The 144,179-nt window shown below is 31.1% G+C and overlaps 13 protein-coding genes and 3 long non-coding RNA genes across 25 annotated transcripts in view; 11 read left to right on the top strand and 5 right to left on the bottom strand.

The window, feature by feature from the left end:
• The window catches only part of LOC101250382 (probable glucan 1,3-beta-glucosidase A), a 5,950-nt gene extending 4,283 nt beyond the window's left edge, over positions 1 to 1,667 (top strand). The window contains exons 7-8 of the mRNA XM_004252491.5: positions 1 to 336; positions 1,350 to 1,667. The exon at positions 1 to 336 is cut by the window's left edge and continues 17 nt beyond it. Coding sequence (XP_004252539.3) covers positions 1 to 336; positions 1,350 to 1,531 — 518 coding nt within the window. The 3' untranslated portion in view covers positions 1,532 to 1,667. The remainder of the gene's footprint in view (positions 337 to 1,349) is intronic.
• A 1,363-nt stretch (positions 1,668 to 3,030) lies between these two features.
• On the top strand, positions 3,031 to 4,505 carry LOC101250672 (uncharacterized). The gene is made up of 2 exons (XR_011213535.1): positions 3,031 to 3,616; positions 4,094 to 4,505. It is a non-coding gene; the product is annotated as an uncharacterized lncRNA (long non-coding RNA).
• A 20,746-nt stretch (positions 4,506 to 25,251) lies between these two features.
• Positions 25,252 to 40,005, top strand: LOC101250973 (acetyl-CoA carboxylase 1-like). Its single transcript, XM_004252493.5, has 32 exons — positions 25,252 to 25,575; positions 26,346 to 26,731; positions 26,903 to 27,109; positions 27,190 to 27,351; positions 27,580 to 27,672; positions 27,775 to 27,870; positions 28,039 to 28,212; positions 28,457 to 28,550; positions 28,640 to 28,827; positions 29,043 to 29,093; positions 29,171 to 29,210; positions 30,195 to 30,319; positions 30,401 to 30,517; positions 30,622 to 30,696; positions 30,786 to 30,842; positions 31,310 to 31,414; positions 31,596 to 31,682; positions 31,765 to 31,956; positions 32,026 to 32,214; positions 32,350 to 32,460; positions 32,555 to 32,641; positions 32,748 to 32,924; positions 33,653 to 33,730; positions 33,823 to 33,945; positions 34,445 to 34,714; positions 34,814 to 35,154; positions 35,650 to 35,887; positions 36,002 to 36,354; positions 36,433 to 36,646; positions 36,994 to 37,173; positions 37,258 to 39,405; positions 39,521 to 40,005. Exons 2-32 carry the CDS (start codon positions 26,357 to 26,359, stop codon positions 39,575 to 39,577), a joined length of 6,804 nt encoding a protein of 2,267 aa, XP_004252541.2. The 5' UTR covers positions 25,252 to 25,575; positions 26,346 to 26,356; the 3' UTR covers positions 39,578 to 40,005.
• Positions 40,006 to 40,878: 873 nt separating this feature from the next.
• ST2 (sulfate transporter 2) lies at positions 40,879 to 47,317 on the bottom strand. Of its 5 annotated transcripts, none has more exons than XM_019211271.3 (14): positions 47,041 to 47,317; positions 44,251 to 44,604; positions 44,010 to 44,058; positions 43,720 to 43,927; positions 43,289 to 43,463; positions 43,144 to 43,209; positions 42,947 to 43,060; positions 42,729 to 42,845; positions 42,527 to 42,653; positions 42,128 to 42,414; positions 41,864 to 42,054; positions 41,682 to 41,767; positions 41,521 to 41,597; positions 40,879 to 41,392 (listed from the first exon to the last, which is right to left on the bottom strand). In XM_019211271.3, the coding sequence occupies exons 2-14, from the start codon at positions 44,578 to 44,580 to the stop codon at positions 41,249 to 41,251; spliced, it is 1,971 nt and encodes a 656-aa protein (XP_019066816.1). In that variant the 5' UTR covers positions 44,581 to 44,604; positions 47,041 to 47,317; the 3' UTR covers positions 40,879 to 41,248.
• LOC104645129 (uncharacterized) lies at positions 41,264 to 42,525 on the top strand. The gene is made up of 2 exons (XR_738999.3): positions 41,264 to 41,403; positions 41,542 to 42,525. It is a non-coding gene; the product is annotated as an uncharacterized lncRNA (long non-coding RNA).
• Positions 47,318 to 59,644: 12,327 nt separating the features above from the next.
• On the top strand, positions 59,645 to 64,404 carry LOC101251560 (low affinity sulfate transporter 3-like). The gene is made up of 12 exons (XM_004252494.5): positions 59,645 to 60,084; positions 60,370 to 60,418; positions 60,502 to 60,709; positions 61,104 to 61,281; positions 61,355 to 61,420; positions 61,515 to 61,745; positions 61,823 to 61,949; positions 62,238 to 62,524; positions 63,082 to 63,278; positions 63,369 to 63,454; positions 63,595 to 63,671; positions 64,112 to 64,404. The coding sequence occupies exons 1-12, from the start codon at positions 59,758 to 59,760 to the stop codon at positions 64,268 to 64,270; spliced, it is 1,992 nt and encodes a 663-aa protein (XP_004252542.3). The 5' UTR covers positions 59,645 to 59,757; the 3' UTR covers positions 64,271 to 64,404.
• Positions 64,405 to 65,441: 1,037 nt separating this feature from the next.
• On the top strand, positions 65,442 to 68,620 carry LOC101251864 (uncharacterized). The gene is made up of 2 exons (XM_004252495.5): positions 65,442 to 65,602; positions 68,289 to 68,620. Exons 1-2 carry the CDS (start codon positions 65,504 to 65,506, stop codon positions 68,421 to 68,423), a joined length of 234 nt encoding a protein of 77 aa, XP_004252543.2. The 5' UTR covers positions 65,442 to 65,503; the 3' UTR covers positions 68,424 to 68,620.
• An 8,309-nt stretch (positions 68,621 to 76,929) lies between these two features.
• Positions 76,930 to 81,824, top strand: LOC101252160 (membrane-anchored ubiquitin-fold protein 6). Of its 4 annotated transcripts, none has more exons than XM_004252500.5 (4): positions 76,930 to 77,056; positions 77,496 to 77,650; positions 80,847 to 81,017; positions 81,607 to 81,824. In XM_004252500.5, the coding sequence occupies exons 2-4, from the start codon at positions 77,521 to 77,523 to the stop codon at positions 81,660 to 81,662; spliced, it is 357 nt and encodes a 118-aa protein (XP_004252548.2). In that variant the 5' UTR covers positions 76,930 to 77,056; positions 77,496 to 77,520; the 3' UTR covers positions 81,663 to 81,824. The 4 variants fall into 4 exon arrangements, with proteins under 4 accessions (XP_004252548.2, XP_010314464.2, XP_004252549.2 ...); XM_010316162.4 differs by having other exon boundaries at positions 76,981 to 77,118; positions 77,459 to 77,650; XM_004252501.4 differs by having other exon boundaries at positions 76,982 to 77,056; positions 77,459 to 77,650.
• A 1,251-nt stretch (positions 81,825 to 83,075) lies between these two features.
• LOC138337095 (uncharacterized) lies at positions 83,076 to 91,256 on the bottom strand. The gene is made up of 3 exons (XR_011213284.1): positions 90,772 to 91,256; positions 83,811 to 84,746; positions 83,076 to 83,614 (listed from the first exon to the last, which is right to left on the bottom strand). It is a non-coding gene; the product is annotated as an uncharacterized lncRNA (long non-coding RNA).
• Positions 86,435 to 87,366, top strand: LOC101254367 (uncharacterized). Its single transcript, XM_004252585.5, has one exon. The coding sequence runs from the start codon at positions 86,626 to 86,628 to the stop codon at positions 87,277 to 87,279; it is 654 nt and encodes a 217-aa protein (XP_004252633.2). The 5' UTR covers positions 86,435 to 86,625; the 3' UTR covers positions 87,280 to 87,366.
• A 17,892-nt stretch (positions 91,257 to 109,148) lies between the features above and the next one.
• On the top strand, positions 109,149 to 113,387 carry LOC101253982 (transcription factor TGA1). Its single transcript, XM_004252503.4, has 9 exons — positions 109,149 to 109,458; positions 110,690 to 110,857; positions 110,939 to 111,016; positions 111,178 to 111,237; positions 111,323 to 111,400; positions 111,482 to 111,539; positions 111,809 to 112,080; positions 112,483 to 112,710; positions 112,820 to 113,387. Exons 2-9 carry the CDS (start codon positions 110,693 to 110,695, stop codon positions 112,970 to 112,972), a joined length of 1,092 nt encoding a protein of 363 aa, XP_004252551.1. The 5' UTR covers positions 109,149 to 109,458; positions 110,690 to 110,692; the 3' UTR covers positions 112,973 to 113,387.
• Positions 113,388 to 113,763: 376 nt separating this feature from the next.
• LOC101254577 (uncharacterized) lies at positions 113,764 to 118,047 on the top strand. The gene is made up of 5 exons (XM_004252505.5): positions 113,764 to 114,197; positions 115,291 to 115,365; positions 116,406 to 116,545; positions 116,972 to 117,109; positions 117,588 to 118,047. The coding sequence occupies exons 1-5, from the start codon at positions 113,927 to 113,929 to the stop codon at positions 117,795 to 117,797; spliced, it is 834 nt and encodes a 277-aa protein (XP_004252553.2). The 5' UTR covers positions 113,764 to 113,926; the 3' UTR covers positions 117,798 to 118,047.
• Positions 118,048 to 118,302: 255 nt separating this feature from the next.
• LOC101254283 (phosphopantothenate--cysteine ligase 2) lies at positions 118,303 to 122,565 on the bottom strand. 3 transcript variants are annotated; one of them, XM_004252504.5, is made up of 10 exons: positions 122,335 to 122,565; positions 121,208 to 121,378; positions 120,968 to 121,091; positions 120,837 to 120,881; positions 120,635 to 120,720; positions 120,287 to 120,339; positions 120,147 to 120,206; positions 119,867 to 119,968; positions 118,982 to 119,101; positions 118,303 to 118,703 (listed from the first exon to the last, which is right to left on the bottom strand). In XM_004252504.5, exons 2-10 carry the CDS (start codon positions 121,341 to 121,343, stop codon positions 118,473 to 118,475), a joined length of 957 nt encoding a protein of 318 aa, XP_004252552.2. In that variant the 5' UTR covers positions 121,344 to 121,378; positions 122,335 to 122,565; the 3' UTR covers positions 118,303 to 118,472. The 3 variants fall into 3 exon arrangements, with proteins under 3 accessions (XP_004252552.2, XP_010314467.2, XP_025884572.2); XM_010316165.4 differs by having other exon boundaries at positions 122,294 to 122,561; XM_026028787.2 differs by having other exon boundaries at positions 121,208 to 121,475; positions 122,335 to 122,561.
• A 2,800-nt stretch (positions 122,566 to 125,365) lies between these two features.
• On the bottom strand, positions 125,366 to 126,704 carry LOC101254882 (ATP synthase delta chain, chloroplastic). Its single transcript, XM_004252506.5, has one exon. It carries the CDS (start codon positions 126,198 to 126,200, stop codon positions 125,448 to 125,450), a length of 753 nt encoding a protein of 250 aa, XP_004252554.2. The 5' UTR covers positions 126,201 to 126,704; the 3' UTR covers positions 125,366 to 125,447.
• Positions 126,705 to 129,295: 2,591 nt separating this feature from the next.
• On the top strand, positions 129,296 to 133,255 carry LOC101254671 (laccase-15-like). The gene is made up of 6 exons (XM_004252586.5): positions 129,296 to 129,442; positions 129,578 to 129,729; positions 130,245 to 130,489; positions 130,699 to 130,827; positions 131,425 to 132,393; positions 132,957 to 133,255. Exons 1-6 carry the CDS (start codon positions 129,365 to 129,367, stop codon positions 133,085 to 133,087), a joined length of 1,704 nt encoding a protein of 567 aa, XP_004252634.2. The 5' UTR covers positions 129,296 to 129,364; the 3' UTR covers positions 133,088 to 133,255.
• A 7,485-nt stretch (positions 133,256 to 140,740) lies between these two features.
• On the bottom strand, positions 140,741 to 143,058 carry LOC101254980 (cytochrome P450 78A7). Its single transcript, XM_004252587.5, has 2 exons — positions 141,912 to 143,058; positions 140,741 to 141,788 (listed from the first exon to the last, which is right to left on the bottom strand). Exons 1-2 carry the CDS (start codon positions 142,896 to 142,898, stop codon positions 141,165 to 141,167), a joined length of 1,611 nt encoding a protein of 536 aa, XP_004252635.2. The 5' UTR covers positions 142,899 to 143,058; the 3' UTR covers positions 140,741 to 141,164.
• Positions 143,059 to 144,179: the final 1,121 nt, after the last annotated feature.

Raw genomic sequence — 144,179 nt, 5'->3', positions numbered from 1 at the left:
GCCTATATGCAGTGGAGTTAATCAATGAGCCATTAGCACCTGAAGTTACATTAGACATGGTCAAAAAATTGTACCAAGATGGATACAATGCTGTGAGAAAACATTCTTCTACAGCATATGTAGTAATGTCCAACAGATTAGGATCACCAGATGCAACAGAACTTTTGACATTTGCAAGTGGATTAAAGGGATCTGTTATTGATGTTCATTATTACAACCTATTCTCTAACATATTTGACAACATGTCTGTCCAACAAAATCTTGATTATGTCAATACTAATCGCACGGATCAACTCAATACTGTCACTCAATCTAATGGTCCGCTCACTTTTGTTGGTATGTTCTCTTTTTCATCATTTCATTATTATGTTCAGAGTACATTCTTCGCAGAATTCTAGTAGATTAGTTGATTGACTATTTAAACTTTCATTTTATTGGCCCTTGCCCTCTTTTGGTCTCTCACTTAGTCTGTGATATTCATATTAAAATCTGACTAAATTCGAATTCACGAGCTCACTTGTGGTGGTAGCGCTCTCAATAGAAACTTGAATTTGAAATTTTTAATTAAGGGTACAACTTCAAAGACTGAAGGGATTCTATACTATTTCTCACCTGGTGAGTGATATTTGTTTTAGAGTCTGACTAATTTTAAATTCACGCATTTGAGGGTTCATTTATGGAGGTAGCGCTCTCAATTAAATTTTTTCTATATTGAGTACTTGAATCTGCGATCTTTAATTAAGGGTAGAACTTAAAAGACATGTGAAATCCTAACTTTTTCCACCAGAACCCATCCCATGTTGATTACATGATACTAATATATATAGTGCCTTCCTAGCTATGTCAAATAGAATAAATTTGGAGCTTAGTTTTCTTAGTGTAATCTAAAGTTGCAGCAATCTTTTCATTAAGTATAGGGTGGCAAAATCAACTCAATTAAAAGTTAGTATGACATGTAGTTTAAATTGATCCATATATAAGAAATATTGTTAAAATATTTTTTTAAAAAAACTTTTGGTTTCATGTTTTATAAGTTATACAAAATCATAATAATAATAAAAAAATATTAAATAAATTTATAACAAAACAAAACTTGGTAAAAGTTAAACGGATTGGTGATGGTCTATTGTTTAGCTGACTCAATCAATTTCAGCTCAAGTTTCAAACTTTGCAACTATGTAGTTATCTTGGTAAGATTTAGTTGGTATGTAGTTGTATTAAAGTGAGACTTTAATAAAATAAGTTCGGGACCTCACATAACGTTTGGATAGGTTAACGATCCGTCCATTTTATTATATATATCACAAGATTGCATGTTTTAGATCATGAAGATTAATATTATTTTTCAGGGGAATGGGTTGCTGAATGGCAAGTTAGAGATGCAACAAAAGAGGATTACCAAAAGTATGCTAATGCTCAATTAGAAGTGTTTGGACGTGCAACATTTGGTTGGGCTTATTGGACATTGAAAAATGTCAACAACCATTGGAGTATGGAGTGGATGATTAAAAATGTTTATATCAAACTTTAATCTATATTTTGATAAATAATATTTATTATTATTCTTATTATATCATAAATTTTGAGGAAACACCTCAAGTGATCAAACTTTTTGCTACAAACATATTGTGGAGATCTATTCAATAACAAAGATGCATCATTATAAATGTGTACCATTTATCTTAATATTCATATCATATTTGTTATTCCCTCCGTCTCGATACGTATGACATAATTTGAATTTCGAAAATCAAGTATGATAAAATATAGAAAATATTTATATACCATATCATTTGAAACTTCTAGGATCAAGAATAATAACAAGAAAAATATTGAATATTGTGCACTAAAAAATGAGCTCCGTAATATGATAATTTAAATCGTTCATATTTTATACAATATAGATATCAAATATCGAAAAGAAGACATCAAGTGAGAGGTGTGGGGCCTGAAGAGAAATAATTAACTCCCAAGTGACATATGATGAGATCTACTGAACCAATAATATTTAGTTATTTACTTCACTTCAAACATCAGATCTATGTGTAATATCTAATATACTTTAAATTAAACATTTGTTTACTTTTGTTAAATTAAATTTTATTTACTTAGCAGTTGAATAATTTGAATTTCAAGGATATTATGAACAAGTAACATGATTTACTGACATTTTAATAGAAATTAGTGGAGTATTTATATTGGTCACTTTTTTTTTTTACATAGAAAAGGATTAAAAATGTTCTTATAATTGTTTACGCATGATTTGATGTAATCATGTTAAGAAAAAAAAACTTATTTTCTGGTTACAAAAAGAATCACATATTTTATATTGAAAAGATATTAATTATTGTGAATTTTTATTTTATCAATTTTACCAATGCGTTATAGCTTCTAACACTATGTTTGGATCATTGTTATCCATTGTATTGTATTGTATTGTTATTATATTTACAGTATTTGTTTTGATTGTTATTTAAAATGTATTGTACTGTATTGTTAAATTTCGTTGTATATTGACATAATATTTTAAAATATTATTTTACCCTTTAACTTAGTTATTTAAATCTAGTCAAACCTCCTATCCTAGAATAATTAGGATATTTTAGTAAATTTATATGCGATTAAACCAAACAATTAAAATGTTATTAAATAATAACAAACAATACAGTCTAATCAAACATTGTATATACCATACAATACAATACAATACATTATCAAACAATGGATAACAATGATCCAAACAAACTGTAAATGTCATTGTACGTTTAAGATTATAATTTTTTTAGAAAAAATTGTTTCATAGTTGAACAGATTTATTATTTACTTTATTTAACTAAAATATATAGATTATACATGTATTATATATTATTCATTATTTAGATTAATTCAATCAAAGATAATGTCACATAAAATGAAAGTGACTATTAAAATATAAACAACTAATATATATATATATATATATACATATATATATACATATATATATATACACATATATATATATATATATATATATATATATATATATATATATATTGAGTGGTCCAAATTATTTCCTTGCTTTCTAGCTCTTAGTTTATCATCTTCCCACAATATTTCCTCACACTCTCACTCCTCCCTCCTCCTCCACCTCTTTCCTTCTCCTTCTCTCTACCACCACCCTCCACCCTTCTTCGATATCGATAGCAATTTCTGCTAAAGCAATTACAGTAATCGTTACACGAATTAATTATGTATTTTCTATCATCTTAAGTTTCGAATTCTCCTTACGTTGCTTGATCTTTTCAACCTTGTCCAACCTCTACCAAAATAACAAAAACAAATTACCCTATCAAATATTTTTCTTTTTCTTTTTCTTTTTATAAAAATAAATGATGATAGGAAAGAGGGCAAGGCCACCAATTATCAAGAGAACAACAAGTATGACAGAATTCACCTTAGATCCTACCCTTAATTATCAACTTGATCATCATACACCACGATCCAACGGTCAAGATCAAACCGTTTTATTGACTCGTAGAAAATCAGCTGATTTTATTGAATCTTCTCATTTTCTTAGAGCTTGCTCCCTCTGCGAACGCCACTTAATCTCCGGTCATGATATCTATATGTATAGGTAATTTATCTTATTTACACGATCTACAAATATTTTTGAATAATCTGATAGTATATACAAAATCATATTAATATTTCGATTACTAAATCTTACTTATCTAAAATTCAGAAAATGTTCATTATATGATTCACATAACTAATATATTAATCGTTTTTGGAGTTTTTTGTTATGTCACTAAAAAAGTGGACCCACAAGTACAAGTGTTTGAATTTATTTTTACAAATAAAAGAAAAGTTACATACAACTATTGTCACATATTCAAGTTTTTCTATTAATGGTCATCGAGTTGTTATATTCAAAGTGATCTAATTATATAAAAATATCATTTATAAAGTTTTTTTATAGTCGATTATCATTAAAATGATTTGATAGTGTAAAAAGAATTTATTATGTATATAGAACTATTTACACAAATATTTTTTTTTATAATTGAATATATAATAAGCTTATATTTTTATTTTCTTTTTCTTATTTTAGAGGAGATAGTGCTTTTTGCAGCCTAGACTGTAGAGAAAAGCAAATGAATCAAGATGCAAGAAAAGAAAAGTGTACTTCAAGTGCTACAACTAGGAAAAAATCTACAAATTCAGTCCCTTCTGTGGCAAGCGGAACGAGGTCCACCGTTCCGCTGCCACAGGCTAGTCCATAATCACCACGTGGATTGTATCGTTGTTGAGATCAATAAGAAGGGAAAAAAGAATGCAAATATAAAATCTATATATATATGTATGTAGATGCATGTGGGACTAAGATGATATATAAATGTGTAAATATTTTTCGATCAAATTTCATGATTTTGGTGTGTGGTCAATTTTTGTAAGTTTGATTGATCCAGTTTTAATTTTTGTGCAATTTCTATTTGAAAAATATAACCATTTATTTGGTAGAAGTTTAAGGGGTGTGACTGTACTTCAAAATATGACCTTAAAGAATCTTGTGTCTCAATTTTTTCTACTTTTTTTATGTTAAAAATCAATGACTAATTAACAAGGAATATAACTATTCCTCTAAATGAAAAAATTAATTTTGGATAAATTGCTAAAAAAAAAAACTTGCTAAAGGACGAATTAAAAAAAATTGATGAATATATTATCAGTCAATGCATCTTTTCGCTATATATCCCAAAACCAATATCAATAATAGGACCTTAGGCACATATATGGTATATTATACTTTTAAGAAAAAAGATTTTATGTTTGAGTCAAATTTAAACGTTAACTTAAGTGATAGAATAATTGTCTTCTAAAATATATATGACCGAAAATTACATTTCGAATTGAAATTTACTATAATAATAATATTCAGAAAAAATAAAGAATTTGTAACAAAATTTTATAATCAAGCAACAAAAATTTCATGTTAATTTCATTTAATAATAGGTTCTAAAAAAATAATTACCCACAAATTATTTACTAGCAATAGATTATATAAATAAAAATTACTGATAAATTTCATAACTAATTTTATATTTTTAAATAAATCGCGATTTCGAAATTAGGCCTTTAGCCTAGTCGGCTTTCCCTAAATGAAGGGGTCCATTGACCATTTTTGCATGGCAATTAATTAATACTATACTGCTCACAGAAGTGGATGAGATTTAATGGGAAACAGCCTACTATAATATTAATTTATACTTTTAAAATATGATAATTTTTTTTAATAATAAAAAGGGATCTTACTATAAATATACAAAGATCGATAACCTGATAACATGAACAATTTTTTATTATAACGTTTGTATATAAATTAAAGTCTAATTATTTTCTATATCTCTCTTGTGACTGCACTTATTGTCATTAATGATGTTGTATAACAGATAGGCCTGCTCCTTCCTTAAATATAGGTTTTGAATGATTTGAATTTTGTATATAAAAAAAATTATTTGGAGTGCTTCTCTTGAATATAGCCGTACACAACGTGAACACGACATGGGGCTACTTCTTTCTTAATTAGAGGTTTTGATTCAGTTCTGAATATGAAAAAAATCTTGATATGGAGTGCTTCTACCAAATATGGCCCTACAGAGCGTGTACACCACATGAGGCTGCTCCTTTCCTTAATTAGAAGTCTTGATTGGTCCTGAATATGAAAAAAGTCCTGATATGGAGTATTTCTCCCGAATATGGCCCTACACAGGTGGACACCACATGGGGCTGCTCCTACCTTAATTAGAGGTCTTGGTTCGAGTTCTAAATATGAAATAAATCTTTTATGAAATGCTTCTCCCGTGGAGTGAATCCAGAATAATCGAACTCCAATACGATATATAAAACGGGGTGAAAAATAATACTTAAATAAAAAGTGATTGCACCTCCTCTTCTATTTGTTGGTCCCCCACCCCACTCCCCACCCCGGGCTTCTTCTCAAACCACAAAAATTCTCATTGCTTCTTTTAGTTTTCCCTTTAGCGTGCCACTTTGGAATCATTCACATTATATATTCAAAAACATAATTGTTCTTTAGGTGACTTTGAATTGGGTCAAATATTTGATTTTATACTTAATACGTAAATGTGTCTTTTAATTTAGTTTTAGTTAATATTTATACTCTTTAATTTTAGATGTGTACATGTAAATATCAAAAGTAGACACACATATCTTATGTGGCGTTCTGTTATATCTCACTTAAATTGTCACGTACAATACGTGTGTCTATTTGTTTAACTTTATACAAGTTTATGTCTCTATTAATGCATGGTTAAAATTAAAAGATATAAATACCAGCTGACGCTAATTAAAAGATATATTTAAAAATATTATGCCTAGATTTTATTTCATTTACAAGGAATTACTAACTATGAATTTTGGTTAAAAATTTAGATAAACATAAAAATACTTTTATCCATCCATGCTAGAAAACAATATCCATAAAAGATATCACATGTTCTTAAAATTAAAGAGTTGTTCTCCCATATCTTAGAACACAAATGCTGATAAAGGAATTTTACTAGTTGGAATTATTCCTTCTTTTAAAAAAAAAGTAGAATTAAAATTTATACAATTTTTATTTACTATTCTATTTTATCAACCAAAAAAAAAGAATAACAAACTTACTTTCAATTTTCACAATCCACAAAACGAAAATCTTTTACTTAATTAGGTACCTAAATATTTGAAATTTACTAGTTCGATTAATTTCAATTTATATTGAATAGATTCACTAAAACAATAAAATTTATCAAAAAAAAAGTTCATACTATGACTTGAATTTGTCAAATTCAGTTTTCAGAGCGACAAAGATATAATTTTAACCACTTTATCGTTCACTTTTGATGCTATCCTTTTAAAAAATCGACGTAATTATTATTTTACTAATAAAAATTTAGTGTAAATTCTTCTTATCTGTCTTTGTTTTAATAAACAAATTAACTATTACTTGTTGCTCATCGATAATGATCGATATTAATTAATCAACTTATTATTTTTTTTTTAAAAAAAAAGTTCCTTAGATCAATTCATTGCAAGTTGCACTCTTGCTTTTTGCCGTAAATGAGGGAACAAATAACCAAATTAAATTTTTTAAATTTAGTTAAAGAGATATATTTTTGATTGTTAATTACCTTCACAAAAATCTAAGTACTTTTATGTTAAAGTAACTTTATGTTTAATAAACTCATGACCTTAAATTAATGATGATACAAACTATATATTATAAAGAAGAAAAATAAAACTGAATCCAGCTAGCATCAACTTGTGCAAGTGGACATGTAGTTTTAAATAAACATCATTTTTAATGTGAAAGTTTATTAAGTATAATTTTTTTTAATTAATTAGTACAACTGCTCCATTATATTAAAAGATAATAATAAAGTCAAGTGAGTACGTGTCATATATTTAAAAGATTCTAATTATGCAGATTAAAGATTCTTATTAGTAACATCACTTAAGATTAGTGATTTAATATGTCAAAAACAAATGAACATTCAATCGAAACTAATCTTAATAAAATGATTGTGTAGTTCTTCTGATTGATTTTCTCAGCTAATCACTCAATTAATAATATTATTTTAAAAAGTTATTTTTTTCTTGATTTCAATTTCTTCAATAACGAATAACAATATTTTGAAAAGTGAATATCAAATACCTTTATAAATTTTAGATTTATTTATTTATTATTGAATCTTGTATTTCACTTTTCCTTCTATTGATATATGTAAAAAATAAGAGTGCAAGGCTTTGATGATATGCAATTATTACTAATAATTACTCATTCAATTTTATTAGTTGAGAATTGTACTATTTTGACCTTAGCTTATACCCCTAAAATATAAATTTCGTAAAGAAAAATTGTTAGAAATTTATATTTGTTTCATCTTTCTATTCTTCGTTGTCGAAAACATCCATGAATTCCATTGCCATAGGTCCATAAATTGATTGAGATATTGAATTCATAGAACTAAATTGAAGAAAAAAGATCACATATTTTTATTCGTTAATTTTGACAATTTCTTTTTTACTATGCTTGATATATATGTTTTGTAACTAAATTCTTGCTATGTATAGTAAACTATATAGGGTGTGGAAAAGCAAATATGTACTTGTTAATTAATTTATATAGCTACAGTTTGAATTAATTATCATTCGTTACTGGTTTCTAGGTAAAACTACGCGGCCAAGTTTCAATTGTATTAACATGTAATTTTTGGATTTGGTGTAACTTTGGTATAATGTAATTTGTATAACTATTTAAAAATCAGATATTTTTGTTTGTATAAATTCGTTATTTTGAGTTCATACAAAAACAAGTACAAATATCAATTAATACTAATCAACATATACAAATGCAAACCAAAATAGCTCAATTATAGAAATACATGCGAATTATACAAACGTACGTGAATTATGCAAACATAGACGTGAATTGTAAAAAGGAGGTCACTCATAGTAGCTTAAACTATAGTTACAGTTCGTAAACATGCAAACTATTGATAAGAAGCCTAATTAAGTTTAGGGCAACTTTCACATATAGCAAACAAAAAATTCATATTTGTATGCTATAACAAAGTTTGCATAATTGCGCTCCATAGTAAACATAAAACTGTATAATTCACTATACAATACAATTGTATAATTCAATGGCCTAAATTGTATAATTCGCTGGCCTATTTCGCTGCAATTGTATAATTTGCTATCCTATTTCACTGCGATTGTATAATGCACAATTGTATAATTCGCTGCCTATTTCGCTGCAATATTTTTATAAAATTTCCTTTGCATACAGTTGAATCGAATTGAAATGTATGTATATTGCATAATTATAAGTATATAGCAAGAAGATATATGTTTTTTTCGCTCTATACAAAAACAGAAAAACAATATATACACTTCTGTTGTATAAAGCTAAAGAAAATTGTGTTTCACCGCAATTGTATAATTCGTTGGCCTTTTTCTCTGCAATATTTTAAGTAAAATATTTGTAAATTGTATAATTAAGTGTATAACACGAAGATATATATCTTTGCATGTGTATATATAATTTTCTCTCGCTTTATACAAAACAGAAACAGAATTTATATACTTCTGTGTATAAAGCGAGAGAGGCGAGCGAGAATGGAGAGTGGCGAGCGAGATTTTTGGGAGAGAGACGCCTGACAAACTTTAGCTAACGTTTGCTATGGAGCACAATTAAATCAAACCCTAGCTACTCCATTTATTTTAGGTTATTAGTTTGCTATTATATACAATTTTCCCTTAAATTTATCACGGTGGCTATTTGCAAAACGAGTCTAATTTTCTCATAAATCAGTCACTCCAAAGCCCAATGGCCAATATACAAGAAAAGAAACCAAAGTTCTGGGCCCTAATTGTTAACTGTCTCGGCCCAACTACGGCCGCCCCCAAATATGAATCTAATTTATGTATAACCTATAAAGTACATTAATCTCATACATTTAGGGACTAATTGTATTCTATTTCGAAAGTTCTTCCAATTATAAAATTTTAGATTTTTTATTGCTCTCGTGTACATTACAAATGATACATAAATTAATCGGATGAATGTACCTGAGAGGCGATAAAAATGTATTCGAGAAGGGATGAATATATTCAAGAAGGAATAGGAATGTATCCGAGGGGGTATTTTTATAATTTTTTAAATGGTAAGATTTTTGAAGATTATGATATTAAGTTGCATTTATATTCATGTGTACTTTTTTCATATATGTATATTTAAATTCTAAAATAAATTCTAACAAGAAAGTTGAAAACATTAGATATCTACTGGTTCTATACTCTCTTTGTCCATGTTAGTTGTTCATTTTTCTCTTTACACGCCGCTTAAGAAACATTCACTAGTTTACCCCTTAAGAAATTATTTTGAAACTTAACAAATTTATGTAAAATTGTTAATTCTATTTTGATTTTACAAATTGACAAATAATTTAAAATAATTATTTATAATAAGGTGAATAACTAATATGAGACGTATGAAATAGTAGAAAAAATTGTACTGAATTATTGATTGCTTCAATCATTGAGTGAATGTGCCAAGAAAAAGAATGTCATAATCTAAAATTTGTATAATTTGACATAATTGAATTAATTTGGGGAATTGTGTTATGTCTTTTTACGTAAACAAAACTTCCAACTCCTTTTTTTTTTTTTTAGAAAAAAAAAATGTCACTAACGTTATTTGTCCTTTACATTAATTTGCCCATGGTGTTATAGTATTTTTTAAGTTGATTTGTTTTTGTCATTTTATAATATTGAATGTGGATTTAGATAGCGTCAAAGAATTTGACTAACTGATCACTTAATCATAAAAAAATAGGGAAAATGCACAAATACTACTTATCCGAAATTTCAGAGACACACTTATACTATATTAAGGTGAAATTTCAGAGACACACTTATACTATATTAAGGTATTATTACTCTCCTGAACTTATTTTATAAGTAATTTTCTATCCTTTTTCAGTCCACGTGGCACTAGCTTGTCAATCAGCGTTGGGCCCATAAGACAGTGTCGATAGGTCAAAAAGGGGTAAAAAATTATTAATAAGATAAGTTCAAGGGTAATAGTATAAGTGTGTCTCTGAGATTTCGGACATAGATTGAGATTGAAGGAGTAGTTGTGCATTATCTCAAAAAAATATTTTACATAATTAAAAAATTATCTATATATTAAATGTTGTTATATTGAAACAACCAATACTATTATAGAGAGGAATATTGCTTTCCTTATAGCTATTAGCTACAAAATTCATCGTTAATTTTCTCCTATTAATTAGCCACAAAAGTTAACCGTCGTAATTTATTTTTCTAGTCATAACTAATAAATTAGTTAAGACTATTATTACGAATATGATTTTAAAATGATTTCTACAAACAGAAGATAACAATATGATTCTTCAATAATTTATTAAAAAAAACAATCATATCAAAAATATAGAGTAATAAAATATAGTAACAATTAACTCATTGGTCACTAAGTGAAATAAAATATTAGGCCTGGCAAAATATGCAAACCCATTCCAAGAAGTCAGACTCGAGACAAATTTTACTATATTAAATATTGTTATACCTAGGTTCAAAATATAAATAAGTAACCACACGAATAAATTATCACAATTAATATATACATTATAATTTTCTATCAAAAGAGGTATGGTGCCTTACCCCATAATACGATAAATATTTATCAGTATACAGAGGCGAATTCAAAATTCAAAATTTTTTTAAAAAGGTTTTACTTAGGCTTAAACCCTGATCATTTGGTGGATTTAGAACAAAGCACTATTTCATACTTTTTAAGGGGATTATAAATTATATTTAGTTTTGTCAATTTCGTAAGATAGATATATACATACATATATATATATATATTTTCGAAATTAACGGATGCATGTGCATCCCTATATGATCATCATGTGGATCCGCCTTTATTTACATCAAATTCAATAAATATTTGATATATATCATAAATTATAATTAGTTATTAAAACTTCCCCTTCAATTAATTATTTATTTATGATATACTAATGTCATTTAATATAAACACCCAATATAATCAATATTTTACCATCTAACTGTAGTAGTTATAAGCCTAAAAACAAAAACAAAAAACTTGTGATTTTATTATATGAATAGTTTTATCATGAGCTATCACATGTTTTAAATATTACAAAATCTATTATTATAAAAGGTTGTGATTTAGAATATTTTCTTTTTTCTTTTATATATATATAATTACATATGGTAAGTGCATCTAGATCGAGTCATGCAGTTGTGGATCTTTCATATATAATTTTATCATGGATTCATAAATTTATGACCGTTACGATTGGTGGCGGTTTTAGAATTTTTTATTAGGAGTTAAAAATTTATAGAAATAGCCATACAAAATAGTCGAAAGAGATTTGATATCTACTATACATATATAAAATTTTATTTTAATCATATATAAATAGTATAATTTTTTGTCGAAGGAAATTCATGTCACGACCCAAAACGAGCCGTGAGTGGCACCCACACTTATCCTACTATGTGAGCGAACCAACCCATCTAAACCCCCACATTTCAAACATAATAGGCAGAATATAATGCGGAAGACTTAAAACTCATTAACGAAATCAATAATTAACTTCTAAAACTCAAAACTTATCATTATCCCCAAAATCTGGAAGTCATCATCACAAGAACATCTATCCTCAAATTACTAAATCTAAGAGTATCTAAGAAGCTAAAATAACTAAATAGCTAGTCCATGCCAGAACTTCAAGGCATCAAGACGTGAAGAAGAAGATCCAGTCCAAGCTAGAAACAATAGCTCACCCTGAAATCTGACGTGATGAAGATTGGCTAGAGTTGTGGTTGAGTTGAAGACGACGGTACGTTTGCTGCACTCCACAAATAACAAAGAGAAAACATACAAGTAGGGGTCAGTACAAAACACGAGTACTGAGTAGATATCATCGGCCAACTCAAAATAGAAAGCAATATATATCAGATAATATCATAAAATCAACTACAATACTCAACAGGTAGCAACAACAAGTACAAGAATCATTGATAACAACGCCAAGTACACCCATGAGGACGCAAGCCTCCATACCATACTCATTTGGGGAAATAGGTTCATTAATTTGAGTATATTAACATAATCCAAGATTCATTCTCTTTATTCCTCTTGTGTCGGAACGTGACACTCCGATCCCCTAATACTACATGTCGGTTCATGACACTCGATCCACTAATACTATGTGTCGGTTCGTGACACCCGATCCCCTAATACTATGTGTCGGTTCGTGACACCCGATTCCCTAATACTATGTGTCGGTTCGTGACACCCGATCCCCTAATACTATGTGTCGGTTCGTGACACCCGATCCCCTAATACTATGTGTCGGTTCGTGACACCCGATCCACTAATATTATGTGTCGGTTCGTGACACCCGATCCCCTAATACTATGTGTCGGTTCGTGACACCCGATCCACTAATACTATGTGTCGATTCGTGACACCCGATCCCCTAATACTATGTGTCGGTTCGTGACACCCGATCCACTAATACTACGTGTCGGTTCGTGACACCCGATCCCCTAATACTATGTGTCGGTTCGTGACACCCGATCCATTAACCTCATTCTTTTAGTTCATCAAGCCTTCTTTTATACCAAGGCATCATCATTAATAGAGAGGTTTTAAGGTTTAAGATTCAACAGCCTCATCATGCTAATTCATCACAATTACATAGTCACATCATGCAAGCACACAATTAAGCATATAGAAGGGTTTACAATACTACCCAATACATATCATTCGCTATTAAGAGTTTACTATGAAATAGCATAAAAACCATAACCTACCTCCACCGAAGAATCGTGATCAAGCAATCTACTTTCTCAAAGCTGCGTTCTTCTCTTTCCCTCGCTCGTTCTCTCTTCCTCTTCTGTTCTTTCTATTTTTCCTTATTCAACTCTTTTTCTTTTACCCTAATTACCATATAATTAAGTATAAAAGATGACCAAAGTAACCCACTAATTAATTCAAGGTTATCTCCTTTAACCCCAAATAATTGAATTATTAACATTAAACCACTAACTTTATAATTATAAGCAGGAATAGTCCAAAACGCCCCTTAAAACTTTTAACAGAAATCCGACCCAGTCAGGGTTACGCAGTCTGTGACGGGCCGTCGTGCCTGCGACGGTCCGTCCTGCTGAGTCGTCACAGAGTTCAGAGACTGAATTTTACTAAAGGGCCTATGACGCTCCGTCGTGCCCACGACGGTCCGTCCTGCCATGTCGTCGTGAAGTTCAGAGAGTTGTTCTCAGTACCCAATTTTTCAGAATTCTAAGTGTTTTGGAACGACACACTCTCGACGGTCCGTCGTGCCCATGACGGTCCGTCGTGGGATCCGTCGACCCAGACAGTTTTTACCAGAAATAAACTCTACTGCTCAAAACGACTAACAGGTTGTTACAATAGATACCAATTTACCCATCGTTCGTCCCCGAACGATCACAAGAAGAAAAAACAAGGGCGAAAAGGAGTACTTGAATCTGTAAACAGGTGTGGGTATTTTTCTTGCATATCAGCCTCCTTTTCCCAAGTGGACTCTTCAATTGGTCGATTCTTCCATTGAACCTTGATGGATGCAATCTCCCTTGACCTTAACTTGCGGACTTCTCTATCTAAAATGGCAACAGACTCCTCCTCATAAGACAAATTCTCATCAAGAAGAACCGAATCCCAACAAATGATGTAGTTTCCATTCCTATGGTATCTTTTCAACATAGACACATGAAATACCGAATGCACTCCTGACAGTCCTGGGGGTAAGGCTAATTCATAAGCTACCTCCCCCACGCGCTTCAGAATTTCAAATGGACCAATATACCTCGGACTAAGCTTACCTTGCTTACCAAACCGCATCACCCCTTTCATGGGTGAAACTTTCAGCAAAACTTGCTCGCCCTCCATAAACTCCAAGTCTCTAACCTTTCGATCTGCATATTTTTTCTGCCTACTTTGAGCCGCTAGAAGCTTTTCCTGAATGCATTTCACCTTATCTAACGATTCCCTCAGAAGGTCAGTACCCCAAGGTCTAACCTCAAATGCATCAAACCATCCAACGGGAAACCTACATCTTCTCTCATACAGTGCCTCAAATGGGGCCATATCAATGCTTGAGTGATAGCTATTGTTGTATGAGAGTTCTGCTAAGGGTAAGAAGTTATCCCAATGACCACCAAACTCTATCACACATGCACGAAGCATATCCTCTAAAACTTGAATCGTTCGCTCAGACTGACCATCAGTCTGAAGGTGAAATGCAGTACTAAGATCCAACCTAGTACCTAGCTCGGCATGCAATGTTTTCCAAAACTTAGAAGTAAACTGCGTACCTCTATCTGATATGATGGAAAGCGGAACTCCGTGCAATCGAACAATTTCTGAGATGTAAAGTTTGGCTAATTTCTCCGCATTGTAAGTCACCTTAACCGGAATAAAGTGAGCAGACTTAGTTAATCTGTCAACAATTACCCAAATCGAGTCATACTTGCCCATCATCTTTGGAAGACCAACCACGAAGTCCATTGCAATTCTCTCCCACTTCCATTCAGGAATGGGCATTCTCTGAAGTGTCCCTCCAGGCCTCTGGTGTTCATACTTTACTTGCTGACAATTCGGGCATTGAGCAACAAAATCAACAATGTCCCGCTTCATCCTACTCCACCAAAAATGTTGCTTTAGGTCACGATACATCTTGGTTGCACCAGGATGTATAGAGTACTTTGAACTATGAGCCTCTGTAAGAATAGTGTGAATCAAATCATCGACGCGAGGTACACATACTCTTCCCTTAATTCTCAAGACACCTTCCTCATCGATTTTTGCTTCTTTAGCCTCTCCACGCAATACCTTATCTCGAATCCGGATCAGTTTCTCATCAGTGAGCTGCTTTCCTTTAATCTTATCAAGAAAGGAAGATCTTGCCTCCACACAGGCCAAAAATCCTCCCTTCTCATTTACTTCTAGCCTCATAAAGTCATTAGCCAGAGTCTGAACCTCTCTAGCCAATGGGCGTCTAGAAACCTGCAAGTGGGCTAGACTTCCCATGCTCCCTGCCTTTCTACTTAAAGCATCTGCCACAACATTAACTTTTCCTGGATGATACAAGATAGTGATATCGTAGTCCTTCAGTAGTTCCATCCATCTCCTCTGTCTCAAGTTCAAATCTTTCTGAGTAAAGACATACTGTAAACTACGATGATCTGTATAGACTTCACACTTCACCCCATATAGATAATGTCTCCATTGCTTTAATGCAAACACTACCGCAGCCAACTCCAAATCATGGGTAGGATAATTATGTTCATGCACCTTTAATTGCCTCGAAGCATAAGCAATTACATTCTTCTCTTGCATTAGCACTGCACCCAAACCCGAATAGGACGCATCACAATAAACAATGAAATTCTTACCTTCCACTGGCAGGGTAAGAATTGGTGCAGTAGTCAACAAGGTCTTGAACTTCTGAAAGCTTTCTTCACACTCGTCCGACCATACAAATGGAACACTCTGCTTAGTCAAGTTTGTCAATTGGGAAGCAATGGAAGAAAATCCCTTGACAAATCGACGGTAGTAGCTAGCTAAACCAACAAAGCCCCTTACCTCTGTAACATTAGTAGGTCTTACCCTATTCTTCACTGCTTCAATCTTGGAAGGATCCACCATCACTCCGTCCTTAGAAACTACGTGCCCCAAGAAGGACACTGAATCTAGCCAAAACTCGCACTTAGAGAATTTGGCATAAAGCTTTTTCTCCCTCAACATTTCCAATACCATTCTCAAGTGCTCTTCATGTTCTTTCTTGCTCTAGGCTCAGGAACTCATCTCTCCTCCTATCCTTCAAAGTTCGGGGTATATACTTCTCCATAAACAAGCTAGATAATGATGCCCAAGTCATAGGTGGTGCTTGTGCTGGTTGACACTCAACAAACGATTGCCACCACATTTTGGCATTCCCCTGAAATTGATAGGTCACAAACTCGACGCCAAATCGTTCTACTATGCCCATCTTGTGTAGTAGCTCATGACAATCAACCAGAAAATCATAGGCATCCTCAGATTCAGCACCCTTGAAGACTGGAGGTTTCAATTTCAAGAACTTACTGAAGAGTTCATGCTGATCACTTGTCATTATAGGCCCTGTAGTCAACCGAGGAAACGTGCCTATTTCAAATGAGGCATCCATACGGGGAGCCACAACAGCTGCATGTTGTACTCCCGGAACCTGAGGTGCTGGTGCAGAAAACACTGGAGGTGTCTGGCCCTGATCGGATAACCCACTAAGGTAAGCAAGAACCTGATTAATCATCTCTGGGGTAGGTTGGGGTGGTAATTCCTCATTCTGCACTTGCTCATTCTCCCCTTCCTCCACCTCTCTTACTACTTTCTCAGTCGGTGGAGGAGTCACCGCCCTAGTACTAGATGGGCCAGGTGCTTGTCCTCTTCCTCTAGAGGACGTCCTCCCGTGACCTCTACCACGGCCTCTTGCCACTGCTCCTCTTCGAGCTACAGTCTCAGTGGCTGGCTCAGACGCCTCTTGTCTTGCCGGTGCTGGTGTTGGCGTGGTTGTTGCTCTAGTTCTAACCATCTACAAAATAGAGTGAAGATGGTCAGATACCAATTTGTATCACCTAGATACCAATTGGACCCAAGTAATAGCACGAAAGAAAGAAAGAATGGAATTGTCCTAAAGTCTTGTAGCCTCTCAAAGAAAAGTAAAGGCGTCCCCCTACCGTTCCTCAAGACTCTACTAGACTCGTTCTTGTGTGATGAGACCAACGAACCTAATGCTCTGATACCAAGTTTGTCACGACCCAAAACAAGCTGTGAGTGGCACCCACACTTATCCTACTATGTGAGCGAACCAACCCATCTAAACCCCCACATTTCAAACATAATAGGCAGAATATAATGCGGAAGACTTAAAACTCATTAACGAAATCAATAATTAACTTCTAAAACTCAAAACTTATCATTATCCCCAAAATCTGGAAGTCATCATCACAAGAACATCTATCCTCAAATTACTAAATCTAAGAGTATCTAAGAAGCTAAAATAACTAAACAGCTAGTCCATGCCATAACTTCAAGACATCAAGACGTGAAGAAGAAGATTCAATCCAAGCTAGAAACAATAGCTCACCCTGAAATCTGACGTGATGAAGACTGGCTAGAGTTGTGGTTGAGTTGAAGACGACGGTACGTTTGCTGCACTCCGCAAATAACAAAAAGAAAACATACAAGTAGGGGTCAGTACAAAACACGAGTACTGAGTAGATATCATCGGCCAACTCAAAATAGAAAGCAATATATATCAGATAATATCATAAAATCAACTACAATACTCAACAGGCAGCAATAACAAGTACAAGAATCATTGATAACAACGCCAAGTACACCCATGAGGACGCAAGCCTCCATATCATACTCATTTGGGGAAATAGGTTCATTAATTTGAGTATATTAACATAATCCAAGATTCATTCTCTTTATTCCTCTTGTGGCGGAACGTGACACTCCGATCCCCTAATACTACATGTCGGTTCGTGACACCCGATCCCCTAATACTATGTGTCGGTTCGTGACACCCGATCCCCTAATACTATGTGTCGGTTCGTGACACCCGATCCCCTAATACTATGTGTCGGTTCGTGACACCCGATCCCCTAATATTATGTGTCGGTTCGTGGCACCCGATCCCCTAATACTATGTGTCGGTTCGTGACACCCGATCCACTAATACTATGTGTCGGTTCGTGACACCCGATCCCCTAATACTATGTGTCGGTTCGTGACACCCGATCCACTAATACTACGTGTCGGTTCGTGACACCCGATCCCCTAATACTATGTGTCGGTTCGTGACACCCGATCCCCTAATACTATGTGTCGGTTCGTGACACCCGATCCATTAACCTCATTCTTTTAGTTCATCAAGCCTTCTTTTATATCAAGACATCATCATTGATAGAGATGTTTTAAGGTTTAAGATTCAACAGCCTCATCATGCTAATTCATCACAATTACATAGTCACATCATGCAAGCACACAATTAAGCATATAGAAGGGTTTACAATACTACCCAATACATATCATTCGCTATTAAGAGTTTACTATGAAATAGCATAAAAACCATAACCTACCTCCACCGAAGAATCGTGATCAAGCAATCTACTTTCCCAAAGCTGCGTTCTTCTCTTTCCCTCGCTCGTTCTCTCTTCCTCTTCTGTTCTTTCTATTTTTCCTTATTCAACTCTTTTTCTTTTACCCTAATTACCATATAATTAAGTATAAAAGATGACCAAAGTAACCCACTAATTAATTCAAGGTTATCTCCTTTAACCCTCAAGTAATTGAATTATTAACATTAAACCACTAACTTTATAATTATAAGCAGGAATAGTCCAAAACGCCCCTTAAAACTTTTAACAGAAATCCGACCCAGTCAGGGTTACGCAGTCTGTGACGGGCCGTCGTGCCTGCGACGGTCCGTCCTACTGAGTCGTCACCGAGTTCAGAGACTGAATTTTACTAAAGGGCCTATGACGGTCCGTCGTGCCCATGACGGTCCGTCCTGCCATGTTGTCGCGAAGTTCAGAGAGTTGTTCTCAGTATCCAATTTTTCAGAATTCTAAGTGTTTTGGAACGACACACCCTCGACGGTCCGTCGTGCCCATGACGGTCCGTCGTGGGATCCGTCGACCCAGACAGTTTTTACCAGAAATAAACTCTACTGCTCAAAACGACTAACAGGTCGTTACATTCATCCACAAGGTGGCTCTGCATCTGATTACGATGAACTCATATGTTATACTATGTTAACTTAAAATTATACGATAGTCTTATAAATATCTGTAGTGCGATATTTTAAAATAAATAAAAATGTATCGTATGTAACATTACTAATATTATGTCTATTTGTAAGCATTATATTTATGTCTTTTTACTCTTATCAATTGTGGAAAAAATGTAATTATTAGTTCCTACTAACATTTGTAACTATCAAATCGTCATTCTACCTCATTATGCCTTATAATTCATGCAACCTATTGATCATTTACTTATAATGATTGTCAAGTTCATATTGCGTTTATATTGAGATTAATTAGTAAATAATAAATAAATCAAAGAAAAATATTTATAGTATTCCACTAATTCACTTTAAAAAGAAAGTAATTATATACGTCGAAAGAAGATGCCCTTCTTGTGTAACTTTAATTTAGACTTTTCAACTAATTCGAAGTTATTTAAGTTGTACAACATTATTCGATTGTTGTATTCAATAAAGAGCTAGTCAAAAATTCTATACTGAATTGATGTAGATTATGTTACAGTAAGCTTCAAAATATTCACACTTCAATCTGAATAATGATTTATTATATTTATGATACATCGAATCGATGGGAATGATGATAGGAAAGTAGGTGGCTGGTTTTTGCAGTTAGGTTGGGTAAGCGGTGAATAATTCGTGCACGATTCAAAATGGTCCTATCTTTATATTAACGCCACACACATATATATATATATAGAATGTATACATACAATGACATCAACAAATTCTTTAAAGACAAAAGTCACGTGAGACATAACTTGTATCAAAAGTATATATAAATCGAATTAGTTTAGATTTTTCAATATCAAAATAAATTAATTGATTTTTTTAAATTTAATCCAATTAAACGAACAAAATTTGATTTTTCAACCTTGCTTTTTTTAGGGAGAGAGGAAAAAGGGAAATTCAGCTCAATTTACGATTTGATTCAGTTTTACGAATCACTTTTATAGGGCTCACTATAATAAAGTTTTGGCATTTTTTTTGTTTAGGTAGTTTATGTGGTTGGAAATTGTTCTCGTTTTCCTTGTAAAGTTTAAAATATTGAGTAAAATATATAGACGAATGAATGTGGAATTTTTTTTATAATATTTTTTCAACTTTTTGAGCAAAAGTCCTAAATAGTTGAGAAATACGTTGAGAAATTTATCATGATCATAATAAGTCCGTAAAAATATTCATTTGTCCTCATACATTCATCAAATTTGTGGGTATAAATCATGGTTTTTGGATATTATTTTTTACTTTATGTATAGAAAATTTACGTATATAACTATTTTATTTGAATTAGCTTAAAATATAATTTTTAAATTAAAAATATTTAAATCTACACAATTTTTAAGTAAAAAAAACAGTAGGGAAGATCTGCTTTTGATTTTTAAACTTATTATGAGTCATTTTAAACTTATTTTAAGTTATTTTTAACATTTCTAACACTTTCTAATTTATTTTAAGTTATTTTCATATTTGAGTTAAAATCCGGCTATTATATCATTATTGAAATCGAACAAAGATTTCAAAGCTGTAATTATTAGAATATTCTTTTTTGGCCAATTTGTTAAAACTACATCACAAAGTTTGACAAAATTATGTACCATAAATACTTGTTAAAATCAAGTCATTTTATGAGTAACTCGTAGACCCCTACAAGTAATAAACAATTACATCTCTTAATGTTTACATTATGATACATAATATTTAATAATCATACATACCATTGTGTAACTAACAATTTCATAAATGAACACTTAGATAAACGTACACACTTATATTGCAACAAAAGAGACATTTTGTGATAAAGAATTTTTTTTGGTCAAATCGTATTTTATTTGTGTTATTTTACTTTTGATACTTTTATCCTTTTAATTTTAATATATTTTAATTAAAAATGAAAAAAGAAAGATCGATTTATTTTAAAAATAAAATAGGTATTAAACATTTTTAAAATTTTCTGGTTATTTAGCATTATTCTTTCTGACATATATTTTTCGTTTAACAATATTATTTATTGTCAATATCAGTATATCTAAAGTAACTAAAGTCTTTATCGATGTTTATAATAAGTGTTAATTATGAATACTCATATATATCACTACTATTAAAATAATATAACATATATATATAATTACCGCAAAAATTTTTATTTATCGTAATTGAAAAATTATGAAAAACACAGAGACAATATACAGTGACAACTTGGAAAATATGTTTATAAGAAAAAAAATAAAAAATAAAAAAATGCTATAGTAGTTGAATTTAATTTAATTGATGAAAAGAGGTGATGAATGCATGTATAATTCATATACCTAACCCCCAACCACAACCAAACAACCATTCTCCATGCACCTATCTTGTGCCCACTCATTAATCTCCAAGGTGGGTGTAATACGCGGCGGAGGTGGAGCTAAGTGGAGTTCTGTTGGTTTGAATGAAAGTATTAATTTTTTTCGTAGATTATGTATTTGTATTAGAAAATTGATTAAATAGAAGTAATTATGTATATTAACTTATAAATTCCTCAACAAAATTGATTGACAGTTCAGTGATAAATATGAGACGCTGAAAATGTCTTTCACACTAGTATTGTGGGATCAATTATTTTTTTTGTTGTAACAATAAGAAACATATTTTGTAATGTTTTTCTCTTTTGTCCTAAAATTTATAACTCCATATTCTTAATTTTAAAACTTTATCTCTATAAGCGGGATATGATAAATAAGAATTATATTGTAAAATTAGCTATTTTCATTTTTCCTATGTGATGGTATAAATAAGAGGATAAAATAATTTCAATGGTAATTAATGTTCATAATTAAATGTGAGATTTAATAATTTTACATCTTATTATTGAAGGACTGTTATTCTTATTCAGCATATTAAGCTATCGCGAAATTTATTGTATACATTATACTCCTATTATTTCATTTTAAGTGTTATTATTTTTTGTCAAAATAAAATATAATTACTTTAATTAGAATTCAAAATTAAAATTGATAATTATTTTAAACAGTAGTCTTAATATTAAAGAAAGATGCATGATATTAATCGATTTATCTTTATTAAATAAGTTAACTTAGTACTATATAATATACTTTTTAATGAACATGAAAAAAATTAAACTGACAATTATTGAGATTGAGTGAATACTTTTTAACTTGTTGATGTAGTCGAAACTTTTTTACCCTTAATCGAATATTTTGAACTTTAAACTGATTTTTTAAAAATTCTTTTTTAATTATTTGAAATTTTTATACCGGTCACCTAAGCTACATAATTCGTTATCCTTTTTACATATTTAATTAATGAAAACTACGTTTACCCTCAACAACTTTGTATCATTATATTAAATTGCATTAATATGTTATGGTCAACTAATTCAATGATATAAAAATATTAAGTATATAATAAAATTATAATGTAACTAGCAATCTAGTATACACAAATATATACGCATACTTGATAGTGTGACTGATTAATGAAGTATGTTGAGAACTAAAAGCGCTCTCAAATTTAAATTTTAGCTGAAACAAATATCATATGTTCTAACATTAATAGTCAGAGTTATCAAATAATAATAAAATAACAAATATTCGTTAAATTAGTTAAAGAAACATTATCTAACAACTTTCCTAACATATCCCAAAGGGGAAACCAAAGATTTGTTTGTGTATGAAATAACAATATTTGATAACAAATAAGTTTCAATTATTTGGCAAATATTCATTCATTTGGCAGGTGAAGGGTTGGTCAATTTTACAACCAACTTTTAGTCAATAATTAAAAAAAATACACCTATTTCCCAACAATATTTTTGTTTTGAAAAAAGACCAAAGAGAAAAACAAACAAAAAACAAACATGGTACCAATATCCAAATTTCTATAATATGTGAAACTTGAAAATTCTCAATTTTTTTCACTTTTTGGCATAAATTGTTTAATTGGTCTAGCAAAGGGTTGTTGTTTTTCCAGAATGTTGTCCAATAATTAAGAAAGACACAGAAATATATGCAAATTATTAGAGAATCAAACAATGGATAAATAAAAATGAGTTAAAGTAGATTGTCCGCTCCACGTCGTTCTGATACTATATCAAAAATAATTTTTTAATAATAATAATTAATTAAAAATAATAGTTAAATATGTTTTTTTAGCTTTCTCTAAATATCGTTAAAACCTATACTGAAGTTAAACTAATGACAACTAATTGATGTCATAAAAGACTTAATATTCGCAAATTAAAAAAAATATCGAACTAAAACAAAGTTTTATCTCGTCTTATAATTTCTTTATCGAATTCTAATAAAAAAATAAAATATCTTTAGCATGATCTATCGTTAAACTCGAATTTAATACCATCATTGAGTAAAAACAAATTTCCACTTTCTTTGTTAAGAAAACTTCTTATAAATAAAGTAGAAATATAATGAATTTCAATAGGCAAACAATTAGACAATAAATAAAATAGTTAACAATCAAAAGTTTATGTCAAATAATACATATAAACAAATACATTGTGTTTTTGTTTTTATTACACCATCATCTCACAACACTCAACAATTATGGGACCATCCTCCCTTATTCCTGAAATTAAATAATTCAATTATTTTTTTACATGCACAACACAATAATAATAATTATTACCTTTTATTGTACTTATGAAACTTTAAGATTGTAATATATATAGGATAAAAGGTCTAAATCATAGTTTGAAGTTGTAGCATATTTTATTCTTTTATTATTTTTTTAAAAAGGAAAAATATTTTTCTTTTATTCAGTATTTTCAATCCAAATCGAACTAAAAAATGTTATAACAATCACTATACTACACCAGCTCAAAATTTTTCGTTAGTTAATCTCCATTTTTGGCACATATGAGGTATTCTAATAATTTTTAGTAATAAATAAGAATATTTCATTAAGGGTAAAAGAGCAATTGAAATTATATGTTATAATAAGTAAAAAATAACTATATTATGTAAGAATTATTTACACGGATGATGCATATTATTTAAACTAATTCAGAACAATAGTACTTTACGAAGTATATGAAAAGTTAATGACCGCTTACACCACACTAATATATGCATATTACTATTATTATTGATCATTAAAACTAATATACTTATATACGTGAAATCCAAATCAGCTACCAAATGATCTTTAAAAGTTAAGCAAAATAGTAAATAGTTGGTCATCAAAATAATTTCTAATAAATATTTTTTATATTAATGTATAATATATATTTTTAATATAAAATAATATACACATTGTCTATATATTTAAATAGTGAATATAATTGATTTTTATCAATCAAGCTTTGCCCTAAAAGAAATAATTTATGATAACAATAAGGTGAAAAAGAAACAAATTGATCATATCATAACTAGTGTTTAAATTTAAACTAAATAAGATTAACTTACTAATTTCTACCATAACTTACTATCATTTTTTTAAAGACTATTAATTTTCTTAAGCTGAAGATCTATCAGAAATAAATTCTATTCCATAAAAAACACAGATCAAACTCTACTTATATAATTATACAATATATTGTAATTAATTCATCTTACTTTCCTTTTATTATATATTTAATAATTTTTCAATTTCAAATATTTCACATAATATGTTAATTTTCATCTTTGCTACCAATTTTTAAAATATTTTTTTTATGTATAATTTTTTAAAATTATTTTTTTTGTGTGGGGGTGGGGTAGGGCTGGGGGTGGGGGGGGGGTGGGGGAGGCAGGCACCACGTGCTACTAGTCATGAAAGATGAGAGTTCATATTTAAGAACTCTCAACTAATCCAAACCAAACAATGAACCAAAATTTAATTCCAATTTTCTTCTTCTTCTTCTTGTAGATTTTTTTTATAGCAAATATATACAACCATTTATACTTCAGATTCACATTGTTCTCTCGACTATATTGCCCCCCTTTTCAATTCTTGAACCATAATGCTTCATACACTATAATCAGATTGAAAAAAAAAATTGATCTTTCTCTTAAAGATTGAAACTTTCTTGAAATTTTTTGACACCCACTTTGAGTTTCTTCTCAATTTGGACATTTCTTCACTGTTTCTGTGTGAATTTGCTGTTTTTGCGACAAGGGTATGTATATTTTGCACTCAAATCAAACTGGGAAATGTTTAAATTTTACTGCAGAACTGTGTAAACTGTAAAGACTCCTCTTTTAGCTTTGTAATTTGTTAAATATGTATACTTGTTATTTTTCTTCTGTTTCCTTTTTTTTTTTCTCTTTTGAATTGTCTGTGTTGTGAAGTGTGTGTATTTTCAGTTTGATTTGGTATTTGATTAATTGACATGGCAAAACCTGTACTCTTGCAATAGAAATAGAAAAAGAACTTTTTTTTTTACTGCTATGTACTCTGATTCCTGTGATCATACTCTAGTTCACATATTGCTTAGAAGGGTGTGGCCTAGTGGTTAGTGAAATGGGGTCGAGAACCATGAGGTATTTTGTTCAAATCCCAATGGAGACAAAAAAAGACTAAGTGATATCTTCCCACTTGTCCTAGCCTCGGTGGACACGTATCAGGTGGAATAAGTCGAGGTGTGTGTAAGGTGATTCAGACATAAAAAAAGAAAATAAAAAGAAATCTAGTTCACATATTGTTGGTCTTGTAATTAAGGTTCCTACTTGGTGAGGTTGCTCTAATACATTTGATTTTCTGTGAACTTAAGTAACTTAGTTTTTGTCCTAATAAGGCTCAAGTTACCTAGTTTTGTCACTTAATAAGTTGGACTATGAAATAAGAGATCAAAGAGTAGTGGTTGGTCGCTTGTCTATAAATTATGTTTCTATTGCAGCCAAAAGCAGCCCTTTTTGAAATGTAAAGTTACATTCCTCTTGGTTTCAGGAAGTAAAAACATGTCGGAATCTCAAAGGAGGCCAGCGGTTATTGGGATCAGGGGTGGAAATGGGTACATCAATGGTGCACTTCCATTGAGGTCTCCAATTTCTAGAGCTGAAGTTGCTGAGTTCTGTCATGCCCTTGGCGGGAAACGGCCTATTAATAGCATCTTAATTGCAAACAATGGTATGGCAGCTGTGAAGTTTATACGTAGTATTAGGACGTGGGCGTATGAGACATTTGGTTCAGAGAAGGCAATTTTGTTGGTTGCAATGGCTACGCCTGAGGACATGAGGATAAATGCAGAACACATTAGAATAGCTGATCAGTTTGTAGAAGTTCCTGGTGGGACGAATAACAACAACTATGCTAATGTGCAGCTCATTGTGGAGGTTTGTAAATATCTTTTTAAGCCAATGAGAACATGTCTTCGGATAGTTTGATCTTGCATGCACATCTTTTTGTACCTGTTTCCATTTAAAACCTTCTAGTAAAGGGACCAGGGATCGGTGCGAAAAGCAAAAAAGAAAATAGTTACACATGGTGTACTTTCTTTTGTGTAGATGGCAGAGATGACTCGTGTCGATGCAGTTTGGCCTGGTTGGGGTCATGCATCAGAAAACCCTGAACTGCCAGATGCATTGGATGCAAAGGGGATCATATTTCTTGGACCACCAGCTACGTCAATGGCAGCACTAGGAGACAAAATTGGTTCATCTTTGATTGCTCAAGCTGCAGAAGTCCCCACCCTTCCTTGGAGTGGCTCCCATGTAAGTCTTTATTGTCATTCTTCTATATTAGTCTCATAGTGTTCAGTCTGCATCTAATGGACATTTCGTCAATCCTACAGGTCAAAGTTCCTCCAGAAAGCTCTTTGGTTTGTATCCCAGATGAAATATATGCTAAAGCATGCGTTTACACGACGGAAGAAGCAATTGCTAGTTGTCAAGTAGTAGGTTACCCGGCAATGATCAAGGCATCCTGGGGTGGTGGTGGTAAAGGCATAAGAAAGGTCTGCCTTTTTGTATACTAGAACATCGAGTAGTGTAAATAACAATGTTAACTTTTTACTGCTTATTTGGTAATGAAACTTTTTACTTAGCAAAAAAAAAGAAGACAGTGTTAATTTGATATTCTTGCAAAAAAGAAAAGGTAGAATGAAAGAAATAAAAAGACTAGTGGAATACACAAGATATTGATTCAACCTAACTCCATGGCTCTTATTACTTGATCATTCCAGGTACATAATGATGACGAGGTTAGGGCACTATTCAAGCAAGTTCAGGGTGAAGTTCCTGGCTCTCCAATATTTATAATGAAAGTTGCTTCTCAGGTTCAGCCATCTTCTTTCTTGTTTGATCTTAGTGCTTGATCATATCTTTGGAGAGAGCATTTTTAACATTAGAAACTTTTCTTTTTCTTTTTAAATAAGTAGAGTCGGCATCTGGAAGTCCAGTTATTATGTGATCAATATGGCAATGTTGCAGCTTTGCACAGCCGTGATTGTAGTGTTCAAAGGCGACACCAAAAGGTTAGTTTGTATTTACCTATTGATTATTGTTTAGATGAATTATAAAGACAATGCTTATCTTCTTCTATTTGCAATGTTGAGGCAAATAGCAGAGCTTATGTAAGGCAGCCAAGGATAGACATCAGTGAAACGTCATCACTAATGTGTCTTAATTTTCTTGAAACTTAGATTATTGAAGAGGGGCCAATTACAGTCGCTCCGCTAGACACTGTGAAAAAACTTGAGCAGGCTGCTAGAAGACTGGCCAAATGTGTCAATTACGTTGGAGCTGCCACTGTTGAGTATCTTTACAGTATGGACACTGGAGAGTACTATTTCTTGGAACTAAACCCTCGGTTACAGGTTGGTGATACTGCCATCTGCTTGAGTGTGCACCTGAATCCAAGTCTTTTTGTTCACCACATGGAGGAAGGGATTGATACATTTGTCCCCCCTTATTTGTCTCATGTGTGTTTAAAGCCAACACATTAATAGTCAAGAATTAATTTGATGTTGATTCTTACTTTAAAACATTTCTCTGATCGTGATCACCTCCATTATGATCTGGAATTTTTTCATTGAAGTTACATCTTTCTCATTCTATTAGGTTGAACACCCTGTAACTGAATGGATAGCAGAAATAAATCTGCCAGCTGCTCAAGTTGCTGTTGGCATGGGGATTCCTCTGTGGCAAATTCCAGGTTTTGTGCCACATGTCACTCTTCTTGGCTTAAGATGTTCGGGTTTCTCCTTCCCCTTTTTCTTAGTCATTCTTCTTTGATTCTATTAGAAATACGGCGGTTCTATGGAATGGAACATGGTGCGGGATATGATGCTTGGAGAAAAACATCTATTGTTGCAACACCATTTGATTTTGACAAGGCTGAATCGACAAGGCCAAAAGGTCATTGTGTGGCTGTGCGTGTAACAAGTGAGGATCCCGACGATGGTTTTAAGCCTACCAGTGGTAAAGTACAGGTAAAGTATCTTCTGAAAAGTTTCACTTTCCTTTTCTGATCCAGTGCTTCTAGGCTATGTTGCTCAGACAATTCAAAATGTCGGCGGGTGCATACCGGATCCTCCAGAAGGAGTGCATTTTGGAGGATCCGACACGGGTGCTGCAACATCTTTGGAGAGTCCGAGAAACATAACTTTTAGGTTGAATGATTGTTAATTTACATTTCATAATGTAGGAGCTGAGTTTTAAGAGCAAACCGAATGTGTGGGCATACTTCTCTGTCAAGGTACACATAAATTAGATGGAAATAAATTGTTGGGTGTTTGAATTGTTGCAAAACGTAATAATCATCTTTCCTTGCAGTCTGGCGGTGGCATTCATGAATTTTCAGACTCTCAGTTTGGTAAGCTGGACTTTAATCATACAGCACTATTTCTCTTTGACTTATCTTGAATTTTCAGCTGAAAAGTTAAGTACTCCCTCCATTTCATTTCATTGTCTTACTTTCCTTTTTAGTCTCTTTTTAAAAGAATGCTTCTTTTCTTTTTTGACAACTCTTTAATCTCAAATTTCTACATGACATGTTTATGACCACAAGATTAAAAAATATTTTGGTACATTCTACATATCTTTAGTTTAAGACCACAATATTTAAAAGTTCTCTTTACTTTCTTAAACTTTGTGCCAAATCAAAACTAGGGGGATGATTTGAAACAGAGGGAGAAATTATTTTGTAATATCAACCTAGAATATTCAGCTTCAATTAGGCAGTTGCCTCTTGTTTTGGGTCTACCAATGGTATGACTCAACTTTGTAAAATATTATAACCTTTTGTCTCCTCGTAGCTGAAAAGAAAAATCACTTTTTAATTCCTTTTTTTTTCTTTGGGAAACTCACTTTATTCTATTCATGGATGAAAGCATAAGTATACATTACATTAGAACTAAAGGTTGCTGTATGACTGAATGGTGAAGTTCCTTCACATCTCTAGCTGTGATGCTGTTTCACCAGTAAAGCATGCATACGTCATTTTCTTTTTAATTCGAGTGCTAGTTAAAGAATAGCTAATAAGGAAACTGCTTTCTAACGCCAAGCTGATTTGAAACATCAAACTGAGGTGTTTGGGTTTGTGTATTATGGTGATAGCTTATTACGGGATTTGCTTCAATTTAAAACCGACTTCTATTCTGGTTCTTCCTAAAAAAATTTGATAATGTTATCAAACGTCGGCTGGATTTTTAAAATAATTTCTTATGGAAAATGTTTCCACATATTCTATCAGATTCAGATATCATACCTTGTATTTCAAAATACAAATGCCTGACAAAGAAAATTCTAAAATTGTGTCTAACCTATTGAATTTATGGACTTCTATATCTTAATGCAGGACATGTTTTTGCATTTGGAGAGTCCAGACCCCTGGCCATTGCAAACATGGTTCTCGGACTAAAGGAAATCCAGATCCGAGGAGAGATTCGTACTAATGTTGATTACACAATTGATCTATTGCATGTAAGTCTCAGATTAAAAGAAGTTCATAACCAACTCTATTCAAGTGTTATTTCTCTGCATTATGTTAGGCATTTTCTGCAGGCTTCAGATTATAGAGAAAATAAGATACACACTGGCTGGTTGGACAGTAGAATTGCAATGAGGGTTAGAGCAGAAAGACCTCCTTGGTATCTTTCTGTAGTTGGAGGAGCTCTTTATGTAAGTTACCTGTTTCATGACTGATGATGGTTTGTAAAATTTTTATTTGGAATTTACTTGCAAAATTAATACTAGTACACCATGTTGTCACTTGTCAATCTCAGAAAGCTTCTGCAAGTGGTGCGGCCGTGGTTTCTGAATATATTGGTTATCTTGAAAAGGGACAAATCCCACCCAAGGTAATCAGTCTTAGAATGTTTGCCCTGGTCTGAATCTTACATTTTCTCCATCTCTTTATTGGAATAACCTGTCATCCATCTATGTGCAGCATATATCCCTTGTGAACTCTCAAGTCTCACTTAACATTGAAGGGAGCAAGTACACAGTAAGTGGATGCTGTACTCACTTCATTCTATATATTGTTGCTTTTGGGTTTTGGTGGTATGAGTGGATAAGGGAAAAGCTAGCTAATTCTGTTCAGCTACCTCTGCAAGAAATTTTTTTCAGTATCAACTGTTTTTTTGTGCTTCAATTATCTCATTATTTTGTTGGCTCTACTGTTCTTTCCTTGTTTGTTGTGTGCTGCTCCCATGTCATATTATTTTGTTGTTGTTACTGCCTCATTTTCTGTACTCTTTTTTTCAAACTGCTTGGAAATGCTTTATTTTAAGCTGAGGGTCTATTGGAAACAACCTCTCTATCTCTACGAGGTAGGGGTAAGGTTTGTATACACTCTACATTCCCCAGACCCACTTTTGGGATAACACTGGGTGTGTTGTTTTCAGATCTTCTTTCCTGATTCTGTTTCGTGGACTGTTTGCAACTCAGTAATTTTATGGTTTTGTCTCTTAGATTAATATGGTGAGGGGAGGACCAGGAAGCTACAGATTGAGGATGAATGAATCAGAGATCGAAGCAGAAATACATACTCTGCGTGACGGAGGACTGTTGATGCAGGCAATGATCAGTTACCCTGCAACTTTTCTATGTACCCTTCAATCAGATACCAAACTATCTTCTATAGTAGCCAGCGTTTTATTTTGTGTATAATTTGTGAAAATGATGTGCGGGAAAGACTCATTTATTCCTTTCACATTTGAAATTCATATATACATCTAAGTTCCCTTAATCACTGCAGCTGGACGGGAACAGTCATGTTATATATGCAGAGGAGGAAGCAGCTGGAACTCGCCTTCTAATTGATGGAAGAACTTGCTTGCTACAGGTACCAATAATTGTTCTGTTACCGATATGTTTTATTTTTAGGAATTGGCACCTTCTTATCATATAATATTCGTCGATTCCAGAATGATCATGATCCATCAAAGTTAGTTGCTGAGACACCCTGCAAACTTCTGAGATATTTGATGTCTGATGGTAGTCATGTTGATGCTGACACACCTTATGCAGAGGTTGAGGTGATGAAGATGTGCATGCCCCTTCTTTCACCTGCTTCAGGAGTTATCCATTTCAAGATGTCTGAAGGTCAAGCAATGCAGGTAACGTGTTTGCAAACAAAGCATACATTTCTCTCGTCTGCGTCAACTTAAACATAAGTTTGTGTGTAGGCTGGTGAGCTCATAGCATCACTTGATTTAGATGATCCTTCTGCTGTAAGAAAAGCTGAGCCTTTTCTTGGAAGCTTTCCTGTTTTGGGACCTCCTACTGCTATATCTGAAAAAGTCCATCAGAGATGTGCTGCAAGTCTGAATGCAGCAAGGATGATTCTTGCCGGATATGACCATAATGTTGATGATGTAAGTAATTTCATATGAAGATTTGAAGTTGATGGTAGAATGTAATTGCTTGTAGAACATCTTTTCATCTGAGTAGTAATGTAAAAACATTTTACCCAATGCATGATTTAACACAACTTAATCTTCCAATACCAGGTGGTTCATAACTTGTTAAATTGCTTGGACAGTCCTGAGCTTCCATTTCTACAGTGGCAAGAATGCATATCCGTGCTGGCAACACGTCTTCCGAAGGACCTCAGATTAGACGTAAATGATTGGATAATGGTTTTTTCCCTCTGTTGTTGGAGAGTAGTAGTTCTCCAGCTCAATGAATGTTTTACTTTGTGTGTTCTTGTTGCAGTTGGAAGCAAAATTTAAGGAATATGAGGGAATTTCCAGCTTGCAAAATGTTGACTTCCCTGCCAGAATTCTTAGAGGTGTTCTTGAGGTGCATCTTTTTACTACATCTTCTACTTCTTTCACATTAATTTTTGTCGTTTTTTCTTTTATTGGTTCAAGTACTATATCTTCTAACGTTGATTTATTTACTTCAGACTCACCTAAGAACCTGCTCAGAAAAAGAAAAAGGAGCTCAGGAAAGACTAGTTGAACCTTTGATGAGTCTCGTCAAGTCTTATGAGGGTGGAAGAGAGAGTCATGCCCGTGGTATTGTCCATTCCCTTTTTCAGGAGTATCTATCGGTTGAAGAATTGTTTAGTGACAATCTCCAGGTTAGTTGTCTTCAAACAATTATTTTAGGATAATCATCCTCTGCATGAGTCATGACTACATATTTAAGTTTGAGCACCTTTATAGCTTGGAATATACTTCAGCATCTGCACTTAAATAAAAGTATAACAACATTTTAACCATTATAGAATATGATGCTGTAGAGTACTCATAGTGAGATACTAGAGCTGTAAATTAACAAAAAGCGTAATTCTTCTGACTTATTCACTCTTCATCCTTCCCAATTTCTTTATCAAAATTTTCTTATTATTAGTATGGTAAACATTCCCTAAATCGTTTCAAACAAAGTGGCCCCTTATTATTCATAGACCATGATTTTTTCCTAAAATGATTTGGATTTACATTGTAGATCATCTATGCATTCTCATATTATTTGTTTTATGTTACCATAAGCAGCTTCTTTTTTTTTAATTTTTATTTTGGCCAACCATCTCTATAGAAAGCCTCGAGATCATTTGAATTATCAAATTTTACTTGCTATTGCATGTCTTCTGTCTTATGATGTTGTCAGTATGAACATGCATACGCAGTGATATCATATCTTGATTTCTGGGTGATGTATCAGCTCTGTCATTTCATTAACTTTACTCTTCCATTTTTGTTACTCGTTGAGATATTCAGTAATCTACTACAGAAAAATGGAAGGGAGTTGGAACACCACATTAGTTCAACTGATATTTGATTCAGTTCTGATATCTTCCTTTTTCAGGCTGATGTGATTGAAAGACTCCGGCTTCAATATAAGAAAGATCTCCTGAAGGTTCTCGACATAGTGCTTTCTCATCAGGTATAAACTAATTATTCATGTGTTAACTTTCCTTTCGTCTAATGTTGTTTAAGCTGGAAAATATCCAGTACCAATAATGTGTTATTTTACAGGGTGTTAAACGTAAAAATAAGCTTATACTTAGTCTGATGGAGCAACTGGTATATCCCAATCCTGCAGCATACAGGGAAAAACTTATTCGTTTCTCACAACTCAACCATACAAATTATTCCGAGGTTGGTATCGCATATGTTCTTCGATTAAGAGATTGGTATTCATACCTATGCCTGTCGAAATTTGAGAAACCATATTGTTCGTATCCATACCTTTGACTTACAATCTTGATATTAAAAAGATCTCTAAGATCAACACTAGAAGCAACTGCTCGTCATTTTCTCCTTGGTTCCTGATATCCTGCCGACCTTTTAAGTTGCTATGGAGCACAATGGATAGTGAGAACTGAATTAACATTGGTGGATCCAAAGTTTAAACATGACCTGTTCAGTCTTTAAGGTTCTCAGCGCTTGCGCTTGCTCTCCTTGGGGACCATGTAGTCTGGATCCTCTATCACATCCTTCTGGCCTCTCTCTCTCAACCATTAGATACCATTCTCGACAATCATCTAGTATGATGATAATTTGACAAGATTGTTTGATCTCATGATGTATTATTAAATATATGGGTAAACACTAAACCACTTGACAGAATTTCTAAGTCTTGATTTGGATTTTACAGTTGGCACTGAAGGCCAGTCAACTCCTTGAACAAACTAAACTGAGTGAATTACGTTCAAGTATTGCCAGAAGTCTTTCTGAGTTAGAGATGTTCACTGAAGAAGGTGACACTATGGATACTCCTAAGCGGAAAAGTGCCATTAATGAAAGAATGGAAGCTCTAGTGAGTGCTCCTTTAGCAGTCGAAGATGCACTTGTAGGCCTTTTCGATCACGGTGATCACACCCTTCAGAGGCGAGTTGTGGAGACCTATGTTCGTAGACTCTATCAGGTATTGTATTTAAAGACTTAGTATTACTTGTTTTGGTTGCACATCTGCAGTTAAGAAATATGTATAGTTTCTTTATCTGAATTTTGATATCTGCTCTAGCCTTACCTCGTTCAAGGGAGTGTGAGGATGCAGTGGCACAGATCTGGACTAATAGCTACATGGCAATTTTTGGAAGAGCATGTTGAGAGAAAGAGTGGTTCTGGAGACAATGTGATGGTAAAACCGTTAGTTGAGAAACACAGTGAGAAAAAATGGGGAGCCATGGTTATTATCAAATCTCTCCAGCTCCTGCCAACAGTACTAACTGCTGCATTGAGGGAGACAGCACATGGCTTGCATGCCGAGATGGCAAATGGATCCACTCCACCAGTCAGTCATGGTAATATGCTGCACATTGCGTTGGTGGGCATCAACAACCAAATGAGTTTGCTTCAGGATAGGTATTACCATTGTCGATGTTATGGTTTTCGCAGCTCACTTTCTACTGTTAAAGTAACTCCTAAATTAGATACTCCCTCCATTTCAATTTGCTTGTCAGGTTTTCACTTGATACAGGGTTTAAGAAAGCAAATAAGACTTTTAAATCTTGTGCTCTTTAATTAAAGATATGTGGAATGTGCCAAAATTCCCTTTAATCTATGGTCTTAAACATGCCATGTGGAAAGTTGGAGTTAAAGAGTTGCCAAAAAAGGAAAGAGACGTTCTTATTTGAAACAGACTAAAACAGAAAGTAAGACAAACAAATTGAAATAGAGGGAGTATATGGATATAGCATGAGGCATACAAGTAGATACCCATTAACAAGTGGTAATAGGATAGACCTTCTTTTATCTGGTACGGCTTAGTATTTTGCATGTGTATCTGGTCCAATGATGCAAGAAACTGACCTATATCATGTTTTCCCTTGCTTATCATTGGTATGCCATTGTTTGCAGTGGAGATGAAGATCAGGCTCAAGAGAGAATTAACAAGTTAGCTAAAATTTTGAGAGAGAAAGCTGTGAGCTCTAGCCTTAAAAGTGCAGGCGTAGAGGTTATCAGTTGCATCATACAGAGAGATGAAGGGAGGGTGCCTATGAGGCATTCCTTTCACTGGTCAGCAGAGAAGCTGTATTTTGAGGAGGAGCCTTTACTACGTCATCTAGAGCCTCCTCTATCCATTTACCTTGAATTGGTTTGTATTTTGCTTAACTTCATCTCTTCCTGTTATTTGTATCCTGTATTACTATGGTGTTCTTTTTCCTGGACCATGAGCTGATATTAGGTTCATAATTCCCCTGGAATACAGGAAAAACTTAAGGTCTATGATAATATAAAGTATACTCCATCCCGAGACCGTCAGTGGCACCTCTATACTGCTGTAGACAAGCAGAGTCCAATCCAGAGGATGTTTCTCAGAACACTTGTTAGACAATCAACATCAGATGACAGTTTACTAGCGTATCAGGGATTGAATCAGGGAACAACTCATTCCCCTCTGGCTTTGTCTCTCACCTCAAGAAGCATTTTGAGGTCCTTAACATCGGCACTGGAAGAGCTTGAACTTAATCTCCATAATACAACTCTCAAAGCTGACCATGCTCATATGTACTTGTATATTTTACGAGAGCAAGAGATAGCTGATCTGTTACCATACCATAAGTCAGTAACTTGTTTGTCTTCATGATCTGCTATTAAGGACAAAAGTTGTCAAATGGCTCACTTCATGACTTTTTGCAGGAAGGCAGACCTAAATAATGAGCACAAAGAGGCGGAAGTTCAGAAAATCTTAGAAGACCTAGCGCATGAAATTAATGCATCTGTTGGTGTGAAGATGCATAAGTTAGGTGTTTGTGAGTGGGAGGTGAAACTTTGGGTGTCATCTGCAGGAGATGCAACTGGTGCTTGGAGGATTTTGGTTGCAAATGTGACAGGTCACACCTGCATTGTTCATGTAAGTAAAATTTAGCATGTATGTGAGATTTTTTAATGATTTATCTGATCTGAAACTGGCTTGTATTGTATTGGAGAGCACACATCAGCCAGCGTTTGGCCTTGGACCACAAATGGTCACTTTCTTTATATCAATTTTCTCTCTTCTATTATCTTTTCTAGTAGACAGTTTAAAGTTAATCAAGCTTATGATAGAAAGGTGCATAGTACTGTGTTAGCACCACAAAATTTTGGACTTACATTTGTTGTTCCATTATCAAGAAATAATTCATTCCAACTTCATGTATTGGTTTTATTCATAGAAAACTATTAACTATGATATCATGCTATTGGAAATTGAATTCTCAGATTTATCGAGAAGTTGAAGATACAAGAAAACAAAGAGTAGTGTATCATTCAGCCATTGGTAATGGTCCTTTGAATGGGATGCCAGTTACAGCACCATATCCACCTTTGGATGCGCTTGACAAGAAACGGCTTTTGGCTCGCAAGAGCAACAGCACGACTTACTGCTACGATTTTCCTCTGGTAAACATCTGGATAGAAGTAGAATTCTGCTGGCTATTACAATCTGAATCAATATCAACATCCTAAAAAAAATCCCTCGTGCAGGCATTTGAAGCAGCATTGGAGAAGTCTTGGGCAAGTCATAATCCTCGAACAGAAAAGCCCAAGGACAAGGTCCTCCTGAAAGTCACAGAGTTAAGTTTTGCTGACAAAGAAGGAAGCTGGGGTACTCCTCTTGTCTCTGTGGTGCGTCAGCCTGGATTCAATGATGTCGGCTTGGTGGCATGGATAATGGAAATGTCTACTCCCGAGTTCCCTATGGGAAGGAAAATTCTTGTTGTGGCAAATGATGTCACCCACATAAATGGATCTTTTGGCCCAAGAGAAGATGCATTTTTCCAAGCAGTGACTGATGTTGCTTGCGCACAGAAAATTCCACTTATTTATTTGGCAGCAAATTCAGGAGCTCGTATTGGTGCAGCTGAGGAGGTAAAGTCTTGCTTCAAAGTTGGATGGTCTGATGAATCAAATCCTGAACGTGGTTTTCAGTATGTATACTTGACTCCTGAGGATCATGAGCGTATTAAATCTTCTGTCATTGCACATGAATTGAAGCTGTCAAATGGTGAAATTCGATGGGTGATAGACACTATTATTGGGAACGAGGATGGCCTAGGTGTTGAGAACTTAAGTGGTAGTGGAGCCATAGCAAGTGCTTATTCTCGGGCATATCATGAAACATTTACCTTGACATATGTAACTGGGAGAACTGTTGGCATAGGTGCTTATCTTGCTCGTCTTGGTATGCGATGTATACAGAGGCTTGATCAGCCAATTATTCTAACAGGTTATTCTGCACTTAACAAACTTTTGGGTCGGGAAGTTTATAGCTCCCACATGCAACTTGGTGGACCTAAAATTATGGCAACTAATGGTGTTGTTCATCTAACTGTCTCTGATGACCTCGAGGGGATATCAGCGATTTTAAATTGGCTGAGCTTCGTACCACCATATTGTGGTGGTCCACTTCCTATTTCAACTCCTGTGGATCCTCCAGAGAGACCTGTTGAGTACTTCCCAGAAACCACATGTGATCCACGAGCAGCCATATCTGGCTTCACAGATGCAAGTGGAAAGTGGTTGGGAGGCATTTTTGACAAGGAGAGCTTCATTGAGACACTGGAAGGCTGGGCAAGGACTGTTGTGACTGGCAGGGCAAAACTTGGAGGAATCCCTGTAGGAATAGTTGCTGTTGAAACCCAAACTATGAAGCAAGTTATCCCTGCGGATCCTGGACAGCTTGATTCTCACGAAAGGGTTGTCCCTCAAGCAGGGCAAGTATGGTTTCCCGACTCTGCAACTAAAACAGCTCAAGCATTAATGGACTTCAATAGAGAGGAGCTGCCCCTTTTCATTCTTGCCAACTGGAGGGGATTTTCAGGTGGACAGAGGGATCTCTTTGAAGGTATCCTTCAAGCAGGATCAACCATTGTCGAGAACCTCAGAACATACAAGCAGCCTGTTTTTGTTTACATCCCTATGATGGGTGAACTCCGTGGTGGGGCATGGGTGGTTGTGGACAGTAAGATCAATTCAGACCACATCGAAATGTATGCGGAACGGACAGCCAGGGGAAATGTCCTTGAGCCGGAAGGTATGATTGAAATTAGATTCAGAACAAAAGAACAGCTCGAGTGCATGGGTAGGACTGACCAACAGCTTATCAATCTCAAGTCAAAGCTTCAGGAAGCCAAGACCGCAGGGGTATACGCTAATGTTGATGCCCTAGTGAAGCAAATTAAAACCCGTGAGACACAGCTTTTGCCCGTATACACGCAGATAGCTACAAAGTTTGCAGAGTTACATGATACTTCGTCAAGAATGGCGTCCACGGGGGTGATCCGTAAAATAGTAGATTGGGAAACTTCTCGTTCATTCTTTTACGGACGTCTGCTTCGAAGAGTAGAGGAGGAAATGTTGGTCAAAACTGTGAGGAATGCTGCTGGTGACCAGCTTTCTTATAAATCTGCTATGGGTATGGTGAAAAGCTGGTTTTTGGATTCAAAACAAGGCAATGTAGATGCTTGGATCGATGATGAAGCCTTTTTCTCATGGAAGAATGACCCCAAGAACTATGAAGAACAACTACAAGAATTGCGGGTGCAAAAGGTACTACTTCAGCTATCGAAGATTGGTGATTCGACATTGGATTTACATGCCCTACCACAAGGTCTTCTTTCCCTCCTACAGAAGGTTAGCAATCAAATCTCTTCTGTAGTATCAACATTTCCAAAATTTTGATCCCCCCTCCTTTTTATCTTTACCTGCTTAAGGTTCCTTAATAAAAACTTCATGTTTCCATGTGCAGGTCGAGCCAGCAACACGAGAGCATTTGATCAGTGACCTAAAAAAGGTGCTTAATTAGTCAAGCAGCTCGTAACCTGTCAGCAATCATTGCCTTCCATTTGATCAGACAGTTTCCTGCCAACCAGTCCATCCACCTCTATGGAGAAGCAGCACGGTTAGCACACAATCTGTACCACGATGGTTGTTCTCTCTTCACTATCGATAATACATTGTAAAGCTAGGCAGAACCACTGGTTTAAATTTGTCTTGCAGAGTGTAAATATTTAGCATCTTGAGAGTGAGCAGGGTGTAGTCTTCATTCGTTTGAGCAGAAAGATTCGCGGTTCAGCAGGCTCCTTACCTGCAGACCTGATCACTCTTTTATGTATAATTACATCGTCAACTTATAATCTGTCTAACAATTGGTTAGCCTTGAAATTTATTTATTGAATGAATGTCTAAATAAAATGTGAGCTGTAATTTATGCTCCAATTAGTTGCTTATTCAGTACTGAGTTTCTCTTGACCATCCTTTATTTCTCATTTCACTATTATTATTTTGTGTTATTCATAGTTTTAGCTTGTAGCAAGAGTGCCAGGTCTTGATAGAACTTTGGTCAATGCCTTTAAAATATATTTATGTCTATGTTGGTGCCTGAAGATAAAATCGAGTGTCTATCGAAAACAACCTCTTTTGCTTCCAAAGTATGGGTAAGGTCTGTGTATACTCTGTCCTTTTCAAATTGAAATTTGAATTACGCTGGACATGTTGCTGTCGAAGTCAATAGACCATTGAGTGCAGATTAAATAAAAGACATTCTTAAGTGATGTTAAAACAAGAAGTTTTGGTCTTAGTACTCCCTCTATTTTCAATTACTTGTTTGATTTTTCCTTTTTTAGTTGTTCATAATTGCTTGTTCATTTTGACAAATCAAGAAATGACACATATTTTTTTTTACCTATTATACCCTCAATTAATTACTTTAAAAAAGGTACAACTTCTTAAAATCTTAAGTTTTTAATTCATCTACATCATAATTAATAGGGATAAAATGATAAATTCATTATGTCAATTTTCTTTACAAGTGTGCCAACTCAAAATGAACAAGTAATTAGAAACAAATAGAGTAATTTTCACGGAATTGTCAATCGAGGTTTTGCACAAATTACACGTATTTCAAGGCGGCCTTTAAATCTTTGCCCCTCAAATTGATGGTCTTTAATGGTTAAACTATGAAATCTTAGAAATTTCATTTAATCACATTTAAACACCAACGATCTTAGCCATTTAACGGCTAAAACCTACAAAAATCACATATGAAGATACTATTTGTTATATATTTAAACAAAGGATATATAAAAAAAAAAGCGAAAACACAACTCAGTACATAAAACATCTCATGTTAACACTATAATCTTTTGTTACCATGGTAAAACAAAACCATCTTAAACTAGTTTACATAGGTCTTGTTTAGTAATACATAATTAATAGCCTCTAAACAAAAACAAGAAAAGGGGAACACTTGTAAAATAGACTATATTTTAACTACACTAAATTTTAACCAATCAAGAATAATTTATGACAATTTGGCTAAGAACCAAAGGGCCACTATCTTTTTCTTTTGGATAAAATGTCTAAATCACTTTTTTTTGAGGATCCCACAAGTCACTAAAAATTGAATCCAACTCCTTTTTTGTATACTTTTTTGGATGATATTTGTTTTCCCCTTGGTCTTTTTCTGTTTACAATATTAAACTTCTTCAGGCAATTTTAATGAACATGTTAGCACAGCATCAGCAACTGTGAGAAATATCTTGTCCTCACCAATTTGATCTGGAAATTTGGATGCATGTAGCTTGTCAATCACTACTCTCCCGGGGTTCGACAGAACAAGCTGTAACGAAGGTAAGATTCCGAGTCATATATGTATTACAGAGACAGATCCAGAATTTAAACTTGACGTGTTACAGACACGTTAGTTGAAATATTCGTAGTTTTTCACATATGTAAAAGATGATTTACCTGAACATTTCTCTTTATTAGGCTTCTATGCAACTCTTCCAAGGCATGGATACCACTGGTGTCAATATCAGTAACAGCTACAAGGAGAAAAAAAACACGAAGGATGGATCGATCAATATATCATCTCAGAGTAAGATAACATACTTTTTATCTCTACTTACGTGACATCTCAACGATCAAGAACTGAATTTTAGGATCACTAGTTGCTTTTCGTTGTTCTTCCTCATCCATCAGCCATCTCAGTATCCTGAAAAAACGCGTTGATTAGTTTGTTAAGTTCAGTTTTTTCGTAGTACTAAAGATACGAAAGGAAGGGAGGAAAGGGGAAGAAATGTCGTTTTACCTTTCCTTTATATAGTTAGAGTTTGAAAAGTATATAGCAGAATCAACTCTAACTATCAATACACCAGGAACTTTGGTTGCCTCGGGGTATTGTTGAGTGTTTCTATATACATTTGTCCGCGGTATCCTGCCTAGAGTAGCTGTTCGTGGCCTCGTGACTTGGAGGAGAATCTTAGCAAATGATATTGTTACCTTTGGAAAAAATGAAACTATCAGATCTTATTACTGAATGATGAGATTGTTGAGTTTTTCTGTATGGACTTACCGCGATCAAAAGACCAATCTCAACAGAAGCAAAGACCACGCCAAAAAATGCTCCGATGCAAGCAACAAAGTCAAATTTATCGATCTTCCAGATCAAAATTGCAGCTTCATAGTCAATTAAGCCTAGTACAGCTGAGATGATGATAGCAGCTAGGATAGCATTCGGAGTAAACTTGAAAAGAGGTGTTATGAACTCCAAAGTTAGGAACACGACAACAGACATGACAATGTTGGAAAATGCGGTCTGGCAGCCAGCCATGTAGTTTACTGCTGATCGAGAAAAGGAACCTGCAAGAAGTGAATCGATCAACTAGTTAGACAAACCAATTAATGTGATGAAAGTTGAAAACACATTGTATCATTACTGATCATACTGCGTTTGCTTGTTGATTTGTTTTACCTGTAGCTACATAACAGGATGTCATCGAGCCAACGATGTTCATAGCTCCAAGAGCCACCATCTCTTTGTTTCCGTCCAACTGGTAGTCCTTCATTGAAGCAAATGTTCTTCCGATTGCAACAGCTTCCTATGAAGATCATACATTTAGTACGGAAAGGTGAAAAGGTTCCTTCTTCGACATTTCATTCAAGATTTCACTTACCGTCAATGCAATCATGCCAGCTACAATACCAGTCCTAATCCCTTTCATGAGATAGTCACCACTGAAATATATTTTATCGACAGATGGAGGATTGATTCCCTTCTCTATGCGTCCTACCTGGTAAGATCGTTATACAAGTTGTTTAAAAAGAGATCATCATTTTACTACAATGATGGAAAGTTGAGTGAAAGTAGAAAGAATCTAAAAAAAGAACTTACTATGGCAACTCCCCTCTTATCAGCATGAGTAATGTAGACAAAAAAAGTCGAAAGAATGACAGAAATCAAAGGAGCAATTGCAGGTACCCAGAACAGCTTTTTATTCTTCTTTCCCTGGTTGCCAAACATATCTTAGAATCGAGTAAACCGCCACCAAATGCTTTCAAAATTTAGTCAATAGAGCTCAAGATACTTACAATGTACTTCGCGAACAAAAGGAAAGTTAAAAAGGTTGCTCCGATGAGTATTGTCTGCCAATTCCACTGCAAGTTGTTGCGAAATTTCAAGTTATACATAAAAGACATCTTACGCAGGATGTTCTCGAGTGACAAGAAAACTTACTTCATGTTCGACTGAATGAAACACTGACTTCATCACAGAAATGATATCTGTTTTCTTCGTAAACTTCTTAATGCCCAAAAAACCTTTAAGTTGCTGAAGGGCAATTGTGATGGCAGCACCACCCATGAATCCAACAACAGCAGCATGAGATAGAAAGTCTATCAAGAATCCCAATCTGCCAAGAAAACAACGCGGGAGGGCAAGTCAGAAAGAGAAGGAAACAAAGAACAAATACAGTAAAACCTCTCTATAACAATATCGTTTTTTCTGAATGTTATTCATCTGCTAGAGCAAAATGACTGTTATAGAGAAGATATGATATATCGTAATATGAAAAAGTGGTTACAAAGAAAACGTGGTCGTTACAGTGAAATGTTGTTATAGAGAGGTCTGACTATATATACAACTCGATACTTAAATGTATTAATCACCTTAGGATCCCAAGAGTAGCCTGAGTAATGCCAGCGAAAAAGGTTGCTGTGAAAGCAAGCCTCAGATACTCGGCTGGATGTTTACTCGGATCAATTTCATTACGGAGCAGAGTTCCTAGCAAGAGTGAGACAACAGCCACAGGCCCTATGGCTATATCTCTTGAACTGCCCATGAAGGCGTAAACTAGAGGTGGAACAAAGCTGGAGTCTGAAATTTCAAACAAAAGAGAAGAATCAAAAAGGACTTCTCGCGATTATTAACAAAAATAAAGTTAATGAGGAACACTTACATAATCCATACTGAGGATCTAAATTAGCAAGCTTTGAGTAGCCAATGTCCTGTCATACCAGTTGAAAGCTTTTTATAATAGTTCTGTAAAGATCCTAACAATACTGATTTCATTAATACAAATCCTTCGGGCACTATGTTTTCTCAGATCCTTCGAAAATGTCATCAGGTGTGTCTCGTGTCCTTTACAAGTTATGCATTTTCGGAGGATCCGAGCAACATAGTCCAGGAACACTCTTTACCTGAGGAATACAAAGGCTTGCAATGGTGAGACCAGAGATAAGATCACCTCTGAATTTTCTTAAGTTATAGCTTCTACCCCAATCTAGTATCGGAAATATGGCCTGTAAACCAAGTACAAGCTTCCTAGACCTCGGTTGATCCTTGAAAGAGCGTAGTGGATCATCTGCGAAGAACGTTTCCTTAACAGTAGTCTTAAACTCTTTGAATATGCCCTGCTTTGGAGGGACTCCAACCTTGTGAATATAGGGTGTTTGGTTGTGTTGCGACGAAGAGAAACTCCTTATATCCATCTCTTTTTTTTCTTCTGCGTCAGCATTAGAATTAGCCATGCTAGAAAAGAACACCTAATTCACCTGTAATGCAAAGGAAATACAGTTGAGTTATATCACCATACGAAATACTTTTAAGTTTCATTCAAGCTAGTTATCGCAGCCAAATCAACACCACCATATGTACAGGATATGCAGACCTTACTCATACCTCGTGGAGGTATAGAGATTGTTTCCGGAAAACCCTCAACTTAAAGTGAAGCAAATCAAAGTAAAAATGGAAAGGAAAAACGACAGTGAAGAAAACATGACAACTAATAGGAACGCAGTGGAAGAAACATCAACAACATAGTGCGATCACCTAAACATAGAACGATAACATATACCAAAAGCCAGAAACTACATTAAGGCTAATACTACCCACAACAGACTACCACCAAGCTCTATCCTATCGAAAAACAAGACAACACTCAACTATCTACTAACCTTCTACCCTAATCCCACGACCTCCATACACTCTTATCTAAGGTCGTGTCCTCAATCAAGATATTAGATCAACTTCTATTAGATGTAAAACCATGTGATAAACCAAGAAGTTACACCAACCCTTTCAAAATTCGACGAACTCAGAGGGAGTCTTTTAGTTCCAAAACTTACTGAACTTTGCACTACATTAGAAAGTTCTTGCTTGTCCTTTATATAGATAACTAGAGAATTACAAGTTAGAGTTTTAACTCTACAACACTATTAGTGGTGTGCTAAAAAGTAAGCATTTGCCTAACACATACTAGTATTAGAAACTACAGAACAATTTTATATTCTGTCTAAATGACATATGGATGGTCGATAACCATTGATTTACACAAAGTAAGCATGAAATGTTAACGACCTCTATAATTTGAATACATCTAGTATGACAAGATTGAACAATTGACGACTAAAGATCACTAGGACGAAATCTAGAATAACTTCGAATTCATTAAACAGAACATGATACTCTGTTCAACCTATCTGTTCAACATACAACAAGTGAAAAAAGGCTTTATGTTTGTTTGATACTTGAATTTGTTCTGTTTTGAGGAATTTATTCTAATGTAAGCATACACTAAAGATAAAATATCTTGTTTGATGTAACTTAGGAGTAACATATACATTTCGAAAAACTAAGAACTCACAGCATTCATAACATTTAAATTCTGAATCCGCCACTGAATAATTCCATGATCATGACTCATTCTCTTTAAAGCTATTTTGATAAAACATACGAAAGTAGTTCTACTATTAAGATGTTTAATAGCAATAAAGAATATTAAGCGCTGTACTTTCTGTACTTAGAACATTTTTTATATGATTTCAAGAAAGTTCATTTTTTTTGGAACCTTTAAGAAAACCCACACAGATAAAACACCTGATTGTGTAATAGTCTACAAATCATACTGGAGATGTAAAAACGCAAAAGGCATTGAGGGAAAGTGATCTCGGATTATCCTTTAAACCAATCGAGTCATCTCAACGAACAGACAAATAATAATACAAGTTTATTTATTCCAATTTTAGAACTAACAAAATTCAACTTTCATACGCCTTATTTAAAAACCATTGATAGTGGACCAATTAGTACCTATAAATTAAAGAAATGAATTTTTTCTACCTACTTAATTATCTTTAGGTACCATATATAATTAATTATTATATTTAAAGAACTTCATAAAGGTAAACTTATGTGTGATATTTTTTTCTATAAAAAAAGATCAAAATTAATGAAACACGTAAATGGTAATATCGACATTAAAAATTTAAAAGTCATGATAATTTATTGATATTATCTACTTTATTGAAACTTTTAAAAGGGCATATGTCCTATAATATATTAATAAAACTCCATCTGTCTCAATTCATATAATACATTAAAATAAGCACGAAATTAACAAAAAAAGAACATAAATATTTTTGATATTAACAGTTTACAATGAAACAAGATATAATTACTTCTAAATATAAAAAGATATTCTTCATTTTCAGGAAAACTAAATATTTAGTTGGCTAAAAAAGAGAAGTAAATAACATATATTAGAATCATAAAAATATCAAATGACACGTATTATCATAAAAAAAAAAAAAACTTTTTTCTAGGAGAGAAATCTCGAAAGGGTCAATGGCTCATGGTTCGAAAATCCATGAATAACCAGCTCGTATTTCTATGTTTCTTCACTTAAACACCCAACATTTTATCTAACACGTAATTCAAATCAATGTCGCGCGTCTAAACAACATATATCACATAATGCACTCTAACACTAAACCAAATCTTTAGCGGAAAATTTCATAAACTTAAAATTCTAAATCGCGAATTTTTCAAAAAGTTAAAATGCATTCCAAAAATGTTGAGACAAACAGTATTTTGAAAAGGCAAACACAACATAAAAGCAAGATATGCACACTCTATGGTCCAAATTAAAAAATAAAAAATTCCACTTATTCTAAAATTTAATTTTTTTTACAGAAAAAAAAAATACAAACCTTTTAGAGGAACAAGATGCAAGTAACCAAATGCTGTCCTGGTTCAATGAATCTAACACCACTGAAAAAACAATCTTTTTCTCTAATCATATCAAAAGGAAAATAGAAAAAAAAGAAAAAAAAAAAAGGGCAAATTATAAGATTCCTCAAAAGGAAAACCTCAAACTTGTTATGATTTGTTTGGTTATAAGAAAATTTAGACAGAGAAAAAAAAGTGGAGTGAAAAAGGCACAATGAGAGACTGATAGTTATTTAGAGTATTAAAATATGAAGATATGAGAAGATTTTATTATTATAGTTTGTACAAAAGGGGAAAAGTACCATTAATTATTTTTTCACAAGTGTGAATATGAGGGGGGGGAAAAAAAACAAAGACACTAAATTCCACAAATTAATTAATACTCTCCTTTTTTTTTTTGATAATTTTTTAATTTCAACAACAGTTTAATATATTTTATATATCTTTAGTTTAAATACATAATTTAAAAGTCATTTTTTATTTTTTAAAATTGTATATTAAATTAAAATCAGACAAATAAATTATAAAGTCAGTCGTCTTTATTTGAGATTTTAATTAAGTTCCAAATAATTTGGGGTATTGAGGTTGTTTGAATAATGACATAATATGGACTAGGTTCACAAAAGTTAAAAAAAACAACTTTGTTTTTATTCGAAGAAAAGTCTAATTAATGTTTGAAAAGTCTATGGTGATCTAGACTTCAGGGTCTTGCCACTATATTTGAGGCAAAAGTCTCCTAAGAAAAAATAAAATAAAACATGTTGAATGAATAATAATAGTCAAAAAGCTAAAAATATTTTGGATGTTAGATTTATTTTAGGTATTTTAAAGTTAAAATTACTTTTTAATATTTAATAGTGTTTGGATAAAAGTAATTTTAAGTTAAAATACAAAAATAAGTCAATTCAAATGAATTTTAAAATTTTCTATGTTCTATTTTTTTTTAATTATCATAAAAAAGATTATTGAATATGAGAGTTAAATTATTTAGTTTTTTTTTTTTGGTGTGTGGATTTGATTATTTAAAACATAGATTCTCTATGTTTTGTATAGTATTTACATTTACATATATAGAAAATATATAAAATATTATAAGTCAAAATAATTAATAATTAAATATATTTGAAAAACTTAATATTTTTTCGTAAGGTCGCACGTGCCTTTTGCTTCATTTTATGTGTCATAATTCAGAATATGAGAGTCCAATTATTTACTTTCTCTATTTCAAATTAATTGAATTTTCAAAATATTTTTTCATTTTTCAGATTAACTTAATTGTTCAATTTTTAAGATTTAAAATGTTTTTTTAATTTTACCCTTCATAAGTTAGTATTGAAATTAGTTATTAATTAATATTTAGTTATTTTAATCATAAATTTAATAGTAATAATTAATAAGAGTAAAAATAAAAAATTATGCCTCATTTTTGTCTTAATCATTTTTTCTTAAAAGGTGTAAAACACCTCAAAAATTCGAAATGAAAATTATTTTTGTGTGAATTTGATTATCTGAACATAGATTGTCTATGTTTTGTATAGTATTTACACATTTAGAAAATATATAAAAAATATTAACAATTAAATATATTTAAAAAGAAAACATGGTCAAGGAAATTTCATTTGACTCTCCCCAAATAGTAATAGTATTACATACCGTTCTAATTTGTTTTCTTACGTTTTATTTTAAAATAATATATTTTTATATTTAGTAAATTTTTAATGCTAATATTTTCATTTTATCCTTAATAATACTTATAAGGATGAAGTGACATGTTTAAAATCATACAATTCAATGAAAAGAATATTCTTTTATATTTGTACGTGCACCACTTAATTTAAGCATTTTCTTATCTTTTTAAATTTCATGTCTAACCAAATTAAGATACAAAATATAAAATAATAGAATTAGAGTAGTTAAAAAAAACTATTTTTTTTGTTTTAATTTATTTTTCTTTTTAGTCTATTTTCAAGAAAGTATTTTCTTCTTTTTTTCCTTGATATTCTTTAATAATAATTTTTCATGTGATATATTTAAGATCACAATATCAAACAACATTTTAATACATTCTACATATCTCTAATTTAAAATTATAAAACTCAAAAATCTTCTCTAATGTTTTAAATTTCGTAACAATTCAAAGTCAAACAGACAAATTAAAACGAAAAGTATATATTAATTATTATGTTTGACGATGTTAAGTCTTTTTTAGAAACATTAATTTATAGTAAAATATACACCTCATTTATTATTTTTAATAATAAAAATAAATTAATTATGAAATAAATAAAAACGGAGGAGGAATTATTTTTTTTAAAAAAATATTTGCCAGAAACAAAAATATATCACTTATTATGGATAGGAGTTGGTAGACTGAATTTAAGTGGTGTAAATTTTTGGTTGGAACAGTAAGACCACAAATTTAATGTCAATAAATAGTAAGCTGACTTTAAAACCGTTACCAACTCATAGGTATTTTTTTTAAAAAAATATATTATTTGTGATCAAATATATTCGTTTGCGCAATAAATATTATAACTGACCAATTAAGAAGTCTAAGATGTATTAGCACTGCATCTTTGATGCAGTCGTCGATTCTCCCGAGAGGTCACAATTGCCGCGAGCAAAGATATTAATGACGAAGAAGACTTTTTTGTTATGCTACTAATACTTGCTCTGCTATTCTGCCCAAGCCTGATTGAGGAAGAGTTACGGGGTGTAAAACAAAAAAATATGCCGATCGGGCATACTATGTGTAATGATTCCCCCATTCACGATAAATAAAAAGATAAAAAGCCTTTCCATTTCGACAAAAGACCGACACCAAGTTCCATAGCTTTTGGTTCGCTATCCCGATCATGATTTTCCTACCCCCAGAGGGAAAGGTACTTCCCTTTTGGGTCGGTTGTGGGCGAGGAGGGATTCGAACCCCCGATACCGTGGTTCGTAGCCACGTGCAATGAATATAACATGTATTAAATGTATCTGGTAGTACAACGAATATAACGAACACAAATAACAAAAATACGGGGATTTAAACGTATATACGTACAACAAACAATAGTTTGACATTGAAGATACATACAATATACACTTGTATGCCATTGTATTTTTAGTGTATCACACTTATATCTTATGATATACAAGTATAATACACCGAAATATAATGATACATAACCATTATTATATCACTAAGCTCAAGGTTGATTGGTGTTAAATTGAAAATATCAATTGATTCTTTGTCAAGGTCGATATATTGGTTCCATAGAACATGTAACAACAAATAATAAAACATCTATTATAGAAGGGTCACATCATCAATCAATTAGTATCAGAATATATTTGTAATTCAATAGTAAAATGAAAAAAAAAAAGTGCGTGAAGGACAATAACGTAATGATAATGAGTTAAACGAGCTTGTTAATATGGGGAAACTAAGCAAATACTTCATAAAAATAAAATAATCATAACAATATATCCCTTCATGCACTACTAAATAATTACATTATATACCTCCAACTAATTTTTCTTAACTGATACTAAATTAACATCATATTTTGTATTGATATCATTAAGATCAGGAGCGGATCCATGTGTTAGGGAGGGGGTGCCACGACACCTAGTGAACACGTTTAAAACTTCGTATATCTATGTGTATGTGTGTGTATATATATATATATATACATATATATATATAGACAATAAATATTATATTTGTCACCCCAACAACAAGTAGATGACTGTTGCTAGTGGTGAAAGGTCAAGTTTTGAACTTCAACTTACTGCTGCATTTCCATATTAGTAGCCCCATAAATAACCTCTACAAAGTATCCTTTTTTACATTTTTATGTTATATAGACGTAAATTTGCTGACATTTTTGTTGTAATTTTATTCATTTTTTTTCTTCCTTTTTATTTTAAGCATGAATTGTCTATTTTAAAAAATGTTAGCTTTTTATTATTAAAAATAAATAAGTTTTTTAAATTATTATTTTTACGTTAATGAAATAATTTATAACCGCACAGATATTTAAGATTTATTTTAGACTATAAATTATTATTTTACCTTAATGAAATCATTTATAGTCACACAAATATTTAAGATTTATTTTAGAAAATAAATTTCAAAAGTGTTGTAATTAAGATGGGGGAGTAATATTTTTCTTCTTCCAACTAGTTCTTACTAGCTCCACTCTTTCGTCCAAATTTCAGAAACTCGACAATGAGTTTCTCTTACTCTTTGTTCTATTATTTAAAACATTTGGATGCGTATGAAAAAAAGATACAATTATGATAATTTGAATCTTTTTGAAAGTTCTAATTTATAAAATAAAATATGTGTTGCAATAAATGATAACATAAAATCTAACTGAAATCACATTTGATTTTTGTTTGGCATTTTTAGATTGTCAGTTAATATGAGCCAATATTTTGTCTATGTCATTGAAATTATGTAAATGAAATTTTGCGAACTCTTTATATTCAGTTTGTTACATAAAACGTGAAATATTTATAAATATAAATAAATATGTCATTGTTGAGTTTTTTTTTAATAAGAAAAAACTCTCTGAGTGCAATTTAAATGGATTATATATATTTTTTTATTTTATGTAAATACTAATAGTATGGAAAAAAATATTCTTTGTGCAAAATCATAATTTTTTTATTGAATTTATTTATCTCATAAACTGAAAAGATGAATAACAAAATAAATTCGTCGCAAGTTGCTATTTACAAGGCCAAAAATAAGTTAATATTTGATCGATTTGATGAACATAATGTATGGTACACATAACCTTCAAATTCTGAATTATCCTCTGATTAAAACTGATAAATTCGCTTAGTTGATACTAAATCTGTATATTTATACTGTACACTATTAAGGCTTCTTGTTCATACACTCTTATAGTATCATTGATTAATGAGTAGATTTTGAACAAGAAACTTAATGTGTGTGTACATATATACACACACACTAATTTAATATCAGTTAACAAAAATTATCAGACTTAATAAACAAGAGATATAAGCTGTAATTTTGTTTTGGAATATGAATATTTTTTTTGAATTACTTTGAATTGTGGTATGAGCATATAATTATTTTAAATTTTACGGCTCATTTAGGTCCTTTTTCCAAAACTCTATATCTGAGTAACAATCAAAAAAATAATTTTGCAAAATCGGAGTTTAAAAAACACCAATAAAAAAGTGTTAAACCTTGTTTGGTATGTAAAAAATGCTTTTACAAAATCGGAGTTAAAAAAAATGACATGAATGAGCCTTTTCTTTAATAACAATGATATAAATGAGCCAAACTTTTAACGGCTGACATAAATGAGCATTTTCTAAAAGTTCGATAACGTATTTAAGCCTTTTCTCAACAATAATATACCATTAATAGATGTGCAATGACTAGGATTATATATATATATATCCCAAATATAATAAAAATAATTATTGAAACCTTAATTAATAGTTGTTATTCCACCTTAATCATGTATCTAAAGACATCTCCAACGTACGCGGAAGTATAACTTGAAATAATGGCACATTATTATATTTATTTATTTTCCAATGATTGTTCAAAAGAAGGAAAAATAATTTGTGAATCATTAGGAATAATACATTTGAAAAGAGAAAAAGAAATCAAAGAATGAAAATAATTTTGGACTTTAGGATACATTATTACTCGTGGCTTTTTTATAACTTCAAAAAAATTGTTATTAGTCAAATAATATTTAAAATAATTAAACAAATGGAAAACCAAATTGTCGGCCTAAAAGTATAAAATTTAGGACATCTCAAAATTTAATACTTGTATTAGTTCCAATAATTCACAGATTTTTGATAAACAATGGCCGGCCCTTATAATTTAACAATGATACGTTGACAAATCTTATACTAGCTATATTGCTCCTTTTTTATCTTAAAATATCGATTTTTGTTTCGAATATTTTGAAAATATCACTTTTTTTTTGGACATTTAAGTTCGATAGATACATAACTTTAATTAATTTTATTGTTAGATAAATGGTATAATCAGACAACAAAATCATTCTCATATAATCTTATTTAGTTATATATTATCAAAAACATTTATGAACTATCAATAAATTATAAACAAAATTCATAAATATTTTTTTTTTCAAAAAAAATTAATAGTGAAAGTGAAATGCCGCTACTTGTCCCATATTTGTTCAAGAATAAATAATAATATGGCTTAGAATTTGACATGTGTCTGAGGTTGGAATATTAATTATCCGCTTGACTTAGAAGTTAAAAATGAAGTCAACAAATTATAGATATTCTAAATCTGAATATTATTTTTTTCCTCCCAAATTAATTATCATATTTTATTTTTCAAATGTTAAGTTTTTAAAATTAAATTAAATTCAATATTTCATAATTAAATTGTTTATATGAAAAAATTATATAAAAAAGTATTATAAATTTGTAATTTTATTTATGACATAAATTTATTGAAATTTTAAAATATTAAAAGGTGAAACAGTAAATATTATACTTGTACGGACTTATAAAATAATAATATTATTTGTTTTGGTATTCTTCTACCTGCAAAGTGATATTATGAATAAAAAAATATAAGCTAAAAAATAACATAAAAGATCCCTTCCATAAAAAAAACATAATTATTCTATATAGTAAATAAACGTCGTTATAAATAATAAGGATTATAAAAAAAAATGTGACGCGAGTAAATAACAAAGTCATTGAAATTTGTTATTTTCCAATTTAATTATCCATATAAGAACATTACCAATAAAATATGAATACGAAAGGTATAGGTAAAAATAACGCCACATATTTTTTTTTTTAAAAAAAACTATGGTATATATGGCAATAATTGTTAATCACCAAGCCAAGTTCATCTTGTGGTGTGTATTCCAAAAGTACATCTTTAAATTAAAAAAAGAAAAAAGAATGAGGCTAATATTTGACTTGAGAGTTATATATGATAGCTTATCCAATTTAATAAAATACAATATAGTCTATAGCTACAATGTCCTGAATATAATACGCATTAATTTTAAAATAAAAACACTATTGATGACGTTATTTTATACATAATGTAAGAGGTCTTGGTAGTAAAAACTTGTAATTAAATACATTTAGGGAACATCTGTTATTTTGAATTGTCTCTAAAATTTTAATGATTTAACGATTAACAAACTACGAGTTCTAGTGAGGAACCATATCCTAAGAGAGATTGAGAGTGTTCGTATAATAAAAAAGAAACAGACTAAAGCTGCAACTCTGCAACACACCTTGCTGTGGTTGGTGCACATCTTTTGGGCAATAGACTCTCATTCAGTGGCGTAGTCACACTTGTGTTAAGGTGTCCAATTGGAGATCCTTCATCAGAATATTATATCGTATATACAAGTGAAATGATAAATTAAGTGATTAAATAACATATTATGGACATCTTTGACATAACAATATGACGTAGCCTAGTGGTTTCAGACGTCTTGAAAGAGTAAAGAAAGATACACAAATTTAAAGTGTTTGTGTGTTCGAATTTCACTAGTAACAATTTTTTTCAATTTTTAAGAAGAACATATTCACTTTAGCACTTCGACACCCTTGGTGAAAATCCTGGCTCCGCCACTGCTCTCACCCAATCGTATTGCTCTAAGGATTTGCGTCCATCTTATATCAATCTCTTCACTTAACAATACAAGTCAGTTTTTGAGTTAAAAGGCCAACCTTTGAAGAATCATTCTCCGGAAGAAAAGCAAGGGACTTTGTTCTTAGCCTCTTATAGGTTTATTGTTTCTATGTTTACCATCTCTAGATCTATTCCCGAGTTATAAAGGAACTAGATCGGTTGCTTGTCTAAATCCCCAGTTTGAGTCAGATTAACTAGAGTAAGTTAGTCGAATTATCTATACTTTAGTCAAGTTTCTCTTTAATGGATGATTTAAGTGTTATTTTGTACTGTCTCTGGAATTTGAATGATTTAACAAACTATGAGTTCTAGTGAGGGACCATATCCCAGGAGAGACTGAGAGTGTTTGTACAGTGAAAAAGACAACTGGCTAAAGCTGCAACTCTGTTGGTTGGTGCACATCTTTCGGACAACAGACTCTCATCCAATCGTATAGCTCTAAGGATTTGCGTCCATCTTATGTCAGTGTCTTCACTTGACAAGAAACCAATTTTTGAATTTTGAAAAATTCACAAGTTCAAAAAGGCCATTTTTGAAGGAACATTCTCCGAAAGAAAAGCAAGGGACCTGATAGAGTTATCTTTGTTCTTAGCCTCTTCTAGGTTTATTGTTACTGTATTTACCATCTGTAGGTCTATTCCCTATTTATAAAGGAGCTAGATTGGTTGCTTGTATAAATCCTCAGTTTGAGTCGGATAATTAACTAGAGTTTGGTCAAGTTTTTTTTCTGATATTTTCTTGGGTAGAGGAGAGAGTTGGTGTAATGGGCAACATAGGTATTGCTTAGTTCTTATCTGGTAACAGTCATTACAGCAAGAGAATATGGATTAGTAAAATATAATTATCTAAGATGATTTCTTAAGAAAATATTACAAAAAGTGAAACAAATAATGACATTTTCGTAATACTTAACAAAAAATAAATCACATAAAATAAATATTGTTAATTTTTAAATTTTAAAGTGAAAATAATCATAATATAGAAGTACTAAGAGCCTGTTTGGCTCAGCTTAAAAACTGGTCAAACTGACTTAAAAGCTGGTTTTTGACTTATTTAGCTGTTTGGCAATATTCAAAACAGCTTATTTTAAGTTTAAAAAAACTTATTTTAAGCCAAAAGTTAAAAGCTGGGGTAGGAGTGTTTTTTTTTTATTAGCTTATAAGCTGTTTTAAGTTGACCACATTTTTATCTTTTTGTGCTTAATATTTTTATACAATCTCCAAATTACCCATATAACCCTAACATTTCTTTCTTCCATTTTTCCCTTTTCACGTTTGACATAACAACTTCAGCACTTTTATCCAAACACATAACTGCTTATTTTAAAAATAAGTTTCAGCACTTTTAAAAGTACTTTTTTAAAGCTTCTTTTATTAAGCCCATCCAAACGGGCCCTAAGTTATGCTAGAATAAGCAACTCTAATAAATATTGATTCACGACTAAAATTAAATAAAATAAAATAACATAACGTATTCACTGTCTAAATAAATAGAAAACTGAAATAAATAAATATCCAACATTATGGCTTTTTTTGGTATTTCAAATATGATATATGATTCAGCACATGCAACCTCACATCAATTATAATGTGCATTTTTTTATACCATCACACAAAATATGTTATATTTAAATTATTTTTGAAATTATATTGCCATAATGAGTAATGGTACAACTTATACTTTAATCTAACACATATTCAAGCATTATTAAGTTATAAAAAAGTTAATAATAATATATTAGTGAAAAGTCACCAGAAATATAGGATCAAATGTACATTTGTTAATCAGAATCAATTTAACTAAATCCATCATTTAACAAAAATAGTTAAAATTAATTTGCAAAACAATTTAAAAATTGAATTTATTCTTCTTTCGAAGTATGTGAAAGTTTAACATGGTTATTTTTATTTTTTAAAAAAATAAAAGTAGATAAATTAACAACTAAATTCATCAAAAATATTTTATATTTATATATGCAACAAGATACTAAATAATGTTATCTTAAAATAATATAATCAGCCTGGATGTAACATTTTTAGGTGACTAAAGTCTAAATATATTCAGAGACAAAAATTAGACAAATTGCCGGTGTATCAGATCGACCAACCATCTTTCGTGATGTCCCCTAAGTTTATCGATCGATTCGATCCAATTTTATGTATTATTAATTTACTTTATTGATATATTAAGTTATTAATTTGTAAAATGTGACAAATTAATAATTAAATTTAATAAGATAATTATTATTTATTTTTATTTATTTGATTAATGGTCCTTAATAATTTATTTTTTGCTATATGTGATAAGGGACACTGGTTTTCCAAAGCTGGAAATAAGATTTTAATTAGTGACGGATAATATGTGATTTCTGTCCTTTACTCTATATATAAATGAGTAAATGAAGATTGACGAAGGATTATAAGAAACATTATTTAGCTAAAAAATTTTGTGACGGCTTAGTTAGAAATTATTGATAAATTTTATATTTTTTTTATAGCAATATTTATTTAAACAATATAACAGATGATAAATATAATTTTTTTTAATTATAAAAGGAACAAATATAACCCTTTCCATTTCTAATCCCTTTGACCAACCATTGATTTATTTTATGGCACTATTTTATAAAAAAAAAAAAAAAATTGGCATTATTTGTTTCCATGACCCCGTTGTCTATTAAATAAAAAAATCAAGGTGAGAGAATGTGTCGAAAATTATGTATTATTAATAAAATAGTTTCCTTTATTAGTATTACAATATTCTTTTTGTTATTTTTCTAATTTCTTTGCTAAACACCAACAATAACTTAGGAAAGAGATGTCTAAACAACTTTATTAAGTAATTAAAATTCAAATTATTCTCCTTATTTGTCACGAAAATATTAAATAAAAGAATTTGTAAAATGCCACGAAATCAAATAATCATTTTCTTCTATTCAACTTACAAATGATTATAAGAGATTATTTTCTCGTAATATTCTACTTAGTAGAAAATAGTAGTAAAGGAGTCACGGGGGTCATGAATTGCTTAGGATATCATTAATAAATAGGGTTAATTATAATGCTCAACTACTCAAAAAAAATAAAATAATTCAAATGAAAAATATAAAAATGTGGATAGAGATTAACATAAATATAATAATTATGATTGAAATAATAGGTAATTGGACATAGTATCGACGTGTGGTTAGTTAGTACTTTGCTGAGGTTTGTACTGACCGTTTAATTTTGAAATTTATAATGAATTGTCAACTTATAGTAGTTGTTCTAATTTTTATTATTTTAACACGTGAATAAAATTAAGATGACCGCCATTAGTATTAAATATTAATTAACGTTAACTAATTATTTTTTTAAATAATTGAATGTAAGTCAAATTAATGCACATTGAGTCCAATTATGTAACACAGAAAGATAAGTGGTGAAAAGAAGTTGGGAGGGAAAAAAAAATAGTAGTGTACTTATCTTTGTTAACAATTTAATTTTAAAAATACTATGGAAATAGTAAAGAATGATCAGCACGGAGTTATATCTACTAGACTAGTTTTATGGACAACTTGTAATAAGTTAACATGTTTTGGTGATCTAGCCGTAATAGCTAATTATGAAAAATACGTGGAATCCAATAGGATTCAAAACAATATAGAGACCAATAGGTCTCAAGGTCTTGTAAAAATTCTCTAATTATAGTATATATATTCTTATTATTCAAAAAAAAAAAAAAGAACAATTTAATTTTGTATCAAGGTTATGATCGATAATATTAAGATTGTCACTATTATTAATATCGTTACTATTATCAATATCGATCTCATCATAAAGAAAACTTTTTATGTTTTTAATCCAAATACTTGTTCAGATATATCATAATGAAAGAAACATATATAGAAGTTTAATTTATTGCTAGGTATATGACCAAATAGCCAGGATGGTCTAGGATTTTTCGTGAGATAAAAAATAAAAATAGCTTTTCCAACTCAAATTTTGAAATAAGTGATTATAAGATTATTCTAATTATCAACCGAGGGCAAAAGTAAATATTTATGCTGCTAATTCAACAAATAAAGAATTCAACGATAATAATATAATTGTTATTATATTATATTTAACAAAAAATAATATATATAACTATTTATATCCAACCTTCCATATAAATTTCGCTAAAGACTTAAGTCATTCTTAGTTGTCTTATTGGAATTGCTTTAGTGGATTTATGGATAAAGATTAATCCTTTTTCTTTGGATGCTTTGACATTATTTTTTAATTCTAATTATTGTCATGAGAAGGAATGATAAAAATTAAAGATCCCCAATTATTAGTGATGAATATTAAAAATAGAATAATTGCTATATAATTTAATGTACATTTGATTTCTTTGTATACCATAAGGTTACTAATTTTGACAATAATTATACTAAAATATTTCTCCCGCTGTTTTAAAAAGAATGACATAGTTTGACTTGAAATGAAGTTTACAAAAAGAAAGAGATTTTTTGATCTCATGGTTCTAAATAAAGTTGTCACATGTACCTTGAACATGCCACCACTACAACAAAAATGATCATTGGCGACAATTAATTCAGAATTAGTTGCTGCTAAATATGTATTTTTAGCGGCAATTGACGCTCTTTGTATATGTCCCTAAAGATTTTAGCGACATCGTTTCTAATGGCATTTAAATAATGCCGGTAAATACTTTAACACTCTTTATTAATGTCTATATCTAATGCCGCTAAAAGTTGTTTTTGTTGTAGTTCACGTGGAAAGTTGAAATTAAGGTTTTGCTAAAAAAAAAATATTCTTTTTTAAACGGATTAAAAAGAAAATTAGCTCAACAATGGGAGTATTATTTAATTGCTATTATTATATATTACTAACATGACAAAAGGCAAAAGCCTTTCCCAGTAGTGACTGTTTTGAACATGTATAAATATGGAACACATTGTTCATACTCTTCATATATGAGAGCATTTAGTTCAACATTGAACAAAAAAAAATAAATTAAAATTAAAATGTGCCCACAGCCAAATGAGAGCATCAGCATCGAGCTGCAGCACTTGCAGCTCGATGCTGATGGAAGGAATGAGAGAACTCAGTGGCTGCTGAATTCTCCGGAGCCACTGAGTTTTTGCAATGAACTCATTAACTCAGTTAGTGAAACTATTTTGCCACAAAAAAATATTTTTTTTCCTTCAAACTCAAAGCAATGCAAAGCTGGGATCTTTTCATTTTTGCAAGGGTTATTTCCAATTCTTTGTTGGGGAAGGAATTATAAAGCTAATATGTTCAAGAATGATTTGTTGGCTGGCTTAACTCTTGCTAGTCTCTGCATTCCTCAGGTATAGCAAATATCGATAAGGTGTTCGTACTTGAATTTTGTGTGACCAGTTCATCTAAAATCTTAAACAGTTCGAGAAAACAGACTTTTATTTACGCCCTCTCATGTGCAGGCATATATAATAGGTGATGGTTATGAACATAGAACCTTTACCTACTCTGGTACCACGTTGAATTGTGGGACCATATTTCTAGCAGCTTAAGCTTTAGAGTTTGTTGCTTACACTGATCACACAGAGGTTAGCATTAGAGTTTGTTGCTTACACTTTAAATTATACTTGTTGCAGAGTATAGGATATGCTAATCTTGCAAACCTTGAACCTCAGTATGGCTTATGTAAGTTTCGAAAACAAGTGTAATTGTTGTATGTTCATCTTGGTTATTTCTAAGCTTATATGTTTTCACTTTTGTTGTTTTAGACACTAGTGTTGTGCCACCATTGATATATGCTGTGATGGGGAGTTCGCGAGAGCTTGCTATTGGTCCTGTTGCTGTTGTATCGCTACTTCTTTCTGCAATGGTCACCGAGATTGTAGATCCTGCAGTCGATCCTATTGCTTATACAAGCCTTGTTTTTACTGTCACTTTCTTTGCTGGTACTTTCCAGGCTGCATTTGGTCTATTAAGGTAAAGTTTGAACATGTTGAAAATAACTCTTTTTGGAATATGTATGTTAATCTTGATTATAGGTAGTAGAGCGTTGTCTTGCTTATCCTTTCCGTACTAGTAGTCATCGTAGTTTCTTGTCCTTTGATACATTTTTTTCTATCTACTGTCTCTTGTACTTCGATTATTGCACTGTTTTGTTGTAGTTATTGTTCCTTTTTTATGCTTTCTATAGTATTTTGCCATGATTTCTTCATTTGTTGTTTGATATACAACCGAGGATGTAACGGAAACAACCTCTCTACTTTCAAGGTAGGGGTAAGGTTCGCTGCATACACTTTACCCTCCGCAGACCCCACTTGTGAGATTACACTGGATATGTTGTTGTTGTATGTTAATGTTGATGTATGTGCAGGTTGGGATTTCTTGTGGATTTTCTTTCACATGCTGCTATAGTGGGATTCATGGGAGGTGCAGCCATTATAATTGGCCTTCAACAATTAAAAGGTCTCATAGGAATTAGTCACTTTACTAATAAAACTGATGTGGTGTCTGTGCTTAGAGCTGTTTTCAGATCATTTCATGATGAGGCAGTAAGTTTCTCAACTTATTTTCGATTGATTTTTCGTGTTTTCATCTTACTGATTTCCGTTGGACTTGTTTCAGTTGTCTCCTATGAATTTTATACTTGGATGCTCATTCCTTATCTTCATCCTCGTAACAAGATTTATAGTAAGTAATAAGGTGTACTCGTTTGTTATCGATCAAATTTGATGATTTTTTCCTGTTTCATACACTAAAATAGGCCACCTGAAATATACTGCAGGGTAAAAGGAACAAGAAACTATTCTGGCTACCAGCTATTGCTCCTTTATTATCGGTGATCGTAGCCACCTTGATGGTTTATCTAACGAAGGCTGATCAACACGGAGTTAAAATCGTAAAACACTTCAAAGGGGGTTTGAATCCAAGTTCAGCTCATCAATTACAGTTCAATGGTTCACACCTCGGACAAGTCGCGAAAATTGGACTAATATGTGGTCTAGTGGCTCTAACTGTATGTCTCTACTCTTTGTTCTCACTATATTAAGAGGATTCATTCATAATGTTGAAATGATCTTGATTTTTTCTCAGGAAGCAATTGCTGTCGGACGATCATTTGCTTCGATGAAAGGCTATCATCTTGATGGCAACAAAGAAATGATAGCCATGGGTTTCATGAACATTGTTGGATCTTTAACTTCTTGCTATACAGCAACTGGTAAATCCTCAATTCCTTACACATCTTGAATATCCTTATGATAAGTCGTATGAGTTCTGATATATATATATTCCCTACGTTTTAATTTATTTGTCTTACATTTCCTTTTAGCCCGTTATAAAAAGAACATCTCTTTTCATTTTTGTGACAACTCTTTAATTCTAACTTTTCACATGACATGTTTAAGACCAGACATTTTGGTACATTCTACGTATCGTTGGTTAAATATCACAAGACGAATGAATTGACACGGAGGGAGTAATAAGTTCTGCTTCAAAATTGTTACAGGTTCCTTTTCAAGGACAGCAGTAAATTTCAGTGCAGGATGTGAAACTGTGGTATCAAACATAGTTATGGCTATCACAGTTTTCATATCTCTAGAATTGTTAACCAAGCTTTTATACTACACTCCATTAGCTATCCTTGCATCGGTTATTTTATCCGCGCTTCCTGGATTGATCGACATAAATGAAGCGTATCATATCTGGAAAGTAGACAAGATGGACTTCCTTGTTTGCATTGGTGCCTTCTTTGGAGTACTATTTGTCTCTGTCGAAATTGGCCTTCTAATCGCGGTAATTTTGAAGTCTCTATCTCTGTATTCACAAGACTTTACTCGGTATAAGAAAACAACTTGCATTAAACAAATGTTCTACTTGTCCCCTCAAACAAACATCTTGTGACGACTCACATGTAAATAGTCCAGAGGAAATGCCAAAAAACTGGATAGAACTCTGAGTCATTTGTGGGCACCATGCTGTAATAGAATTTTGGCTCTTGTCCTTATAAAAAAATACAAGATTCATGTCAATTCTCTAGTTATCTGTCTTTTTCTTTGCAACTTGAAACTAAACAAAGACTAAAAAACATCATCCATAGAAAATCGAATCACAAATGTTTGATTGACAGTAGTATTATATTTGAGTCAATTTCTCATAGAGTCACTCGATGTTGTTTTGTTATACAAAAGTCACTCAACTAACGGTACTGAGAGAGTTGTTCAACTTTGTTTAGTAACAGAAAAGTCACTCAACTATTGACATTTCAACTGTAAAGTCGTTACTTTAAGTATTGTCGTTCTACCTGCAAAGTCACTCAACTAATTTAGTAATGTCTATTTGGTTCATTGTAGGTTGGCATTTCATTTGCTAGGATAATACTAGACACGATTCGAGCTAGTACAGAAGTACAAGGCAGACTTCCTGGGACGTTGGATACGTTTTGTGACATTACACAATATCCAGGAGCTACTAGTACTTCAGGCATCTTGATCATCAGAATCAACTCTGGTTCACTTTGTTTTGCAAATTCTACTTCCATAAGAGAGAGGTATATATATATAATTCGCGCTCTTATCGAAGTGGAAATTAAGACAATGAACTTCAAGCCTACTTAATTTTCACCTTATTTTGTTTCTAGGGTTATGAAATTGGTGACACACACAAATGGTAATGATGAGGAGAACACAAAGGAAAATGTTCATTTTGTTGTTCTAGACTTGTCAAGTAAGTTTTATAACTAGTAGAATTGACTTGACAATCCTCCCGTCATAAGCTAGTTTTGAGGTTGAGTTAGGCTTAGATGTCATATCTTTACGGTTGTAACAACTAACTACTAAGATGATTTTGATCTCATTGGTTTGTAGATGTAATGAGTGTGGATACATCAGGAATAGTGATGATAGAAGAGTTGCACAGGGAATTGGTTTCACAAAGCATACAAGTAAGTCTCTCATATTCTTTTCTCTAAATTAAACCGTTGAACGATGTCACACAACACTTTCTCGTTTGATGTTTTAACGTATAAATATAAAATAAATGACATAACACAGTGAACCTAGTATGTTTGAGGGGTCCTTTTAAAATATATGATAGTTCTTCAAGACATACATATAACAAGTTCTTTCTAAAGTTAATTGGTGCACGTGCTCCCAGAACCATCACACATGGGTCTGCCTCCGGTGGTCCATGGGGCCTTCCTCGAATCTTGCACCAATACATGATGTTTTATACACCTGACTATCTTTTTATACATTAATAGCATCTATACTGACATACTATCGCAATTTGTATATAACAAATTATCTGTCTTATTTTTCGGGATACTAATCTTACTACCAATATATACCAACTCTTGTGTGATGTCTTTCTTTATTTTTGCAGTTAACAATAGCTAACCCAAGATTAAGAGTGATTAACAAAATGAAGACAGCAAAATGTTTTGACAAACTAGGAAAAGGATGGATTTTCCTTACTATTGGGGATGCTGTTGATGCCTGCTTGAGCCTCAAAATAGCTGATCCTAGCTCTACCAATTGTTGAAATTTTATATCTGTTGTTATTAAATGCTTATTGTTCTTGTGTATACAAAGCATTAACAACAAAGAATGGAAAAGAGCCACCACCAATTATGTATTTCATAATGTTTATAAAGTTGGTAAAACAAAATCTTGAAAGATTATCGTCACGACATAATATATAGATAGACAGTTTAACTTGATTTTAACGAATAACTATACACTCTAATTTTGAGGATGCATATCTAAATACCTCAATTCTTCTTTATTGTATCAATTGAGCACTCCAACGTAACTAACGAAATAATTATCTAATCACCTTTAAAATTTATGTCCGCACGATCACCATCGGGAGTTCATGAGATACATTTGAGACAAGTTGGAGTGTTTGGTTGACGATTGAGATCAAGTTAAGATATTTAGATGTGCATTCTCAAAATTTGAATGGTTCCGTATCAGCTAAGATCAAGTTATAGTGGTTGTTTTACAACTTCCTTGTTGAGGTCAATCAATAATACCTTAATAAAACACTAAATAGAGCCTAGGGGTTAATAATAGAAACGCATAAAAGTTTGAATTTGGATTAGCGGTTGTTATTTATTCAGTTATGTTTAATTTTAAAGTTTATTGATTTGATTTATTGGTTTGTAAGTATTCTAAACTGTTATACCTTCATTACGATATTAACTTATCGATTATTAGTGTATCGTGATTATTAATCATTCTCAGTTTGGTTATTGATTTAGCTGATAAGATTTGACATAATAATTTTTTATTGAAAATCACTTAAAAATAAGATGATAAACTAATCGAGCCATACACATGAATTGGCAGATTACATCTTGCTCAAAGACAAACACTAACACATTCAAGAACAACCGAGAATTTGAAACAACTAAAAGTAAAAATACGAAATTCAACCCTAAATCAAAGATTTTATATACCAAAAAGTATAAATATAATTTATTAATTTACCACCATTTATCAATTAATCGGTAAAAAAAATACTTAAAACATTAAAAACTAATAGTAACTTTTTCTAAAAAAAATTCGAATAATCGATTTCAATTCGATTTTGAATGTCTGCTTTATTTAAAGTTAGGACTTAGGAGTATGTGTTGGGCCATTTATCGGGTTTCCCATTAAACGACATCGTTTCGAAGCTTTAAGTGGCAATTTAAATAGCCCGACCCGACAATAGAAGAAATACTTATTCTTCAATTGGAGAAAGAGAAAATATTGGGATTTGGGGGGAAAAATGGGAGAAGAAGCAAAAGATGGTGAAGCAGAATCAATTCAAAACCCTAATTCAAATCGCATTACAGAAACGCAATTTCTCTCATGGAAGCGCCAAAAGGTATCTTCTTCTATTCTTCATGTTAACGGTATAAGGGATTACAAGGTGGTGAATCGAAAAGTTTATGTAGTCAATCAACTGAGTTATTAAGATTTTTCGTGCAATATGTATTATTAGGAGATTATTTTATATATTGCTTTATTTCCTTTCAATAAGATGAATAATTGATCTTTGTGGTAGTTTAATTAGGGTTGAATCATCAGAAGCTAAAGATGTTAAAACAGGGAAGCAATTTTATTAGTTTTAAGACAAAGAACGAGGTCGTATCCGTTTGAAAAATTAGGTTCTAGCTACCTATAGTTAATAATTTTGCTGTTGAACTTGAATTAGCTCTGATTTTAGGCACATTATTTAATGTTTTATGCTAAATAGGTCGATAGAGGAAATTGATATAGATTATTCAAGTAGTTAGTTGCAACTAGTTTGCGATTATAGTTTAGTTTGATCAATCGACTGTATCGAGTTTCCTCTGTGAAATGTATATCCACCCGGTGAATGATATCCTTCAAAATCAGCAATTTGTGCTATTACGTGTATTCCTCGTACTAGACTTATTGGTATCTGTCCTTGAGTTCCTCTGGGACATTTTTTCCCTTGGGAATCGGAGTTGTAAAATGAAAATTATGCACTTTTTGAAAATGCATATGTGATTGAGATGTCATGTCAGTTAAGTGTACAGATTTTTTTTATAATTTTGATTTAGATAAAGAGATTTAGTTTGATGCTATGTTGCTCGGGCTCTCCAAAATATGTTGCTGCATTCGTGTTAGTCCTCCAAGAATGCACTGCTGTTGGAGGACCCGACAAGCACCATATGGTATTTTTGAAGAGTCCGAGCAACATAGGTTTTATGTTATCTGGGGCTAGTTCTCGTTCTGAAATTGTAATTTCTTATTGTTAATCACTAAGTATTCATTCATAACCTTTTTAGCTATTTAATGTATAAGTTTACCAAGTATGTTAATTGTTTGTACTGGCAACTAAAGACCAAATTTCTTGGATGATGAGATGCACACCTTAGCACTCTATCACATACAATAAAATAAAGCGCCACCTAAGTGAGGAAAGCAGAAAACCTGGCTTTAAGTGGTTTTTACGGCTTAAGTCCATCTGATACGAGCCTTTAATAACACTACTTCCATTCTATGCCTATTAGCTTCTTCATTTAGATTGTGTGATTCATCTCTTTTCTCCAGAGTTTCCAATTTAATTAGAATTTCATTTCTCTATTCGTTTCTAATTGATAGACTCCATTCCTTCTATGGTTCTCAAGTTTCATTTTTCATGTCAATCTGAAATCCGTTCTTCCTTTGATGCTGTAAGAGTTCCACCAATTGCTTTTCATTTTCACAATTTCTTTTTAGCCATATAAGCTATTTCTAAGTGTCTCCTTTTCCTCCTTTTTACTTGTTCCTTTGATCCCAGCAGAATCGGTTTGTGTTGAGATGTAAGGTTTACCACTAGTTATTCACTTTTGTAGTGAACTACTTATCTATCTGGAGACTGCTGGTCTGACTTGAGATCTTTTTTGTTTTTAGTTATTTAACTTATCTGCACAAGGTTTATTTTGATGTTTTTCTTTTGTTTTAAAAAGATTGCTTCACTTCAATGAAGTGAACTTTTCGCTTCGCTTCACACTTCATTCTTTTATGCAAGCTACGCCCTATCGCTTTTTTGCCAAAAAGGCTAGGCTCCATCAATGGTCTCACACTTATTAGCCCGTAATACTAACAAAGGTTCTAGTTTTCTTCTTAAAACTTGATCAAAGACTCAAGAATGTATTGATATAAATCAATGGGAATTACTAGAAATGTTCTGGGTCCAGTTGCCGATGCATGTAATAATATATTTTACCCTATTTTCATTTGCTGGAAAAATTAATAGGATTTTAGAACACATTCACCTTTTTATTCTGTTGAGAGAATCACTTTCATCTTGTTAAACTTTTCAATCATTTAACTATGCTGTAAATCACCAAATAAAGAAAAATCCTTGGAGTAGTGAAAGATCGGAAAGGGAATTTTAGTTTTGTGCTCAGGTTGGAATGAGGAAATCAGCTCTCACAGTCTTACTAGTGTTCTGTTGTGCAGACTCTTTCCTTTTAATGCCCGCACCCGTGTTGGATTCTCCAAAAATACACCACTTTTGGAGAAACTGGCGACATGTTTGAAGAGTCTGAGCAACATAGATGTTCTCATAGATTCTCATTCTTGTTTTATGGTCTTCATTTTGTTGCATTCCTCATCCAATGAATTTCATCAATTCCTTAAAAACATTGTAGGCCATTTCTCAAAAGTTTATTTGCAAATGTTTTGTTAGGATCAGTATATGTGGTAGAAGTACTTGTATAATTTAATAAACACTTTGTTAAGGTAAGGCATTCATTTTAGTCAACAAAACCGAATATCGTTTGTGATAGCAATATAACCTTCACTATAATTCAAGTCGTATTAATTGTTATCGCCCTAACTATGGAGGTATTTCATTGAAAGAATAGCTGTAACAAAGTTTGCTTTTGTTTGTTGACTTCCTTTATTGTAGATGTCCCTTTTGAAATCTATTTTGGTTGTTGTTCCTATAGTTGTTGCAAGTGGTTTATCTGTTTTACTCATGAGAAACCTGTTGTAGTATTTTCGTTTTAGTCCTCATGAGTTGTGAGTCGTGATGGATTTGGTATCATTTTCAGGACGCGGATGCATTAGCTAGAAAGGCTGAAGTCGCAAGAAAGCGTGCAGAGGATATAGCTGCAGGGGCAGTGCAAATGAATGGTCGTGAACTTTTCTTGCACGAGCCATGGGTCTTCGATAACTCCCTTTATTAATGTTGTTTTTCCGGTAAAAATATCTTCCAATGTAATTCTAATAACATAGTCATTATTGAGACACAACTAAAATATGAATTTTTATAATTTTTTTCTGTGTAATGCCCACAGATATGTGGCTTTGAAACAAAAAAAAATTGTGAATTTTTTTTATGAGGACCTCCGTAATGAGTAGGAGAAAACATTATGTATAGTTACACCATTTCTTTAGGGCCTATTTTTGCATTTATGTGCTAACTTTTAGGAATTATGCGACTTTCTTGGTTTTTCGTGTGACCATTGATTTGGTGCCTGGGAGCACCCAATTTTGTTATGAAAAAACTTTATGAGGACCTCCGTAGTTAGTTTGGAAAGCATTACGTATAGTCTCACTATTTTTAAGATCTATTTTTGCATTTATGAATCAATTTTTATGAATTACGTGACTTTCTTGATTTTTCGTATGTATTAGTAAATGGATATGTAGCTTTGGAGCACCTAAAAAGAATTTTATGTAAAAACTTTATTAGGACTTCTGTAATGAATTAGAAAAACATTATGTATCAACCACCCAATGACGACCAAGGATTTTTGTTTAGGAGGCTCGAAAAATAAAAGTATAAATGTATAAACGAGCCTTTAGAAATGAGAACCTTGAATTACTTTCGCTGGGATCTGACCAGTGATGAACAACTTAATTTCAGGAGACTTATCATTGCACCATCAATTTTTCTTTGTTATTGAAAGGTTCAAAATATATATCTACATAAATACAAAAAGAATTACTTAATACATATTGTATAATTTTTTGCCAAGAAGCTTCGGGTGAAACCCCTAAAACCTACGTGGGTCTACCCCTGGTCCCACCATTTCATTAAGGCATATGTTCATGTTTACAAGTCAACTTTCAGAAATTACGCGACTTTCTTGATTATTCATGTGTATTAATCCATGGATTTGACACCTTGGAGCACCCAAATTTTTTGCTTGAAAAACTTTATGATGACTTTCGTAATGAGTTGGGGAAGCATTACTTATAGTCCATTTCTTTAAAGCCTATTTTCACATTTATGAGTTGACTTTAATGAACTACACTATTTTCTTAGTTTTTCGTGTGTCCAATTTTTTTTTCTGAAAATACTTTATGAGGATCCAAAAACTTTTTTTGAAAAAACTTTATGATGGCCTCCATGATGAGTTGACTAAGCATTACATATAGCTCCACCATATTTGAAGGCTTATTTCCACATTTACGAGCCAACTTTAAGGAATTACGCTGCTTTCTCAATTTTTCGTGCGTATTAACTCATGAATCTGGCGCCTTGGAGCACCTAAGTTTTTAGTCTGAATTTTTTTTATGAGGACCTCAATGATGAATTGAGGAAGTATTATGTATAGTCCACCATTTTAAGACCTATTTCTCACATTTACGATCTAACTTTTAGGGATTACGCGACTTTCTTAGTTTTTCATGTGTATTAAATTAGCCCAAGGGTCTGACACCTTGGAGCATCCAAAAGAAAATTTCTGAAAATTTTTTATGAGGACCTCTGAACTGAGTTGGGAAAACATTACGTATGGTCCTGCCATTTTTAATGCCTATTTTCGCATTTAGAAGCCAACTTTTAAGAATTACCCAACTTTCTTTGTTTTTCATGTATATTGGCCCACCAATGAAACCTTAACGTTCTTGAAGAATTCTTGATCTTCCTCTTCTCTTCTTTTTTCTTCCAAGGCCTAAGCGTTCTCAAATTTTCTAAAACTGAATTTGGGACTTGGTTTTACTCCTAATAAACCCCTAATATGAATTAGGAAATATTAGGGTGAAAAAACTACTTTACACTTGCTAAAATTCAGATTGGACATTCATCTGTCCAACATTCCAATTTTTGAAAAACATATCTCCCTTACACGACATTGAAAATGCGCAAACTCGACTTTGTTGAAAAGATCTTCTTAAGGGCTTTCCAACCATATAAAGAACTCATCCTAACTTCTTATGAGCTGGAAGTTATGACCATTTGAAAATGACCAAAAACTCACTTTTATACTTGGAAATTTTTCAGATTTCCTTATTTATTTGCAAAAATAATTATTCTTGGTTTATTAGCTTATTATTAGTTATTTCTAGTTACGAGATGTTACATTTATGAGCCAACTTTAAGAATTTATGCGATTTTCTCAATTTTTCGTGTGTATTAACCATAGATCTGACGCCTTGGAGCACCTAAGTTTTTTACCTCTGTAATGAATTCGGGAAGCATTATGTATATTCCACCATTTTAAGGCCAATTTCTCGCATTTACGATCCAAATTTTAGGAATTACACGACTTTCTTAGATTTTTCATACGTATTATTTAGCCCATGAGTTTGGTGCCTTGGAGCATCCAAAAACTTTTTTTCTGAAAAAACTTTGGTCTATTCTATTTATATTTATAAATATAATAAAATTTACTACCCACATATTATAAATACGCACATCTAGCTTCTTAGTATTATACTTTGTTATAAAATGTGAAATGAGCTTCGCTTATTGTTGAAGCCATCACATTGATTTCTCTTTCTGAAAGATGTAAATTTTTTAATCTCTTTATCTTTTTTAATTTCTCGATCTGTAATTTTAGATCTAAACACTTTATTTTATATATGTATAATTAAATCTCAAAACAATGATGCTGTAGAAATAAAGAATGAAAAGACTTTACAAACTTCTATTGATTATGACTTCCTACAATCCACGTACTTTTTTTAGAGTTAATTATACATAATCCTAGAATTAAATGTTTGATATTCCTTTATAATGAAAAAAAAATTGAAGGTTAATTGCGACCTTCATTTATATTTTAACTTTATGGATTACTATTGTCTTTTCAATTTTTTTGTATTTTTTTTCTTTTGAATTTTGTCTTGTAAATGATTCGTGTGCTAGATAATAATATACATCTATTAGGTTTCCTTCATAATTATTACATTTTAAAATAAGCATTTTCATCTCGCTTTTGGCTCGGCGAGAGATACTATGCTATTATATTTTAATTTGTTACCTTACATGATGGTATCAAAGAGTAGATTTCAAATATTTGAACTTTTCTTGTAAAAATAAATGATATTATTGTTATTTAATTGGAAGATGACTTTTTATATTATAATTATTTAAAATATTTATGTCATTTTAGATACACACGTATTCAAGAACCAGTTACATAAGATAAAGTTGAGCAATTTACTAAAGTAATGGGATTTGTTAGTATTATTTTAATTTTAAAATAAATGATTGTGTGTTACGATAGTGTGTTAAGATTAGCTAATAGCAAATAGTTTGTGTATTTTGTAACGTTCTTAAATTTGGAACTGTTCAAATTGAATTTTGTCAACTTCAGTTAAACTTTTGTTCATTAATACGGTCAAATCTATTTATATTTATAAATACAATAAAATTTATTACCCACATATTATAAATACGCACATCTAACTTCTCAGTATTATACTCTGTTATAAAATTTGAAAGGGGCTGCGCTTATTGTGGAAGCCACCACATTGATTTCTTTTTCGTAAATTTTTTAATCTCTTTATCTTTTTTAATTTCTCGATCTGTAATTTAGATCTAAATGCTTTATTTTATATGTGTATAATTTAGGACTCAAAACAGTGATGTTCCTGAAATACAGAATGAAAAGACCTTACAAACTTCTGTTGATTATGACTTTATGCTATCCAAGTATTTCTTTTAGAGCTAATTATACATAACCCTAGCATTCATTGTTTGATATTCCTTTATAATGAAAAAATAAATATTAAAGGTTAATTGCAATCTTCATTTATATTTTAACTTCATTGATAGCTATTTTTTTTTCATTTTTTTTTAATTTTGTCTTATAGATGATTCGTATGTTAGATAATAATATACATTTTTTTAGGTTTTCTTTATAATTATAAAATTTTAAAATAAAGAGGTATTTTCATCTCTCTTTTAGCTCAGCGAGAGATACTATGCTATCATTTTTCAATTTGTTAGCTTACATGTTGTTATCAAAGAGTAGATCTCAAATATTTGAATGTTTCTTGTAAAAATGAATGATATTATTGTAATTTAATTGTAAAATAATCTTCTATATTTTAATTATTTAAAACATTTTATGTCAGTTTAGATAGATAATACATGCGTTGTACGTGTTCAGAAACTAGTTGCCCAAGATAAAGTTGAACAATTTACAAAAGTAATGGGGTATACTAATATTATTTCAATTCTAAAATAAATAATTGTATGTTACAATAGATGTGTTGAGATTAGCCAATAGCAAATAATTTGTGTATTTTGTAGCGGTATTAAGTTTGAAAATTTGTGCTAATATATTCCGTCTACTTTATTTAAACTTTTGTTCATTAATATGGTCTATTCTATTTATATTTATAAATAATATAAAATTTATTACCCACATATTATAAATACGCACATTTAGCACCTAAGTATTATACTCTGTTATAAAATGTGAAAGGAGCTTCGCTTATTGTTGAATCAAATTGATTTTTCATTTTGAAAGATGTAAATTTTTTAATCTCTTTATCTTTTTTAATTTCTTGATCTGTAATTTTAGATCTAATCCTTTATTTTATGTATGTATAATTTAGGTCTCAAAACAGTGATGCTTCAGAAATACAGAATGAAAAGACTTTACAAATTTCTGTTGATTATGACTTTCTGCAATTTAGGTACTTCTTTAAGAGCTAATTATACATAACCTCATTTTTTTCCTAATTGAAAATCTCGTAAATCTGATTGAGTTCAGATACATAACCTTATTTTTTTTCTTTTTTATCAGTATTCAAGTCACACATCAAATCACATGTTGAATCAACAAAATATGTTACTTTTATGAATAATTGTTGCATATCTTTTGCTTTTTCTCTTTTATCAGTATTCAAGTCCCATCAAATCCATTTATGATGAATCAAGGCGCTTTATTTGTTGCCTCAATGTATTAAGTATTCACACACGAACACATGCACGTACGAACGCACACACGTATGCATGGGTACACACGCACACGCACGTACACTAACAATCTAATTTTATATCTTCTTTCAGTATTCTCTAATTGAAAATTGTTTTCTGTTGTAAAGTTTTAAACTCATATTTAAATATATCGTGATTAAGTTTCATTTGTAAAATTGAAAACTTTACGATAGTAATTACCTTTCAAAAATAATTTTGAAAAATAATTAATTATACACGTTGTTTTTTACAAAATAACTAATACATATCTTTTTAATTTTTTATTAGGATTAGAGCCCCGTCAGAATTTGTGTTGAATCAATCCAATATGTCTTCTGCCTCAAGGTATTAAATATTTTCTCACACATATATATACATGATACTCTGCAGTCAACTTCTATAATAATGGTAAAATTATAAAATAATCACTCTTAGAATTCTTATAACTGAAAAATATTCATCTTTATGAAGTTTTAAATTTATAAGTAAAACTTTAATTTATTATTAATAGAGGTTCATTTGTATAATACAAAACTTCACGTTTATGACTAATTTACCACAAGCCATAATTTACCCCCAACGGTATGTTCATTATTTTATTTACAATCTTCTTTTTGACCAAATATTTAATATTTAGGAATATTAATTATATGAAGTTACAGTTAAATATCTCTATTACCTTTTAATTAGTAATAATAACTCAACATATTTATATAAATATGCGACTTTTATTGCTTCTTTTTCAATATGTGTACAATATCAATATCGATAGGCCTGTTATCCCTTCAATAAGAACTCCAAGAGGTCGTGGTTCAAGGGTACAATAATTAAATTTTATTTTTTTCTATATTACTTGACATATTTTTTATATTTGAAAATAATCAATTTTGTAGTAAAACATGTGTACAAACCCGCAAATCTCAATTTATTTATTTTTTCTAAATTTTCATGTTAGATTCAAATTATATATATATATGTTAAATAAATGCATGCAAGCTACCCACGAGGAAGAATGCCAAGATTAATGCGTGAATCTTTTTCACGTTCAGTATATCTATTCCCTAGTTTATTTATTTCGATTTGAATACTAATTTATGCAAGTAATTTCCTTCTAAAAATAATTATCTTAAAATGAAAAATATTTTGTTTAGGTAATTGTTCAAAAACATATTGCAACAACATATTTCTTGTTATTTTATGAAATGAATGCAGGCGTTAAATTGAGCTTTTGTAAGCCCCGAAACAGACTTCAATTACATGTGTGAAGCATCGTATTATTTCAAATCAAACAAGTGAGGAAGTCATAATCTTCATAACTAGCTTTCAATTGGGGAAGAGGAAGGAGACAAAACAAGGCTTTCTTCTTTCTTTCAGAGTGAGAAAGGGAAAGCAAACGAATCGAAGCAGGGAGACTCGTAGACGCTACTAGTGCAATGACTAGTCTAATCTCTTTTCGTAGCATCAACTTTACCTTTATATCTCCCTCGTCTAGTCGAGATTCTCTAACAGAAATGGATCAAATTTGTAGTTGTAGTTTCTATACGTCAATCCAATCTCGCTTCCATTCATCATCCGTTCTGAGGAAAGATTCTTGAATAACAGGTTAAGAATATTCTTATAAGTCCATATCCGTTATGTATGCTCCATTAAGAAAGTTCCTTACTTCGGCTAGTAAGGATTTTCATTTTAGGCAAGCAGGCTGCAACGCGAGTACCCCTTTTTTTTTTTTTTTACTTTAGCTACAATAGAGGAGATCTCCATTGGACTAAGTCTCAACGTGGCGGTGTACACCTAGCTTCATAACTGGGCTAGTCACTGGCTAGAGGGCGACCGACCTACCTAACCGGAGGCAGCCGAGAATGTTATGTAAAAAGGATCAAACCAAGGAGGATTCTATCCTAAAAAGAGAAGGAGGAGTAGGAGGAGTCAGTTTTCTTTGAAGATCGAGGAACATAGTTGTGGACAATTATGTCTTGTAAATTTCTCACATATACAAGCTCAAACTACAGCCAAGAGGGTGGAAGTTGTGTGTTTATAGTCACTCTCCTATATCCTATAATAGCATAATCATAGCAGAAAGCTTCCTGGCCCAGCCAAAAAAGCTGTTGCTGAGCCCGTAGAGACCGGAGCCAAGCCTGAAAGGGCGAACCAAGGAACTCAGACTGTGGAGCAGCAACCAATGATCCGATATCCACTAAATATTGAAACAACAAGAATGTAATTATATTCCGTCTCAATTTATATATTATTATTATTTTTTATTAGTCTGTCTTAAAAATTGAGGGAGCACGATATGAAGGTGTGCTTCAATTATATTTTATTTTTAATTCGTTTAAAATAAAAATTTGGTGTTGCAGGGCAAATCGTAACATTACATTTGAGAATGTTCAACCAAGGGATACTAGCTCATACCTTACGGACTTAAATCTGAATTTGGGTAAGCAATTTTTATTTATAATTTTACTTTGATATATACCTGCACACGTATCATTATTTATTTTGGGGTCGAAAAATTACATTTTTTTATTTATATTTCTTAGGGTATAAAAGATACAACAATTGAGGAAAAAAGACTGATGTGACTACACATTTGAAGATTCTTGTTGAATAAATTCTGAACAAATGTTATCTTAGGATGGGATTTATTTAATTTATGTTTTGCTAAACTTTTTAGCGTTATCATGTATGTTACATCTTTTTCTTGGCTTATCCTTTATATTATTTATCTATAATATTATGCAATTACGAAAAATGATACAATGAATTATTGCAAGTGCAACCTTTGGCCCCTTTAGTGATAACCGCTCAATTGTTCCACTACTCACAACGTCTATTGTGTTAGGTTGAAATGGTTACTAGATTACCCCTAGTTCAATCTCTAAGTCAAGCATTCACGCACAAAACTATCCACATATCGTATTTTTTCACGTGATACAATACAAGAATAATTTTCAAACGGATATATATACATATTAACAAAGATTATGAGAATCGTTACTGATATTATTTAATTATCATTGGATTTAAGGGTGAAGCTACATGCAAGCTAGGGGGTTCGAACTCCCTTCGTCGAAAATTACTCCGTGCATAGAACATTGATTTATTAATTTACGAGTATTATTGTATATATTTAATAACGAACCCTCTCGGCATAAGCTAAAAACTGTTTCAGTGATTAACTAGTTCAAGATTCTGTCAAATTTTCTTGGTTGTGCGAGTCCGATTCCCGATAGCATGGTGTTTCTACTTCCTATTAGAAATGAATTTTATAGATCTACCTATTTATATTCGATCAAACTCATTTATATCTGATTTAACCTGTCTCGTTTATATCTAGTTCAACTCGTCTCCATCACCGATTATATCCAACATCACTATAGACTTTAGCGATATTGTTACTCTATGAAACATAATTATCGATAATTAAAATTACTATCGCTAATTAATTGCTGATTTTTGGTGTAGTACAAAAATCCAAAAAGAGTATTAAGGACAGGAAAATGTGATAACTTTTCTATGTTTGGAGTCAAATTGCTAAATCTAAAACTTAAGGGACCTGATTGCAACTTTTCATGTTTCTATGTATTTGTGTTGTAGTGATTTTACTGCAAGTAAGAAGTGTCCTTTTTCAGATCATTAGATTTTGCCAGTTAGATTCAGGTTATAATAATCCTAACCCTTTTATTTCAAGATTCTTTCTATATCAATCAAAGCACATCTAGGTATTGATTATTCCTTTTTTTTTTTTGGTTTTATTGACACAAATTGTGATCTGGGTTCTTGTAATTTTGGTCAGTTTACATCAAAATTTTAAAAAAAATCATTTTTTTTTGAAACTTTCAATATGGAGAAAATTGTGATGTGGGTTCTTGTTATTTTGGTCAGTTTGAATCAAATTTATCTGTTTTAGTTTATAAAGTTTGAATCTTTATGGTTTATTTGGATCTAATTGTAAAGGGTCATGTTGATTTTTTAAGTGTTTTGTTCATTTCTTGTTTTTTTTTTATTTAGGTATTTTGATCTGGCTTGTTTTTGTTATTTTGTTCTGTTTTCTTGATTCAGTGAGGAAAATTTGAAGTGGGAATTTGTTTGTGTTTAGTGGTTGATGAAAATTTGATTGTTGAATGGCTGTACAAGAGCTGGTTGAGATCAAATTTAGGCTTGCTGATGGAAGTGATATTGGGCCAAATAAGTATGCATCTAGCACTACAGTGGCATCTCTCAAAGATAAGTTGATTGCACAGTGGCCAAAAGGTTGTGAAATTTCTTCACTATTATACTTTAATTTGCAGATTTTGGTGTTTAGCTATATTCAATCACTCCTTTATTTCTTCATTAGTCTGATTGGTGATTGCAAGGGTTGTTTGGTAGCTGGTTAGAGTTACGTAAGTGTTAGTAATATATTACAGAGATTTTTACATATGTAGGATTTAGTACCAAGATAGCTCGCCTCCAAACCAGCTACCGAACGACCCCTGATTGTCGTATTAACTAGAGAACTTATTTTATTTCTTCAATTATAGTAAAATGCTTCGAAACAAAGAATGTATAAGTGGGCATCTGAGGCTGTGGCTTAGTAGTCAATGACGCGGTTTTAGCACCATGAGGTCTCAGGTTCAATTTCCAGCAAAGACAAAAACCACTAGGTGATTTGTTCCATCTGTGCCACTCTTGGTGGATAGAGTTACCCGTTACTTGATACCTGTTGCTGGTGGGAGGTGACAGGTTTTCAGTGGAATTAGTCGAGGTGCGTGAAAGCTAGCCCAGTCACCACAGTTATTTAAAAAAAAAAGGAGAGGATGCATAAGTGGTAAGGGGCCATTGACTTCTTCTTTTGTGACAATAGCTGTGATGTTGAATAAGGAACGAAATTTGGTTACCCTTTTGCTACCACCCTGTTGAAATTAAGCTTGAAGAGCTGAAAGTTCTCTGGACCAACAATGCACCACGTCGGTTCTGCTCCATCTTGATTATGCCGAAAGAGACATACCACATGGATAGTGACCTTTGTCCTGGTATGTATGTCAAGTATTTGTTGCAGAAGCAATTATCCATCAGCTTGTTGCCATTTGGGCTGCTCTAATTGGATTGCATTAGGAATTTCTTTGTGGTTGTGTGTGGAACTGCCCGGGAAATGATTCCGCACAAACGTCAGGATGACGAAGACTAGATCTCTTTGAGAGAAACGATGAATGGACGAGGATTGAGACTCAGATTTTTGGCGCCTCCTTAATACGAAGATGGGTTCCAAAGACTATTATGCCAACAAAGTTTGTCTAGCAAACTTCTGCAACTTAGTTGTATAGTCTGTCCTTTTAACTACTAGGGGTTGTTTGGCAGGAGGTATTAGAGAAAATAATACATGTAAGCTTTGGTATTATTTAGTCTCTTGCCCATCTTTTGGTTGTTCAGCGCATCTCTTCGTTCTTTTGCCATGCCCAGTCTTGTGAGCTCTCTGTATAACAGGAGGGGAGCATTCTGATACTTGAACGGTTGAATAGATAACTAGAGGAGATAAAGGAAAAGATAAAAGCGGGCGATAGAATTTTAGTGATTAACCTGCGGACTCCATGGGTTTTACATTCGAAAATCCTTCATTCAAAATATCAATAACAGTTCAAATGAAATGTTTTTCCAATACATTCCTTATTTATAGATTCCAGTTAGCTTATGTTAGAAAACCGAACCCGACTCTCCTCCGTACCAAAAAAAGAAAGATGTTGGTTGAGGACTAGACTTTATTTTTACTGCAATACCTACTTTGAGTAAAATTCCTTGATTTCTTCAGCTCTATCTCTCATTTTTCCTTTACTGTAAATTAGACGGCTGCTGTGAATTCAGCAACTAAACTGCTTCAGCATGACTACTTATTCTGAGTTGGATTATTGTCTTCGTCACTTGTCGAGTATCTTTCCCTGCCTCCACTTCTCTTGTTTACACTCTCCGTTCCAGTTTAAATGTCTTGCTTTCCTTTGTAGACTAAACCAACATCCAACATGGAAATTTTAAGACCACAAGATTTAAAGGACTACACACATCTTTAATGTAAGACCACAAGATTCAAAAATCTCCCTTTGTTTCTTAAACATCGTGCCTACTCAAACCAAGACAGCTAGATTGCAACGGAGGGAGTAACTCACTGTTAAATTAGCTGACTGCAATGAGTTTTGCAACTAAGTAGCTCCAACACTAGTACTTAAATTCTGAACTTGTCAAGTAACTATAATAGTAATTTATCACTAGAGATTGAAACGTCAAAAAGATTTTAACTTGGAGAAATAGATTGATTAGGTTTAAAAATGAACTAGCAAATGAGTGGGATGTTATGGAATTTATATGGCTGATATGATGGAGACTGGAGAGAGCTCACACAAACGGTGTTGGAGCAACCAACATATGAAATTCTACCAATTGATATTGAAAAGAAACTACAAAACTTCAAAATGTAGAGCGATCTAAATACTCTTATTATTTCTGGCTTCAAAAGGGACACTTCCTTGTATGATTAAATGGAAATTTTATGTTGTCAACTTTTGACGGTATCGTTTTTCTATGTTCTTTACGTTGTTGGGAAATAATAATCCCACCCAGGAATAATACTCACGAATAAATAGCAAGAACAGGGGCCAGTAAGGAATTGCCACAATATTATTCCTGGGTGGGATTATTATTTCCTGCCTCTTTCACATAGGCTCTAGAACAGGGGCCAGTAAGGAATTGCCGCTGGTCTGAATTAGCATAAGGTGCCATCAATCGATAGAACATGTGAGATCTAAAAGCGAAGACACTTGCAGAACAGATGAGATTATCCAATATCAATGACTAATACTCCCTCAGTTTCAATTTTTTGCTTTTTAGTCCGTTAAAAAGGAACTCTCTGTTTCAATTTCCCCCACGACATGTTTAAGATCGCAAAATTAAAGGACATCATACGTATCTTAGTTTAGGATCACAAGATTCAAGGACATTTTGATACATTCTACCTATCTTTACTTTGAAACCAGAAGATTCAAAAGTTTTCTTTACTTCTTTAACTCTGTGTCAAGTCAAAACCAGTCAAACAAAGTGAAATGGAGGGAATATTATTTATGTCAAAATATTAGTTCTAGAACTATGAATTGTTCTTGTGTTTCCAAATCTTCTTGTATGTAATTGAGCCAATAATCTAGAATGGATGAAAATTGAGCCACATTTACATATTATTTGTTTCTTTGCTCTAAAGCCAAAGAGAATGTATGATTCTCGCTACTCTTAAGGAATGAAAAGGATAATTTCAGACTAATATTTGCATTGTCGGGTTTGCAAGAAGTGCATGTCATATGGTGCTGCTATTTTCTCTTCTTTTTTTTTTTTAAATTTCCGCATGTCCAGAAAATCTTAGTAAGCTCTCAAACGTTTTCTTTACCAAGCATGCCTCAAATAACTCGGCTAAAAGATCTTACTGTGGCAGATAAGGTTAATGGTCCAAGGACAACAAATGACGTGAAGCTTATAAATGCTGGAAGGATCCTTGAAAATAGTAAAACTCTAGGTGAATCCAGACTTCCAGCCGTTGAAGTTCCAGGAGGTGTCATCACTATGCATGTTGTTGTACGGCCCCCCGTTAATGATAGAAACAATGGTAAGTTGCTATATTTTGTACTTCTAGTTCTAGCTCATAAATCATGGTTCAGTGTTATGTATCAATGAACGCTCTAATGCATTGTGCTGTTGTCTTTTAGAGTTGTGCTATCGTGTTTTAGAGGTCTTTTAACAGTATGCATAGACTAGATAGGACGAGTCAGCTAAGGGATCGTTTGATAGCTGGTTAAAATTATACAGGTATTAGTGATGTATGCGTCATTATTCTATCTTCTACCCCACCTTAGTTATCGAAATTCCAAGCCACATGTCGTATTAATTTTATACGTGAATAACTTATTTCCTAACTAGCTTCCACACATTGTTTAGCTTATATATACCATCCAGCATGTTCCACATTTATGCATCTGTGAAAGCTTGTAAGACATGTTTTAGACTTGCGAGTTATTAACTTGCTTAGAATGTATGTTATGGGTTTGCTTGATTTAGACTAGTGGCTGCCAGTCACTAGGCCTTAGGAGTTTGTATCATGACGAACTTAGTATCAGAGCACTAGATTAAGTGATTCTCGAGCCCTGAACTTAGTATGAAAGCGTACTAAATACTTTTTGTTTACACATTTGTCACAGATAAGCTGAAGGATGATTCGCTTAAAAAAGGCGGGTGTGCTTGTACAATCTTGTAATTCAGTAATGGAATTGTTCCACTTCTGTTATATTTCATGGTGCTATATAATTCTCAGTTGGAGAGTCTTTTTTGGATGCATTAACAAGTAAAACTTAGTGAAAAAAAAAGATGTAAAAATATGAAAAAGTTTGAAGATAAAGATACACCATTATGCTCCTAATTTTTTTGATTCATAAAGGAGGGATACCATGTAGTCTTTTGGTATATATGCTAGAACTACAGAAAGGGGAACACTTTATTTTGTGAAAGAAAAATAAATTCCACGTCAGCAATATATGTCCAAAATATCGTTTGAATTGGTTGTGTGACTTTGTAGATAAAATGACAGTGACAGATATTCATCGGTGGAGGACGGACAAAGTTGAGTGACTTTTTGCGATAGAAGTTGTTAGCTGAGTAACCGTTGAGAGGCGTTCATGTTACAAAATGAAATTGAGCAACTTTCTATGATGAAAGTTAGTTATTATACTTTGAATGAATGACTGTTTGAGAAATTAACTCGAAGAATGTAATAATTCACTGAGCAAATATACTTGAAAAGCATTTGCATATAATCTTAATTAATGATCACTTTAACAATCAAACAATTACGCTAGTTATTTTTTACTATTATATACTATCTTTGTAATCACATATTACAGGTTTGCTCCTTGCACAACTAAGCAATTGTGTAGTAACATAACTAACTTTCTTCCCTAACCAAGAGCAACATTTTCCAGAATTATAAGTTTTGTTGTCTTCTTCACTAACCAATTTCTTGTTAGTCGTTACGATTTTCGATGTCGTCTTGATCATCTTCTCCATATGAAGTTTTTGCATGACATGAATTTGTGCCATGGATGCTCTAAGTTACTAATATTGATAGTTGTTTGTGAAATTATCGTTTCTTCTATTTATTTATATACTAATACTACCCCTTGGCTACTCGGATAGCAAGGGAACTTTGAATCCAAAGAATCCCAAAATGAGATTTTTGTCTGCGCAAGACTCATTTCTTCTTAGCATCACCTTTTAATTTGGTGATGGTTTGATTCCTCAACTTGTAAACCCCTCCAAATCAAAACTTATCAGCTATATATGAAATTTAAGAAAATCCCATGAGAGAAAAATAAGGATTGCTTTGAGGTTTGATGAAATCTTGAACCATTTTTGCCATAGAATTCACCCAAAATGATCAATCAATAACCAAAATTAATATAGACTCAATTCTACTTATTTTGAACCAAAACAGAAGCAATAGCTCCGATCACTAACAAATATTTATATTTTACACTAAACAAGATTTGAAGTTTCATCTTTTGGAAGATTCAAATCAATTTCATCTTAACTTTTTATTCTGCTAAAACAAAATTTGGCAACCCCATATATTCAACTTTCCACATGACATGATTAAGACCACAAGATTCAAAAATAAAAAATGAAGCGTATATAGACAGAAGAAGGAAGTATGAAATGCTACTGTTTGTGTAAACAAATATAGGAACATATACAAACAAAATCTTTCATGTGTTTCGTTCTCTGAAGTGGCCGTGAGTACATTCTGCTAACAAAAAATATAAAGAACTATCATTTATTTTGTGGATAGAACTTGTTGCAGGAGTCACTGCTGCTTACGAAAAAATAATCTGTGTTTAACAACTCTCTCTTTTCTTGAAGTTCCTTGGCTTTAGATCGGAGTTTTTGCAGTATGAGAGCTTCCTTCTTGTTGAAATCTTCAGCAGATATTATGACCTTCTTTTTTTTGAGATTCCTTAGCCAGACGGGCCTCATTATAGGCTGCTACTTTTCTACTTCGTTTTTCATTTGCTCTCTCTGCAATCTCTTTCATTTGCTGTCTCATCGTATTTCTACGTTCTTCCTCAACTTTTCGAGCGAGAGCAAGTCTTTTTGGGTTGGTGGCATGTTCCCGTGCCTGCAAGTCATCCATCATCTTCCTTTTTTTAGACTTCTCTGTAAAAGAAAAAAAAAAGAGCATGTAACGCAAATGTAGCTTATTGTTCTTAATCAAAGAAACAAACCATTCAGTCTTTCGTAGGGGTGGGGGCAATTGTCCTGATTATAAGATAAACGTACAGAGAACCCAATAACACAAATTTAGAAGTACTGTTTGATATGCATCTCCATGAAGAATTCAAGATACACATACCTTCATTTTCTGAAGGAACAAACGTACGTTCAGACTTTTCTCCAGAACTTTGTTCTGCATGAGGTGGACGTCCATCCATGATCAACAAACAGAAAATGTGAAGAAACTATAATGAAGAAGATGAAAATTTGAGAGAAAAACGTAGCAGATTGTGGAGTCTACCTGATGAGGGTATTTATACATTCTCTTAAAGTAACTACCTTACTGATAAATCCGTTATAACCAATTAACTGCCAACTCTTCTTGGTTGAGTTTGGCAATGCAATTTTGAAGAGAAATGAAACATTAGACAATTTTGGTATTAAAAGTGAAGTAAATGATTTATAAATAATTTATCTATACTATACGAAATTCATTACTAATATCATTCTTCTGATAAATCACATTCTGTAACAAGTAAAAATGACATAAAATCCGTGCAAAAAAATCATTTACAATAATATCGTATATAATTTAAACTCGTGAAATTTACTTGTTATTTTACATCGTTGGTGTATATACTTTCTTCCTAGTCATATAGTGTTTGATGGTTTTGCCTGTACACAACTCCAATAAATTACTTACTCCTAACCAATTTTATTTTATTTTTTGATTAATTACTCATAATTAAAGGATTTAAAATTATCCTTTAACTATTTGAAATAAAGCACATATGCCCTTTAACTATGTTTTGATTCAAAATTACCCTTTCATGTCTTACTATGGGATCACTTTTACCCTTCCATTTAACGAAATAAGATATGACATTAACGGAATAAGACGTGGCATTCAAAGTTTTAATTATGATGCCAAAATAGAAGTTCACCTCATATACGGATATACCTAACAGTAACTCTGGAAACTAATTAACTTCTTACACACAACATATAATCTTTTTGTATTTTAAACATGTCACCCCTGCATCAATCTTGCCAAAATCTGGTGAATATATCAACCCTGCAGAACATTAACAAATCATCAGCAAAGCATATATGGATCAGTCCAAGTCTTTTGTATCTGGGATGAAAGTGGAACTGTTTGTTCTTAGCTAGTTGTAGGGGGTGTATATTCGGGGTTGGTTTGGATTTTTGAAATATCAAATCAAATTATTTGTTTTGGATTTTTGAACTTATAAACCAAACCACACCAATAAAACTCGAGTTTTTCAACTTCGGTTTCTTGGGGTTTCTGCGAGTTTTTTGGTTTTTTTTTTTTATAACATATTCATACAAACATATAATTTACTTGTACTTCAAAAATTTCTTTAATCCTATCAAAATATAACTATCTAAGTTATTTCTCAATAAAATAACAAAAACTATGATATGATTAATGACACTAAAATATCCAACACAAAAATAATAATAAAATCGCTTAAAACAAATATTGCAAATTAATAAGTCATAATGAAATTGATCATAATTTAAAGTACTAAGTCATGCTAAAATAAGTTTAATAAGTATTAGTTACATGACTAAATATTAAAAGAAAGTAAAATTAAATCATGCATTTATTTAAATCTATGTAACACAAAAAAATAAATATTTAATATTATTATCATTCTTAGTGTTGAATTGATTTTCTTTTTGCATTAGTATTAATTCGATTTTATACACCCCTGCTAGCTGCATCATCTCCCTATGAAGGTACTCCATGGCAACAACAAATAGCTCTCCTTTATTTTAGTTGATATGTTTTTCATCAAATCAACATTTTAAAAAATAATTGACCTATTTAATTCATTATACTTATGCATGAACGAAATAAATATATAAAATTATGTAAGAATTTATGAAGATTATAAAAGAAAAAATTTAAAGATCTAATTCCTTCATATTTTTCTACTAAACAAAATTCAATGATTTTCTTGTGTGCAATTGTTACCTGAGAAATTGAAATTTCTAATTAAATTATATGAAAACTTTGAGTAATTATTTTCATAAAAGTATTCGAATAAATTTGTAAGGTTGACAAAAGAGATGGTAAAAAAGAAAAATTCATGATTAAGAAAAATTCATTTATTTTTCTACTAAACAAAATTCATGATTATTTATTTTCCTTGATTATTTATTTTTCTCATATAGTTACATGAGGAAAATTAAGAAAAAGGGGATTTAAATAGTGCAATTTCAAATTGAAATAATAAAAAATGAGTTGCATGGAAGATTGGAGAGATTTTTTTTCCAGTAACAGTGATTAATATATAGAAGAAAATATGTAGACAGCTTATTTTTTTTACGGATTATTCCACGGCAACTTGATTCCATAAGTTATAACTGCACGTTTTTTGCCTCTTTTCTTTCTTTCTAAATAGTTATATAGAATAAAATAAAAATAAACCATGATTGTTACCATTTCAGGGAAGTTGATTCCAAAAGTAACTACACGTTTTTGCTTATTTTGTAAAAAAATAAAATTGAAAACAAAAGTTATATTAACCGTAGATAACTTCTCTATTTATAATAAAAAAAATATAAAAAATAAAAACTATTACTGTCGTCTATTTTTACTACTAGTCTTGTTTTCAAAAGTCAATTTGACTAATTTTAAAACTGAATTAAATAATATTAATTTAATATTTTAAACAAAAAAAAAAATAGATATTCAAAAAACTATAAATTACAAATTTTTCCCTATCAAAAAAAATTATAAATGTTAGTCAAAGTAATAATAAGTTTACTAAAAAAGAAAATTCCTAACTGATTAGGAATCGAAATAACAGGGTAGTTAGAGTGATTGTAGGATTAAGTAAAATTAATTGAAACCTATAAATAAAACCTTAATTTCTTTTTATGAATCCTCCTAATAATAATATTTAGAAATTTAGGGTTGTAGCATGGATATTGAAGTCGATCATTACAGTGCTTTAGATTTGCCCTCTGGCGAGGAAGGGGCAAAGCTTTCTGAAATCGATATATCGAAAGCGTATCGAAAAAAAGCATTAGAATTGCATCCAGACAAGAGACTCGATGATCCAATTAACGCTCACTTCAATTTTCAAAAGCTCAAGGCTTCCTATGACATTCTCAAGGATCAGAAAAAGAGGAGGTTGTTTGATGAGATGATCCAACAACAACAACAAAAACAACAACAATCGAAGCGTAGAAAGATGATGTCAGAGCCTATATTTGTACCTGATATTAGTTTGGCTCGATTAGAAGAGGAGGAACGAATTGCTATAAAACTTCTTGGTGAAATTGCTAGGATTCGTGAAATATTGATGTCAAAGAAAGAGTCATCAGAGATGTTTGTTGACAAGGAAAGGGTGCTTAAGGTATCATGGAGTAAAAGCAGTGAAGATTATACTTGCCAAAGATTGAGAGAGTTATTTAGTAATTTTGGTGAGGTTGAACATGTAATCATGAGTTCGAGTTCTAAGAAGAAGAAACGTTATGCTCTGGTTGAAATGTTATCTAAAGACCATGCAGCTAAAGCCGTCTCTTCTTGTGTCTTGCCTGGTCTCTTAGTTGTGCCTCTTGCTGGCTTATAATTAGGTTTTTTTTTTTTTTGATACATTAGGTTTCTTGTATATATATATTAATGGTTTAAATAAAGGTTGAACAAGTTACTAATTTTCTGATTTGGAATCTGACATTAGGATAGTAATTCTATAGTACATAGCATAGAAACATAGAAATTACCTTCTATTATCTGAGCATGAGCCAATACCTGTAATTTTCATCCCACAAGTATAAACTATAAACAATGAAGAAATACATTGATTGTCAATCTGTTTTTCCCCATAGGAACATGTGGTATCAGATTGTTATGACATGTAACATTTAGCATCGATATTAGCAAAGGGGAAACTAACACACTAAGGGAGAAAGTAAAGCAACAGCATTTTCAACTTGGATGATCATTCATGCGCCAGACAAACAAAGCTAAGAAATAACACGCCAAAGGGAGTAAAGGAACAAATATTATCACTTTCACTGTGAACGGCACCGTCATGAGCACAGACTAACCTATTCAAATACTAAAAGAGACGCAACATTTTGAACTTGAATAGTCAGTCATGGGCAGAGGAACAAAACTGCCCACAATACAGACTCAGAGTTCGAACACCATCTTTGTCCATGTGCTTTCTCATTACTCTAAAACAAGTCAATGCAGAAGCAATCCAATATAAGAGAATAAAAATAGCATTCAGCTTTAAAATTCAAACTTTACGGTTGTGTGTTTCTTTCCACCCAGTCGAAGCTTCTAAGTTAGAAAGAGAAAAAAACATTAATTCCATCTCCGAGGAGAAAAAACTTTTCTTTATAACGAACTTACTATGGTTTTGCCACAACCCCAACCCCAACAAATTTCTTGGGAGAATAAGCTATGCGAATGAAGTAAATTATTCTGTTTCTCTTTCTAGTAACTATAGGTTTGAATTATCACCCTTGGTCCTTTCCAAACCCTCTCATTCAGGTGGCATTGGAGATCTATATAATGGCACTTCGTGAAATTTCAGATAAACTATATCAATCTATCACCTATATTTGCACAACGGAATTTGAAAACTCTCAGTCTCAATCAAATCCTCAACCCAAATGCAACATAATTGATTTTCTAACATAATTATCCATGAAATCCTACAATACGCATAGCAATCAGCATAACAGTGTAGGGATCACTTTTGGAGAACAGATTGAACCACATGCACTTGTCAACTTGCCTAAAATTCACCCCTTGTTCTAAAATATCAAAGTGGAAACATTTTACTTAACATGGGACAAGCCCCTCAAAAAACAAAAAAAAACATCACATCACATAAAGGCTGAATATATAAACATATCCCTAAACTTGTTGGGTTTTACCCTTCAGGTACCCTAACTACGTCATTTTCCTATTGAATCATTGAACCACCTATAATTTGTTCCTTTTAAACACTATTGACTGATGTGGCACAGAACTTCAACAAATATTTTTTATTGATAGTGCGGGTGAGATCCACCTTTCCCACATGAAAATTGCAACCAATCAAACTTCAATCCATTTACACATTAGCGCCACATATTCATTTACCAACCCTAAAAACCTAAAGCCCCATCATCCCCCCCCCCCCCACAAACACTTTTGAACCCACGTGCATTGGTTCTAGATGAGAAAACCCTAAAATTTGGTCTTCTTTCAGTGACATTTATGCGATTTACGACTAAAATTCTCAAATTTTGAAGTGAATTTAAGTGTTTTATTAAAGGTATCATCGAAGATTGCAGAAAAATTTGGAGTTCAATCACGATTTTCAAGTTAAATCTAGTGAGGTAAGTTCATTTCCTAATTTCTATGTCATTTTATTGTTGAAAAGATAACTTTGACATTGGAACTTGATGATTAGGAAGGGATCAATGAAAAAGAGATATATTATGATGAACAACTCCAACTTAATGATGAAGAGGAAAAAAAAGGAGAAATAACAGAAAAAGGGAAGAAAATTAGGGTTAAAAGTGGAAGATGATCGTAGGTGGGTGGTTCAGGGATCGACATCAGCGCCTTCAAAAAATCTTCACGCATTCAAGTGACGTGAGATCACATTTTTTGCCACATCATCCAACAATGTTTAAAAAGAACAAATTATGGATAATTCAAGGATTCAATAGGAAAATGACATAGTTGAGGTACCTGAAGGGAAAACCCCCACAATAGTTTGGGGGATGCTTATGAGTTACATCAAAGTTGTACGATTACAGTCAGACAAGGAAATACAAAGTAGCCTATCTAAAACTTAAAAGTATGCAAGATAGTAGAGCCAGGATTTCCACCACGAGGATTCAAAACATAAATAAGTAAACACACAAGAAGTTAAGACCTACTATTTACAAAAACAACATACCCAATGTATCCCACAAGTAGAGTCTAGAGAAAGTAGTGTGTGTACAGTCTTACCCCTGCCTTGTGAGGTAGAGAACTATTTTCAATAGACCCTCAACTCAAGTAATCAACATGCAATAATGAAGAAAAGAGCAATAGCAACAAATATGATAACCAAAGCAAAGGAAACACAAGTAATACTAAAATCAAAGAGTGAGAGAATAAGAAAGTAATAATAATGGAAAATTACGCGGTTACGCAAACTTATACTATTTAAATACTAATCATAGCTATAGTTTGCTATAATTACCACTCGTGACTAACATTATACATTAATTACGTGGGTGACTTCGAGTTTGTATAATTAGTCACGTTTATATATGTATAATTCATCAGAATATATAAATACATATGTATAATATACAATTATTTAACCTATATACATATACAATTCACCTCTTTCCCACTCTCTGCCCTCTCTCGCTCGCCTCTCTTCTCTCCCTCCCAATCTCGCTTGTCATCTATACAAATGCATATGTATAATATACAATTATTTAACCTATATACATATACAATTCACCTCTCTCCAACTCTCTTCCCTCTTTCGCTCGCCTTTCTCCTCCCTCTCCCAGTCTCTCTTGCCTCTCTCCTCCCTCTCTCAAGCTCGCTTTCCATATATACAAATACATATGTATGATATACAATTATCTAGCCAATATACATATACAATTCACCTTTCTCCCACTCTTTTCCCCTTCTCTAGCTCTATACTCTCTCCCCCAGTCTCGCTCATCTCTCTCTTCCATATAACATGTAGCTACAGATTATAATTATCAAGTTGTAGCTATGGAAAGTAATTGGGCTACTTTTAAGTGGCTATATGTGAAAGTTCCCTAATAACAATACCTAGACTACCACTAATCTACTCCAATCCTCGACCTCCATAAACCTCCTACATAGCGTCATGTACTCGGTAAGTTGCACATGTGCTAAGTCCTACTTAATCACCTCTCTTTATACTTTTTCAACCTACCTCTACCTTTCCTTAGACCTTAGCAATACTGTAGTAAAGCATAAGACTTTAGTCTCCATTTTGCCTCTTAAAATATTACAGGATGCACTAAACGCTTCACACAAACAGAGTAAAATTGAAGGAGAAAGGCAGAAGAAAAATGAGTACCTGGACACAAGATCGACCGAAGACGCGAATCATTGGACGATTCCATGGTAATTTAGGAACCTAGGTAAGTATATTACTTCGCTTCCATTTCCTAATTCAACTACTCTTTTTGTTCTAGAATCGTATTTCCGCCGGAGCTTCTCTCTGCTCCGCCTCAAGGCGGTGACAGTCGCCGGTCTCCGCCTTCAGGTTCACTTTCGTCACCGTCGCCATTGGCGTAGGAAAAGATTCGAAATGCTTTGGGGCCTAGAAGAAGATGGCGGCAAATTCGACCCGACTCGGTCCGATTATCTCTGGCCAATGATTTACATAATATACGTAGAATATATACTAAATATACATTATGACATACTTAGAAAACATATTTTATATATTATGGTATATTCAAAAAATATAATTTATTTATTCATGAGCTATATATTACATTAGCTATGTATCATGATATACTCAAAAAAGCTAACTATAAATTAACTTATCCGATTAAGTATATTATATGACCTGACTCGATCCAATTTCATATGGCCAATAATTTACATCTCAAAATCATTGAAAATATATCCGGATTATACATTAAAAAAATATTGAATATACATTGTGACTCAAAAAAATTATAATTTACCTGTAAATTATTATCTATTATGATATATTCAATATGTTAAATATAAGTTAATTATAAAAAAAAAAATTGTATAAGTTGGACTAAATAGATGGTAAATAAAGTTTATGGACTCATATTTTACACAAGTATTTCATAAATATGTGGGTCAATAATCAATTCAAATTTGGAGTAGTTATGATTTTATGGATTAATTTTATCAAATTCAATCATAAATATATGATAAATTCATCAAATCAACCTTGATTTTGACAATAAAACTTACTTTATTCACTTTAAACAACTTTTAAATGAGCTAAATATATTTGGTGGCAGGTATTGCAATTTGCATGTTGATAAAACTTAACATGGAAAATTTAGATGAGTGTGACGGAAAGTGGGAATAAAAATCGGGTTGAGTCTTAACCCATCCAAGTTTACTTTGAGCTCAAATGAGTTGGGCTCAAATGGGCTAAAAACGGATTGGATTTTGACCCGTCCAATTTAACCCAATTAATCTTAATAACTTAACAATTAAGGGGTTCATTTAAATCATCTAATTAGTCAAATATTTACATTATATATTAGATACATTTGTTCTAATACGTATACATAATAAATAATGTGAATCACTCAATAAAAATTCTACATTCGCTGATGACAAAAACAACTATCTTTCAACGTAGATAACAACAACGTAGCCAATTCTTCCTCAAATGCATTATTCCTACTTCTTTCATCTTCAACTTTCATGTGTTTCTCAAACACATTTTCAGATATAACAACATTTCTACAAAGTGGACATGTTGATTGCCCTTTCTCATGCATTAACCATTTCTCCAAACAATTTTCATGGAACATATGATTACAATTGTTAAGCTTTCTCCCTTTATCTCCATACTTGAATTCTGATAAACATATCGCGCATTCAAGTGATTCTTCATCTCTAATTAAACATCTTATTCTTCTACAAACAAATTTAGAGCTCTTCTCATCTATATTATCCTTGTACCTATTTCTCTCTAGTTGTCTTTGTCTATATGAATTCAAGTAAGCAAAAGTTGCTAACATGATGAATTTTAATAAATTAGGTAACCATGAATAAAAGAAAGTGGTGATAAGTTCATTGAAATAAAGGTTTAGTTTAGTGAAAGCCTTCATTTTTAATTTTTTTTGGTATAAGATAATGTTTTTAGTGGAATTAAAGAAGAGCTTCTTTTTTATAGGTACAAAAGGCATGGTGTTACTTCGAAAGATTACTATGCAGTAATATTTTTTTAATGTTGTACTAATTTGACTTATTACATATATAGCTTCCTTTGTTGATCATGCGTTTTTTATTTATTTTTATAAAACACATTTAATACATATATGATATCTTTTTTTAATTTAATTAATCATTATCTAGAACTAATAATTTATCCAATTAATTTAAATTCATGTCATGCAGGGTCTGTAAAAGAGAAGTAAATTCTATTAAAGAAAATTGCTTTGCAAATTCATGACCTCTGAATTTAGAGGCGGAACCAGAACTCTCAATAAAGAGGTGCAAAATCTGAAGAAATAGACACACAAAGTACTTGAAGGGGATTCGATATCTAAATATATATAAATATAATTAATTATTATCAGTCTTATTTGGCTGACAGTGTGCCTGGTTGACTTTGTTTGTTGTTAAAAATTAAAAAAATTATGTCATTTGGCTGTTTTATATCACTAAAATCTAAGGGTTTATAAAATGAAATGAAAATTATCAAGTCTCATGTTTAAATTTCACTAAAAATAAAAGTACAAATGATATGTTAGTGAAATTATTCGAGGTGTGTACAGATAAAAATTAGTCGAATATCATTAATTTCTATAGTTTGAATCTGTTTGAATTTGAGAATTAAATTTATGAAACTTTTAAGCATGAATTTGAATTTAATCGAACTTCAAGATGAATACAGACACTAAATAAAAAATAATAATTAAATTATTATGAACAAGAAATTTCGATTAATCTAATTTTCCCCATATTTTACTATTCCGCAAACCCCCCCAATCACCTCAAGGGGGATTTTTCAAAAAAATATAAAAACCTCCTCGTCTAGTTTCTTGTTTTGATAATTACAAAACGAAAAATCATAACAAAAACCAAGACTTCAAAAAAAAATTAGTCCAACAAAATAAATCAACAGTCCTTCAATTGAATAAACAATTTTAGAATTAACTGTTAGCCTGTTGTAAAGTATGTGGTAGAATATTTTGGGCATGAAGTTTGTAGGGAGTTAGAGGAGCAGTACATGAAGCCTTATTGTTTCTTGACATATTTTGGTCATTTAGGAGACGATTTATTAAAATTAGGCGATTTTTTTGTTGTTTATGTGTGTTGGCCGATAAAATATTTTGATAATATAGATTTCAATTAATTTTTTTTTTTGCAAAACTTTTACGGATATATAAATTAATATAAACTACATGATACATGATATATAGTCGTTGTAAATGATACAATAACCTTAACAAATGTTATCAAATTAAATGTACATGATACATTAGCATATACTTTACACAATAATTTATTTATAATTATAAGTGCATAACATAGTCTAAATTCTAAAATACTCTTTTACCATCAATTGAGTGATATATAACATTTCATTAAAGATAAACGGAGAATAATAAAGTTAAATTTTAATTATAAAAATATGACATTCTTTTTACGACGAACTAAAAAGGATAAAATATGTCATATAAATTGAGACAAAATGGATATTACTTTGACTCCGAGATTGTGAAGAAGTCTATCTAAGTGTTCTTATTTTTTTATGTGATACTAGATAATTTTTAATTTTTAAGATTAAGTTAGGATCAATATTCATTTAAAGTCGAGGCATTTACATAAATGACTATTATAAAGTTACAATAAGTATAACTTTATTGGCTTTTTAATTAGTAAGCTAGCACTTAAACATTGATATTAATTGTATTTATATACAGGGAAACAATGTAGATTTCAACGAGGTTGTCATTTCTTCAAGGATGGACTTGGAAACTCGTGGCTCTATAAAGGGTATGGTTGTTAAATATTTTTATTTTTTCGATCGCATGACTCTTGTTGATGTATTTTTATATTTAAAAATAAATTAAATTTAAACTTCTGATCTTTTTTCTAATGAAAATTTTTATAGTACAAATGTTATAACATATTTATAAATTTTATGACTCTAAATATCTAATGCAGACAAGATACGAGCAAGAAGGAATGTCAATATTAATGCGTGAATCATCTTCGCGTTCAGGAATATATGTTTAAACTTTAAATTATAGACCTTAGTTTTTAAAAGTTAATTTACACATGTAAATTTTTAATTAAAGAAATATCACAATTTGAAAATATTTAGTTTATGTAATTGTTCAAAATAAAAAACTTGTTAACAACTTTAATGACCTTGATAATGTTATTTTTCAATTCTATAAGTTATTTTCATTGTTCCAATTATGTGATGCATTTTTTTCTTCGTAATTAATGTAAAAATAATTTAAATTTAGAAATTTATATTACCCTTTGATAATATAGAATAGGAGTTTGTGTTTGATTCTAAATTATTGAGAAGTGTGTTTACTAGTAGTTTGCATTTGGCTTATATATATATATATTTAAAGTACTTTTAAATGTATAAAAGAGAAAAGGAAGTTAAATTGTAGTTCTAATTATTTAGATTTTCTTTTTTATGTGTAAGCTTGTTGTTGAGAAATGTAATTATTGACCTTCTAGAAGCTTGACAAAATAAGCTATATATACCAGATTTATTTTAATTTAATTAAACTATATCTTAGAAAATAAGTTCTTACTTTCTTGAATTTAATGTCCAATCAGATAAATATAGCATAAATTAAGACCAAAGAACTATTATATTATGTGTCTAATGCCACCATATAATTATTGCTAATTATATTATGTCACTACAGTATAACAATCTATATCATACCTCATGATCCCAAATATACACTATAAGCACAGGTAATAGTTGATTGATTCCCAACTTAAGTAGCCATGCAATAATAATATGTATAATAATCACTATGAATACAAAATACAATTTGAGAACTGAAAATAACAAGAAAATAATAATAAATGGTCCTTATGAAATTAAGAATGTTAACCAAGGGGGAGAAAGATCAGAAAATACAAAGATAGATAGAGGAGGATGAGAAGCTCAGACTAAGAACAGATCGAGAATAAAAGTATCAAAATTAAACTTTTTTTCAACAATTTGCATGACCCTTGAATCACAAATCATTACCCTTTTTGACGGAACCATTCTCGCACCAACTATTTAACATGGTTATACACCATTATACAATATAGATATATTGTGTATACATATTGTATAACAATGTATATGAATGAATATAGATCTCTTATACATGCTGATACATAAATGGTCCAATTTGTAAATAGTCCAATCCAAGATCCGTTTGATGTATTCCAATTTACAACTACAGCAATTAAAAATTGCACATGACCTGTATTCATAGCAATTCAAACTTTGAGTCATAAAAAATATATGAATTATGTGTGAAATTCTTTGTTAATTTGTTACTAAATAGTGTGGAACTAACAAGTAACAACATTCTTTCATCATTCATCGAGCAAAAAATCATCGTTAAATAAAATTAACAACGAACTTTTATATTTTAGTGACATAAGTTATTATTTTATTCATTTCAAAGGAAAAATAATAATGCTTCCAGTTACCTTTCAACATGACTCTAACCCTCAGCATAACGGTTGATAATACTATTCAACTTTGAAGCACTTGCAACTTAAAAGAAAAAGAAGCAAACAAAGGATAATGTTGTTTACATTATTATTATTATTATTATTATTATTATTATAGTTACAAGAAAAAAGATATAATGTATAGTATACAATTTGTTTGGCAAAGTACTTTTCAAACTTAGTACACTTCCACTTCTCTATGATCTCTTTCCCCTTTTTCTTCATTTGTCTTTGTCTATCTTAAACTTATGGTTTGCTTTCTTTTCTTTCTAATTTCTTGCAACATGCTATTCCCTACTTAAAAAAAAAGAAAGGAAATATCAATAAGAAAAGATGTACCAAAATAGAATTTGGACTCACATATAATTCACAAAAGTTTTTTTTTTCCTTTTCTTTTGCTTTTGAATTGCAAAGATTGATCTTCCCTAAGCAAGTCCAATCATGTCCAAAATTATTGTTGTGTCATGCCCCATTCTTTACCTTTTACCATTTGTGATATATTCTTTTAAATCTTAGTTGGCAAGCCATGACTACAATTTTTCAACTACATTAGATCAAGCAATGGACATGGTGTCAAATGGGATTGGCGCGTTGGTTGAATCTGAATGGATTAAAATGAAATGAATTAATAAATAACTGAGCAATGAAACATCTAAATTCAAGGTTAATTATGGATTGAGATGAAGTTAGGTAAAGATGCACTCAACAATGAGTCATTCATTATCTAGGTCTAGCCCGCCAAATTCTTTATAAAGTTTTATCTCTTCATTTTTTATATAAATTATTAAGTATATAGTAAAATTTTATTTTTTAAATTTAATTCTATACAACATATATAATTAAAAATATATATATTTTTGAATCAATTTAGTCCAAAATCAACCTAGCTTTTAGATGGACTTAGTCATGATAGATTGAGTTGTTAAATTGACAAACCAATAATCGATTCATATTTAAGGAAAACATATTTTTTTTAATTAATTTTTCAATCCCTAGTTTTAATTTATAATTGTCTTTTGGCTAATCTAATCAATAATTTGTAATTGTATGAAAGTTAAATGAGATATTGTTGAAAAACGTTTCAGTATAAAATCAAACAAAAAGAATATTCAAAGACTATACATGTGATCAATTGAGAATCTATCCATTTTCTTTTATATTAAACACCAACCATTTGTAGTTAAGAAACACATAGGAATCATGTACTCCAAAGTAGCATCAACCAACGTTAGGACAAAATTAAATTTTAGCGGTAATAAATATATATACTGACAAAAGAGCGATAAAGTGTTTACCTGTATTAATTAATTGTCATTAAATACAGTATCACTATAGGTTTAAGGAACATTTACAAAAAATCTTAAATATAACTAAATATATTTTTAATGGCAATTAATAACTGTTGCTAAAATAATTTTTAATATAGCATATGTGCACCATAAATAATTCCTAAAAATGTCTCTATATATTGACTATTACATATGGTTGAAGAAATATTGCAGTGTACGTAATTTAAATTTCAAATGGAATCATGAGCCTAAATTCTTCTACTTTGATTTGAACTATTATGCGTAGATATTCGTAATTAATTATTGTATAAAATAGGAATTTCATTAGGTATTAATAGGTATAATATTATTCAAATAAAATGAATTGTTAATTAAGTAAAGTAAGTATCTATCAGTCTTACTAGAGAATATATAACACTTGTCCCATATTGGTGATGTAAAGCTTTTTAAAGGGGTTTTAAATTAAGACAACAATATTAGCTCGTAAAAATATAATTAATCTAAATAATAAGTTGTCTAAAATTAGATCCAACTATCTATTAATAATATAATTTACGTTTTATTTTATGCGTGACTTTTCGAATTTAAATTTTTTATACATTTTATAAACATTTTAAATTATCAATTATTGTGACTCATAGTACTTTTTACGTAGTTTACAAATATATAAATTTCATTTTTAAAAAAATACAAATTTCATGCGCAAATTTTCGGTGAAACTGAAATTATTTCTCTCAAAAACCCTCACTTTTTAGCGATAGTAGAATTTTCCAAATAAAAGGTGTCATACAAATTGAAACAGAGGGAGTATTATTGAAGCATACCCCTAATCTTTGGGAGGGTTAACACTGACTCTTCTATTTATGAATACAACTCATTTTAATTCGTCTTAAAAAAATAAAAATTTCATGCGCAAATTTTCGGTGAAATTGAAATTATTTGACTCTCAAAAACCCTCGCTTTTTAGCGATAGTAGAATTTTCCAAATAAAAGGTATCATACAAATTGAAACAGAGGGAGTATTATTGAAGCATACCCCTAATCTTTGGGAGGATTAATACTGACTCGTCTATTTATTAATACAACTCATTTTAATTCATCTAAATTCAATCTAACTCGTTAATTAGATAATTTATTTATTTTTTAATCCGACTAAATTCAATCTAACTCATGAGTTGGATAATTAATTTGTTTCACAAGTTCCAACTCATAAAAGAGAAAAGGACAAGAGAAGTAAACATGAATTTTGTGAGTTTTAAGTGCATTTTCCACTATAGAAAGCACTTTTAGAATAAGGTTACCCCACAAAAATAAATAAAAGAAAGCAACATGAATGGCTCATAATGTTTTATTTTCCTCCAAATCCACCAAAATCAGTATATAAGATCTCTATAGTCACAAATAGAATATGAAACCAAAGAACATTTTAAAAGAGGAAATGAACGACTTAGAATTAGGAGAATCACCTCTAAATGCTCCAAATTCTATACCTATATTTGCCCATAAAAGGTCCAATAATGCATCTCTTAGATCCCTCGTGAGTCGTGTCACCGATTTTTCGACAAAAGAATGGTCAACTAATCATCTTTCGCCAACACTAATCATATTTTAGCAAAAAAAGCGAAAACAAGCTGTCCAACTCAGCCCATTAAGAGTGAGCCTATTTGGTCCCTAGTTATGGACCGAGTTTGATCTTACACAAACATATCACGCAACAAAAAAAACAGTTAAACAATTGTATCATATATATATATATATATATATATATATATATATATATATATATATATATATATATATATATAAACACAGTAATATAACTATGTATAACATATATAAATATGTATTAGAGATGAATATACATTCATATACAATGTTATACAATATTTCTACACTATTACAACAATTCATCTTACTCAACGAGCTGATTTTGTTTTCAATCCAGATTATCTCAAATCTCTTTTAAATAATTCATAAATTTTAGATATGATCTTCTCTCTTAATATTTCGAATCTTTTAATATAAAAATTATTAAAAATAATTCACGTTTATGATAGGTCGAATTTTAAAATTTGATCAACCAAAGTCTTCCTTTAAACAACTCAAATTTTATATTTTGTTCCCTTTCTTATAATAGTGAATATATTAGTAAGAAGATTGGACTTATTCACAATCCCATTCTTTGAGGAATAGAATGGACAATTTATGAGTATTTTATTGATCATACAAGAACTTATACCTAAATTAGTTCTCACCAAAAAAAAAAATAAGGAAAGCTTTTTGCCTAACACCTTGAGTATATTATAAAATTTAATTTCTCGAAAATGATTCGTAGCTTTTCATCTTTGCGTTTAAGACCCCAAAACCAATAAACTATTTGATGATGAATTTTTTTAAAAAAAAAAATTAAAAGAAAACATTTCACATGAGAAAATGAAAGTTGGGCCATCATAAAATAATTGATAAAATGAGCAAAAGATACTTAGATCTTTTACTATTTCCCTAGCCAATCGACTAATTCAAATTTATGTATTATATGATTCATTTTTAGGTGCGATACTCTTAACAAAAATTTTTTTATATCAAAAGCTCAAATAAAAAATCTCTAATTAAAAATGAAGGAATCTCAATTGTTTGACCATAACATAAAAATAAAAGAGCAGTTTTCACATATAACAAACATGAAAATCATATTTGCATGTTATCGCTATAGTTTGTATAATTACGCTCCATAGAAAATTTTATTTTTGCTATGGTGCTTTGGATTTGCATAATTTGCTAGAAACATTCAATTTTATACAAATTGTTTAGTTTTATAGAAATTCATTTATATATTTTAATTTGTAGAATAATATCTGTATTTATATAATTATAAGTGTATTGGACGAAAATATATGTATTTATATTTGTATATATACACTTTTCTCTCACTTTATACAAACGCAAACACATTCTATACGTTTTATACCAAATTGTATAAAATGGCTAATTGTATACCGAATCAAATGGCAAAAAATGAAACTTTTGCTACGAATTATAACTAATATAACTAGGACTGTAGCATTTAATTTAAATTAATATTTTAATTTGGAAAATTTCCTCAGTAATAATATGGTTACAATAATTTTTTTCTCTACTTAAACAAAACAAAAGTAAATGTTGTAGCTTTGATAAAGGAATGAATATAAGTGCACCTTATTATGTTTTTTTTTAAAAAAAAATCATATTTTGATAGCAAAAAATTCATTAGGCATGTATATCTTTTGGTGTAAGATATTTCAATTAATAGTGAGTATTGTTTAACTTCTATTGGTAACATTGAGTGGGCAACTCTTTAAGTGGTGATCTTTCAGCCAATAATGCTATTTTTTTCATTTTTTTTAAAAAAAAATTATACAAGAAAAGAAAAAATCCAAAAAAGAAGAAGAAAAAAAGTTAAGCATTACTCAATAATGGTAGGCAATTGAGTATTTTATTAAGACATGACAACTTGGCATTCCTTCTTTGCTTTTTCTCCACCCCACTCCCACCTCATATCTTTCTTTCTTATAATTTTCATTAGATGTTTGGAATATATATTAAAATTAGAATTCTCATTAAATTTGAATCATGTAATACACGGTTAAATTGTGCGTAATATTTTTAATATAATTTTTTCTAATTCAGGCTCAAACTCGAGATCTTTATATTAGAATTTTATCCTGATATTTTTTCTTTACTTGAAGTTTATTTTTTTCCTTAAAAAAGGTCAAAGCATTATCATAAATGCTTGAGCTTTTTCGTAGAGGAAAATATACATATTTGATTTATTCTTTTCTTTCGGTAATAGTTTGGATATCTATAAATTAAAAATTCTTATTCTCATAGCATAACATTAATGTATCCACAATGTAGTTTAATTTATGAAGAGATTTATTATCTCAACAATTTATAATATTTTTCTTTTATATTAATTTTTATATAATAATATAATGTTTTTAGTAATATATTTTCGTCATCTGATTTATTAACCGCATGATTTGCGATTATTAACTTCAGCATGACGCTCTACTTACCTTCCTAACTCAACACTTTGATTAAGGGTTTATTATTATTATTATTATTATTATTATTATTATTATTATATTTTGTTTTGATATGCTATTGCTAATCTGATGCAGAAACTTTACACAAGCTCCTTTCGAAAAAAAAACAAAGAGCCTGAAAATTAAATACCACAAGATAATTGATTTATTTATAATTAGGCCTAGGATATACTAGTATATGCATTGTATATTGTTTTCTATATCATGATGTATAATGATAAATGTGTATGCATCACTTCTATAATATCATGGAACACGTATAATATGCTTTTGACTAGGGTTTGCTAATTGCTAGTGCTTTCTCGATAGTTTTCGTATTCCATATGTACAATATTTCCTTGGTTTTCGATCCACCCATAACGTAAGCTTAGTGTATTGAGACATCGAGACGGTACCTACCAATGAATATACTTTTTATTATATTTACATAATATGTTCAAAATATATTAGTATGTAACATTATTGACAAATTATGTTATTTATCGAGACATATCTAGGATATGAAGTAATTATCATGATCGGTTTCAATTCAATACTATAATAATAACCGACCGTTCACAACTACTAATATGTATAATCGAATTTGATCAAAAGCTATTGAGTTCGTGTCTTCCCTATGGTAATATATACTGTCTCCGTCTCATTTTATGTGACACTTTCGAGATTCAAACAAATCTATCTTTGACAGTAAGTTTTTCATAGATCCTTTTAACATTTTGAATTATCAATTATTGTGACTTATAGTACTCTTTACGTAATTTATAAAAATATAAATTTCATTTCAAAAAATTCGAATATTTTATACGCAAATGTTCAATTAAAATTAAATTATTTGACTTTTGAAAAATGAAAAGAATCACATAAAATGAATCAGAGGGAGTAGTTTATTTATGCATATAGTTATCTTAATAGTGCCAAGTAGGTATACAAGGATTCTAGTATCACTATAGCTAGTCTAATTTATGATTGAGGTGGGATCCTTATCTTAACCTTTTGGAACATGGAAGAAAATAACAATATTTGAAAAGTTTTTTCATTAGTTAATTGTCTTTCTAAAAGCTTGGATAATTAGGTGTTTAACCCTAAATTATAATAGTTTATTAGGATATATAAATGCTTAAGTGACTTTCTAGAATAGGAAGAGCCACCTCTCTCAATCACTAAGGAAAAAGGAAATAATGTTCAAATATTTGATTATGTGGTCAATAAATCAATCATGGAGTAGTCTTCTCAAAGCCCATAACAAAGCTAAAAAGAACTTGTCATTATCCAACTATTAAAAGGGTTAACGCGTTTGCTTTAAAATTCTAAAAATTATTTATCGTAAAAAATCTTGTTTTGAAAAAAATAAATAAAGGAAATGGATCTCGAATGTAACTCAACTTCGAGAGTCATGAGGTAAGAATTAATCAAAGATCATATACAAGGAGAAAATATTGGTTTCTCACACCTAGTTAATTAATTAGAGCGTGGAAAACATAAATCGAGGGAGTAGACGTATTTAGATAAAACCAAAGAATAAATGTGGACATTTTTAAAAGTTTAAATTGTTAGAGAAAAATATATCAAATGAGATGGTCACACTGAACATGGTATTACTAAAAATTTCAAATTTGAATCCTCTTGGTGATCGTTTAGATGATATGATCTTACACTTCAACAAGTATTTAGTTGAATAACAATTTTTCCACAATATTGGTTGTCTTTTATACGGGAGCTCCTGTTTAGGCTTTTATATCAAATTCGCGTTTCCAAATATGGGTCGTATAAATTTAGTGAGAAATTATCACACAATAAAAATAATTTTTAACGGCATTAAATATTGATATTAATAAAGAATGCTAAAATCTTTACCGATAATAGTTAAGTGTCAATAGAATCAATGTCGCTAAAAGCTTTAGAGACATATACAAAGATTGTTAATAAACGCTAAAAATATATATTTAACGGCAATTAATCTTAATTGCCATTAATGATCATATTATTTTTTATGTAGTGTATATGCCCTGGTGTTAAAAAAAGAAAATGTTTGCTACTAAAATTTGAATAAATGAGCATTTAGTGCTTTTACAAGACAGATAAAATTATTGAGCTACGACATCTTAATCTGTCAAGAATATCCAAATTTTATTATTTAATCACTTTATATATTATTTTATGTGCGATATTATTTTCTAACAAAAGATGTCCAACTAGCTACACCCGTGTATATATATATATATATATATATATATATATATAACTAACAAGAAGGTGTACGTGTGTATTCAACTAAGGATTAAAAATAGTTAAATTCCCTTTATGTTCATTCAATTATCGAAAAAATAGTGATGAACAATATTTATGACAAATGACAAAAAAAAAAATGTCTAAATATATAGTCTTCATGCATTTATTTTGCTAAAAATATCCTTCCGTCCATTATTATTATGCTTTAGATTTTTTATTTTAATTTTGTATGGAAAAAAGTCGGTGCCCATGCAAAAATAATGGGTTGATGAAAAGTTGGCGATGAGGTATTCACAATAATTTGAATGCTTTGCCTTTTTAAATTGAGAGGAAAATGACAAAATAATTAAAGAGAGAAGAAGATGAAGGGAAAAGGAAAATGATTTTAGATTGATGAGTTTACTTTATTTTTTTTAACTAAAAATTTCAATATATATATATATATATATATATATGTATGTATGTATGAGAGAGAGATTGCGTAAACAATACATTTGATTACAGACTATATGTCAGTAGTTGTTGCTTTACGCTGCCAGTTTTCAATATTATTGAATAGCATGGTTAATTTGGGGCTAAGATAATTCAAGTGAGAGAGCCGTGTTATAAGTAACCGCATTGCACGGTTCAAAAAGTATTTGTGTATGTTACAATCTACGAAAAAGTTATCATAAAGTTTCATTTTTTATTCCGTCGTAGATCGAACTTATGATTCTATAATAGTTCAAGAACACGCCCATTCTTCAGAGCCATAGAAAGCCTTCTGAATTACGAGATATCATTATGAATTTATAAAAAAAACTCAAATTTTAAATTATTTACTTACTTTAAATATATTTCTGAAAAGCGAAAAATATATTAAAATTCAATAAAAGGGTCTCGAAAGCCGGAATGCATGGTAGTTTTATTCAATCATGGAGGGGCCAATATTGGCGTCACTAGTTATGGCGTGGCAATGCCTAGTTGCTACAATTTGCAAAGTCCTTCGTGTACGTAAAATAAGATTCTAATTAAATCTAAAGTTATCCTTTTCAAACAATTATTGTTTTGAGATTTTGATAGGTTCATCTTTGAAAATTATTAGTGTTCAATTCATCAATGTATTTTAAAATTTGACAGTTCGATTATTCAGTTATTAATCAATGTTGAAAGAGCCAACAACTGGATCAATATGCCCTCGAGTTGAATCCATCGAACTCCCCCTTAAATTTTAAATAGATTTTGAAGAAACCATATATATATATATATATATATATATATATATATATATATATATATATATATATATTTCATAGTGTTTATAAAAGAATAAGATTATATTATTTATATAATTATATAAAATCATAAAAAAAATGTGTATGTAATTTATCAATACATTAGGATTTTTTTCCAAATAAGATTACAATCAAATAGGATATTATCGATTTATAAAAATGTAAAATCAAACTCAAATAAAATCAATTAGCGGATGGGCCAATATTTGTGTCACACTAATCATGGTGTGGCAATTATATATGCCTACTTTCAATTGCAAAATTTAAAGGTTTTCCTATACATAATATTTTTACAAAAATTATTGTATTTTTACTAACACTTTATTTTCCTATTAGCTAGTCAAAGGAGATGGGATATATTGTCTAAAAGTCTAATCAATTTTGATTGATTGCTCTTCGAAATAGAACACACGATCTCAAAGTAATTTTTTTAGTTCGTTAATTACTATGTTAGACTTTTAATTTGTATTAAGAGGTGTTAATATTTATATATGAACTAAATCAAATTTTGATATATATATATATACAATGTAACTTTTCAACGAAGGGGTGTCGCTTGACACTCCTTGCCCTAGGGCAGCTCCGCCGTCTTTGAAATCAAAGAAGGTTCAACATCTACAGTAACTAATATGGATTGTGGTGCAATGATATGACTATTTTATTCTTAACTAGAGACCTCATATTCAAATCCTGAATATAAAAAAGATCATGTTAAAAATGCTACTCTTAATAAGCACATGATGTAATTCAAATTTAATCGAAATTTTAATGTGAATGTCAAATACCTAATTTTTAAGCTGGCTGGCCTAGCTGTGTTGTCTGCATGCTAACTACATCAGCAGAATAAGCAAACGTTGTCAATTTATAAAACCAATGAAATGGTCATAAAAGAATAGATTCTTGCCCCCACAATTGTCACAACACATTGTAATCAAGAAATGACAAAATAAATGCACAATTGTACATATCTATTATGGTCTATTTTGATTCTAACTAGCTAGACATTTGGAATAATAGGAAACTAGGAGCTACATATATTGACATACACTAACTTTGGGTTAGAATACTAGCTCGTCATAAGATCTTCCACGTACTTGACTCATGAAAAAAAGAATCAGAATACATTTGTATTTGTCAGGTTTGTATATATTTATAAACTAGTTTAATTATTTATAAGTTTATTTGATTATTTTTTTTGTGTTTGTACATTGTGTTTTAATAAGAATTACTTGATTTTATGGAAACACAGCTAGCCAAGTTGGCTAAGTTTTCTTTATTTTCTGCCAAATAAATTGAGTTGAAAAAAGGTTTGGTCCATGGGAAAATGATAGAAAGAAGCTAAGGGTTTGTATTTTGCCTCCTTTTCTTTACTTTTTCTATTTATAGAAAAAAAATTAATTATTTTTTATAACATGATACTCTCTAAAAGTTTTTATACTTTTAAGTAAAAATCTTCTTAGAAATATGGATTCTTTATTTTTTTGACTTTTGGTGCTTTTACTCTGTTGTCCAATCAAGTTAAAATAAATTTACAAAAAAAAAAAGTGAGGTTATATTATATATTGAGTACACTATCATACAACAAGTCTAAACATCTAATTGCAATTTTTAAAAAAAATTGACTATCAAATGAAAGGTAAATAATTTGAATCTATTAAAAAAACACACATGAATTTAATTTTTGAGTAAAAATTCATGTGCATTTACGATAGGAGTAAATTATTAGGTGAATCAAGATTATTAATTATTGTTATAATCATCTTTGAAAGACTCAAAAAGTCATCCGATCTATATAGGTTGTAGGTAATCGAGTTGGATGACCAAGAGTCTGACTCTGATACCATATTAAATAAACTTTAAGGCTAATTTTACTTAAAAAGTTAATTCAAGCAGAAAATTGATCAAATCGTATTTAAAAAATGTAGGACCTCTTCGATCACCGAAATAAAATTTATTTTATCACTAAGTTTAGTAAAAAAGATCATATTGGACCAAATATCACCTGATTTTCAGAGAAATTTTTTTTTAATGGAAGACATTGAAGTTGATTTCACGTTTTGTCAAGTCTAACTTTTATTTCTTTTTTTCATCAAATTGCCTTTCTTTTTGTCTCCTAATCGTTGTCAAGCTTCACTCGATATAACTTTATTAAAATTTAAATTTATACAAAAGTGGGATTATTCTAAAAAGTTACTCCTTCATTAAAGTAATTTTTTCCTTAAAAAACGTAGAAAATTTAATTATTATTTTTTGTTTGCTAATTAAAAAAGAATATTAATTTAAGAGCATTAATATATATATATATAGACAAATACCAAATATGGATGGTGGATGAAGATGAGGTGTGTTTGAGGATCGACTGATATAATTAATGTGGAATATCATTTAATTTGTAGAACTTGTTTTGATCTCTACTTCCGCTAAAAAAATTATTTTCTCTTACTGTTAAAAAATTGTTTTCCTAGAAAAAAAAATTTCAAAACATTTTGACCAATCAAAATTCAAAAACATTTTCCCATAATGCTTTTCTCCGTACCAAACACATCCTAAGTTTCCACTTTTTAATTATTTGGCAATTTTTTAAATTAACTTCACATGACTAATTAATAGTTATAAAAGATTTTATACTATATTGGTTGTTTCTTTAATTTATTAGTTCGATATTCATATTAGAGTCGGATTAAATTAAAATTTATATCAAAAAATATTATATTTAGAAAAAACGCTCTTTAAAAAATACGACTTTATATCAGAGGAATGCAAACATAAAACCTATGATTAAATGACTACTTACCATTCACATAAGTAATTTGTCGATGACTAGTTATTTCAAAAATAAAATAATTAATTTATTATTGCTGATCAAATTATACTCCAAATATATAAAATTGTAAGTGCATATAAGTTTAATTTTTTAATATATTTTTTAGTTAGTGCCAGAAGCTGTTATACCATAATTATTTTTATATATGTTGGAACACCTCATCACCACCTTATATAAACTGTCTTTCAAGTGGTTTCTTTACCATTTTATTGGATAAGTAAACAATTTTTGCAATATTAGGTATGTGGGTAAATCATAACCAACTACAGTACAATTTTATAAATATAAAAATAAGTACTACATAATAAAAAAAATAATAATATTCACTACTAAAATATTAAAATTCAGCGACGAATAAATTTTATCGCTAAAAAAAGCAAAATCTAACCATGACTCAATAATTATCATCAAAATATTTTGTTAGCTGCAAGTAGCACTACAAAAATAGTATAAATTATATGAGGATTTTTTTCTGGAATTAGTATGAAAATTTGTACGGAACTTATTTTTCTACAAATTTTCATACTAATTCTCTGAAAAATTCCCATATAATACATAGTTTTCTTGTAGTGCAGTTTGCCAATCGATCACAGTTATTACAATATTTTTTGGAATCGTTTGGAAATGAAATTATTTTTTATTGAAAAAATCGATCTTAAAAATGAACCTTATAATACGCATATATTCATAATTAGGTAAATCCTAACAAAAATATCAGACGTGAAATTATGTGATCAGTACAATATAATCTCTGGAAATAACATAATTTTAAATCAAGTGGTTAACACAATTTAATTAACTAGTCTTGATAATCTATTAAACAGAATATAATTTTTTTTATGTTATTAGGCCTACCCACATGAAAAGAGTGTCAGACACATCAAATAATTAAATAAATTAAAGTGATGAGACACTTAATATAATTCAACTAATATAAGAAAAAGTTTAATCTATAAATGAATAATAGATCTATTGCTATAGAAAGCTAAGTACACACTTGCCCAAATACAAAAAACTATTGTTATATAAAAAAAGTCATCAAGATCTTTATAATATTCCTACAAGTTTTGGATCATCCCATTTTAATATATCCTTCAATATTTCTCGCTAAATTTACGTGACATAATTTAAGATCAGATATACATCTAAAATTATATATATACAAATTTAATATATATTTAAAATATATTTTTTAAATTTAAAATTTACAACGTCTAAATTCTTTAATTCCGTAAATGTGGTAGGTTAGTTAAAGTTTGTTATAAATAATTATAAATATGCCAAGTCCGTGTGTGTGCGCGCCTATTTCTATTATATAAAAAATATTTTTTTGATAATGATATAAAGCCTTCAAAAAATTGACAAGCATTTTCAAAAAGGCAATCAAATTCTTTAATACTTTGTCTCTTTTTTTATTTTTATTTTTATTTTTCCTTCATAGTACTTTAATAATCTTTGTTTATAAATTTACTATCAACTTTCTTTTGTCAGTTTTATTGTTTTTCTCTGCCTCTAAATTCCATTTCTTTTTTTTCCTTTCTTCTTTGTATAATTTCATAATTCAGTTTTAATTATTTTGAAAAACTCCAATTTGTAGAAGAGTTTCTTTGTACTTATGAACAGGTTAGCCCCTTTATTTAATTTTTCAGTATTTTTTTTCTTTTTAGTATTAATGGTTTGCCTAAAAAGTTGAATTCTTGAATTATATATCATATAATAGTTGTACTTGTATGTTTTTGTGTGTGTTTTAAGGTGAATTCGTTTACGTCGAAAAATTACGCTGTATATATGAAGTTATTTTTGTTTTAGGTATACATAGTATATATTGAATTCTTTAGTTTGACATATTCATATGTTATGTTTGCTTGTTAGTATTTTAAAGTTTTCTTTATTGAAAATTCTGACTCTGCTGCTGTTGTGGTGGTGTGTTAGCCTTGTATATTAGAAGTCTATTTATTTGTGTTAATTTTTTATTTTTTTTTGGGTATTTTGTGTTTTTTGTATTGATTACATGAAATAATATGGATGATTTCAAGTTACCTTTAATTTGTGGTTTGATGAGAAGCATAAAAAGCTATTTTGAAATAGCTAACAATTTTTGAAACAGAGTGTTTAGTCAAGTTTAGATTCTTCACTTTGATAAGTTCTATCAAGTTTGATGGATCTCCTTATTGGAGTCTCTATTCTATTTTTCGTGTTAGACGGAGTGGACGTATAGTAGGTAGTGCAGCGTTGTCTTACTTTTCGATTAATTTGGCTTGGTGGTGTTTGTCGTAGTACTAGACTTGTTCTTGTAGTATTTATCTTTTTTATATCTACCATCATCTGTTGTTTATTGTGTTTAAGTTCTCGCACTATTTTGTTGTTGTTGTTGTTATTGTTCCTTTTCTGGATGTTTTGCACTGCGTTTCGTTATTAGTTGCTATGTTTTCTTCACTATCGCTTTTCCCTTTTCATAACTACTTTGATTTGTTGTTATGAAGCCGAGCGTCCTTTGAAAACAGTCTGTCTACCTCCACGAGTTAGGGGTAAGGTCGGGATACGCTCGACCCTCCTCAGACCCCACTTGTTGGATTTTACTGGATATGTTGTTGTTGGTAGAAACTCAATTGCAGTTTATATCATGTCATCAATGATCAAACTATAACGCGACTTGTTCGGTGATTTCATAGCTACAATTTGCTGTATCCTCCAGAAGTGCCTCATGTATCTCATAATCCGAAAAAATACCTGTTTGTTTGTCGTCCGGTCATTTCTTAGAAATGATTTTCGTAGCTATAACTCTGTTACCCTCTCTGCTCTGCAGTGATCTAAAATTCGCGTCTAAGATATGTGATCTTTCTTTTTGATTCAGTCAATGAACATGAGTTCTACATCAACTCAGTTTGCCCCCACGAGAAGGATGGGCATATTCGAACCATTCCACCATATGAGTATGTGGGAAGACGCGTTTAGAGGTGATATTATGCCCAGTGTTGGTGCGTGTATGATCACACCGGCAAATGACAGGGCAGATGACAAGGTAAAGAACCATACATGCATCTTCTAGCTAATAAAATCGAAGTTTCTATCGTTATTGAACTGATATTTATGGTTATTGTAGTCAGGATATACTTCTAGTGACCAACTTATACCATCTGGCTCTGAGGATAATCAAGCAGGAAAGAGTATTTCAGACAAGGTGGGCATAACATACCTTTAAATCTCTAGTTATCTCTCGTTTCCGTGTTTATATGTTTTAGGTGAAAGTATTGAAACATTCGTGATATACGCAAAACGAATAGATAAACGAAATGTACCTCTGATGTTAAAGGCTAAGTATATTTGCATATTGAAAGTTAGGTACAACGGCGTCTAGCACAGAATCGTGAAGCTGCACGTAAAAGCCGTATGAGGAAAAAGGTATGTGAAAGTTTTAACATTTCTTGTGTTGTAGATATTTGAAGAATTCCTATCTTGATTCGTTTTCCAACTCTTTTCAACACAGGCTTATGTTCAGCAGCTTGAAAAAAGCAATTTGAAGCTAGCACAACTTGAAATGGAACTTGAGAGAGCTCGACAGCAGGTCAGTGAAATTCTCTCCTGCGCGTTTCTAACTTCTATGCATTATCATATCAACTTACATCACGTAATTAATTTATCGCAGGGACTATACATTTTAGGTTCAAATGGTAATATGGGGCTAAGTTCAACAATTAATCCAGGTTTGTGGATACTGGACTTGTCGCTTAATAGCTCATTTTTCATTTTCTGTTCATGAGTTAGTTTAACTTATCAACTGTTTTAGATTCTTAATGTTAACTCAGCTACACCTGCTCAAGTCTCTTGCGTAAAATAATAGATACTTCCACTTTTTCATTAGGTAATGTCACGCGCTGTTGTCTAGCTAAAATCTTCACAATGTCATGTGACTTTCTTGAAAACAGTGTGTGTGTATCGTGAATTTTGTTCCTAACTGGTGTTGCCTATGCAGGAATAGCTGCATTTGAAATGGAATATAGTCTCTGGGTTGAAGAGCAACAAAAAAAGAACGTAGAGTTGAGGAACATATTGCAATCCCATGTAAGCGAAATGGAGCTTCAGTTGCTGGTAGAAACCGTCTTAAACCACTACTACAATCTATTCCGAATCAAAGCTGATGCTGCGAAAGCTGATGTGTTTTACTTGATGTCTGGGATGTGGAGAACTTCGGTGGAGCGTTTTTTCCTCTGGATTGGAGGATTCAAGCCATCTGAACTCATAAATGTATGTCGTCCTTGCTGCATTTTCACTGCTCTGTAGCTTAGTAATATTCGTTTATCATAATCTGACTCATAGTGTAGCTTATACATAAATATCCTGAATTAGTCATCACACCTATATACATAAATGTCTCGGAGTCGTCATATTGTCAATCTATGTTTAAAGAGGCTCCCAAATTTCCTCTCATGTTTTCTTGTGACAACAAACTCAACTCTTACCGCGACTATTTTCACATATTATTCTTGCTGCATTGATTGAAATTCTCATTTAGTTGCATCTCTAACATTCACCGTCCATTAGTCCCATTCGTATCCTTTTTATCTCTTGCTTGTGTTGTTTCCTTAAGTTCTGCCTGCAACTTATCAAATAAGTGTGAGATTTCTCATTGTAACGTCAATTTTATAGATCGTGATGCCACAGCTTGAGCCATTGTCAGATCAGCAGATCGTGAAAATCTGTAATCTACGACACTGTTGTCAGCAAGCCGAGGATGCTCTCACTCAGGGAATGGATAAACTTCAGCAAACTCTGGCACAGAACATCCTAACTATGACCACTGGAATGGGAAGTTACAGTTCTCAAATGGTTTCTAGTATGGAAAAGTTAGAAGCACTCGAGAGTTTCGTTAACCAGGTAACTTTCTATTACTCCCCTCCGTTTCAAATTTTTGTTTGTTTGGTTTCGACTTGACACAGAGTTTAAGAAAGTAAAAACGACTTCCGAATCTTGTGATCTTAAACAGGCAGATCACCTTAGACAGCAAACACTACAACAAATGTCACTTGTCTTGACAACACGCCAATCAGCCAGGGGGTTACTAGCTTTCGGGGAGTATCTTCAACGTCTTCGTGCTCTAAGTTCTCTTTGGGCTGCTCGTCCTCGTGAACCTACCTAGCCTTTTACGAGCAAAGCAGACGAAGATCACTAAGTTTCCTCGAATGTAAGCTGTTTAACTACGCCTGAACGAGATGTATATGGAAAATGTAATCGAAGTCTTGTCTAGAATTTCATACTCGGAAAACGCGTATTATTCAGGTGGTACCCTGGCTAGTTTCAAGAATTTTATGTACATAGGGAAGGGGGATGTGTATAATTCTAGAATAAGAACTTGATGAGAGTAGAGAAATTTTAACTATGAAACTCAGAGAAATCTGGAAAATGTAATTTTAATTTTTACATATGGTGTAAACTGAAAAAAAAATGTATTATGGAGAGAGTGTTCTCCCACTTGTTAGTTTGAAAAAGAGTACTCCCTCCTATTTGTATCTGATTTTACAAGTAATAAAATATCCTCATATCTTTTATCATTATCAGATATTCATTATTGCTAAGGTTAAGTCTCCTAATCTTTATTGCTCGTACTCTTTAAAATTGAAGTATTTGATACGCATTCATTGACACTTTTAAAGACATAATAGGTGCACAAATTCAGCAGGAAAATCATAACCTGACATGCATCCATCGATATTTTAACCACAAGACATAATAAATTCATCGATATTTTAACCACAAGACATAACAAGTGCACAAATTCAGCAGAAAAATCATAACCCGACATTATGCATCTATCGACGCCATTTTAACTTTTGACGATAAAGTAAAGAAGACGGACATAGCTACATATCCATGGAGGGTACAACAGTCATTTAGCTAATTCTTTTTGCTCCAAATGTAACGAAATAAACCGTCCACATAATTAAAGAGAATTTTTGAGGAAACAAAAATTTTAAAATTAATTAAAATAAAATTCATTTCTCTATCACTTCATCAAATCTTCTTACTCCATTAATGGCATAGAAATCTGAAATACTCTGTGAAGAGTGAAATTAACAATCAAAAATCCAAAATTATGAGCAATTTGAGATCGATTTGTAGACCTCAAGTTGTGTATTTTTCAATTACTTGTTGTTGCAGAGACTTATTGGGGAAATCGGCAGTTAGGGTTTCAAATTGGAACCTTAGTTCAGTTTCTCGATGGACTAAACCACCGGTGCTGCAATCATGGTATCATACTTCGAGTAGAATGGAAACTTGGGATCATCGATTGAATCAGCAGAGGAAAATGGTGACTACTTCTGCTTATAATTGGAATGATTCAAAGTCTCCTTATGAAACTCTCGGTATGTTTGAATATTGAACTATTCCCTCGGTTTCAATTTGTTTATCCGATTTTGACAGAACAGGGAGTTGCTAAAAAAAAGGAAGTAAGACGAACAAATTGAAACGTAGGAGCTGTAGTTGGCTTTTAAATGATTTTATAGTTATGAAAAGAAATTGTACTATTTCTGCATAAAAATTCTGCTTTTGGTTTGCTTGGATTTAAAATCATTTTTTTGCATAATAAGTATGGTTTACTATATTCTAGGTTAGCAGTCCATGAAAATAGACACTTGAAATTGTTGGTATTTTATATAATAGTTGACATGAGTTTAAATGGAGAATCATGGTAGGGGGCGATTCATTTAGCAGTCCCCAACTTGTTTGGAATTGAGGCCTAGTGGACCTTTGTTGTCAAAGAATGGAAGTTGAACTCAATTTGACTTGGAACTATGATGAGAAAAACATCTTAGTGAAAACGCAAAGGAAGAACGAATAGTTTCTTATCAAAGATACATTTGAATTGAATATTGTTTAGGAATATTTATGTTGTGTGAAATACATGACTTTTAGCAAAATATGGAGGATCTAAGAGTTGTGAAACTGCGTTAAAACCAAATCATTAGCTCTGCTAGATTAAGTTAACATATTAGAACAACAAAGGAAAGCTGAAAAAAAATATATTCAAAGGCTTCATGTTTGGAAGAAAATTTCTATATCAGTAGCAAATCTTTCTAACTCACATGGTGTGTTTCATAGTTTCAAGAGTTCTCTGTGTATGAGTTTTCAACTTTTAGTCTTTTCATTTCTTGTCTTCTCTATTATTCTTTTTCTCTTTGGTGTTTTCATAAAGGACATCTTCATCTTGGGATGTATGTGTAGAAGTGTCATAGGCCTGTACGGACTATCTCATTCCAACCTATTTAACGTTATGAAGTGTCTATACACTACCAACTTAGTTTTGCTGGTTTTAGTTATAAGACGCACTGAAACTACCTTTAGAACTCCTTCATATTAGTGGACTATAAAGCACAGTGGAGTCCTTTCCCTCTTACGCTGTGCATTTCAGTACTTTTGCATTATTTGCAAAAACTGATGCAATGTTTCTATTTGCAGAACTAGAAGGGGATGCTGATGAAGAACAAATAAAAGTGGCATATAGACGATTGGCGAAGTTTTACCATCCAGATGGTTTGTGCTTAATCTTATAGTTGTCATTTTAGTGCATTCCTCACACGTGCATTTTCTCTTAGTTACCTTTTTTTCCTTTTTGAATCAGTATCAGTATGTTGTGTACTTGTTTGACCTGATGCTCGTTTTGATTTTAGCTATATTTGTATGCATGTACCAAAAAAAAAAGAACTTGTTTGGCACGGTATTCTCTGGTGTCAAATTCATGACACTGAATAGTAAAGAAAAAGACACTTCTATTCACGCCCTTGTATAGAAGAAAAAGGATAGTAAATACATATGCTTGTATATGTATGCGTAAATGTGACAAGTTGGTTCTATGTCCATATGTAAGTTGTACGCTCATCTTCAATTAGTAGAGGCCTTTCATGTAATATTACACTTCCACTTTTTCTCCTGCTCTGGCTTTTGTTATGACTTATTCACTAGTGGAATGCCTTTCTATGTTTTTTAACAAGCCTTGGATAGGATCTCTCTTTATCTTTGGAACTGAATTATTTGATGTCTTTTTGTACTAGTGAAATGACCTATACCTGTAGCACAAAAGCCGGATTTGATAAGTCCAAAGTCGGCTTCTCAGAAAGCTAACTTATGACTTAATGATACGGAATATTTTCTCTGGTCCACGAGATCATATCCATCAATATTTCATTTATTGAGGTGCTCCATTTCTTGCAAGTATAAACTGTAAATATCATAGATAAGATTTTAGCTGTGCACAGAGCTATGGCAGTTGCACGTAAGAAATTTTTAATAATCATACCAAAAGAAATCCTAGCTCAACCAGTTTGGTCAAACTAGGTTGTGTGGATATCCATTTTCTCTATCATGAATCTCAAATAACAAAATTTCAGTAAACTAGGCCTTCTTTACCGATTAGGCTGTTGAAGATCTTATCAAGAATTTTTATAAATGGTTGCCATCTCTTGTTGGTCAATCCTAGTGATTACTTGTCGGGTCATAGAATCAATTTCCTAGAGCCCTTGTATCGGCTGTCTTCTTCTATCTGGAACTAACTTACTTCTGTTTTCTCCTCCAAGTTTATAATGGCAGAGGGACTCTTGAGGAAGGAGAAACTGCTGAAGCTCGATTCATTAAGATTCAAGCTGCTTACGAGCTTCTTATAGATGCAGACGAACGGAGAAAATATGATAAAGACAATCAAGTAAACCCCATGAAGGTGAAAATTTAGAACAACGTTGATAGTTGTTAATGTATTATCTTTACATCAATTAAAAAAAAGAAGAGAAGATTGCTTATTATCCAAGTAGTACCAGTTATTAATCTAAAAGGGGCTAGAGTCTAAATGACTCTGTTCTACACATAGCCTCTTGTTGATGTGTGAAAACGAATTTTGCTAGTTCAAATGAAAAATGCCTTAGTGTACTCCTTTCAGTATACTTCATATTGCCTCTTTAAAATACCTGAGTGATTGTTTTAAGGTGCAAACTACCAAATTTTGCAACGTGGAAAGGGAAATATATATAAAATTGAGAAATTACAGGAATCGCTTTTTTTTTGGTTGATAAGTTCTCTGTGTGGACAGAATTTGCCAATACTAAGATAAGTTCTTAAACTAACATGATGCTATTCTGTTATTCATCAGGCATCCCAAGCATGGGTGGAGTGGCTAATGAAAAAGCGAAAAGCATTTGACCAACGGGGTGATATGGCCATTGCTGCATGGGCTGAACAGCAGCAGCTAGAACTAAATCTGAAGGCCCGCCGCCTTGCTCGTTCAAAGGTATAGAACTGCTTATAGTACACGTTTTGTATCTCTGTGTGCTAGCCTGCTAATCATGCATTCTGTATTGCCCTTGTTAACTTACTGATATCACTTCAAGATATGCACATATTAAGATGTGTTTTGACATATTTTAACTTCTCATTAACATAATGTGGCTCTGAATATCCCACGTAGAAAAATACTAGAACATTCATTGGGATGGTCTTAATCAGTTCATCAATCTTCACTTTCTTTCTTTTTAGTTCCTCTCTTTTCACCGTCATGACAGATATTCGTCATTTGGTGAACTAGCATTAGCCATACATATACCCAGCAGGTCTCAATCTGCATTACACCATCCATATGATGCAGTTTTCCATTCCTCATTCCTTATGTCGTACTCGTTCCCTTCATTCCACTCCTGAAGACTATAAATATGATGCACATTTCTTTCCTAGCGTCATCTATAATTTATTGACAAAATGGACCTTTTCAGATGGATCCCGAAGAAGAAAGGCGAATCATTGCTAAAGAGAGAAAGGCTTCTGTGGAGAATTTTAATAATACGTTAAAGCGACATACACTTGTCTTAAGGAAAAGAGACATAATGCGGCGAAAATCAGAGGAAGAAAAGAAAAGAGTCATTAGCAGGCTTCTGGCTGCCGAAGGTCTGGAGCTTGCAGAGGAGGACGATAAGAATCTATAGAAGATGCCACGCATATTGGTCCGCCTCCACGCACCTGGTGAAGAATACAGCATCTTGGAAAGCTACTTCAGGTTAAAACAATGTATTGTGCAATACAAGAAGAACCAAAATAGTTATCTTTTTAAGTTATTTAGATGTACATCAATCATAGGTTAACTTTGTACTATACTGAACTTGGCAAGGTTGAAACGTTTAGTTTTCGATTTGCCATTGTTGACTCATTATCTGTGGGTATATTGATGCTTTCATAGATGCTGTATCCCTTTCTACTAATACTGATAGCAGGTGAAGATCAGGTACCTAATGAAATAGTCGAGATGTGTGTGAGCTCATCCTAACACTACCTTCATACAAGACGAGAATCACGTCAAGTTTAGAGTCACATTATCAGTATTATTTAGAGCCACAAAGACACTTATAAACAGGTATCATTAAGAAATACATCATGCCCAGAGAAAAATGAGTAAATGGTGCTCTGCTAACTTTTACATGGGAACAGCAAGAATCAGAGCCAACACTGAAGAACATAACTTACTAATTTATTCAGTAATACAGCGCCTTATTCGTGCACGAAACTTAATTCTTCAACAAGAAAAAGAAAAGACTCATCAATAGGTTACATAATTGTTGCACAGATGTAATACAATCCCTCAAAGAAGTCAGGTTCACAAGAGATCATGCATTGATGTATGCTGAATGTCTGTCCACAACAAGCTTAATCAATGGATCTTCGACATCAGCCCCAGGCTGAGTTGTGTCTCTACGAACTGTGATTTTTTCCTGCTCTGTGACAACTATAACTTCCTCTTTACGAGTTTGAAGTTCATTAGCTACCACCATATGCATCTTGTACTTTTTGAGGGCCATATCAGCTTTCCCTAAAAGGATATCTGTATCTGTCTCCAGCTGTTAAGAAGTAAACGTTGAAATCAGTATTCGCACTATGTGGTGAGCAGAGATATGAAGATATACAGGTCACATTCATATATATACGTAATGGTTATGGGGAATCAATCAGTATTGAACTCTGGAAACTCGTAGGAAATAGAATGCGAGTATTTTTACAGGTACAGCATATGCACAGTTCTCCTCAATATATATTCGACACAGGTTAATTGTTCAGTCACCATAGGTACAGCAAACTTCAAGATCGTTAAAGGAACCTCGAGAAGTGATCAGCTAACCTTGAAAGATATGCAGAAAGCCACAGGTGCCCACTCATTTCTAAGAACATAAAGCATCTTCGGTACTTGAGCAAGCCGCATGTCCAAAGGACCAGATCCTGACTGGATCTTATGCATCGTCTGTAAAGAGGAGCTTATATTAAGCAAATACCAGAAGATGGGAGAAGAACAAAAATATCTGTTATATATCTATCATTTCTACCTACCAAAGCAAAAAGGAAGTTCTATAGAACGGTTGTAACAACATCAATAAAGTATGTGAGTGAATGCTTGCCCTCTAAAAGCTCAATATATCCAACAAGATGAGTATCGAAGAGATGCAAATGATAAGATAAATATGATCACATATGTTAGAAGGTATAAGCCCCACATATAGGAGATAAAATGAGAAAATATTGCTTGAGGTGGTTTCGTTATGTCTTATGTACACCTCCAGATGCACCGGTAACCTTAAATCACATGGAAAGAAGTCATCTCAGAATATTTGGAATATCTTGGAGTCCAGACAGATCTATCAAAAGATAGAAAATAACGAAAGCTGAATATTTGTAGTGATGAATACCAACGAGAAGGCTACTTTGAGTATATAAGAGATATACCCACTAAGGTAAATTAGAGAAAATCCTAGTGCTAGGCAATCCTTAAGTAAGCATATTGAAATATAATGAAGCATGGAGTATTTATGATATTACGGATTCATACACCCGACCCCAACTACCTTGGGATTGAGGTGTGGTTGTTTTTGTTATATAACTGTCATTTCTGGCATTGAAACAAGAGAAGTCAAGAGACAACAAAGAAGAACAGAACAAAGATCAAACTGCATCCAACCATTTCCAACTGCAAATTCAACCAAAACAGCGCCAAGAAGGAATAAATGATTACCATGCTCTCCCACGGTACATAGAAATCAGAAACTGCAGCTGCAAGATAGAACATAGCACTAGGACCAAGGCTCCTTAAAGAGACAGCTATCATCCGAAGAATCTGTTTAACACAAACCACATTTAATACTCTTTTACAAGCTTTCATACAACATATCAGATACGGAGCATATTGCTTACTCAAGGTAAAAGTTTTTTAGAATTAAGTACACCATATAGATTTGCACCAATCTATTGAATATAACCTACTTATCATACCAAAAAAAAACACTGAACATGACCTGTAAATACTCGAAAATTGTTGTAAACGGTAATTTCAACAGGAAACCGCCATTAACTGCCTGCAATAAGAAATTCTTAAGTTAATTACTGACAAATGTAATTGAAATTATCTAAATGAATAATTGATTAAGATCTTCACCGAATGATTTTCAGCAATGGCTCTCTTCACCACTTCAGCATGCGATGGGTCCACTAAAAAGCATAAAATGGTCAACAACATCAGCCACGTTCAAAATATTCCAAGTAACAGTGGTAAATATCCCCCGCCAACCACCCGAGGTAACACCTAACAAGCTGGGATGTGGGCAACATCGACATACAGGAAATTAGGAATAATAATATAAACAGAAACTTTCCAAATTCTATCACATTATTATATTTCCTCGTTTTATAATTCTCACATCTATTTTATTAGGTCTCCTGCCCCCTGTTGAAATGAAAAAAGTCTTGTGCATTTGTATTGGGAATAAATGCAAAAATAACAGACCTTGAATACTTAAATCATCAGTTGAAGTAAAACACTCGAGCAATGGATCGTCAGGTAGTGATCTGCAAAATGGCTGGCAGGTTCCCCTGCATATGTAGAGTTTCATGGCCTTAAAAATCCAGTCAAGAGCATATACTATTTTCCGAAAGGAAGAAACATGATCAGGATAATGGTAATACATAGCAATGCACTTGACACAAACCTACGATACAGAAAGATGACAGAATAACCAGCCTTCAAAAAGTACCTGCAATTCCAGTTCAATTTGAATGTATGACGTTACATGAACCAAATGCGTACTAGAGAATTTAAGTATGGTTTTTCATGATATACTCTGTGGAAGCAGATCCTCTATGACCAGAGCTAAAGTTATCAATATAGCGAACACATCGTTTCTCCAAAGGAACAGTTGTACCGCCAGAAGTCACACACACCACCCTATTTGCTTTTCCATTCCCTGAACATGACGATAAAGACAAAGTCAGAATAGGTACATGGCACTGTCATTGTCCAGATTGTGAAAAGGAACTTCAAAAAATACAAGCTACGAGAGCTGAACGAAAGCAAATTTGCCTGATGATGAATTCCGGTCGACAAATTCCTTCAATTTTGTCTCTATTTCAGTAGCATCTTTTAGTGGTGGAGCTGATTCAAAGAACGCCTTGATTTTAAGTGTTGTTGTTTCAGGTGCATGATCAGTCTTGTTCATTGAATCCGTGAAAATTCGTTACAGAGATTGTTTATCTACAATATGACAACCCACCAAGATCACAACCTCAGGATAACCAATTCATCGACCAATGCAAGTTCCATAACAGGGAATTTCCAAGATAAATAATAGCTAGCAATCCACATCAACAACTTCACAATAAGTTAAATGGGAAAAGAAGCGAACCCAAATAAGCACAACACTATAGATGATTCATATAGCCGTCTCCAACTACAACTATTTTGTGATTGACTCGTAGTTGATTGATTAGAAGAATTAAGATCAACAGAGGGAAAAATACATCAATTACTTCAAAAGTATCAAGAATTGAGAATGAGTTATGTACTTCAAATCGATCAAGACGTGAACTTTATATTCTAAATTGCTAGAAAACCTACTAATACAGTAAATACAAATTCAGCCAGAAGTAAGACATAATTAGAGTTTTCATCTAGTGCAATGAAGAAGGGAGAATACAGCTAAAAGAGAACAAAGTATTGAAACTTTTGGACATCTTTAACTCAGAAAAGGAGCTGACACAATAAAGGCAAATTTGGACCTTCGTGGCCCAACGAGACAATACAAGAGTCCATATGAAACTCAGGCAGATTTCCATTTTTTCAATTCAATAAAATCACACACCAAATTGATTTTGAATATCCTAACATAAAGATTAGAGGTTGAATTAGTTATTTAAGGGTTCAAAACTCAAATCTCAAGCACTTCATTTTAATTTTCCAATCCCCTAGTGAAAAATCCACTAGAATAACATACAAATAATTGAAAATTACACTCTAATAACATTCCTAGCAAAGATCACATTCAAAATAATCAACAAATGAGAAGGAACTCTGCACCTTAAAAGGGTCAACAACTAAAAATCTGAAATTTTACCAAAAGCATACTAAATACCCAAACAAAAAACAGCTAATACTACTAAAATTACTCACATTTATGAACAACATAACGCTAAGATTGTAGTAAGATTCACCTGATGCGATGGAGGAGAACACAGCTGAAAAAGATTCGATTTTTATTTACTTTTTCATATACCCAGATAGATTTGGGCATAAAAAACTGAAAGATTATTGAAAATCTACAAAATTGAGTGAAATTGGAGAAGTGGGTTTTAGCTTTTTAGAGTTTAGTTTGATGGAGAAATTCACAAATGGAAGTTGGGTGGCAAAAGGAAACATAGAAAGAATGAAATTTATAGGTAAACAAACTTGTGCAACTTAGAAGTATTTATTAAAAAATATGATAATTAAATTAATCGAATTTTAATATGATAATTAAATTATAAAAAAGATATTGCATAAATATTATAATTATTATGAAAATAATTTATTCGAATAAATTTTTCAAAACTCCTACTATAGTTAATAGCCGCCAAGATCCCAACCGTTTTGGTCGGATTTTGAGGGCTATTTATTTACATTTTTTCTGTATTTAATTCTGTATTTATGTTGAAGTTTTTTGGTGTAATGTATTTTTAATTTTGTATTTAGTGTTTTAAATTTATATTTGGATTTGATTATTTTAAATTTGACTTGGCATAAGGTTTCGTTTGGAGAGAAATGCTCTTTAGAAAAGGATTTCTTTATATTTATAATTCGAGTTCAAGACTTTTAATTAAGATATAGGAGCCTTTTTTTTCTCTAAGAATTCATCATGTCAACTTTCACGTATAACAAATATAAAATTTATATTTGTATGATATAACAAAGTTTGTAAATTTTGCGCTGCATAACAAACATATATATATGTATAATTCGCTATACATATACAATTGAAGCGAATTGTATAAAACGAGAAAAAGAGAAAGAGACTTGGACATATAATTGTATAAAATGAAGTTTGTAAAACGAATTGCATAATTATAAGTGTATAGGACGATTATATACAATTTGAATTTGTATAAAACGAGAAAGGGAGAAAGGCAAAAGAAACTTGGGCCAGAAATATACAATTGAATCGAATTGTATAAAACGAGAAGGAGAGAAATTATATACAATTTGAATTTGTATAAAATGAGAAATAGAGAAAGACAAAAGAGACTTGGGCAGGGAAGTACTTTTATTATATAATTATGAGTGTATTAGTCGGAGATATATGTATTTGCATGTGTATATACAATTTTCTCTCGCTTTATACAATTAGAATCACAATTTATACAATTTTATCGTATAAAGTGAGAGAGGCGAGCGAGAGAGGGAGAATGGCGAGCTACAATATGAGTGAGAGAGGGAATGACAAACAAAATGTTATATAACACAAATAAATCGAACGGCAGCTACTATATTTATTTAATATTATTAATTTGTCATTCTATACAATTATCTTAATTCATAGATGCTCAAACAAATATTATTTTATTATAACTAAAAATAATTTTAACTGGAATAAAATAATTTAATGTTTAAAGATTATTTTAAATTACAAATAATATAAAATATTTTAGATATATAATACAAACTAAAACTTTTATCTTCTCACCCATAAAAAACAATTCAATTAATGTTAATCATGATCATATCTAAATTCAGACTCCCACTATTATTAAGCTAGGCAATATCATTACCAGCTAAAAAGTAAACGTACTCCCTCAAACTTTATTTTATGTGATTTTGATTTAAAGATACTAATAGGTAGATGATAATAAAAATAAAGTAAAGGTGAATCTATATCTATATCTATATATATATATATATATATTCATTTAATTCATTTAGTGACCCGCCCATTTAATTCAAATTCGCTAAAAATATAATATTAAACATTTTATTATTTCATTTATTCCCTAAATCATTCCCCATTGAACATTGAACATTTTATTTTATCATTAATTCGCTAAAAGAATGTGGGAGACAAAGGAGAATGATTTAGGGAATTAATGGTAAAATAAAATGCTCAATATTATATTTTTAGCGGGTCGGTTAAATGGGGCGGGTCATTAAATGGGTATATAGTTAATTCTTAAAATTTTGATTAATAATTAAAATTATATGTCACTAAATTTTAATGAAAAAACAATTAAACAGGTTGAATGACTTTCTATGCAAAGAAGTCATAGTTGAGTGACTTTTGAGTTGAAAATTAAAGGTGAGTGACTTTCTATGCAAAGAGATCATAGTTGAATGACTTTTGAGTTAAAAATGAAAGTTGAGTGACTTTCTATGAAAACAATTGATAGTTGAGTGACCATCAAAGTTATTAACTTGTTTCTTACTTATAGAGCTCACATCAGCGTCTTTATTTCTTTTCTCTTATATTGTTTCTTAAGAGCTATTGGCGAAAAGTGGATTATAGATATATGTGATTTTATATGGGTTCAAATTCAATTCATACAAGGCGAATCTATAAGGGGTGGTGGACGGGTTATAGCGAGCTGAAAATGTTATACAATACGAGGTGGGACAAATTATAAATTAAGCAGGTTAAGCTCAACCCCCATCTTGCCCGCCCAGTTGCCATCCCTAACCACCTATATACTTAGGATTCACACGATTCATCTCTAAGCTATCAATGGTTACTTAATGAAGAGATGACTTTTTGTTAGTTAAAAAATAGTTGTTAATGGCTTTGAAGGATTAAGTGTCAAACACATTCCATTAGTTTTGAGACACCATAGAATCATATTTCAATCTTGTTTGAACTTTTAAGAGCTCTTCAACATTATTTTCAACATCGTTTCAGAGTAAATTTAGCTTAATATTTTTTTTCCATTGACATAATAAAGAGTAAAATCTATAATAATTTTGATATAAATTTTTAATTTTAAAATATTTTGATTTTAAAGATTAGAAAAATCAACTCCTCATACGAAATTAAATCTCGTAATTATTGATTGTGAAGACATTTGGAAACACATGAATTATATGAGCGATGTAAATTTTGTACACATATCTAAGATCATGAAATATAATAGTTCGATTTTTCCGATTATAGGTATTTAATCGGATCAACTATGAGTCGATCGATCTGAATTTGCATACAGCAACTAATTTACATTTACCCAAAAATTCAGAATAGTGTTATGTTTTACGCAAAATTATATATTACAAAAATATCATAATAATTAAAAAAAACACAACAATTAATTATTTATACAGCTAATTGAATATCCCCAATTTCAAGCTGTGCAGCAATATCTTCAAGTTGTTTCTTCACACTCATATCAATCAATTTAGATCCTGAATTTCCATACCTTATTGTAAATCCAGCAACAAGAGATTCATCAATCACTGTTTTGATCCTCACATTTTTCGCTCCTGTTAATCGTTGAACTCCTTTTGCGATCTGTGCTAAATGTTGCGATTCCAGTTTCACCACTGAAGTCACTACAGCAAGTTCAGTATCCGTCAAGGTATTGTAAACTTTCTCAAACTCTTTAACAATGTCTTTGATTAATTCAACTCTCTTCATATCAACAAGGATGTTGAGAAAATTTGCAACGTGTGGTTGAATGCCTGTAGATGAAACGATCTCGTCGACGAGTTCACGTTTTTTCTCTTCGCTAACGATAGGACTTACGAAGAAATCGTAAACCGCATCGTCGTCGAAGATTTTCTCGATTTTTTCGAGATCTGCTGTGGTTTGTTCTAGTGTTTCGTTGGATTTAGCTACGTCGGCGAGAGCGTTCGCGTAGCTACCGGCGGCAGAATCTGCCATTTTTGCGCCGAGTACACCGCCGCCGCGGCCGCGGCGGGAGGTGCGTTTGGATCGGAGTTTGAGTGTGAGTTTTGGGAGCTTGAGACCGCCGGAGTAGGATAGCTTTGCGACGGTTCCGTTGATGAGTTGAGTCGGCGGCGGTGAACGGGATTGGAAAGTTATCGGAGTTTGTTGTAGAGCCGCCATTGATGAAAAATCAAATCTCTATGCTCGAGAAAAATTGAGAGGAGAGTAGAGGTTTGAGAGTGAGAAATGAGAAAAGGGATTATGGAGGGTAATGAACGGTTGAGATTAAAGATGAAACAGAGATCGACGGTGATGAAGGGATAAGATTATCTCTTATTTCCGGTGAAGGATAGCCTGTTATCTTATGGTTTATAGGGATAAGGAGTTGACACATGTGCACTTCATATTTGAGAAGATAATAAAATTCAATTAGTAAAAATTAATTTATTAATATTGGATTATCGAATTAACGATTATGAATATATTAATTATTATTGTTAGAGGTCAACGATGTAGGAACATATTACTTAATTTTCTTATTGAGTGCATTGTTAACCTGTTAAGAATTATTATAGTTACGTTTTTATCGTAAGTATAGAATTTTTTTTTGTTGATATCGTAAGTATATTGGTTAAATACTAAGTGCTTATGTGTATGCAATCTCAAATTTTAGATATTCATATATTTTTCATTGTGTTTACAATTTCTCAATTATCACTTGATAATTATTAATCTGATATCAAATCAATCGATAACTTATTGACTAGCTAGCATATATCTTTAAAAGATGATATCCAATAAATAGAAACTATTAAGCGTAATCATCCGCTAAATTTGTCCTATAATCACCCCTACTTTGAGCCAAATGAAGGGAAAATGTGAAATTCTTTAAGAGTAGGAATTGCGCTTTATAATTTCTCTATTTTAATTTATGTGAATTATTTAAATATAAAATTGAAAAATAAGAAAATAATTTTTTAATAAATTTATCATTTAAAACAAACCGAATACATAGATTAACATTGTGTATTAGTTATCAAATTATCATATCATGATTGAGATTTTGATACCATGAATCTAATATTTTTTATGCGTTTTAATTTTTTTTAGTATTTATATATGATATTTAATATTCGTACAAAAATATTGAAATATCAAGTATGATATTAAAATGTATAGTGACATGTACAAATTATATATATTATTTCAATATTAATAAATCTATAAAATAGTATTAGTACAAATTACATTGTTAAATTTTAATTACTTTATATTGATTAAACTGTATATTTTGTATAATTTATTAACTAAAATATTTGTTTGTATTTATTTTATTTTTTTGAAATATTTCTACATGTTTAAGGTGTATAATTGAAACGTTTTTGAAAAACAAAATCATATTCTCTATTATATGATTATATTTATATACAAATTGAAGTTGAACAAATTATAATTATCAATTTATCGTATCACAAAAATATTAGTAAAATATAATTTAAAAATATCCTAATCATTCTAAATTAATATGTTTCAACAATAACATTTATTTTTAAAAATCAAAAACCGAAACTATCCATCAAATTTTTTAAATAATGTACCATATCATACTCTAATGCTCACCCATGTCATAGTTAGTCGTGCAGTCACAAATCATTTCAATTAAAAATAAAATAAAAAACTTAAATTTTAATTCTTATTAAATATAAAAAAAACATCATTTTTCTTGATTAAAAAAAAAAGAGGCGGAAAAATATAGAATTTTGATGAGTTTTTTGTTTTTTTGGTAGTAGTAGTAGAAGTAATAGTATGTTTTATTTCATGTCTTTCAAATATTACGATCAAATACATATTAAACTTCATCCAAATTTAATTTTTTAAGAACATTTTAAAATTTATGGCCAAACGTTTGCTACAAAGAAACCACCTATAATGGATGTGGTGCAATGAATGAGGTTGCTTCTCTCTTAATCAGAGCTCTCGGATTCAAATTCTGGGTATGAAAAAATTTGCAATAGAACCGCAAACTCGACATGAATTCAGATTAATCAAACTTCAACGTAGATATCAAACATCAAATGAAAAAAATTAAACTAATAAAATAAAATATTTCTGTGTATATTAAGATGTTTTCTTAAAATTGAATTTACATCCCAAATCCATAAAATACCAATTGAAAGTTTTTGAAACCCATAAAAAGTAAATTGTGACAACCTAATTAAATGGTAGCAAGAAATTAATCCATCTTTCGTTTTTCTACCATATCAGTAAATGCTCTTTGAAGGAAGAATGAAATGAATTTTTTTTACACAAACATCATAAAATGGAAAACGCCAAATAGAGAAATTATTTTTTTACAGAGTTGACTATCAAGCTCTCCTTTATTATAAAAAATTAAATTTAAAAAAAAGAAAGGATATAAGTAGCAACAAAAATATGAAATACTATATATGAAAGTTACATATGATCAGTTTAAAATTCTTTAGATATAATTTGTTTCTATTCTTAGAGGTAACTTTGAAAAATAATCTTAACCATAGTTGACAAAGACACATGGTTTCATACTGGACGTATTTATCTGAGTTTAGTACTTTCGATACATAACATAAATTCATATGTTAAATTAATTTAAATAAACAAATAGTATATACCTATGCATGATTTCAAAAATGAAATGATTTCAATAATTTCTAGTTTCGTTGAAATTTGAGTAATTGACGATAAGTAATTTTTTGAGAAAAAATTGTTGAAAACGTTATTTGACTAAATTGTAATAAACCAAATACTACCTTGTGTATCACAACTTACAATGGTCACATATTTCACTTGATATCAAAATTAGACGGAGGTACTGAGTTCAAATCATATCTGCTCTGTTATGAAGAAAAAAAAATCCCCACGTGCTTGACCTGCATGATTGTATCTAGGTTGGAGCTATCATTATAGTTATAAGTTCGGAAAGACTCATGAGCTTGAACGTTCAATATATCCTTGTATTTGTATTGAGTATTTTATCTAATACATGAGTAATTTATCAAAAACCTACTAAATATAAATAATTATATGTATTTCAAAATTTATAAATTAAAAATTCTGACTCCATCAATCCGTGAGAGTATTTTAGCTAAAATGTAATTTATATACTAAGAGAAGTCCCAATAACTCATTATATATATATGTAATGACCTTAACATTTTCTTGATACTATTTCTAGTGTGCAACATTTAACTAATCCTTAAATTTGTTGTCTACTTTTCATTAATTACTTCTTTAATTAATTACTCCCACCACCATTATAAATTCCTTGATCAAACAAAGTTAAAAAGTATTTGAGTCTTCAAAAAAGAATGGCTATGAAAACATATACTTTATTTTTCATACTTCTTCTTGCCAATGTAGCTTTTGCTAACCACTATCAATTCATTGTAAGTATCAACTATTGCAATTTTCTTAGAGTTAATTTGAAACTTATCAGTTCGAAATTTTAGCTATTTTAAGTTACTAAGTATGATGATTTAATCATACATGTTTGTTGTATATGAACTAACGTTGCGTTGCAGGTTAAAGAAACTTCGATCGAAAGACTTTGCAAATCAAAAAAAATTCTCACTGTGAATGGCAAGTTTCCTGGTCCAACAATTTATGCCAACAAAGGATCCACTCTTATTGTTCATGTCTATAACAAAAGCAAGTATAATATCACTATTCATTGGTAAGAAATATATATATATATATATATATATATATATATATATATATATATATATTTATATATGTCCTATATATATTTCGAAACGAATTCAGGATTTGATGTCATGAATTTGTTAGCTCTTTAGAGTTAATTGCGTTCTAATATAATAATATGTGCATATTAAATGAATTTATTACGAGTAGAACACGTATCTTGAATTATATATACCCTTTTGTTGTATATGAAGTAGTTCATGTCTAGCACTTAAATAACTTGATAAATTAGACATAGTCAAATTAATTTCAAGGGTATAGTCATTCAACTTTCAGTTTATTTCATCGAAGTCATAAAATTAATTTCTATAACGGAAAAATAACTTTATCATATATAAAAATAATAAATTCAATCTTGAATTTCATCTCTGAAGCGTTGTTGATTTGATATATGTTTCATGTTGTACTTTTCAACCTAATTTGGTGATTTTTTGGACTAAGAGAAATATTGTAAATTTGGTGATTATACTTTATGTATATCAGGCATGGAGTGAAACAACCGCGAAATCCATGGTCAGATGGTCCAGAGTATATCACTCAATGTCCAATTCAACCAGGCTCCCAATTCAAGCAAACAATCATACTTTCTGATGAAGAAGGCACTATCTGGTGGCACGCGCACAACAAGTGGGCGCGTGCCACAGTTCATGGCGCCATTATTGTTTATCCAAATCCCGGACATAGTTATCCTTTCCCTAAGCCTCATGCTGAAATACCAATTATTTTAGGTACAATTATTCCTTCCAAACATCAAATTTTATTATATATTATCGTTAACGTTGTATCATGATCAATTACCTTCCAAACATCAAATTTTATTATATATTATCGTTAACATTGTATCATGATCAATTACATGTAATTATATATCTTTTAAATTCAAAAAATAAATACTTATTTTTTAATTTTTTTTTTTTTTTGGTATTATTATTGTTAGGTGAGTGGTGGAAGGATAGTGTTGTGGAGGTTTTAAAGGAATTTGTTGGATCAGGAGGTCAACCACAGACTTCTGATGCTTTTTTAATTAATGGTCAGCCTGGTGATTATTACCCATGTTCAAAGCATGGTAACTACCATCAAACTCTTAATTATTTTTTTTGTGTTTTAACGTACGTGACGTGAATTTAAATTAATCAAATTTTAATACGATATCAGATTTCATATGGTGTTTGAACATGAATATTTTACATAATATAACTATCACACTATTAGGTTACATCATGTTGAAGAGTTCAATTTACTTGATAGTTGATATAAAGAAATTTTACATTTTAAAGTCAACAACAACAAAAGATCATATTTATAGGAAATAGTATATAACAAAAAAGCTAAATTTGTAATCCTGAAAACAATACTTGCAACAATAATAGGTAAATTTTACTTGCTATACATATAGTGTAAGTTTTTCCTTTTTCAATTGTCAACGTCTATAACTTAAACTTAATATATAAATACATTAACTATATAAAAAATCTAGGTACGTATAATATGTTAAATTAAGAACTTTAAATTTATCCATACATAATACTTGCAACAATAATTGGTAAAGTGTACTTGCTATATATCGCGTAACTTTTTTTTCATTATCAGTATATATAAGTTAAACTTTATCGTTCTTTCATTCTTTTTCTTTATTAATTCTTTTTTTCATTTTTTTTTTCAGGAACTTTCAAGCTAGAAATTAAATCTGGAAAAACTTACCTACTAAGAATTTTAAATGCAGCAATGCATGAAATTCTTTTTTTTGCAATTAGAAATCACAAATTAACAATTGTTGGAACAGATGGAAGTTACACAAAGCCATTAACAAGAGATTTTATAGCCATAAGTCCTGGTCAAACATTTGATTGTCTATTAAAAGCCAATCAAAATCCAAATAATTTTTATTATATGGCTGCTAGAGCATATACTAATGGTACAAATGTCCAATTTAATAACTCAACAACAACAGCCATAATAAAATATCAAGAAAATGATTACAATTTTAATAATTCACCAATTTCACTTCCTTATTTACCTTCTTATTATGATACGCCTTCAACAGTTAATTTCAGTGTTAGTCTAAGGAGTTTAGCTTCGAAAATCCGTCCAATATCCGTTCCCACTAAAGTTAAAACAAGGTTGGTTTCAACTGTCTCAATCAACTTATTGCCATGCCCAAAAAATAATACTAGGTCATGTCAAGGTCCAAACGGAACGCGATTATCGGCTAGTATGAATAATATAAGCTTCTTGACACCACCAAGGTACAATATACTCGAGGCATATTATTATAATCGCGTTAAGGGCGTGTTTGGGGCGGATTTTCCCGATTTTCCGCCTTATGTTTTTAATTATACTGATGATGTTTTGCCTTTGGAGCTTGAATTGCCTAAATTTGGGACACAAGTGAAAGTATTGGAGTATAATACAACAGTTGAATTGGTGTTACAAGGGACAAATTTGGTAACTGGATTAGATCATCCTATGCATCTACATGGTTACAATTTTTATGTTGTTGGTTGGGGATTAGGTAATTTTGATGAAAAATATGATCCTAAGAATTATAATCTTGTTGATCCACCTAGAAGGAACAATGTTGCTGTGCCTAAAAATGGTTGGGTTGCTATTAGATTCCGAGCTGATAATCCAGGTATATACGTCGATTTTTTTTACTTATCAATTTTAAGTTAAATACACTGACAGTCGGGTCATACTAAGATTTTTCATATTCTTACATTATCAATAGTACCCTTTTTTTTTACTCAAGTTATATACGATGACAGGCGTTTTAATCTATGATAGGAGGTTAGATATCATTTGCAATGTTTATTATATACTTTATAAATTTCTTTAAAAAAAAAAGAAATCATTTTTTAGAACTAAAAACAAGAAGTTATTTTCTAGCCATTCACAATTTGATCCAAAAATAAAGTGATTTTGCTTTTTTCCAAAAAATAATTAAGAAGTTATTGTAATTAATGTTATTCTTTATAATACTACATTTGACTATGAGTAGACTATGTTAATTAAGTCAAATACATCTCATAATTAATGTTGTTGAGTTATGTTATACGAGTACAGTCAATGTATATACATTTTCCTTAATTACTTGCATTATCATTTTTACTTATCGAATTAAATAAAATTATATACACTGACAATATATATATATACACTATCTTAATTTCTAATTTAATTATTATTTTTTGATAGGAGTTTGGACTATGCATTGTCATATAGAGAGACATCTTACATGGGGAATGCAGACTGTATTTATAGTGAAAAATGGGCACAAACCAGAAGAACATATTCTGCCTCCTCCTCATTACATGCCACCATGCTAATTTTTCCTTTCATTATAAATTACAATTAATATATACTATATAGTTATCCTAATTATTATAAGTAGAATTTGTGGAAAATTCAATAGTGTGCTTGTGTATATATAGTACTTGAATTAAAATTAATTGTTATGATCAGAAGCATATTCAGGAATTTAAATGAATAGGTATATTTAACTATCGTTTGATCTTATTTCATAAAATTTTTTTATGAGAATATATAACTTGAGAAGTAAATTATACGTAAATAGTATACGTCTTCTAAAGATCGTAGTATCTTTATAATACTAAAATTTGTAGTTTATAAAATATGAATAATCTCTTTAATATACAAGAGGAAAAACTAGAGAATATATACAATCTATAAATTTGTTGTTTACAAATTAAACCACCCTAAAACATTAAAATGTAATTATCTCTACTTGGGCCGATTACTATCCATCCTGTAGTGGACCTGTTCAATCCGGTTAATGGGCCCAAAAAAGGGAAGAATGGTATGAAATAGCAAACATTTAAGTAAATTTTTTAATATGAAATTACAATCCATTCCTCTTTAGTTTGTAATTATATTAATGTCTTAAAAATTAAAATAATTTGGATACATTAATATGTAGCTCGGATACATTAAAGAGTATCTTGAATACATTATAACATAAACAGGATACATAATATGTAACTCGAATACATTAAAAACTAGTTCGGATATATTATAAAATAAATCGCATACATAATATGTAACTCGGATACATTAAAAAAATAACGGATTTTAGAGATTTTTAAAAATAGAAGGAGATATTGAAAATACGGGAAACCTAAGACGTGTATTTCAGTAATTTTTTCAACATTTAATTTATACTGAATGTTATAGCTATATTTTACTTTATATTTGATTCGCAACTACTATTCCATATAATTTCCCATCCGGGGGGTCCACGGATTTGTATTTAACTTAATTAAAAAATGGAAGGTATATTTGTATAAAGATATATACAAATCAAAGCGGTTTTTTTCTCTCCTCATTTACATCATTTTCTCTTAAAATCTCTCACCCACATTATTTTTGAATTTTCACCATTGCCCTTCCGATTGTGACATTAAACTTTAAGGCAATAGCAAAAAAACTCGTTGAAATCAACTTTATATTTTGTATGATATTTTCATTTTTTTTTCATGAACTTACATATACATATACAGATTTAACTAATACAAATTTTTAATTACACATAAATACATATACAATTGAAAAGTACAACAAAAAGAACATATACTTGTACACAACTAATGTTGTTTCTTATTTGCATACAAATTTCACATATATACTTATATAAAGAATATATATTTATACATAGTTAATATTGTTTCTTATTTACATACAATTTCCCATATATATTTATACAAATGTCACGATCCAAAATTCGCAAGTTGTGATGGCATCTGTGTTCTCAACTTTTAGGTAAGTCAACCTAATAAGTTTACCAATTCAACTTATATGTGAAAAGGTAAGTAACCAACTAATGTATAACATACCAACTCTTCAAAATAAATGCAGAAAATAGAAATATCACCCCAATATTTAGTGTCATAAGTACAAGATCTTCTATAATAGGATACAAGTTCAAACTAACATGAAAATCTAAACATAAGAAATATCCTATCAGCACATCAAAACAACCTAATAAATAGAGGTAGATTGAATGTGTGGGCCGCAGAATATCGCAAGTAGCGCACCACGATTCCAAGTTAATCCAAACTCATATATAAAGCTCCAAGAACGTACCCAAAATTGAAATCCAATCTGCACCACCAAAGAATGCAGCAAGTTTAGTATGAGTACAAAATCACGTGTACCTAGTATATATCATTAACCGACAACGAAGAAGTATTGACGGGAGTTTATATAAGAAAATAATCCATTAATTTTAAAGTTCATATCATACTTATCAACCAAGCTTTCATCAATAGGGATAATCGAATGTCTAGTATTTTCCAAACACCAATAAAACATATAATCAAGCCCGAATGAAGTATGTCATGATGCAATGCAATATGATACCATGAAATGATATGCCTCAGAATACCCAGTACTCTCTCAATCGTATATACTAATACTCCTCAAAAATACATCAAGAGTTCAAACCCATGGGGGACTCCCGAGGTCCATATACCGACACGAACGATCTCCACATGTATGTGCGGATGATCTCAACGCACTATCATAAAATCAAACAATTTTCGCACGAACTATCTCCACGTGTCCGAATTATAATCTTTACATATCACCATCTCCAGTACGGACGATATCCACGCGCCCAACTTATACTCAATCTCATGTCAATGCATGTGTACAATATTATTTAAAATAAGAGGATGATGATGTACCTCAATCAGTCAAATATCAACATAATACATAACCACCTCAATTATCACAATTATACGACTGTAATAAAGAAAGCACAATCACACAAGGAATTCAAGTCAATAATATATCAGCTAATGCCCATATGCTTTGGCATTCTCAAATTACAACCCACGTTATTCTATAGTAATAACTTTCCCTTTATAACACCGGTACTCGTACCAATGCCCCTCACACCATTGATACGAGACCTCCATCTTTTCCCCTTACCCCTTTGACTATTTCATTTTTAATTTTTAATTAGGAAAATGTTCTTTAACAAGTTTAAAAAGTCTTAACATACCTCTAAAAATGAACACGTGCCAAGAATCATCAAGATATTGCAATTTCCTTTCACAAAGCTTCAAGTGTTTTTAATCTATCAAATATTCACTATTCGTGAGTAAGCAAATTTGTAGTCACCCATATTATTGTAGGCCTAGCCAAGGTACAAACTCACCCTAATTTATAGTTAAAGTCATAAATCTTGGTGCCAACTAATATGTCAAATCTTATATTCCTAAATTTAACACCTAAGATTAAGTTTAATTTCTTTAAATATAGTAAACCTAATACTTAATTATATATACCAATATATCAAAACTTGAAGCACAATCTGATAACTAAAAAATTCAGCAAGTTATGCATCTAAGACTTAAGCACATATATTAGTTCCTAAATAATGAACCAAAAAGTTGACCTATAACTATATCATCATCATTATTAGTGATTAGCCATAATGATCATCCAATCATCACCGTAAAAGAAAAAAGATATCACTAGCCCACAATTGATCTAGCCAATCTCTTCATCATTAACCAACAAAATTTTATATTTATATATATATATATATATATATATATATATATATATATATATATATATATATATATATATATATATATATATATATTTCAATTTTTTTCTTTCACTTTCGTAATCCAACATAATTATAATAATATAATCTCTATCCCTATATACAATGCAAAAATTTGGTTATAGTTACCTAATGTATTTTGATGTCGCCAAAACCTTCTTCGAGAGGTTATCTTTTATTTTTTTATTTTTGTTATTCTTAAATTGTGATCTAAAAATATTAAATCATACTAACTTATTTCCACACATGTATCCAATATAATAAGATATTAACTAAATTATGTACTTGGCTCATTTACCATCAATTAAATTAAGAAAAAAAAATACTAAATTACACAATTTTATTTTACCTAATCTCTAATATTTTCCTACTCTCTTATTAAAATTCAAAAATTCTTTTTTTACTCTCAATGATACTTTGCTTACTTTTCACGTTGAAAAAGTAAAACTTTGAAAAAATAAAACAAGTCCAAAAACAGGTATATCATCTTTCCCGTTGCGATTTATTCATTTTTTTTTCTTTTTTTGCATTTTCACTGTTTTTATTGTTCTTAAAAATTTATAGTTTTTTTTCATAATCGAATTCTTCGTAGATTTGAGTTATACATCGTTATAGTCATAACAAACCCAAGTTCTAGCAAGAGAAATTCGTCAAAGAGCAAACATGCATCTAGTTCGAAAGACCCAAAAAATCAAAGAAAAGGGGTAGAAAGGCGGCACCTCCGATTGTTCGACCAACACTACCAAAGGTATGTACATTTGTTTCTATACCCATCGTGATTTTCATATTTTTTAGTTAGTCTGATGATTCCGATATTTGAGTATCGATTATTTTGTATCAGGATTTTTGTATTTTTTCGTTAGCCTGATGATTTATTTGTTTCTATTAAGTATCGTTTATTTTTTATCAGAAATTTTGTATTTATTTGTTAGTCTGTTGATTCATTTTTTTTTAAGTATCAATTTTTTTCGTATTTATGTTCCCTCATGATAAACTGATTTATGTGCTAATTTTAGGTATTTTACATATATATTAATGTATCATATATACTATTTAAGTATCAGTTTATTATATATATATTTATTTGTATCTTTATATAAATAATAATGAAATTATTTGCTATTTGTGTATCTTTTTATGTTGCACACGAAATACAAAGATGTTTAAGTTTGATGTGTTGCTCTTATTTAGTATAAATTTGCATGCAAAATAAGGTATCAACAGATACGGAACACTGTTATGAAAGTATGGTATGGACTAGGTCAATGCTGGATATGTTAGTGATAGCGACGATCCAACAAGGCCAAAGAGCTGGTATACTACACAGGCAGAAGGTGTATTGGTTGATGTTGATTAGTTAGGTTTCTATTATGTTGAACTTACATTAATTACTATTTTGTATTACAACTTCTCTTTTTCGTTCAATCTTTCTAAGTAGTTATTAATTTGAAGAATTTCTTTTGTCAAATATTTGTCTCCAATTATATAAGTTGATTAACAGTAACTATAAAATATTTTGTAAAAGTAAGATCTACAAAATAACTGATGATACCATATAAAATCTGTTCACAGTACTCTTCATACTTTATTTACACAATTTATTCAGATTAGACGCTTAATTAGTTAAACGTCAATGTGAATTGTAGGATAATTTTTATCCATTTTATTGCGCCGTAAGTGTTAAAAAACAAACAAACAATTAAAGTATCCGTTCGCTATAATTTAAGAATCGTTATGTTATTTCAAGTATCCGAATTACTCTAAGAAAGAAATTTTTGGTAAATATGAATATAATAGGGATAGAATGTAATTTGTCCCTTAGAGTATGTGATTTGCCTAATTTTTGCAAACAAAATTGACCAATTTTTTTAAAAAATTCTTTCTCAATTTTACTGCTAATTAGAAATCAACACGTCATTCACATATGAAAAATCTGTATTTAACAGTTTTGGAATATTATTTATATTTACTTCTAAGAGCAGGTTGGGTCCAGGGTGTTCACCAGAACACCCTTGACAAAAAGATACACAATACATACAAGGTAAATTTTATATATTTTTGTAAATGCATATATTTTGAACCCCCTTAATAATAAATAAAAATAAATGGCTCAATAACGTGTCAAAAGTGTGATTCTAAATTAAAAAAATTCAAAGGGCCCATCTAAAAAAACTTTTTTACACGTTTATATTTTTATTTTTCGAACTTCCCGATGAATTTCCTGGGTCCACTGTCTAGGAGACTTGACATTCACTAATCACTTGCATGCATGCATTAATTTATTTAAATGTTCTTTTAATATTTTTTCAAATCTAACGAAAATCAAGTCTCTTCAAACGTTCTGTTCTTCTCTAATTTTTTTAAAAAAGTAATTTTGACTTTGAAACACATATATAATTATTACATTTATTAATAAAATGTTGGGTAAATTTGAGGCAAAGAACATAAATGCAGGCCAATCAACCAACACCTATCAATTCTATTAGCCCAATTTCTTCTTAGCCGACCAATTACTTCAAATCTGGATTATTATTATTAATTATTGAAGTATTGTTATTTTTTCTTTATTTTTGTATATTATTTAATATAAATAATGTGAGATTTTTTGTTTTTACTCAATCAACCAACACCTCTTATCCTATTGCTTCCTCACTCTAGTTTTTAATAGTAAATTTTATGGATAGTTTTAGTTGAAAATAAATTATTTGATCGAAAATAATTTATTTTTATGAGATAATTTATTTTATAATTACGATAAAAGTGATATGATTATAAATGATTGTATATTTTTTTTGAAGTTACCTCACATTAAACTACTTTTAATGTGTTATGTTAGAACGAAGGAAATAAAAACTTATCTGTATTAAATATTTAATTATATTAAATCAATGATCATTTTATTTACTATCGAGAGATGTGTTAATTTATAGTCCAAACATCAATCTTTGTAGATCTTCTAGCAATAATTTTCCAAAGTTTTAATGTTCCAAATTAAATATTATTTTTTAGTATTTGTATCTTAGTGTTGTTAATTAATTCGAAAAGATACGTAGCTTTTGTTAGGTGAAGAACATGTTCCTTGGTCATCATCAATTTCAGATAAGGTTGTTGAAGTTTGAACAAGATTTATTCAAAGTCCTAAAGATCCATAATCTTCTCAAACAAATAAATTCCACAATCAATTAATTATTTAATTTCTGTTTAAAATATAAATACTATTTAAAACACGGATCCTTTAAAGTCGTGTTTGTTAAGAAGTATTTTAACCTTCAATGTGAGACTTCTTGACGTGAATTCAGATATAGTTAATTTTCCCCTCCTCTTTGATACAAGTATTATAATTCATATTAGAAGTAAGACAAAAATAATTATCAACTTCAAATTTAAAATGATAAATATTTTTCACTCGATATTTAATCGCATTAGACCTCTAATTATCGTTTTGTTTTGTACTCAAATGCCCCCACTAGGGGCAAATCCACGCTATACGGTAGGGTGCACGGTAATTCCAAAAAAATTATATGTATATCTGTATACCTATTTTGAAAAATTAATAGGAATTAAGATATAGTTAACAGTGCATCATAAAAAATATAGAAGTGCCCTTGTGCAATAACTGGAAGCTAGAAATATTATCTTCTAGACCGAGATTCCAATCCTACTTAAGCTTATTTTTTATTTTAAATTTAGCTTAGCCCTCATATTTATTTTATTTTAAATTTAGCTTAGCCTCATATTTGATCTCAAAACAACATTAGAGGATGTTTAGTTAAATATTAATTCTTTGATTTGTTTCTAATAATATAAATAAAAGCATTATTACTCGTTCTAAAATGAATGTGTCAAATAAACAATACGTGTCTTTATATAATCCTCTTAATTTTATAAATACTATATGTTGATTAATATGATCAAGTCACTCTCAAAGTCTCAATTTAACATTTAAATATGTATTCTTATAGGACTAACTTTTTGTTTTATTTTGCTAAAGATAACGAAAAGGCATATATATGAACTAATTAAGGTCTTTTCATGACTCAATTTCCAATAAAAGACAGCTATTTGATTTATAATCTTTCTGCTAATTCTGACGTGGTATATTACACGCTTCGAGAAAAGAAAATTGTATTTTATTTTACTTATTCTAAGTGATATAATTAAAATTTTGATAGTAATATAACATATGATTAAAATTTCAAAATTTAAAGTTATCACGGAATTAATAATTATTGTACGAACAAACTTTAGCTTTACTAAAATAACTCTATGCTTGACCAAATAAACAAAAAACAAGAATTCAAAGGAAATTAAATTAAAAAGTATGAAGAAAGAAAAGTACAAATAAAAAGTACCCCTCAAAATTAAAAAATAAATAAAATATATATAGCAAAAAAACACAGGTACCATGTTTTATTTATTTATAATATATAATATAGCATTCATACAATTACAAAATTGAAAAAAAAAAAGAGTATAAAATATAACAATATTAAACAATTAATACAACCTTGTAGCCGGACAAAGAAACTAAAGACTTATTACATTAGTCATAATCATCCAACAACTTTATTTTTTTTTCTTTAAATACTTAGAAATAGTATATATAGGCTTCTATGAATATAGTATATATAGCACATCGTCAGCGTGAACAATTTTTAACGCTATCAGGCATTTAAAAGATATTTATAGATAAACCTTGAGATTTATAATCTTGAAAATAAGATGGGTTATCTGTCACGACAGATAAGTATAACCTGATGATCATGTAAATATTATTTACACTGACGATCATATAGTACTTCAAAACCCTAATCAAGAATTCTTGGAACAGCCTTAGCTGAAAGTGGATATTTCATTTCACAAGAAAGTTTCAACACTTCACTAAGATCAATAGGGTGAGTCTCACTCTCAACCCACATGAACTGTTGCACCAACTTAGCCACCCATAGACTCACAGTAACCAACCCTAAATTCTTACCGGGGCAAACTCTCCGTCCGGCTCCAAAAGGCGCAAGCCTTAAATCGTTACCCCTCACATCAAAATCCATCCCTCCTGAGTATTTCAAGAACCTCTCTGGCTTAAACGTGGACGGGTTATCCCACACGTTAGGGTCATGTGTGATGGACCACATGTTGATCATCGCGGTCGTGTTGGACGGGATAATCATTCCGTTGCTGAGGTGGACGTCGGACGTGGATAAACGGGCCCACGATAAAAGTGGGCCCGGAGGGTGTAATCGTAATGTTTCTTTTATTACTGCTTGAAGATAGGGTAATTTGGAAATATGAGCATCTCTTGCATTTTCATTTTTTCCTACTATAGTTTTTAGCTCGTTATGAATTTTTTCTTGGATATCTTGGTTTAAGACTAGTTCAGCCATGACCCATTCTGTTAGTAACGCTGTTGTATCGGTGCCCCGAAATATCATTTCCTGGAACGAGAAAAAAGAATTAGTGACCTAAAGTCAATCAAATAAAGATCTTAAAAACTTACTTACAAAATAACGTGATATTTTTTTATAACGTCTATACAAAATTACGTGACATATACTAACCCATAAAATAGCCACCATATCATCCTCATGTAGCTTCTCTTCACCATTTAAAGCTAGCAAAACATCAACAAAATCACAATGAGGTTCTAAAATCTTTTTGGAATTTCCATTTTTGTGATCTTGAATGATCTTCTTAACGAAGGATTCGACACGAGGGACAAGTACCGCGCAACGTTCCTTGAGGGTATAAGGGTCATAAAAATAATTCAACCATGACAAGTGATCAGACCAATTAAAAGCTCCCAATAGCTCAAATCCTTCATTCACAATTTCTTGAAGCTCTTTAGCTTCTTTATTATCTTCAAACATTTCATATTTTTTCCCAAATACAATTCCCATAATGTTGTTAAGTGAAGCAAATTGAAGGTGTTTTCTTAAAGTTACTAAGCCATGCATGTTTTGTTCTTTGGCTATAGACACTAACATTGAGTTGCATTCTACTTGTCTTTCACTCTCATGAGCTAAAATTTGTTTCGGAGCGAAGAGATGTGACGACGCAATTTTTCTTAAGAGCCTCCAATATGTGCCATTGGGTGCAAACCCAATGGCCCGACTAAACATGAGTTGTTTAGCTGACTCTTTGACTGGTCGGTTCGCAAAATGTGGGGAGGTCAAAATTTCCCGGGCTATGGTTGGGTCAGATGACACAATAGCCCGAGTTGAACCCAAGCTAAAAGCCATAACTTGTGTGGCACCATAAGCTGAAGCCGTAAAAGCTAGGGTTCGGTGAGCCAAGCCATGGCTCAAGCTGAATAAGCTACCAAAAAATGGAAGACCTTTTGGCCCTGGAATTGAAACCCGGCCCATAGAGTTCAGCCCGTTTTTCCAAGCCGGGCCGCCCGGGGTAAAAGCCCAAGTGAAAATGGTAATTACCATAAAGACAATAAAAGTTGGAATCAATAGGGTAAAAAAGTTTTGAGTTTCAAGAATAGGTGGTAAAGTAAACATCCACCAAGTGAAATCCTCATAAATTGAGGTGAAAGACATGATTGAAAATAAGAGTGTGATGTTGTGTGTGTTTTTATGTGTGTAATTATTGAGTAAATGTGGTGAAAGAGTGGATCAAAGTTGCTACTTAAATAGGCAGCTTGTTTACAAGTAGGAGGCAATTCATTGGTATAACAAAAAGGCAACTTCTAGAATTATGTGCAAGATCATGTGATATAAAAGTCTACATAGGTTATTACACTTCACATTATTATTTGAGTTTAATTTATACGTATCTTAAATAATTTTATTAAGGTTCACACAGTTATGTTATATAGTCATATTATGAAAGTTGAAATGTTTTGTTTCATTACATATTCAAAAATCATGTAATATATGTATATATATATCACAAAAAAACCTTGTTAGACTTTCCAAAGCGTAAACTCAAATGTTAAAGTTCGCTAAGGCAATGTTCAATAATTTTGAATTCTAAACTAGGAATACAATCAAATATTTTTACGATAGATAAATATTTATAAATATTTAATGAATTATAGTTTAAAAAAAAAAAGGAAAATGCACAAGTACCCCTTCAATTTATGCTCGAAATCTCAGAGACACACTTATACTATGCTAAGGTCCTATTACCCCTGAACTAATTTATTAATAATTTTCTACCCCTTTTTGGCTGATCTGGTACTATCTTGTGGGTCCTGATTGACTTTTTTTTCTAGCTAGTGTCACGTAGAACGAAAATGAGTAAAAAATTACTTATAAAATAAATTTGGGAGTAGTAGAACGTTAGTATAATATAAGTGTGTCTATAAAATTTTGTACACAGATTGAGGGGATACTTATACATTATCCAAAAAAATTACTAGTGTAACATTTTGATGGTTAAATACATAAAGCTAGTGTATCATTTTGATGGTTAAATACATAAAGCAAATGGACTATTTTTTACCGTATAGAATGACCTTTCTTTTGTCCTTTGCTATCCGAAAACTAAAATGAAAAAAAGAGACGAAAGCAAAGAGTATATCCTTTAATAACACTTTAGAAAAGTTAATTAATTGTCCCATATGTACTTTTAAAAAAAGTATATTTAGCTAAATTAAAATACTCGTTTAGATTTGACTAATCAATTTCGAAAGCACTCTTAATAAAATTATGGAAAAATGCACAAGTATTCCTCTAGATTATAAACGAAATCTCAGAGACACATCTTAATTAAACTAAGGTTCTATTACCCCTTGAACTTATTTGTAATTTTTTGCACCTTTTTTACTTACGTGGAATCCAAATATCTTCCACGCGCGCCTCAATTGCGTAGATTCA

The sequence above is a fragment of the Solanum lycopersicum genome, chromosome 12 (genome assembly GCF_036512215.1).
Source record: "Solanum lycopersicum chromosome 12, SLM_r2.1".
Classification (NCBI taxonomy): Eukaryota; Viridiplantae; Streptophyta; class Magnoliopsida; order Solanales; family Solanaceae; genus Solanum; species Solanum lycopersicum.
This window is presented reverse-complemented; position numbering and strand designations above follow the sequence as displayed.

Coding starts and splice junctions, on each gene's coding strand:
- LOC101254882 (XM_004252506.5), bottom strand. CDS start 126,200: ATGGCGGCTCTACAACAAACTCCGATAACTTTCCAATCCCGTTCACCG.
- LOC101254367 (XM_004252585.5), top strand. CDS start 86,626: ATGGATATTGAAGTCGATCATTACAGTGCTTTAGATTTGCCCTCTGGC.
- LOC101254283 (XM_004252504.5), bottom strand. CDS start 121,343: ATGAACAAGACTGATCATGCACCTGAAACAACAACACTTAAAATCAAG. Junction 120,721..120,836: donor GTCATCTTTCTGTATCGTAG/GTTTGTGTCAAG, acceptor CTACATATGCAG/GGGAACCTGCCAGCCATTTT. Junction 120,207..120,286: donor CCATTGCTGAAAATCATTCG/GTGAAGATCTTA, acceptor TTCTTATTGCAG/GCAGTTAATGGCGGTTTCCT.
- LOC101253982 (XM_004252503.4), top strand. CDS start 110,693: ATGAACATGAGTTCTACATCAACTCAGTTTGCCCCCACGAGAAGGATG. Junction 111,017..111,177: donor GAAAGAGTATTTCAGACAAG/GTGGGCATAACA, acceptor ATTGAAAGTTAG/GTACAACGGCGTCTAGCACA. Junction 112,081..112,482: donor AGCCATCTGAACTCATAAAT/GTATGTCGTCCT, acceptor TCAATTTTATAG/ATCGTGATGCCACAGCTTGA.
- LOC101250973 (XM_004252493.5), top strand. CDS start 26,357: ATGTCGGAATCTCAAAGGAGGCCAGCGGTTATTGGGATCAGGGGTGGA. Junction 28,551..28,639: donor TCCTCTGTGGCAAATTCCAG/GTTTTGTGCCAC, acceptor TGATTCTATTAG/AAATACGGCGGTTCTATGGA. Junction 28,828..29,042: donor CTACCAGTGGTAAAGTACAG/GTAAAGTATCTT, acceptor TTCATAATGTAG/GAGCTGAGTTTTAAGAGCAA.
- LOC101251864 (XM_004252495.5), top strand. CDS start 65,504: ATGGGAGAAGAAGCAAAAGATGGTGAAGCAGAATCAATTCAAAACCCT. Junction 65,603..68,288: donor TCTCATGGAAGCGCCAAAAG/GTATCTTCTTCT, acceptor TATCATTTTCAG/GACGCGGATGCATTAGCTAG.
- LOC101254577 (XM_004252505.5), top strand. CDS start 113,927: ATGAGCAATTTGAGATCGATTTGTAGACCTCAAGTTGTGTATTTTTCA. Junction 115,366..116,405: donor GAAGTTTTACCATCCAGATG/GTTTGTGCTTAA, acceptor TTCTCCTCCAAG/TTTATAATGGCAGAGGGACT. Junction 117,110..117,587: donor GCCGCCTTGCTCGTTCAAAG/GTATAGAACTGC, acceptor GGACCTTTTCAG/ATGGATCCCGAAGAAGAAAG.
- LOC101252160 (XM_004252500.5), top strand. CDS start 77,521: ATGGCTGTACAAGAGCTGGTTGAGATCAAATTTAGGCTTGCTGATGGA. Junction 77,651..80,846: donor GATTGCACAGTGGCCAAAAG/GTTGTGAAATTT, acceptor TTACTGTGGCAG/ATAAGGTTAATGGTCCAAGG. Junction 81,018..81,606: donor CGTTAATGATAGAAACAATG/GTAAGTTGCTAT, acceptor CATTTGTCACAG/ATAAGCTGAAGGATGATTCG.
- ST2 (XM_019211271.3), bottom strand. CDS start 44,580: ATGGCTAATTCTAATGCTGACGCAGAAGAAAAAAAAGAGATGGATATA. Junction 43,061..43,143: donor TTTTGTTCGCGAAGTACATT/GTAAGTATCTTG, acceptor TTTGGCAACCAG/GGAAAGAAGAATAAAAAGCT. Junction 42,415..42,526: donor ATCCTGTTATGTAGCTACAG/GTAAAACAAATC, acceptor CACTTCTTGCAG/GTTCCTTTTCTCGATCAGCA.
- LOC101254980 (XM_004252587.5), bottom strand. CDS start 142,898: ATGTCTTTCACCTCAATTTATGAGGATTTCACTTGGTGGATGTTTACT. Junction 141,789..141,911: donor ATATGGTGGCTATTTTATGG/GTTAGTATATGT, acceptor TTCTCGTTCCAG/GAAATGATATTTCGGGGCAC.
- LOC101251560 (XM_004252494.5), top strand. CDS start 59,758: ATGTGCCCACAGCCAAATGAGAGCATCAGCATCGAGCTGCAGCACTTG. Junction 61,421..61,514: donor TCCTCGTAACAAGATTTATA/GTAAGTAATAAG, acceptor AATATACTGCAG/GGTAAAAGGAACAAGAAACT. Junction 62,525..63,081: donor AAATTGGCCTTCTAATCGCG/GTAATTTTGAAG, acceptor GGTTCATTGTAG/GTTGGCATTTCATTTGCTAG.
- LOC101254671 (XM_004252586.5), top strand. CDS start 129,365: ATGGCTATGAAAACATATACTTTATTTTTCATACTTCTTCTTGCCAAT. Junction 129,730..130,244: donor TATAATATCACTATTCATTG/GTAAGAAATATA, acceptor TATGTATATCAG/GCATGGAGTGAAACAACCGC. Junction 130,490..130,698: donor TGAAATACCAATTATTTTAG/GTACAATTATTC, acceptor TATTATTGTTAG/GTGAGTGGTGGAAGGATAGT.